Raw genomic sequence first — 144,179 nt, forward strand, 5'->3', positions numbered from 1 at the left:
ATATTTTGTGCTCAATGTGGAAACTACTTAAGAGTATGCTTTATTATTGTTACTTTGGAGGATCGACAAAATAACTGAAACCTGCACAATATAGTTCAATGTAATACAAGGCAGTCGCAATATATGTAAACCTTCTGAAGTTAAGCAAAGTTACGTTTTTCACTGTGTTGAAAGGCATTTAATCCACTGCATGGTAAATTCTGCTACTGTAGTCCATTGTGTTGTCTTCAAATATCCCATTTAAATGTCCTTAATTCAGTTTTGGCGGCAGTCTTTTCTGACAACTGTTGCTTTTTCACTATGCGACACAGACAAGGGTATGAAAAGATGTAGCTTTTGCCAGGCAGGGACGCAGCTACTATTGAGGACACCAAGGTAATGTGCTCAGTACTGAGGAAGACTTTAAGTTCTGCAATTTCTGAAATTAAGACTCGTAACCTCAGTATTTGGAAAATCATGTATATGGCCTTGTTGTCAGATAAAGTTCCCAAAGTAAAACAAAAATAATTGCAGTGCACAAGATCAACTTTGGAATCCAGGCTCTTGGCCACAAAACCAAATGGAAGCTCTAAACTAGGGATTATGGTTAGTTTGTCCTGCTTCATGGAACATGATGCATTCGAGTGCCACTCTTTAAAGTGAGAAACATGGTTGTGCAGTGGAATGTTCAGCATATTAAAGTTTATATTTTATTCCTTAAATGAAGTCAAAAGAGCATGTCAAGTTGAGTTCAGTGATACGTGATCACAGATTCAGAGCATAGGTAAACAATGTCCACCATGACTCATAGACTAAAATTAGAAACCATTTGACCCACACATTTCATTAATACCTAAGTAGGGTGACGCTTCCAAAGGTTTGCCAAGCACAGGGCTGGTCCCTATCAATCAAATGAAAAGTGACAATCATTGTCCTGTTATCAGATCAGCAATAACATTTTAAGCGGTGAATGAACAAGTGGTTGCCACAACAATGTCATCAGTGCATCAAAACAATCCAAAATGAACCGCCCTAGTCATAAACCCATCAGACAGGTTGAAGCATGGTAATCATTTTGACCTACTTCTAAACAATGACCTCCAAGCTCATGAACAGCCACTGACGATGATAAACAGCTGAATTCTGTTTAAGTGTTACATTAGTGGTTTCACTTGAAATGCAGTATATACGACTTCCCGTGAATACAGTGCAAAATTCGGCATTTTAATGGTAGTGTTATATACCCGTTTGACTTTGCAGGTGAATTTGAAATGGTCTTCGATAGAGTTTTTGAAACCGTTTATCTCCTGAAATTGAAGCCAATGTTATAAACTTCTCTAAATTGCGGCCGACAGCGTCTGCCATTTCTGTCCAAGATGCCGATACAGAGAGAAAACCATGCAAGCAGGGTAAAGAGTCACCACGGACGCCAGGGTTCAATCTCCTGCAGTTACACCTCGAGCTTTAAACGCAACTTGCGATTGCTCACCAGTGGGAGACCGTTCCGGGGATCATCCTTCATGGTGTGTCAGGCTGCCTCCGTGGAGTTGGGACAAATAGGGACAGCATCTGTGCAGGATATGCTTTTCAGGTGAGTGACCAGATGCAGATAGTGACTTGTAGAATCATCCCCACGCCAACAGCAGGAGTTCCGAAAGAAAGTGACATTGTGATCCAAAGTAGAATAAAATTAATAATTTTAAACATTTTTTTCTGAACTTTAAATCAACTTTCTTCATAGCATTGACTACCATTAGCCTACATGTTATCTATGCAGACTTAAGATTTATATACCCATCTGCAATACATGCCAAAAAATAGCATGACATTTTTTGAAATGCTCTTATTCGAGTTACATAAAAGATCAATGCCACTCTTTTATCTGTCCATTAAAAAGGAAGGCACGGCCAAGAGATGGTGAGCTTAGACTGGAGGGTCTTGCCTGGTCCTATCCAAAAGTAACAGAATCTGCCTACCAGTACTTCTAAAGACCACATCCAGTTCAATTCATGCAAAAAACAAAGTTTTTAAAGGGTTATCTATGTATCTCTTGTTGCCTGGCAATCTCATTGTGCCAAGGCAGGAAGTAAACATATTTCTAGGCACATTTTAAAGTATTGTATTGGGGAATCTGTATGGAAATAGTAAAATGCAATAAACTTCCTCAAATGACCCTTCTCCAAGCCCTGCCTCAGGCTGCTGCCATCATGGAGCCCACACTGTCACTAACTGCAATTAGCATCAGATTTTTGGAAAAAGGACAAAGCAACTTCAGAGGAAAGCAGACAGAAGGGCCTACAATAACTTCAATAAAGATAAAGACAGATCCAGGATGTCATACGGTGACAGATCACCGTGTAAAAGTGAACCACTGCATTACCTGGCAATCGAGACAGAAGACAATGAATTTAAGGAACAGCACTGCTCCTGTAGAGGCGGTTAGGTCTTTATTCACTGTTACATTTATTTAAAAAAAGCAAAAGTAGCAGTATATCTTCAGTAGCTGGCATAGCATAGACACGCTAACACTAGTTAATGATATGCTAACGTACTCTGCTAATGTTAGATCCACAGGTTTTGACATAGAAACGTATATCTCCTTCCAACCTCTCAGGGAACGAGTATCACTATTACAACGCGTCTAACCATGACTAGCTCCAAATCAACAAAACCAGCCTGAATTTGAAGAGAATCTGAAACAATTGCATCAGAGTCTTTGAAGCAGAGCCAGTTAGTTGTTGAACCCTGTGCAGAGCTAGCTGAAGCTGTGATTGGCCAGTCTGAGTTCTAGGGCGGGACTTAGCGAAGGGTCAATTGCGAAAATAAAATAAAGTGTATATGCTTGCCTGAAGTGCCTTTGTCAAAAGTCAACTTGTTTTGTTTCCGTTTGCAACCTCTGCTTCTTGTATTCTCTTTACTGGCGGGTTACAGCAATGTGAAGAGAGTAGCCAAACCAGCTAATGTAAACACACCTAATTCGTACTTTTTCGCAACATTTCAAAAGTTCTGTTAAAATTGCTCAACAAGTGAATGGACACACAACTGCAGTGCCAGTCAAAGAAACATTCCATCACATCCCCTGTAAAACGTACAATAAAGCCTATTTTTATTTCCTTTAAAACAAACTGTAAGCTCAGCACATTTTATTCTATATTACACATAATGACTGGGACAAGCTTATGGGTTAAAATCGGACAACCACCTTTAGTGGCAGGGATAAAGTTACATCCATTGCACGCCCTCCACTTTCAAAGTTCAAACCTACAGGGAGCTGTGACATGGGTCAGATGACAGGCAGTTTCGCTTTATGAGCAATTTATTGCAACACAGCAATGCATTTTCACAGTAAAACCATTATATAGACATACAGCTTGTCCAATGCATTAGAATGGGAGTTGATAAAAGCGTGTCTTTCATAATACTTTGAAGCTGAAATGTCACATTTCAGTGAAAGGTCCTCATTGCCCAGAGATATTGGAAACTCTTGTCTTTATTTGGTTTTAAAAAAAAAGATGGTCACAATAGCACAAACATCATACAATTTAATCAGAGATGTTGATTCAATTCAGTGGTTTTTTGGAGGCTTATTAGACTGCATTGTATTGTGGTGTTTGGGTTTACAGACATGGAAGTATAAAGGAAAGTAAACCAGAGGAACTGGGAGCAGAGAAAGGTTAGCTTTTTCATTACTGTTCAACTGTGAATTTGAAGTAAAGAAAACCCCCCCCCCTGTCAAAGCTCTTTCAAAAATGTGAATCCCCCCATGACAGTGAGCCAGCATCAGATTCATTATGTCTGTGCAACATGTACTTACTCACTAGATGTAGGTAGGGCATCATTATTCTTCATAGATACAGCACTAGCTGAGATTATCTGCTCAAAATAGTGGCAGCTTCCGTGTTTGGCGATTCGTGTCCGGTTGTCAAATGTATGGCAGTTCTACACCATATGGCAGCACGGGCGCTGCCTTTCAAAGTGACAAGTAGACAAGAAGTAATCGCTGGGATTCCATAATGTAATGAGCTAAAAAATACTAAAGAAAAAGGAAAAACTGTTCATCTGTTTGGATTGTATTTTTTTGTTTTTGGTCAAAAATTTAACATCTTCATTCCACAATTAATTCATATATTATCTACTTTTACAGTCTTTTACAAATATTTATTATTTTCAGTTCATACAAAAATAACAAGAACAGTATGTACATATCAATTGGCTCTGTGCAGAAAATAAAATACTGCCGATTTGCCACAGGTGCACATGACAATGAGGACGGGTCTTCTCAAGTGTTCATGTAATTTCCAGGGAGGCTTTGACTGCACATAAAGAGAGGGTCCATGGAGGCCACTTTGGCAGCGATAAAAGAATGTATACAGTGAAGGACGGCTGTTAGATTTGCAAACTCCAGTTCCTGAAAAAGAAGGACAGAGAGACGCATCAATTTGTACAAGATGTTTATATTTTAAATAACATAATTCTCAAACTTAAGATCTCTTTGAAAACTGAAGTACACCAGACACGGGAACATTTCTCACCAGACATTCTGTAAAATTGTCCATTAGCTCATTGGTATCAGTGAGCAAATATCACAGCTCATTGTGTAATTTTAATGTAAAAAAAAAAAAGAAAGACTCCCTTCTTATTACCTTCATCTCTATTTGGTTGCTTTCAGCATTCTTGAAGAGGAGTTTTACCCTGGTTTTCCCATCATCAGAGGAGCCTTTAAGTTGAGAGAACTTGTATCGCCACAGTGCGGTCTAAACGGGAGGGAGGGGATTATAAAACCCAGCAGCACAGGGATTTCAATAATGAGTACAAGATTTAAATGCCATGTCTTACTACGGAGAGAACTGCATGATCAAGACCTGACAGTTTAATGTGTAATAGTACTTTGAGGAACTGTACAGTTTAGGACAAAAGTAGATTAGTACTTTAGAAATCAGTGCTGTGACATTCTTGCAGCGATTAAATGGACAGAAAATGAGGCAAGGCTGCCAAAATAATATCTTTAACAATGATAGATACAGTTACTCTCTCCTTTATTCTGGAAAGTCCATTGTGCAAAATTTGTGACACTGGAAAGTCTATTTTTTAATTATGTGGCTATTAAAAATACATTTTCAAATACAATGGAAGCCTTTTGAGGAAGAACACATACTGGGTATCAATACAGAAAAAAAAGATGTCAAACTGCATTTTCTGGAGCTATTAAGGGAAGAACAGTACAGAATCCGGATGTCAACAGTAATTGAACTGAGTAATACTTCACCTTTGAAGTGCCTTCTGAGCAGGTGAACCCCGATCCAAAATCTATGGTGAAGCACAGCACATTCCCCTGGCTGCTGCACATGTAGCTTTTGGACTGTGGAGAGAGAATTGATAACAATTAATATGTAGATTTTTATAATTCTGTACTGACATACTTTGGATATACTGTGGTACATTCCTAAGTATGAGCATCCAAGACAACAGCCATACATAAAGACCACAGAAGCACATATTACATGTTACTTCTAACTATGGCTGTACTGTATGTAAATAAATTATATCTTCATTTCCATTTTCCCAATTTGTGGTGGTGAACGCAGCCCACTATTGGCAAGGGGATAAATTCACAATTCACTTGGTATTCATCATACATCGCCGTCTTAGCACTCATTTACTGTCCTCTTTGATAACACAGAAAATAGGCTTTGCTCCTTCATAGCAGGAGAAGCACAGGTGTAACTAATATCATTAGCAACGGCTCCGTTCCCTTTATGTGTGTCGGTAAGCCCAGCCAGTGAGGCAGCATTCAAAATCGCAGGGCCAGCTAACTGGCACACCTGAGTGGAATGCAGCCAGTATTATTGTTATTAAGATGTTATTAGTCAACAAGTCAAAATGTTCACTGTATGAGAAGTCTATAATGAAGTTTTATTTCACTGAATAATCAGGCTGTGACCACTCAGGAATGATCCTTAAAAGGCTTGGTGACTGGTCTCACCGGCATTTGAAACGGCAAAATGTCAGCGAGATAAACTCATTTTAATGGAATTAACTTAGGTGAACAACACTGACAGATAAAGTTGCACCGTTTACCAATAGAAAGACGTTTCGGCAGAACTGAAGCCTCCAAAGCAGAGGAAGCTATCAAAGGTTATTAGTGGTGTTGCTTCATCCATTTTTTTACCTGAAACAACCAAGAAAACAAGCTCGCTAACTGACAGTTAGGGCGTCGAGCTAACTGACGGTTAGGACGTCGAGCTAACTGACGGTTAGGAAGCCGAGCTAACAAGCTTGTTAACTGGAGGTTAGCTTGAGTATTAGCGCAGAAATCTTTTTTTCTCCCTCTTTAATCAGACTTTCTCACAGCAGACACTTTGACGCAGGTGTTACTATTGACAACAACAATGGCTTTATTGTGTTCAAGTGTTCCCGTGAGAGTGGCAGCGAGCCAGCATGCACGATGCCAGGAACCTGAAAATCAACGTCTTCCCCAATTATTATTTATAATTATAATTATAATTATTCTATTAATAAATTCATTCATGAAAGGTCATTGTGACTCACTACTGCGAGCATATTAGCGCCTGGCAAGCTAACTGCTAAGGCGCCCTAGGTAGGGCCGTAACAGTCAGCTAGGGCGCCTTAGCAGTTAGCTTGCCAGCCACAGTAATGTACCAATTACCAAATTCTTGTCTCCCGTTTGTAATTTTGTCTTCCCATAGAAAATGTGGCATTGAAATAATGAAAACGCAAAATGTCCAACATCAACAATGGATCTTAATACCATGTACTGTTGTTCTTAGCACCGAGTCTAATTACACAGAGCTACTGGAAACCCAAATCTTGGCACACATGAACACTCTTTTATCCTCTTGTTCCTTTTGTGTACCATGATAATGAATCATCCTAAACCAGTTTGCCACCCTTACGGCAGGATTTAAAACACGCAACAAGTGTTATTTGCAAAAAGATAAAGACCAATAGTACCAACAGTAAGAATATGATAATGTATTATATTCTATTCTGATTGTGCGTGAATCAAAAAAGAGCAGTTATATGGGAACCCATTATGCACAAAGCAATCAGTGTAATATACTGAATATCCATCGTCTCATCCAGCTCTCAGCGTTGTTAGAACAAGATGCTGTTAGTGTCATGAATCGTCAGACAGACCGTGTTTGTTTAAAATTGTAGTTTCTGCTCATAAAATTCTTTGTGTTGATACTTTACTTTACTCATGTATACATTTTCCATGTGTTCACATGAGTTATTTTTAAAGTGGCAGTCTGACACACTAGGCTTTGAAGAGCTGATAACAAGAGCAAATCTGATGTTTTGTCCTGCACGAGCTGTCAGCAAAAGCATCATCCTGTGCAGCTTCCTGATGATGTCAAGAAACATGCCAGAGGAAATCCATTTTGGACAGAATAAATCCTTCACATTCATTCTGCTGCTGCTGCAATGCAAACAAGCATTTGTCTCACAATTCTTTCTTACAGGTCTTTTTGAAAAGCACTGATGTGTGAGCGTTCTACTCTCCGTGGAGCAATATCCCTCTAAAGGCTTTTCTTGCCACATGACTCCATTTTTTTTGTCCTCCACTCCGCTGGAATACCAAGAAGTGTATTCAGATTTTCTGTTTGTGTTATATATGGCTTTTATTCCCTTTTTTTTTTATTTCACTTGAGAACACAGCAGGGACATGGTGATTTCAATTATAGAGTGCAGTGTGCAGTGAATGTGGCGAAAGACTGTACAGTCCTTTCAGTGGAAGTGTGTTCTCCTCACAAACCTCAACAACCCCCCCCCCCCGTCTTTAGTGGTGTCGTGAATTCAGCTGTGACAGGGATAAGAAACAGTGGCAGGCCAGCCGCTAAGTTCTTCCTGTCACCAAAGGCAAGACTATGTTGTGCCATGGTGAACTGTGACTACACTTCACTAATTGGAAAGGATTTTTCTGGGAGAATTAGCAACAGGAAACATTTTTTGAGAACATCTCCGTAGCCAAGTCTGACAGACGTAAGGGCATGTGTGGGGAATTATAAACCCTCCCCCAAAAAAACAGAGGACAGGTATGAGAAAAGAAAATATTTTGGTCACAAAGAATGAGAGGAGATGAAAGGTAAGGGAGGCAGTTAAGGTAGGGATCTAGGATGCACATCAACACCACACCCTGTGCACAACAAAACATTCATTATTCTGTGATGTGTCCTGTTTGTCTCTTTCTGTCTTTCAGGTTGTTGCTCGCCAGCTGATGGGACACACCTGAGCAGGGTGGGAGTGCCAGGTATAAAGACTCGGCACCTTAACAGAGATGGCTCCCCCTCTTTTCTGCCTCCTTCTATGGATGACACAGCTGCTTGCTTGTCTTGTTTGTTTAGTTTATTGGTTCTGTAAATAAATGTGTATTTATTACTTTTAACTCGTCTTGTCTGCCTTATGTTGCAGCCTTTTGAGCCAGGTTGTAACACTGGTGAAAGATATGGTCCGTTGTTGTCGACAAATACTACTAGCTTTGTTTAAAAGTAAAAACTGGTTGGGCCGGTGTGAACGCTTCTATGAGAATGGTAGCACAAAACGTTGTACGAATAACGCACCAGTTTCAGTCATTTTTTGTCACTACGTATTTTTAGCTTTTTGTGTCGCGGCGATATTAGACGCTAAGAGCAAGTGCTCCTGAAGTCAGAGGACGCAATATAAAGAGCGAGAAAGTTGAGAAAAGGCTGCATTAGGACATGGACAGGGTGGTGGAGGGTTGAAACAGAAGACACATAACTTGCACCCAGGAGACATGCTGTTCTTGTTACGTGTGAAACCAAAAGTCAACCATTGACTACTAAAGTTACAGAACGTAATTTATGTAACAGCTGTACTTATTTGAACCCAAGCCGTGATCTTTTCCTAAAACTAACCAAATCCCTTTTGTTTGAATTAAGTTGACCTCAAAACTGCGACAGTGGGTCCTTATGTGACAATTTGGGAATGAGAACGGCGTTAAGTGACACGCGGAAAGCTCGACTGCATGGCAACAACAGTAGCAGCACAGGAACTGTAGATGTAGACGTGTCAAGAAAACGGTTACTACTGTTGTGACATGTGCCAACTGTTGACAATTGTGTTTTTCTATTTTTAGCTGCTGTTTGTGTGTGTTGCTGGCATTATATAGTCCATCTTGAAGTTATGCCCTTGAGGGCATTGGGCACAAGCTGCGAAGACTACACTCGCACACCATCACATTTTAAGTAGATATGGGGAACTTGTTAGCACACAGTTGCCTATTAAAACATTCAGCTGATCCAGAGTGACATTCACTTGGAGTCATGATTCTGGCCTACAGTCTGACAGGAACCCTACACAGTTACGACAATAGGTTGTGTGGCGGGCTGGGTATGGGCCAGTTTCTTGTTAAGCTTTGGGTTTGGGCTGGATTATTTTGAAATGTAAACAGACAATTCTCTCTCTCTCTCCTTGACTCTGCCATTCCACTTTGTCCCATGAAGAGTTTTTCTGCTGCCCTCGTCCACAGCGATACATTGCTTTGCTCCTGTTCCCAAACTCCTGTCGATTTCTACAAACTGGGGGCGTGAACGCCGCCATCTACTGTGGGTAATACACTGACTATGGAGAAGTACCTCATACAACACCACCTCAAAAGACCCAAACTATCCTTTTAAAACGCTGAATTGTTCGCACCTGTGTTCTTGCAATGATAAATCCCTTTGTCCCAGTAAATAGAAAGCGTGTGCCTAATTTGCATAGATAAATGCCCTGCTAATCCACACTATAGGGGATGAGACTGCAGGGCCGTGTGCACACATCGAAATTGAAAAAAAGAAGAAGAAGTTAAGAGAATCGAGTAAAGGAGGAAAAAATAAATATACATATATTCAATAGCTCTGAAGTGGAGGTACTTCTGCAGCCAAACAATGAGACATATTTAGTCAGTGGATATAAAACAGAAAAAAAGAGGCTGGCTCCAAACTACTGCACAGCTCCATGAAGACAGCAACCAGAGAAGTACTCGTCACTCTCTGCAAATAGATCTACATGGTCCTGGGAATGTGTTCCCTCCTCAGAGCATAATCTGTGACATCTTGCAGCAGCAGTGAATATGTCATTGTGTGACTATGTCATTGTGTGACTATGCCTAGGGTGCTGAAATAGGCCTACTTTGGGCCTATAAATAACATGGTCACCAATGGATGGTTCCCAGTTAACATAAGTGATGTGCATTGAGGTGTAAGTATAATTTCTCAAGAACAATCGTGAATGAGGGCCTAGATTGATTATAGCCACTTTAGGAGAAAATATGCTGCATTAAACAAAACAGTTTAAATACTAGAGAAAGCAAGTTAAATGAGCTCAGATTGTCCTCTCTCTAGCAGGAGTGTTCTACTGATTATTTCAAAGACAAAGGAAGAGGGATCTTAGCCAGAAGATCTTAGCCAGAAGACCCAGAAAGAGAAAAATATCTGCTTGCTGTGCGCTAAAAGACCCCATCAATGCCATGTTGGGTTTCTACCAAAAAAAAGAAAAAAAAAAAGAAATAGGGCGAAAGAGAGGGAAAACGCAAGCTGGACAGTTTTGTCAGTTATACCCCCTGCTTCTACCCCATCAGCACTGTTTATGTAATGCTCACATCCAGTCAATTTGAAGGTTATCCTAAGTTGGACTGTGTTGAGTGTTCCTCGGAAGCCACAGGAGACTGGCCTAATTGGCTGGAGAACATAGAATCACAAGAAAATGGAAATGCTTCATCGCTTTCATTGTTTTCCCAAAGGAAGGTGTCCCACATTTGCATCATTAAAGACTGGAAAAAATGCTTCATTATAATATTTCATACTGATAAGGGAAACTGCCCATGCAGATTTGACTTCGTAAGAAGTGTACTGAATTCAGAGTACGGAGTTATTAAACACCACTTTTGATGATCATTGATGTGGGCTTCTGCTTGTATTCCGGATGCACAAATCATTCAAATATGCCAAGAAGTCAAATATTAGCATATTAGACACCAATCTGATACCATAAATATGGAATCTAAATATTTGTTTCTTTATATTTATTATTTATAATTAACATAAATCAAATGCTTGTCAATCTGATTGCTTAGACTGGATTTAAATATGGCCCTATATGTCACTTGCAACTTGAGAGCTGACATTTATGTCACATCCAGAGTGGATTCAGCCCCATTAGCTGTGAGCTAACCGTGTGACTGCAGCTTCAAACACTCCTGCATATCATCACTTCCCCTTTGAAGCTAATGTTGTGTGGAGCAGCAGAGGAGTTCTGCATCGGGACTTGATATTGTTACAGTGAAAGAGGGTAAGGTGTCCATTCTGCATCAGTTAATGTACAAGTCCAGGGCTTTGCTGTTGACAGCAAGTGATGTAAATGGATTAACATTTCCTAAACACACATATCCAACCAGTTGGCTTGGACGTTCTAGCTGGCTTTCTTCCCCTCACTCAGGAGGCGATCCTTCATCCAGGACTCTTATCTTGGCGAGTGCCGTGCTCCTGTGCTTCTTTATTATGCTACTCTACCGGTTCCATCTATCATGTAGCACAAGGTGCACAGAGGAGACAAAACCTGGACAATCTACTTAATGTTCAGTTTAGGATTCACTGCCAAGTTTACAATCTCACCTTAACGTGGCAGTACCAAATATAATATATTTCACCACCGACATTCTCATTAATGATTAGAAACTAAACTGCATTATTTTATGGAAACTTGGCTAGCATCTGACAGAAAAGCTTCGCTTACCACCCAACTCCAACTTTGCACAAACAAAGGAAAGTATAACATTTTAGTTTTCATAAAGGTCCCCTACATGGATTACCATTCATGTATTATTGGAATGTTATTGGCCGTTTGTTAAAAAAATGTTGCTACTCCTGTCAAGCTTTCCGTTCTCACCCGACACCAAGGCCCCAGGAAGACTGCTGGGCTTTGAAGCCAATTTGACATAGTGGCTAAACTGTGACTTTACAACTTCATTCATGTGAATGAGCCAAGACTGAGCAGTTGGGAGGCAGGGTTAAAGGAAAGGCTATTGTTCTTGCTCTATGGTGCGAAGCAGTGTGGATCATTGTCTTTGGCAAATTAAACTTCTTCAGCAGCCTTCAGGAAGTATATCCTTTGGTGAGCTGTCTTGGTGATGGAGCTGATGTAAAGAACGCAGCCTTGGGGGGGAACTGGAGCCGATTATCAGAGAGTCAGGGACATGTTTCCCCAGCTTCACGTGCTGCTTCCTGTCAGAATTGAAGTCTGTGATCCCTTGCAGGTGGGGTCGGGAGCTGGGAGAGCTTGTCCTGCAGCAGGGACGGGATGATAGTGTTGATGAAGGCAGAGCTGAAGTCCAACAACATGATCCTGGAGTAGGTTCCTGAGGAGTTCAGATGCTGGAGGATGAAGTGGAGGGCCATGTTGACTGCGTCGTCTACAGACCTGTTGGCTCTGTAGGTGACCTGCAGGGGCTCCTGGAGTGGGTCGGTAAGGGTTTCGAGGTGGGACAGGACACGGTGCTCTAAATACATCATAGCCACAGAGGATTGTCCCATTTTCAAGCTGGCTGTCCCGTGAAATAGCTGTAAAACACTGACGTTTCCTGGTTTTCAGCAATCACAACCAAAGGTCCCGATTTTCACCACAATACATTTTCATTAATGCTAAATAACAATAAAATGGTTTTCAGCGCTGACATAGACATTAATCATGTTCCCTCCCACTCATTATTACCTAACCCAATAAAAAACATTAAGCAATGCACCACGCATCTACATTTAACACTGATTCATCTGTCAAGGCTGTTGCTATGAGGCTCTTTCTGACAGAACTGTCGGTACACTAACGGTTAGCGGTCATGCCGAAGAGGAAGTGTTTTATTTTGAATTGGCTGGGTTCTATGTTGTGAATAGACAGGAAACTGGCAACTGATCTGGCAACACTGCACTTAAAGTTAACATTAGGGCAAATTAAGAGGCTGTTTCAACATTTTGCTCATTTTTTTTGTTTTAGAGAGTATTGCTCTTCATAGAGCCCACACACACCGCTTGATAAGATATGATCAGATTGGCAATTGTGTTTGTTTTAAACTTGTGTGTTCATAATTGTATGCCTTATGAGCAATTTAAGTAACAGAAACCCTCTTAAAAAAAATGATCACCCTCTTTAACTCCTCATTACTTGGTATATGTATATCACCATCTCTGCTCATTCCTGTATATTTACACTATTATATTCTATAATATTTCAAATGAAAACAGATAGACAATCAGCATCAGCACAGTACGTTGCATACTTAATTTGTAATTATGTTGCTCTGAAGTGCATTTGTGTGAGATAATTCCTTCAAACATCGACTGCACATGGAGTTATTAACAAAGCATTGTGAAATGGCTCACCCATACAGTCTGAATCCACAGCTCTTAAAAGGCCAATCCGTCCTCTTTCCGTGGTTGGGTTGTTAGCGGTTGGTTTTTGTCATGCACAGTGCTCGGGATATTACAGCATGCAGAGCTTGGACAGTGCAGTGCCCACAGAGTGTTGCATGAGGGAAATGTGTTTCTAACTGGAGCTTCTGAGTCAACACATGAATGAAGTATTTTGTTCAGTGATTCCCCTTTTTAGAACGACAGTGTGCTACCACAGCCTGTTGGTGGTCACAGGTGGAGTGTTTCATGTCAACATTGTTTCCACTGATTCCAATCATGCGAATGTCTAGAGAGCGCAACCGCACGTGTTAATTAAATATTGAAACTGTTGAGTTTGAGCAGTAACGGTTATGAAGTGGAAAATGATTTGTTCCTCATACATGCTGAAGAAAAGAGGTCAATGCAAAGGCCGATACATTCATTTGAATTATGATCCGTTCTGTATGACTCATTACAGTATATTTAGGGTTTCTGCTGTAATGGCCATTACACGGAGTCTTCCTAAGCCCCATTTAGGACTCTCATCAAATGTATTGGCGACAGGTCTGCATGCCTCCCTTTTGAAAATTAAGCCTTTTCTCGCCTTTATTTGGATTATCCAAGTAACACCAGCTACAGTCAAACCCCACACATGCACATAATCCTACAACGCAGCTAACCAGCATGCTAGGGACTGTACTGGAATGAGAAATATTTACAATATTACTTCTTACTTCATATTGTTTTATATACATTTGTGTAAAATTGGCATCATTAGCATAGGGATTCTTGAATGTTTTGGTAGGTCACAGTGACCTTTGACCACCAAATTCTTAACAGTTCATCCTTGAGTCCGAGTGGACGTTTGTGTCAAATCTGAACAAATTCCCTCATTTCTTAGATAATACGTTCACGAGAATGGACCGGATGGACAACCTGAAAACAGAGTCTCCGGCCACGGCTGTCACTTGTAAAAATGTCATGTTGCTGTATATAAAACACACAGGTACCCTCTGAATGAGGCAGTTTTAAAGCCTTAGCAGTTAGCAGAGTTAACTGGAGAATGTAATTAACTCCAGTAGAATTATGACTCTAAACTCTCAGTGACCACATGAGTCCTCCGAACGTAAAAAGGGATTATACATGGCTCCTAAGACTCTGAGATTGACGTTTTTTTGCCGAAGAAACTGTGTCCTGTGCTAGAAGCAACCATGCTGACCCCACAGGACAACTGGTAAACTAGGAAGCCATTTAATTATATCTGGTTCCCATGTTGACCCGGAAAGGATTTCAGTGCGCTAGTGATTTAAATATCAACTGACAGGTGCTCTGCTTTGTATTATTTATAAATATCCCTGTTTAAGGGTCCTGAGTACCAAAGCCCCCAGGCTTTGAAGCAATGTTAGCCATTATCTTTGGTTGGCCGCACTTAAAAGGGTGGAAATGGGGTAAAATTATTAAAAGCCACCGTTTCAGGGAGAGTCTGACCTGAGGCATATTTTCTTCATTCCTGAATACAATGTGTGGTCATGGCAATGTGGAAGCTAATACCCACAAAATATTTCAAGTTTTGCTTTTAGCAAAAAAGCCTACGCCTGTGCTTATCATTAAGCTTACAGTAGTTACAGTAGGTGACTCGATTCATATAAATCAGTGTCCAATTTTATCAATTAATTTACTAAGTGTTACTAGTGTCTCTTTGGTTCCATGATGAGTGTAATTCATTATGGCCGTGGTAGGCAAGTCTGGATGGACCGGAGAGTGTATACTAAAATACACGGTGGAGATAGACTCTGTTCACTACTGCATTTAAATAATGTCACACTTTATACTCTTCAATTTAAATAATTAAGTAAATTCAACAGCAGTGTGTCAGGCAGAGAGGGAGTGGAAAGAAATAATAGTAGAAACATTGCTGTTACAACAATATATAGTATCCTTCTAAAATACATTATTTTCTATAATATTTTCTATTACTGTATATTTCCATGATATGACCATTATACTCCTTTGTTAATTTATTACTCTTTATTTCGATTTTGTATTGTCGATATCATAACGCAATTTCTTGTTATTGTCCGAGTTGTAATATAAGTTTGTGTCTTTTTCATATGTATTAATTACATATTTGCAAGTAGTCTCTTGTCCTGTCATGGTGTTTTATCTTTCTTGTATTCTTAAATGTTCAATAAAAAGTTGATTACAAACATTTACATATATTTCTAGATATTAAACGTAAGCTATTCTTTGTTTACAATCGTCTCATGTGTGTATTCCCAAATGTACAGCCTTTAACGTATCTGTGGTAGCATTTTGTTCAGCAGCATATAATTACCTGAGCTAAACATCTTGAGTCTATACGGCTAATCCATGCATCGGCTTTTGTGTAATGTGACCGTGTAAGTGGGATAGAAGTTGCACTTAATTAGTGTCGATGGATAATTTAAAGTTGTTTTCCTAGGTTTTTAATTATTTTTCATTATCACAAACGTGTAGCTTCAGAGCATTGTTGCTCAATACACAGCGAGGGCAAGAACACTTTATCAAGTCCTACCATTTTGGTTGTAAGATTCAGTTAAATATGTGTTTTTTTCAATATATATCCTTAAACCTTATTTACTTCGCTGCCTCCTGTGAAAAACACACTTTTTATTCACACCAGTCAGCTGCACTAAGCGATTCACACACTTGTAGGGCTGTACCGAGTTCGAAATCAACATTTGATTTTCATCGATCCTTTTAATGTGCATATTTATTCTGTTTAATCTCTGCATTTCTGCACAGTTGCAGACAAAGACACATGTCACATGATCAGTAATATCCTATACGCTCATGTTTCCCTGATTGGGGGGGCTGAGCTCCTCCACACACATGCAGAGTGGAGCAGAGAGACCGGTGAAGTGAAAATAGCGTTAATCGATACCGGTTACAAACAGGCTCGGTAGCAATCTAACAGAACCATAAATTACAATTCTATAGTGATGTGCAGATTGCAGCTATATCCTTTGGTCTCTGATAAATAGCAGAAGGGTTGCGGTTGTGTCAATTAAGACATCCTTATGGAAGAAAATATTAGTTACATCCTCTAAAATATGAAGATAGGGAGCAGCAGAAACCACATGAAACCATCTTAAAAGATACACGAAGCAACATTTGACAACGCAGCAGATTAAAGTGCTGAAATGCCCCCTTTTTTGAAAGAATTGAAGTTTAAGACCCTTTTGCTTTGGCTTCACGTGTCAGAACTGGAGATTGCCGCCTGGTATTTACGCAAGAGGAACGCAAACATAACATTATTGATTATTTTACAAGCTAAAAAGTTTAGTTCCGTTTCCTCTGTCAAGTTCATAACCAGTTTTTAGATTTGCTGCTTAATCGCCTCACATTATTTGCTGCAGGGACATTACTAAGCGTATGGAAACATTCATAATTATGCAACTAAAAGCACCTTCTTTCCCTATCATCAAAGTAAATTGAAATCAAAAACACTCGTACATCGTTACAATACATGGTTTAAAAAGCAACTAGCCAACAGACCAGGGTGCGGCTCTCTGAATCTGAGAAAATAATTCATTTGGGGGAGCGGCAGGCGGATGATTTATGCGTACACACAAATTCGGACGACATCAGAGACGAACTACAAATTTCTATACCAACAAAAAACTGTTTTTCTATTTTTATTTTGGGTGATGACATTCAAAGCTTCATTTGAAAACCTCAATAAAAGCTTTGAATGTAAAAAATGGCATTCGGTACAGCCCTACACACAAAACATCTGTTTATAATGTCCATACCATAAACTATAAAATACATTTCTTGCCCATCTTAGGCACAATTGATTGCATGGGTGTGATTTCATATTAAATACCTCAGGCCATCAACTTTGCTGGATTCCCTGCTGTGTACATACCTCCTAAATGAATGATGCCTGGTGAATCATAGTGAAAGCGTATATATTCCACTTGTTACTACAGGAAGGAGGTATTTCCCAGCTGTATTCACAGAGCAAGTATGTACAGAAAGAAGCATCAGGGTATCAAGCTGTAATAAATTGTTAAACACAATCGAACACAAATACAGCAAACCCTAGAAAAATAAGGCCTGAGCTCACATTCTCCAGTGAGTGTTCATGTTTTAGGCTTTTGATGGACACGAGACAGCTGCTGCTGAGAACTGCTTAACAACAAGAGTTGATCGCCTTTATGCACTAAACATATTTGCTTAAGTGGTAATTTAATGGCTCATTGGTGTGAGGACCAATTCTTTAGGTTACTCCGGCTAAAAAACATTTTAAGTAACAATATTTACAGAAACAGAGCGCTACCTAGCTTTGCATTTTAAACCCAATCCATTTCTTAATAAGAAGTGTTTAAGCCGCACAGAATGCGTCAACAGATTAGACTTCTCCGTCACGTGGAATCACTTCTTACTGATGAAGCATTACAATTGGGAGGAAGAGAAGTACTGATTAGAAAAATATAGATGGTACACTGACTGTGGCTAACTGGAGTGTAAGCAACACAATGATTCAGAAGAAATCACTTTCTATTGAGCCCATGTCTGTAATGCATTGTAAACACGTATCATGCATTATTAGCTGCCAATAGCATTGTATGATCATAGTGACTCATGTTCCTTTATAACAATAACCAGAACACATTATGCATGTATTAGAACTACGGGAATTATAATGCGCTATGATCCTTGCAACAACAAAACATGTCTGAGTGACCTATAATTATGAAGCATGCTGATATTTGAACTTATAAGTCATTATACAATTATTTATAATGCGTTATTATTATTGATATTTCTGAGTGCTTGTATATATAAGTAATAGAGTGCGACAAGCAGATTATTATAATTTAGGTAATTTGATAATTATACACATGGGCGGCATAGAAAATCTTAACTTCAACACAAACTAAAAAAGGTTATGAATTGTTGGTTAACAAGCTACATACAGTATGTCTTTTCTTTAATACCTAATCTGCATATTATCATCAACTTTTTATAAATTCTCAGACATCAGAAACTGGATGCACGCTGATTATACATTGTTTTCCATTATGTTTACTTTACATACTGTCCAGGCTTTTGTTTTCTGGTATTTACCAAAGAGTCAAATTGTTTGCGTGCAATAGACATCCACAAAGTGTACGTTTGCTCAAAAATGCAGTTCATAAATTGTATTCGACAGATTTGGTCTATTTGCGTTGACATTGACATGGGCCCGCATAACGCTAAAGGGCAACACGTGTTGGTGGCATCACAGAGCTTTGCATCTATTCATGTCATATCGCAGAAGTAGTCAAGTCACAGCACAGGGGTGAGCCAGGAACAGTATTTAAAAATCAGTGTTACGGATCAGTAAGTACAGAGAATCAATATCTGCAAAAAAAAACAAACACTGCAGGTGTGGTCAAAGCCTGATCAATAAACCAACGATCTGTCTCTACGTTTGAATAAGTAAAAGATGCGTCTGTCTCTCAGTGGCACACACAGACACACCTCACTGCACACAGCAAATGCTCTGGTAGATATACAAGAGTCTGAAGAAACATTCAGTGCAACACAAACAGGATCGTGCTTCTATATCAGCTGACCCATCATGTGTAAGTATTCGGTTCTGATTCACAATAGTAGCCTGGTGTGGATCAGGCTTTTTCGCATCGAAGTGAATCCACTTTAAATATGAAGTGCAGCTCGCACCGTCCATCATCACACACTCACTGGTAACATCTGCCCTCTGATGAAACACAGCTGACCACAATAGCAACGGTGAAACACCAGTAGCTGAATAAAAAAAAGAAAAACTTCCCACGAAAGTGTTTCACTGTTGAAATATTAAAAGCACTGTGCCGAGTCTTCAGACAACATCGGTGTTCAATCCACAAGTAGCCAAACAAAATCTCCAAAACTCTCACAAAGAACAGGTTCTACAAAAAGTCATCAGATGGTTAAACTATCGACTGTTAAAAGTTCCCTTAAGTAATGTACAACAGGATAACCATCCAGTACACAGACGTGACCGGTGGGTGTTTCTGCACCTGTCCAGACGTGAGTTGGGGGGGGAAAGCCCTGTTGCAGTAGCCAGGATGTCAATTCAGAGAGCAATTCAGATGAAATAGCAGTGAATCCTGTTGCTTTGACGGATGCCATTGGAACTTACTCCTGTGAGAAAAATCGGAGTCTAGTTTTACAATATCATTGAAAAAGCATCTTTAGAAAACAAACTATTGCTATTTTTTCCACCACGAGCGACAAAAAGCAACCGAGCAGTCGAGCTTGGCCACATTGTCCCTGAATCACCATAGAAGTGTTGCTCAAGCGCTGGTTGACGAAGTAATGCCGTTAAATAGCACTAAAGACTGGCTAACGGCATTTTCTTTAAGATGGTACGAAGCAGGGTGAAACAAAAACCATATAATCGGTTGACGCCTCACCGCCTCATTGGAGAGCTCAAAAGCCGCAAGTCAGGACGGTGTTATCAGCTGTAATAAATGGAAAGTGGCGGCCATTAAGTAGCCATTGGGGCACGCTCACATGCACTAAAAAGCACACGTGTAAACATACAACACACTAAGAGGGAGAGTGACCTCTGTGTAGTACTCCACTATATCTTTACATAGCAAATAGTTGTTTCACATTATATGAAAGCTCTGAATATCGTTTTAAAAAAGCACCTTTAAAGCACACAAATTACTGCCGTGATCTTAAATTCTACAAACATCAAAGACTTCATGTCACAATTTGAGGTTGTTAAAAGGTGTTGTGAGAGGCTCTCCTGCTTTGAGAACTCGTAATACTGACCCGTATACGCTGCACCTCCAAGAAGACAGCTCTTTGGAAGGACTTCTCCCAGATAGCCAGGTCCGTAGCCAGCTCTACCCTGAAGGTGTGGCTCTGGCCGTGGCCGACCAGAATACTGAAGCAGAGGGACTCGTTGTCCTGTTGCTCAGGCGAATGCTCCAGCCCCAAGTAGAGCCTCGCCTGGAGCCAGCAATCCTCTGCCATCCACAGCTGTAACACAAAATATGAATTATTACATGCTGCTGGGGGGAAAATGATTTCGCTGCCCACTTTCAATTAAATTCAGTGGGTGGAATGAAGGGTAAACAAAGAACAAAGAACTTTCACAGTGTGGATTTCCTGGTTCGCCGATCACAAATATCACCTCAGGTCAAGAGAGCCCTGTTTAGTAGGCTCCCTCAAACACTATTCCATCTGATAAAAAGAGAAGAGGCAGCCATCTATACTGCAGGTGAAAAGCTGCAGTGATCACATTTTGAACACCCCTGCTGCACATCACAGCACCCCTGCTCTTAACTTACCTTGTGGACCTTGAAAAGAACCTCATAGAGGTTATACGTTGTTACAGCTTCTCCCCAGTCAGCGGCACTGATCTAAGAAATGAAACATAAAGGAACATGACATGATGGAGGCAGCCTATCAAAACAAGTTGGGGGTTTTTGTGGCACTTGATTGCAGCACCTCCTTATCCAAATACTCAATGCAAATGAAATGAGTGAGAAAGAGATAATCATTTTATGTGTAAATAATTGAATCATTACATTTTGATACCATAACGTGGTTGCTATATGATTTCGTTTTTAGAATTCTATAAAATTCAAATTATATTTTATCTGATAACGTGTATAATTGTCAACCGACGCTGGTTGAATGCGCATCGCCCGGTCCACGTTCCACTCATCTGGTGTATTAAATGGCTGTTTCCTCACTGCGCTGCATACTTCTTATAAACTATGATCATGTCGCATCTCTCGCCGTTGTTGAGTCGTCGTCTCCCTCTTCCTGGAGTTCCTCTACTCATAGAACTGAAGCTACATCCAGTAACTACAGTTTTCTTTTGTCAATTTGTTTTGCTGTTTTTTGAAGAACATTAACAGCAGTTTTTGCAACTTCATTGTAGACGATTTAGAACGATTGAGATATTGACGTTTCACAGTGGGAAAAGCACATAGGTGTAGAGAATAAAATCGATGGCTGAATTCCATTTAGCTGCTCCAGTTTCAGCCTCCCGGTATTGTCATGCTGGTTCACTGTCACACCGTCTGTACTTTACTGAGACAATTGAACAGAACGATGATATTGTTGATGTTCCAATATTCGTAACACCTTTGCTTCCCCTGCTACGACAAGTCAAAATGTCGTATGAGCTATGAGGCAAGTCCATGTCCGAGTTGAATGTCTGCAGCCAGTTCTGACAGATACAACGTTGGAAAAATGACCATAGAAGAGATCATTATGTCACGGATATCATGACATCATGGATAACCAAGTTACAAAGATGTAATTATGTGTGCTGACTTGTAGTTCTTTTCAATGCTGTAACTACAATATTACGTCATAATTACTGTACATTAACTTCTACTCCTAATCAAGTGCTGTAGTAGATATTCATATTGTAAAGCGTCCTGAAAATACAGCTAACTGTGTAGAATTACGGTACAAGAGGTAGTACCCTTCAAAAACTCTTGGGCAGTTCTTGAGCAGGGTCACAGTCCACTAAGGCTTTTCCTTTATGTTAAGTGTCTTTGCAGAGATGGTTTAAACTAGCAATATTTATTTAAAGCCGAACACTTGAAACCAAGTAGGCACAGAACATTGATAACTGAAGTCTCTAGAGTGAGGCATCACTCACAGTGCTGTAATATTGATGGTTTTCCCTTTGCTGTGGCGACGCCCCTAGCAGAACGAAAGACAGTCTGCCTCCACACAGGCCTGTTTGATGGTATCAACAAGCTCAGTTTGAGTGTCTGTGCTTGAACGAGGCCAGACTCTCGTCCCTGCCTTGGAAACAAACCGCTGGAGGTTCCCTCTCTTATCTTACACGCAGCAAGAAATGTAGAGAGGGAATTGACAATATGTGCCGTACAGACAGTCGTCTTATTCTACACAGTGAACCAGTGTTGGAGGCTTGGGCAGACTGGAGAATACAGAACTCCAGATGCAACGCGTTGGTCCACAGCGGGCACATAATCCATGTTCACCGATACGTTACTCATGGATGCGAGAGTTGCGTCAAGCATCCGCGTTGTCCTGGCGAGATGAGGAGGCCGGTGTCAGTGGCGGGTCGAGGTGTGGTGGTGGCAGAATTCTCCAGCAGAGCAGCTGGCCGACCGTCTTAGCTCTGTGTCACAGAACTCTGCTTTCTCGCTGAGACTGAAACAAGATCAACACGACTCGGATGTTTGTAGGGTAAATATGAAGCCACAGCCAGCAGCCGTTTAGCTTAGCTTAGCATAACGGACTTTTCACCTGCATGCATCTAAAGCTAGCTCAAACGTGATTGGTCAATACTACTCGGACTACAAACCGAAACCAGAATGCTTCCGATGCCAAAATCTCTTTGCTGCAGATTCTGCATTCATATGCACATATCTGTTTTACAGAGACTACACTGGAAGCAGCATCATATCCTCCAGATACTGCATTTCAGCTATCAGGCCATCCATTGTCCCTGTCCTGCTGTCACCGACACCACACGGTGACAGACAAGCTCCTCAAAATATCACACTTTCTAGAACCTCACAAAGAGTAATTGGGAACCTTTAAAACAGAGGAGGTGAGCCACAACAGCTTGTCAAACAGAGTTAAAGTATGATGAAAGCTCTCCCACAGGAGGAAGGACAGACCAACACAGACTGAACAAATCATAACGTGCACACCCTACCGTGGCACAACACATCACAGCGTCCAGAGAGTAAACACGATTAACCTGCGGACACACTTGCCAAATGAAGTAAGAAGATGAAAGAGGCACATTCTGGACTACAATGGTTTTTATACTAATGGGGGAACAGGGCTTATGTCATATCACAAAGACAACACAGAACAAAGGGCCACCTTCCTTTTGTTCACCAGCCCTGGCAGTCAGGCGGAAACATTTTAAAGTGATACTGGACCTGCATTAAACATCATCTGTTGGCCAGCAGCCACTTAGGATTTCTCTCAGACCACTTGTGGATGGGAAACACTTTCTAAATTATACAGGGAAGTATTGGTTTCATTGCACATTTGATCTGCTCATTCCATTTTCACAATGCACAGGAGATTTAATTTAGGTAGCATACTGTGTCTCAGGGGTTTGATGTCAAGCTAACCCTAAAAAGATTTAATTAAAGTTGGCGTCAGTGGAGAATATTAAGTATCTCATTGTGCAAAACCTGCAGCCTTAGAGGCTTTTCCATCCCTGGCAAGAGTACACATATTGAGGTCCAAACTGAATACGTTTTTGAAAAATAGTGAAACATTAAGACAATGAATATCGGATATACTGTACAATATTGCCCATTATAGGCAGTAGTCTTAAAATATACATACTGGCAATAGCATGCAAAGACTCATTACAAATACATGAAATGTATTATACATGTGATGTAATCACATTTAATTATTAAGGCTATAAAGCCTTGAGGGCATTCATTACCGTGATTGTGTTAGTACTTTGATGATGAGCTGCATCTTGCACCAGTGGGGGCAGAATGCATTTTGCAACCAAAAAGAGTGATCGGCTGCAACTATCGGTGAGATGTTACATAAAAAAAAAAGACCGAAGCAGGTTTTAGCAATATTATGTTGTGTATGGGTGACACTGCTAAACTAATGAACACCAGAGCAGCTAATATTACGGATTAATACACTTTAGACCAGATTGGAATAAAATCAGTCAGTATAGATTATAGCTGGAATAGAAAACTGCAATTTGCTAGTGCGGTTTAATACTTCAGACGTGGCAAAAATCAAATCTTGCTTAAAAGGTGCACGTGAAACATATGGCCAGAATTTTAGTTTAAAACATTCATAAAGTAACATCAAATATTGGCTATTTAGCTAAATGTATCTTTAGTGCAACTAATCGCGACACAAACCATCCCGAAAAACATGGCGTCCATATAGCCAAATGATTGATTTATAGTTTTGATGTGGCTGTTTTCTTGTTACCATGGTCTTGCTAAAACTGAGCTCAGTAAGCTATAACGTACAGCGCAGGCTGATGCCGCGCGTAAGTTAGTAGTTTAAAAAAAAATGGACCCAGTAGCAAGGATTTGAATTGTACCTCTATTTGTTGTGAGCATGTGGCCAGGTGTTACACATTGCACCATTTATTAATGCAGTGCATCAAATGTGATATGTGTTGACAGCTCTCCTTAACGTCACGTTGTAAAAATGAAAACAATAGTGCATAATCATGTATAATCCCTGTTCCACTGACACAACAGTCAGCCATGATCACAACAAATATAAATTCAGCTGCCTGTCTTCTCTTATTCAATTATAACTGACGCATTCAGTATTTTACAGATGCTGCCAAACTTGTTTCAAAAACACAGCCCGTGCAGCGCGCTAGGGGACGATAACAGATCAGTGAGCAGCAGCATGAAATGTGACAAAAAGGCCCTGAACACATTCTTATGCTGAGCTGAATCAACAGTATTAATCATTTGCACATGTGTGAGTGTAAGTTCTGTGATAAGGTTCAGATATTTTGGACAAAACCCATTTTGAAATTAGCTTTAAATCAGATCTGAATGATTATAGTACAGTTTTTCCAAATCGGAAAATGATGAAAGTCTAGTTACCGGGGGGCTTCTGAAGATATAAATATATGGTCCTCTCAGTGCCAGGAACTTGAATGCTGAAGCTCTACCAGCCGCGCGGCCCTCGGGGCTTTCACTCGCCCAGCCCATGTGAACAATCTGTAGAGATACAGAGGATGACATTTACACAAGTTTACCATTTGATTTTTTATTTGATTTTTTTTAAAGGAGAACAAATATGCACAATAGACATCTATGCTCAATAAACAGACCCGAATAGCTAAATGTGCTGAGTTAAAGAACTACAATGATTCATCTTTGACGGGATACATTTGAAAGACACTGTACAGTGGTGCTGCAGTCTCAGCTGCAATGCAAACATGTACCTTGTATCTACCTCAGACTGACTTGGGATGTTCCTCTGCTTTCCTGTAAGCAGCATATCTGTACTGTATGTACTGTGCTGCTTCATCTGCTACACTCCATCTACACTGGATCTTGTGATGAATAATGCACATCAATTTTTACATGCCGGTCTTGACTCCTTCCAGACCATCTGCTGACTGAAGTGTTCCAAAATGTTTCCAAACTCTTTCTTGGCCTCTGGATAAATCCAGAGCTGCCAGGACAGCTGCGGGCGTACGCAGGCGATACGATTCCGTACACCTGTACTGTGTTACATGTTCCTGCAAAGAACGCTGCAAGTGAACAGCAGGGGGGGGGTCCTGTTGTGCTGCAATTATGTATCGGGTTTCAAAAAGATCAGTCAGGCCGCTGTCAGCTTACCTGATCATCTGAAGAGCAGTAATTGTTGATGATCTTTATCTAGGAGAGAAATGAAAACGGTGATTATAAAAAGCTATTTTATATATGATTATATAAAAGGGATCCTGACCACCTAAAACACATGGGAATGGAATTGTTGAGATAACACACAAACACACATCATCACACCCTATTTGCACATTGTTGCTACTCTTTGACAAAACCTGCAGATCTAAAGCAACATAACAGATATAACAATTTGCAACAGTCATACATGTATGTATATTCTATATATGCTCACCATTTGTGGCAACTTGCATGATTTTTTAACTAGAATTATTTTCCCCAGTTTCGTTCATGTACTTGAGAGCTCAAGATAATGGTCAATATTAACTCTATAAAATGTTATAATTCGTTCAATCTCAAGTTCGATGTGACCTAATAACATTTTGAGATTAGTTGCATAGAATTACCTAGTAAAGCGTGTTTTGCTAACTCTATTCACACAGTACTATCTGTGTAGATTTCTCACTAATCATCTCACAATAATTGGTAAACACAGGGCTAAACACATAGACAGTGCATAAATAGTATGCATAAATGTTTATGAATACAAGCTCCTTTTTCTTCATTTGAAGGTTCACAGTCAACAGAAAGAGGATGCCACGTGTAAAAAATGTAATGCGAAAACCACCCCGAGGCGCCAAGCAAGTATAAAGTTAGAGTCTCAGAAAGATTGTTTACCGCTTCCAAAGTGTATCTTGAAGGTGACGGTGATAAAAAAAAGTGTTGCAAACCACTGCAAAACATTTCCAGACTGAAAGGACCCCTGCTGTGTCAGCATATCGCACTCAGCATGGGGACGGCTCCTGTCTAGCCTCACCTCTGTTGCAAAGTGAAGGTAAATTGTCACTTGAAGTCCTAATATAATCAGGCACCAACAAGCTCCCCGGTTCTTTCTGCTTTAGTCTCTCTGAAAGAACATCAAACAGCATCGAGCAGTCCTCCACCCTGCCAGATGACAGTCATCCTCAAACACACGAGGGACCCCACGGGTGTCTCGGAGTCTATTTAAAGGTTGTAGGTCATTAAAACAAAAGTTCTGCTCTCTCCCAAAGCGGGCACACAATTACATCCTGATTGGCCATTTAGCAATCACCCTCCACGTCCGCAATTAGGTGTCGCAGGCATGAATTAATCAAACTTATTTATGTATTTTTTTAAAGGCAGCTGTGCGCTCGACGGCATACAGTACGTCTGCATCCTCGACAAAAATGCGTCACATCATCAGTGTGATAATCAAAGTGAAATAGGAGGAAATGAGAGAGAGAGCAGTGCACATGCCGAATGACTACTTTGCAGTCGTTAATTAGGTATGAGAGAAGCTCTTTTTGTGTCAGCAGGGTTAGGTGCCACTGTGACTCAATGAGTGCTCGTCAGGAAGGGTCTATCAAAACCATGCTAGTGCTGCTGTCGGTTATGTGGCTGTGAGAAATCAAAAAGGGGTAAATACATGTGGCAACTGTGGGCAAAACATATCTGTTACATGCTTCTACGTTTGCTTTATTAAGATGGTGTTATGGACTGAAACAAAACACACAAGTGGATAATAGACAAAAACTCACAATCTGAATATTTTTTTAATTACATAAACTAATAATCTGGCCATTGTGATTACTTAAAAATGACCACACAAATTCAATCAAATGATATATTATATCAGCTTCTTTAAGAACACATCAAAAAAAATACATTACACAATTTTATGACAGTAATTACACTTGTTAAGTTACTGGATGTCATGAGACTTCTCACATCTTTATAATGATTACAAATATGTGAAAATCACAGTATTTTTTTGGTTCTTCCTTTTCACCTTCAATTTCAATAAAGACCTGCGGGAAGGTCGAGGCAAGTCTCTAATGTTTAGATATGGACTTACGTTCTCCTGTGTCAACTCATTGATATTTGTAGATATTGCTTGGAGCCAGTCGGTGCTTTCTGCAGCGGTGCAAAATTGAAGAATATTGGCGCTGGCTCCATCCAAGGCGAAGACTTCAAAACAGTTGGACCTGGAGGAGAGAAGAGGTCAAGTTTAGACGGGCGCGGTGAAGATTGAAAGACACATTGCGCTAATTGAAGCTTGAGCTGCTCGTTACTTCTGTCGTTACTTTAGGCGGTAAGACTTGAGCTGCATTACCCGCAGTAACACTTCTTACATGAGCTTGATGGGCTTTTGACAACTTATAGTTATAAAAACGTCTTCACAACCGATCCTCTGGAGAGGCACTCTCCAGAGCAAATCCTGAGAATGATCTGATAACCTTTCTGTGAGAAGGTTACAACTGTTTTTTAAGATTTAATGTCCCTACAAGAATAAAGCATGACTCAGCTACTTGCTCCAATTAAAAGGAATATACTGTAAAGTTGTAGCTTAAGTCAACAGCTTAAAGAAATAGTTCAGCATTTCGGGAAAATACACATATGCTTTCTGGAAGAGCGTTATATGAGAAGATTGATATATCCCCCCCCCCCCCCCCCCCCCCCCAAAAAAAAGACCCCTGCATTGCAAAGTCTCCACTCCGTCGAATGGGATCGCTTAACCATCGCATAAAAAGTGCTACCGTGTTAAGCGATCCCATTTGACGGAGTGGAGACTTTGCAACATTAGGGGGAATGCGTAAAGGCTCGAAGAAATGTTGACCATTGGGTAGTGCACATGAGAAGCGGGGAGATGTTGTGGAGGTACGTGAGGTGAAGGCTGAAAAACAGAAACAATAGAAGGAACCGAAAGCACAGTATAAGGGGGGAAATTGTCTAAGACAGCTCCTTAACCAAACAGTTCACACACACACACACACACACACACACACACACACACACACACACACACACACACACACACACACACACACACACACACACACACACACACACACACACACACACACACACACACACACACACACACACACACCTCAAGGTTGGATGTTACAAAGTCAGCATTCCCAACCAATCCTCTGGTGAGCATGACTTTCACACTGCATCTACAATCGGCTTGTTAAAATCGTATGTTCCGCTGGCTGTGTAGTGACCCAGCGGCTCTCCAGGGGTGATTTTCATTTTTTTTTTTTTTATTAAATAATGGGGCAAATTCTTTCTGTGTCACTGTGCCTGACCCAAATTAGCTTTATGCTGCGATTCGCACAGCTGTAAACTATCACAAAAAGATGTTCGGAAATTCTTTTTTCGATGATTTGTCTTGCAAGGCATCTCTCTTCTTCTCTTTTATTGAGAACTGCAGAGATAAAGTGAGCAACTGATGAAATGACATTAGACAGTATCTACAGTATATCAGTTAGATCCCTTTCAATTAATGCAAACCCTTTGAGGGCATGCAGTAATGGGGATGAGGGTGGAATGCAAGAAGGGATGAGAGTGCAGTGAATGAAGAGCTCCAAAGGCAGAGATTTATCAAAGTGACAGACAGCTGGCGGATCAATGCCATGAGAACACAATCCTGTCACCTTCAGCGAGCAGAACTGAAATCCTCACTGAGAGATTTGATCTAGGGGGAGTGAGAGTCTCTCACATTTGCACCGCTCCCAACGGCACAAACTATTGTGCCTCACCTGCTGACTCGGCAGTAATAACCCCATTGAGATGGACCAGCGTCGTATCACCTGGACAACATGCATGAAAAATATTGGGGGGGAATCCAGCTGTTAGTTATAATGGCAATGAGAGGGAAAATGTGCCATGATTAGTGACGCAGGGAAATGGAAAAGCTTTGGGGCAATTTATTTTTACCATAATTAATGATAGAAACATGTTTGCTTTTGAATCAACGACACTGATCAAACTAGTAACACAGCTGAAATAAAGACAGGACTGGATCATAAAAGTCTAACATCATATTCTTTTCATTAATTCCAATATAACTGATGGCTAATATATGCAAAAGGATGCATTAATTTGCAAGTTTCTATACCTTTTACCCTTTGTCAGTATGGACTGCTCAAACAAAAAGCTGAGAGTACCTCACTGTCAGTGCCTGGGCTGACAACTCAGTGGAAACCTGGAGAGTCGGTGCAAAGGAAGGAAACAAGGCCTGCAATGAGGGTGGCTACTTTAAGGAAAACTTTAAGCATATTTACATGCAGCTGAAACGTGAAAGGCTTAATGACATGAAGTGGAAAAGCACAGATTAAATTATATATTACATTTAGATATGTATTTAAAAAGTAGGTCCAAGAGGCTTTGTGACACAGTGACTAGCAGGGCTAGTTGGCTAACTGCTGTAGCTGGAGAGCTAACTTGCCTGGTTAGCGTTAGCCTCTCTCTGTTCTGGTGACTCACCCTCATATTTTGTTCAGTAAAAAGTTATTGAGGAGGGAAAACATAGCAAGCTTCTTATCTCAGAAAGCTAACGGCCAATTAGCAAACTTGTTGGCTTAGTTTGGTTGCTAACAGGACAAATATACAGTGTATTCAAAAGACACATTTGCACCATCGACTCCTGTCTCATAACTGTCTGCAAACCGATGCTCTGTTGCTTTCTGGTGCACCACAGCTAACAAGCTACGCTAGCTTCCTGCGTTTTGGACTCTCCGCCTCTACGCCCCATGGATGTATAAAGAGAACTGGATACAGCGTCTGAGGCGGAGATCCGTTCATTCCTATAAAAGTCGGGCCACTATGTGAAGTTATAGCTACAAAGTTTGGCGCTCTTACTGGGAGCTTTCTCCTCCCCCTCAAAAGGTTAGCACCGTCAAGACAGCTTGCTATTGGTCAAAGGTGCTAATTTGCTTGTGACCAAAGTTAAACGTGGCGCGTAAGAATCACGCAGGTTCATTTTGTCCCTGGGATGAATCGATTTTGCCTTTAAATTAACAATATTACAGTCTGGTGTTAGCAGACCTTCATAGAGAAATAACACGTAAATAAAAACAATAGACCAAACCTGCTCTACCTAATGTGAGACAACACATCACAACAAATATGTGTTTCCATGCTTCCTCCATAGCTCAAACTGTAACAAAACGACTAACATGAAAAATGAGTAGGCACACATGTCTACTTGAAATGAAGGTGTGGTCAATAGATGTGAGTTTGAGAATGTTTATTTTTACTTATTTATAAACCAGTCAGAGAAAAGAAAAGCTAATTAAATGTAATAGGTCCAATATATAAGATTCTCAGAATTAATTTAGAATAAACAAAATAGAAAGTAAGTAATTAAGTAAAATAATTGAGGTTCCTTTGCTAGTCTGCTAACCGGGTAAATGTATGAAGGAGCACTTGACCTCACACTCGTGTCAAAAGATCCAATGTTTGTACAGCGGAGGTTCTTCGTTGGCCGGCTCCCTCTCCCCTAATCTCACAACCGTTATCTCTCGTCGTTCATGTAAACAAGAGATAGCATTCCCTTGTGTTCTGGCAAATGTGAAAGGCAACAGAATCATCAGTGTTCAAGGTATAAAGCCACAGCAACGTTCAGTTGTAGTCTGTAGCCGTGTTCTAATCAAGTTCAAACTGTTTTTTACTACACATTTTTTTGTATACGTCACTCATAAAATGACATTTTAATCGTCGGATCATGACGGCACTATATTAAGAACAGGAAGGATTAGCATAAATTATACTAACAAACAATAGGTCTCACCACGTTCCTCTGAGATCATCTCAGCTGTTGATCCCCGTTAAGATCCACCCTGATCTGATCTGTATTTGTGCATCCTGATATATCCATGTCGGCCATGTTTTGCAGAGCAAACTCTTGATATTGACGTGCTCGCTGCCTCCAGGGCTCCTTATTGACTGAACTCCATGCTATTCCACATTCAGCACTGGGTTGTCAGGGTTTAGTGCGACTAAGCTCCAAATCTCATCAATACACTCCTTCAATATTTTTTACTCTGCGGCAAAGCAGTCATTAAACTGTTGATCGGACTTGACATCTGGCAGAATTAGTATAACAGGATTGTTGCTTTATCCAAAATAAAGCCTGGAGGCTAAGAGGAAGTCCGAGATATGTGAGCAGTCCTCAGTCATGTGGGCTGTGCTACAGATGAGAAGCTGCTGTTCCATTTCATCCTTACTGACCGCCAGAAGCAGTGCTTTATCACTGTATGTCTTCCGTCCTTCGCGGGGTCCTTCCTTTTCCCTCTTCTTGCTTATGCAGGTTACCTGCTGTGGTAGAGTTTGCCGAGTCCGTTACTATATATACACAGTTTCCTATAGTGTAACTGTTTTTAGCAGCTAGCAGAGTGCTCTTGCTCAGGCTAACTTGGGGCTAATTTGACAGCTCGCTCCCCTCACACTGTATAGTTTCCTGGCCTGTTTTCAGAGTCAGCAAAAAGCTCTCACTCAGACCGACCTTAGCAGTCCGCAGTAACAGCGTTATTATGTTAATGACTCAATAACTGTCTCAAAAGGAGAGAACCAGTGTTGCTATTTAGGACAGAAAACAAACAGAATATATTTGTTTTAATAGTTTTCTTTTGGTGTACGCTGCTCACTGACTCAACAGTACATCAATCAATCAAAATACATTTTTCAAAGTGCCTTTATGGTTCCTTTAGATGTTTGTCGGCCTATTCATAATGATGGTTATTATGAGTGCAATTATAGCTACCGACATAATTACTATCATTATCAATGATCTGACATGCGTTTGGCATCCTCCACCTCTATTCTTTTGTACCGTATGGATTTTAGTACAAGTGTAACCACAGGTTCAAATGTCGGACAGCTATGAAAAACAGAGTTGATCTGGAGTGGTTGTGCTGGAGCCGACTACGACCTTACACCTGGAGGACATTTTCCTACAGTACAGACTCTATACTGGTCTCTATATCAGTATATGAAAAATCTCTAGGAAATATTTAGCCATTATTTTTCTCTTTTGAGTGGTTTGACTGGGTCCGTGACCCTTGGAGTTCATGTGCACTGGAAAGCGCAAAAGACTTGCCACTGCTGATGCAGGAGCAACTGGCAGACACCGAGAAAGATTGCACATTAAAAATTAAATTTGAAGACACAGCTTTGGAGCAGGTTTAAATATCCCTGGAGAAGGAGTACCCAATCATTTTAAGTAGCGCCATTGCAGTTCTGCTGCCCTGGTCCCTGACTTATATGTGTGGACCAGGAGCTCAGTGACAGCTTCTCATCCATCCCTGCATGAATAAGGCGGTTGTGTGCATCCTCAGGCTCCCCATTAATAGTAAGCACATTTATTCATTTTGTACCTCTGTCTCTTTCTCTCATAACAACCACTTGTGTGCGGGCGTTGGCCATCGGAAGGATGTTAAGTGTTACATTGACATGACATGACGTGCCTTGACATGTTTGCATATTTCTAAAGGGTGCCGCGACTCAAAAGAAAAAAAAAGGTTGAGAAACGCTGGTACAGAGTATGGCGTTTTACCTTATCATGGGCAGCTGCCTGTGGCTTTAAATTCGATAATACCCAATGAGGTGTCCAATAAACAAGTTTAATAAACATTTCTAATTAACTCTGCAGCGCAGACTTCCATTGTTTATTTATCATTATGTACCTGAATTGTGCAACCAGACACACCCGAAAGAGCAGGAGACTTCTACTCAGCAAGAGTGCAGGAAATGATAAGGACAAGTGACGAAGGTGAATACTTTCTAATTTGAATAAAAGACAATTGGTAAAGATTAAATCATATATTTAATTCGGCTCAATATTTGCATACAACCATGCATTGTTACTCAGTCCATAAACAAATGGCACCACTATTTAACTTTGAATACGAGTGTATTATGAAAACCAGACAGGTTGGATTTAGACCAGCAAAACTTGTCAGACTTTCATAATACCAATTTTGTAATTAGTGTCTGTCATGAGTTTACCACACACACACATACGAACAATGTAGGAGTGAGTTAAAATAACTGAATGTGATTCAGCCTTGTATGCATGCTACACGATATCTGGAAGTAATGGTTGCCAAATGTCAGCAGCACCATCTGTAATTTCTGTAAAACAAATCCACCTCTTCTGTGTCCCTCACCTTAGAAATAAAACATACTGTATGGATGGAAATCGATACAAAAAAGGACAGGCATAATAATCAAATGCATTAACAAGCTCGCCCAGTGTTCTCACAGTCACACCTTCTGAGCCCGAGCCTCACAGCTGCGGTGACCTTTTAAGCCGTTTATGCCTGCGCATAGTTATTGGCATTAACGTCCCCTCGCTTAAATGAAAAGTGCTTGCTAAGCCAACAACTGTGCTCAGTGAACTGTGTACCTTGGAGGTGAATTATATCATGCTGGATTACCCTTACCTTAATTGATCTGTGCCAGCTTTGTATCTGGAGACTCTGGCCATCAACAAGGGCAGGGAGACGGCATCCAGCCAGCGCTTCTCATACTTTGGCTCATTAGCTGAGGGCGAAGGCGGTGATGGAGCCTGCGTGGAATACATGAACAATGCCAATGAGCTTCCCGCTCCTTTTGATCACGGAGGATGTGGTCCGTGTGAAACACTTGCACCATTTACACGATCAAAGAATTTGTTTCTTGACCCGGATTAATCAGTAGTATGGAATGTAGCAGTACGTAGACATCAAAATGACAGACTGACACTGAGAATTGCTTGAAGGGTAAAATCTGCACCGTCAACCCTGCCTAATTAATGCCTTGAACAGCTATGCGCGCACACACACACACACACACACACACACACACACACACACACACACACACTCTCTCTTTTCACTGAGGGCTTGTCTCACCTGAGGTTGTAGAATCACTTTCCAATAAACATTACAAACAGCAGCACTGTCTCAATGCCTAATTATCAAAAGTATAACTTTTTTTTCTTTATTTTGCAGCCCTAAAAAGCAAAGTGATTTTTTTCTTTTTGCGGGGAATGTTGGTTGAAAACAATCAAGTTTATCTCCTGTACAAGACCATCATCTCCCACATAGGAGATATTATCTTATCTCACCATCTTGTAATGAAATTATCGCTCAAATACGTCAACAGTTCAAATCTTCTCCTTTTAAGACGCACCCTACACACTTTGGTTTTGCTGCTATCTGCTGCTGCCAGCTTTCTTAAATTGTGTATTAAGTTTCAATTTATGTTGAGGTATATGAGATTTAGTACAGTTTTTTCAATTTTTCTCTGGCTGCCAATTATGGAGAAATTTGAGGCCAAAAGAATGAATAGGTATTTAAAAAAAATGCTTCATGAAAATTACCAATGTCCAATACTAAGATAGTACAATAATGAGATCAGCAGTACTGACAAAAGATGAGATCGTAAGCAGTCAGAGTAATTCTGAATTAACAACCCTGTGCCGGGTTTTCGCAATCAGCCTGCTGCCACGTTCCCATTTCTCTATATAAGGAAATGTGCTTGCCTCAAAGTTTATCATGGATAAAGTAGTAACGTTTTTGTAAAAGAAAAGAAAAAAACATACTGAAGAAATGTATATATTGTCCGAGGTGGGAGGCAGAAAAGTGTTTCCACGAGAGTTACGAAGATTGCATTTGTTTTTAAAAGACGCTATGGACTGTGGCTCAGGTTAAAAAAAGAAATGGTTTGATATTAAAGTTTATGCAAAAAAAGAAAAGAAAAAACAAGAAGAAAAACAAGGAAGCAGGTGGAGTAGGAGGACAATGACCACTGATCTGTCAGCCCGAGATGAGTGCCTCTCCACCAGAGGATCATCCATAAGTGGGAGAAATGAGGGTGAAAATAATGACATCCAGCAAGGACTTTCACCCGGAGGTTATTTATTTCAGAGTTGTATTATAGGGCTCTACCGAATAGTTTGAAGCTTCATTCATAATGTTGACATTCCAATTCTAGATCAACACGGCACAGTTTTTTTTTTTTCTTTACACGTCTATATATTCTGCTATTTCTGTATTACTGTAAAAGATGAGGCTATATTTTAAGTACTATGCTGTGTGTAATATTAGATTTCGGTGGTGGCTGCGTTGATTCTAAGTGATCCAAACATTTAGAATAACTCCAGGACATTGTAAAGTCCAAAAGTCAACATGTGTTGAAAAAAGATGAAGAGGTAATCATTTCTAAAATTCAAAACAGGATTTTATCTAATAGCAGCAATCGAACAGCACCATAAATTACATTGACATAACCACAACAACATCAAATCATGTGTGATGGCATCATAAAATATGACAGACATTAGAAGCGTCATTCGAAAACCTCAATTGAAGCGTTGAAATATATATTTCAATTAAAACAATCGAGGATGAAAGATTTTAAATATTGTTGTCCATTAAAGCATTTTGTAATTAATGCGGTTACAATACGAGATGCATTTAGTAAAAGGTGAAAGATCTGAGATTGGGAGCATTTTGATTGCCTCTCAACGGCTCTCAACATGTCGACGTCAAGCTGGCCGCTAACAGCGCTAACAGTGCAAACTATGGCGAAAGTAGTGACAGAGTTAACAGTGTTTCCCTGAGGGGGAAACGGAGGGTGGGTGCTACGCTTCCGCCACAACGCTGTCGGACAGGATGGCGTTATCGTCTGTTACTCCCGTATGAGAGCACGGCAGAGCAGCGGCTCTGAGCTAACCAGTGTGGCACGCTCACATGCACCAACATGCACTAAAAGCACGCGCAGCCTGAGACGACACATACAAAAGGGAGAGTGGCTTCTCTACTCAGGTAGAACATTATTCCACGACCCTTGCATAGATAGAAATGTTCAGAATGTTAAATACAGCTCCTTTAGAAAAAGGTGTGTGTATACATAAAAAGAACGGGTCGAGACTTCATAATTTGAGGCAGTTTCCAAATTTGTTCACAGAGTTGGAACAAATTCAGGTAATGAAATATTGATGAATCCCGGATTTGCGAGTAAAACGTTTACACGTTTAAGCATAGATTTGTGCGTATGCACTGTTTGTGAATGACGTCCAATGTCTCTTGAAGTCTAGTGGTGTTATTAAAGGCATGGTAGGGAAAAATACACTGTTTTTCTAAATTAATGGATTACTATTAATCTTGGCAGCAGCTTGTCTCTGTGAGCTGTTAATGGCTTTTTGAAAACAGTGGGCCTGCAGTATGAGCTTCTGACTGTGGCAAACACACAGGTGCATTCAGGCTTTTCATCGGCATTAGAAAAAGCTACAATTGCAGCCTAAATGTGCCTGGCTTCTAGCAATAACAAATGTGTTAATGTGTCATGGTTATGGGTACTTCCTGATGGTTGCGATACACGTGGCGGCAGGCAAGACTTTAGAACGCACTTTACATCATTACACTATAACTATAACGGCTAACACTACTTTCCCTTCATTAGCAGTCTACTGCTCATATCACATTTGATTTTTTGACAATAGCTTAAAGCCTGCATATAACTGAAATAAAATGATGGTTCATTGCTGAGAAAAGTATCAAGCCCTGAAGAAATAAGAGTCAGTGCAGAACTTTTCTGGGAGTCTGTTCCAGATCTGTGGTGCATAAAAGCTGAATGCTATTTCTCCATGTTTAGTTTTAATCAGAAATGTAATTTAGCCCTAACCTATTCAGGGATGTATTAACCATCCGTAGAATTTAAGAGTAAACTATTTGAGGAACAGGAAGCCAGTGTTCAGATCTGAGCACTGCATTGATGAGATCTACTTTCCTGGTCTTAGTGAGTCTCTAACAGCAGCGGTCTGAATCAGCTGCAGCTGTCTGATCTGAGGCCTGTAAAGACAGGGTTACAGTAGTCTATTGAGCTTACTGAAGATAAACACATGGACTACTTTTTCTAAATCCTGTAAAGACGAGTCCTTTATATCTTGATATGATCTTAAAGTGAAAAATACAGGTCTGAACACATGACTACACCAAGAGATCTGGCTTGATTTGTAGTCTCTTAAGCAGCGTAGGAAGAGCACTGAATTTGAATTGTGTATTATTTATAAAACACTTGTATACTGAGCACTGTTGTGTACCGTTACTCTGATATGAGCAGAACCAGGCAAGCACCAGCCCCTTAAGACCAACGATATGTCAAACGTGTCACTCAAATCTAAATATAGCAGGATAGACGTAAGATCAGAATCAATGGCAGTTAGTTGAGAAGTCCTTTGCTACCCCGGTAGGTGCGGTTTCTGTACTGTGTTTGGATCTGAACTGACTGAAACTCATCAAGAAGATTGCCATCTGCTATCTATGCCGCTAGTTACCACGAACAGTTTAAACATGATGGCGAGATTTGAAATGGGTCTGTTATTGCTTAGAGTTTGAGGACAGAGGTTAGGTCTCTCCGGTAAAGGAGTAACCACGGGAATAATACCAGAACTCAGAGACTTGTATATGATGCTGAAAAGACAGCTTTGAAGCAGACTGAACAGCTTAGAATGGAGTCTAAAGCACATCTGGTTGGTTTAGAACTTGTATCAATTTTAATAAAAAGTGTGGTAGAGGATATTTATACTTGAGCAATCTTTTAAAGCAATTTTGATTACTGCTTATATCAAAGTCAGAATTGTGGCTTCACAGCATAGAACACCAGATTGTGTTTCAGATGCCTCTATTAAAAATGTTCAAAATGTAAAAGTTTAATGAAACACCCTCCGAGACTGATGGCAGTGCATCAAAAAGCATCCGTTCTAAAGGTCCTGAAGCACAATATGTTGCAAAAAAGCTTTGATAGCTGGAAAAGTGCCACTTTAATGCAAATCACACCGCACTTAATGAAGAACAGACGCATTATAACATATTATCTAATGAGTGACGCTATAGCTGCATCAAACAGTGAATCATTCCTGTAGCTAAAGACTACCTGTCAGCACAAAATCCCAAAAACAACGGCACACCACCTGATGTAGCCCCTGTAGCATTATACACACACACACAGTACAGGTAGGTGTGTTCATCACAAAATAACCAAATCACCTGCCTTCACCTGCGTTCAAAATGGCTGAACATATTATCAAAGCATTAAAAGAGCCTTGGGGTGGAATAGTGAGAAGCGGCAAACTGCCTACCTCTGCAAAATGTTGTTGCTGAAGTACACGTGGCATGCAGAACCCCGTCAGCTCCTTACCAGTAATGACTACATTTCTGAAGAAATCACCCTTTGTTCCATTTATGTCCACCCAGAACAACATTTTTTTAGTTGAGCCTCAAGTGCAGTCGGTGAGGTGGCAGGCCATTGAAAGCCATCAGGCCGTCCGAGTGGATTACACTGACGTGCTTCTACTGAGGAGCCGGAAAATAGGAACTCAAGCCACAGTGTTGCTCTTCATTCATTCAAACACTCCACCATGAATACCGATACTTCAGTGGTGAACCATAATTATTTAAAAGCATGTAAATGAATAACTTGACCAGGGTGCAATGGAAAGGGAAAATGATATCAGTCATTTCAATGTCGTGAGAGCCTCCTGACGACAAAGCTTGGTGAATTCTAATCACCTACAGAGGAGGAAGACGCTTCAGTCGTGCGAGTGCTCGGAGAGGAAAAACATCAACCACGACATTCTCTTGCATTGTAACAACCAAGACACACAGTCATCAATGGGTCAGTCATGGGTCAGTCACAGTAGACATCTGAGGACGAATGTGTCTCGCCATGCTATAGAGACATGCTCGCAATGCCAATGCTACCATGCTAACACTTGTTAATTAGCACTAAACACAAAGCACAACTGAGGTTGATAATGATGCTTTGCAGGTATTTGGTCTAAAACCAAAAGACTGATCAAAGATTTTTTTTTTAAACATGAAATGTCTCATCTAGTAGATGTTCAGCTATTTCAATGGACATGTGGAAACTTTTGACCAGGAGACGCTTGAGGAAGCTAATCCAAATTTCATTAATTTCATCAAGCTATTTCACAAAAAAAGAGGAAATTTTAACCTCCAGGTGGCATTGGAGAAAAAGTCAGTAATTCACCTAAGCCAGATAGCAAAGGTATTTTAATTCAACATTAAGTTATGGTCAGAAAGCTTATTGCTATATGGTTGAGGTTAAAAATGTTACCTTAAAAAAAAGAGTCATGTTTTGAACATTGAGATATAACATTTAAATCAACATTGTCTCAATGTGCCCATTGCTAACTTTCCTGCCAGAATATTTTAAATATTCTGTGAGGACTTGGGAACAACCATTTTAGAGGCGTGTGGGACACATTATTTTAAAAAAAGCACTTCTTCATGTGATGCATGCCACTCGTTTGGTTTTACACTATGAAGAAAACTAAAGATTTTATACATAATGAGGAAAACATCTCTAAGCAGTTGAAATGACAAAGGAGGGAGAGACGAGCCCTCAAAGAAAAACATTCTGTATTCAACTGCTCCGAATGCCCAGTGTTCTCAACATCTCGCACTACCCTGAAGAGAAGCAGGCTAATATGCTTGGTTATAAAAAAATAAAAAAATTTAAAAGAGAAAATGGATATAAGCCGATCAAAATGTTCTAGTTCCTGGTAGGTTGATTTTTAACCGCAAACATGTGAACCAATGCCATTATCTATCTAATGTTGTAAATGGTTGTTAAAATGGGGTCCTATTTTCACCGGCACTCTCACCGGTGCCAGCAAACACAAGGCTTGCTTAGGTAACAACCAAGTACTGTAAGGTTTAATATAGTCTTTCATGCTGAGTAATGTGGTGATAAATATATTTACATGGTTAGCTGTACTATTAAATGTCGTCTTTGCTGGTTGTGCTCAAACTAGTATAAATATATACGTCTAAGTTGCGTCTATCAAAAGAACATACAAGGGAAATTCTTCAAAACATCTTTCATCATCTTTTCAGTTAAAGTTGTGTGGGTTCATTTTTTTAGGATTCATGTTTTTTAGGATTCATGTTAACAATATTTCAAGCTGTGTGCCGACACCTCCTTTGAGACTATTGGGAGATTCCTACCTAACTTGCACTTGTCAGTGAAATAAATCTTAAGTAAAAGCTGAGAGATGAGGATGTCCTTGTTCGCCAGCAATGCAAAGTCATTTCATACGTGCTTTCATAAGAGTACCAGAATCTACCTCAGAAGCTATACCTACCGCATTTTAGTCTCGACAACGTGCAAGAAATGGTCATTGGCACGACTAAGTCCCATACTCCGCTTTTCACGAGTACTGGCTGCACTATGATTGAAAAGCGTCATTCTGTCAGAGTTGGTGTAAAAATGATCTCAGGCCATGTTTGAGGCCGTGATTGTTAGTCTTTTTGCATGTGATTGGACTGTATCAACTTGTGAAAGCACATAACGTACATAAAAATTCAGTCCAGTAAAAGTGCATTACATCATGGAAAGTTACTTTCTGTGAACCCCCTGAAGCCCTCCTACCAACACACTATCTCGCTCTAATCTGTCAAGGTTGGACTTCCAAGGTGATTTACAGAAAACTGTCTTCCACCACTACAAACGGTCCACTGTCAGCTGCAGGTGGGAATGCAAGGCAGGCCTTTAAAAGGAGACTGTAATGAAAGACTGCGTGTCATCAGAATCAGAATCGGCTTTATTGGCCATGTATGCGTGCGCATACATGGAATTTGCCTCCGGTTACACATTATTCTCATCGTACATATACACACATATGAAATATATACAATAAACAAGAGAAATATAAGAAAAACAAGGACATTTAACAGCTATATACAATATAAGTATAAATATATCCCAAACAAAAGTGTGTATGTATACTGTATATATATAAAATACAATAGTGCAAACAGAGGTAGTGCAATATGACTTATTTATTGTTCATCAGAGTGACGGCCAGTGGAAAGAAACTGTTCCTGTGTCTGGTGGTTTTGGCGTACAGAGCCCTGTAGAGCCTACCAGAGGGGAGGAGTTGGAACAGCTTGTGTCCAGGGTGTGATGGGTCTGCAGTGATCTTTCCTGCCCGTTTCCTGACTCTGGAGGTGTACAAGTCCAGGATGGAGGGCAGGCTGGAACCAATGATCCTCTCTGCAGACCCGACAATCCGTTGTAGTCTGTTTCTGTCCTGTTTGGTGGCCGATCCAAACCACACAGTAATAGAGGAACAGAGAACAGACTGGATGATGGCTGAGTAGAACAGGATCAGCAGCTCCTGAGGTAGGTTGAACTTCCTGAGCTGGCGCAGGAAGTACAACCTCTGCTGTGCCTTTTTCCGGATGGTGTTGATGTTGGGAGCCCACTTCAATCCCGGGAGATTGTGGATCCCAGAAACCTGAAGGTCTCCACAGCGGATACAGTGTTGTTGTGTATGGTGAGGGGGGGGGGGGGCAGTGTTGGGGGGCTCCTCCTGAAGTCCACTGTCATCTCCACAGTTTTGAGCTTGTTTAGCTCCAGGTTGTTCAGACCACACCAGAGGACCAGCTGTTCAACCTCCCGCCTGTACGCAGACTCATCACCGTCCCTGATGAGGCCGATGATCGTTGTGTCGTCTGTGAACTTCAGGAGCTTGACCGTTGGGTCCTCTGAGGTGCAGTCGTTGGTGTAGAGGGAGAAGAGCAGTGGGGAGAGCACACATCCCTGGGGGGGCGCCAGTGTTGATAGTCCGGGTGCTGGATGTGATTTTTCCCAGCCTCACCTGCCTGTCAGTCAGGAAGTTTGTGATCCACTGACAGGTGGAGGCTGGCACAGTGAGCTGGGAGAGTTTGGGTTGGAGCATCTCCGGGATGATGGTGTTGAACGCAGAGCTGAAGTCCACAAAGAGAACCCTTGCATATGTCCCTGGGGAGTCGAGGTGTTGCAGCATGTAATGCAGTCCCATGTTGACTGCATCATCCACCGACCTGTTTGCACAGTAGGCAAACTGCAGGGGGTCCAGCAAGGGTCCTGGGATGTTCTTCAGATGGGTCAACACCAGTCTTTCAAAGGATTTCATGACCACAGACGTCAGGGCGACGGGCCTGTAGTCATTTAATCCTGTGATGGAGGATTTCTTGGGGACCGGGATGATCGTGGAGCGTTTGAAGCATGAGGGGACTTCACATAGCTCCAGTGATCGATTGAAGATCTGTGTGAAGATGGGGGCCAGCTGGTCAGCACAGACTTTCAGGCAGGAGGGGGACACACCGTCTGGGCCTGGTGTCTTCCTGATCTTTTGTCTGTGAAAGAACCGACTCACATCCTCTTCGCAGATCCTCAGTGCCGGTGGGGGGTCGGTTGGGAGAGATGAGGAGGAGGCAGGGGGTGTAGATGGTTGTTTGATGGGGCAGGTGGGGGGGGTGAGGGTAGGCTTATCAAACCTGCAGTAGAAGGCATTCAGGTCGTCAGCCAGTTGGTGATTGGCCTCAGTGGGGGGGGGGGGGGGGGGGGGGGGGGTGGTCTCCTGTAGTTCGTGAGTACTTGCAGGCCTCTCCAAACTGACGAGGGGTCGTTGGCCGAGAACTTTTCCTCCAGCTTTTCAGTGTAGCTCCTCTCAACTACCCTGATCTCCCTCGTCAGTGTGTTTCTGGCCTGGTTGTACAGGATCCTGTCCCCACTTCTGTAGGCCTCCTCCTTGGCCCGACGAAGCTGCCTGAGTCTTGCAGTAAACCATGGTTTATTGTTGTTGAATGTGCAGAAGGTTTTATTCGGCACACACATGTCCTCACAAAAACTGATGTACGATGTCACAGTGTCAGTGAGCCCATCCAGGTCTGTAGCAGCAGCCTCGAAAACACTCCAGTCAGTGCAGGCAAAGCAGGACTGTAGCTCCAGCTTTGCCTCGTTGGTCCATCTCCTCATAGTCTTGACCACAGGCTTTGCAGATTTTAGTTTCTGCCTGTAGGTCGGGAGAAGATAAACCAGACAATGATCAGAGAGTCCCAGAGCTGCACGGGGGAGTGAGCGGTATGCATCCTTTATGACAGTGTAGCAGTGGTCCAGTGTGTTTTTGTCCCTGGTGCTACACTTAATATGCTGTCTGTATTTAGGCAGTTCTTTGCTGAGGTTTGCTCTGTTGAAGTCCAAGAACAATGAGCAGGGAGTCTGGGTGTTTGTGCTCCATGTTGTTGATCTGCTCAGCCAGGTGTTGGAGCGCCTCACTCACACAGGCCTGTGGTGGGATGTAAACACCGACCAGAATGAAAGAGGAAAACTCGCGCGGTGAATAAAAAGGTTTGCAGTCTATGAAAAATGTTTCTAAGTGAGGGCTGCATGATTCATTTGACACTGTGACATCTGTACACCAACCTTCATTAACGTAGAAGCAGATTCCGCCTCCCCTCGTTTTCCCCCGACAGCGCCGTTACGCGGTCCGCTTGGAGGAGTTGGCAGCCCGGCAGATGTAGTGCGCTGTCCGGGATGTGCTCACCGAGCCAGGTTTCAGTGAAGCACAGGGCGGCGGATCTGCTAAAGTCCGTGTTTGCTTTGTTGAGGAGCAGCAGCTCATCCATCTTGTTGGCCAGAGAGCGGACGTTCGCCAGGTGAATTGACGGGAGCGCAGTTCTGAGTCCCCGTCGGCGCAGATTAACGAGCGCTCCTGCACGCTTCCCTCGTCGGCGAGTGTCATGAGAGTTTGTAGCACAAGAAACCATGGATCCGTATTTAATGTTCCTTTTAGCCTCATTAAAACAAATTATGAAGACAATTATATTTGGTTTTGTTTAATCTGGTCTTAGATTTGCATAATTCATACGGTTTGAAAATGAGCTTTAATAAAGCAGCAAACAACTATTTGCTATTTAAAGATGTAGTGAAGTAATGTTGTCGAGAGCAGGGAATGAAGTCACTCTCTCAGAGTGCCAACTCAGCTGTTGCCATGTCGAGAGTCGATTGCATAATTTGCAAGACTACAATATTATATTTTACACAGTATTTGATCAGTAAGCATAGTTTGGTAAATATTCCAAGGGACATTTCATCTGTTTATTAGGTAACATTTTGTAAGAAAATATTATGAACACATCCTTCATGACCTTTCATTTTTGGCAAATGTTAGAGATAATTTTGTTTCTTTATGAAAGCAAAAGTTTTTCTTGAACTTTACTTACATGTTGAGAACAACGGTTGTAATATATAAAGAAATGCCATGAGAAGGTCTGGTTTCTAGTGGTTAATTAGTGTAACATTGTTTCAATATATATGAATCGACTAACAACTTAATCCCAGGCGTCATTATAGATTTAAATCTGACATTTCAGCAATGAATAAAAACGAGCGCTTTCAATTTGGTTTCAATGTCATATCGATCCTATTGTGCTGTCATGGTAGGCTTCATCCTCTTGGGGCCATGAATGTGCCAAAGTTAAACCAACAGTTGTTGAGCTATTTCAGTCTGGACCAAAGTGGTAGAAAAGCTACGTGATGGAACGTGTAGTAAAACTGTGTTTCCAAGCAAAGCTATTAACTAGTATTCTTTAGATTCCAGGTAAGTTCCTACAGGTAATTACTAAGATATACCTGTGAGAAAGAGCTCATTACACTCCATTATTGGGCTACACATTGTAACGCTTTCTGCATGACAACATTATTCAATGAGGTAAAGTGGTGTTCTTTGCTGCCGTGCAGTATTGGAGGAGTCCTTTTGTGATGAGATATGGCAATTCATTTTTTGTTTTATCAACTGTTTCTGAACTTGCCTGAACTCCCCTTTTTTTTGACTACTTTTTCCTACATTTCCAGAATGAGTTTCAATACCCCCGCTCCCCCATGGAGAAACTCAGCTGGCCTTGCAGCAATGCATTTTTCTGTCAAGAAAATGGGGGCATCACGCGCCTCACCCCACTGTGCCCCTTGTGGCTGCGCTGCATTCGGGTTTATTGGGTCTGCTGTCAGAGTAAGAGACAGCAATTTCTGCACTATCGTTTCTCCCTGTGAGTTTGTTGAGCCTTAATGAAAAAAAGTGGTGAGTCTAGAAGAAGTTCTTCCTTCTGAGGACCTCAAATCAAAAGCATTTACTGCTAATGCTTCAGAAAAAAAAAAATGTGTGGTGACATTTGGCACAATAGTCCCAGGGATGCACAGAGCATTGCTCATACCTCTCTATGAGTGTTAATATGTCTGTGTGATGAGTGTTTTTGTGAATATTATCAAAGTTATGTATAAAACACATCCCCATGCACAGCCTTGGGCCTGGCAGGTGGCCTGCAACATTACTTGGGAAGGTGTTGAAGAGAAGAGTTGGCACACAGCCGGTCTAACCATCAGCTCTAGCACAAGCAACCTTAATCAAAAGGAACATTAAAGCTTCAGCAGCGATGCATTAAAGTCTCTCCGTTTGTTGAATTGCAAGTTAGCGTGCACTCAAACTATTTGGTGACTAATCTTGCCAGCCTGCTGTGTTATGGAGTTCAAATGTCTTTTTTTTTTCTGTGTTTTATGAATGTAACAAGTAATTCTCATAACAAGTATCCTTAAAGGGACATCGGTATTTTAATTAAACAAAACCACAGAGAATAATAATTTAAAAGTTAAATGCTCCGCGATGTCCACTAGCCACTAACTGTCTGAATAACTGTGCTCGGGCCGGTAGAGTAAAGTGGTGTTTCTCAGGACTTTTTGGGGGTGTAACGGTACACAGAGGCGGAGCGGTGTCTTCCAACCCCAAGAGTTTCATTTGCGCTCGCCATGGTGTGACTGACTCACACGCCAATCAGCTCGCCGTGCTGGCTTCAGCCAATGTTGCCAACGTCGTATGGCTCAAAGGTTTGCGTCGTATGGCTCAAAACTTGCGCTTGTTCATTTTGGTTCGGCGTTACGTGCATCAATCTACAGTACATACAATGTGTCCTGCACGAAGCTGATGAGAGCGATGTTGAGTGAACCGAAACCGTTTGATTCACAGGCCCTAAAATTAACACGATGAGCTGAAAGAGGCTAAAACGCCCCGTAGAGCTCAGGGGAGCTGCAGAGTTTGGTGAGAATTCTCAGTGAGAAAGCTTTTGTACAGTCTTTTGCATCATCGTTAGTAGCTTTAAATTAGTCCGACAAATTCCTAGCCTTTCATGGGGACAATTCTCAAATGAGAAAATTATAAACCTCGCTCAAAGCGAGAGTCAACAGCTGAAGAAATAAATCAGAAACATCCAGCTCATCTTTTCGACGATACAGAATGTGCAAACGTTGTGCAGTACGTCTGAGGTCTTTACCATTCCAACCATTGCTCAGGCTTAATGACCCTTTCCATTACTGACTATTTCGTAGGATGCAGAATTCGTAATGGCATGCAATGTCTCTTTTTTTTTTTCTTCTTTTGGTGGAAAAAATAAATAAAAAGTTATGAGTTGCCCTACTTTCCTGCAAATCTGGAGGCTTCCTATCATTATAGTCTGAACATTAAAGTGGATTCAGGGCTCATACTGCACTGGGGAGAGAAGGAAAAAAAACGGCACAACAAGCAATTACTCTAAGAACAAAAACAACCACTGACATAATAGTCCTTATTTGTGAGGCAAGAAGAAAAACACTTGACTTTAACTGGAGGCCCGCTCTTATATTTTGTGTTTTTTCGCTGCTTAAATCTTATTTCTGTGGGGAGGAAACCGCCGGGCTAATTGTGTTTTTTTTTTTTTTTTTTTTTTTTTTATACCTCAGATAAACCAAGTGCACATAGTGGAAATGGAAAGAAATGCAGACGATGCAAAGGCCCGTGGTGCACAGGGATGTTTAGCCTCCAGCTCCTGCAAAGGACTTTAAATGGAAACACTTGAAATCTAGATTATCTATGAAAGGTTAAAGTGGCCACCTGCTGTCCTCCATGCTTTCTCTGAATTATTCATGTAAAATGATGGCCGAGAGATGCTGTCTTCATGGCTACTCTTTTCATTATAGATAACCATACTAATGTGCAGTCTTCTCAAGACTTACTATTAAAACTGTGAAAGATGGGCTTTAGAGAAACAAAGCAAACATTTACCTTTTTTATTCTCCACTGCTCCGCCGTTATAGTGCACTTCTGGCTAAACGTTGCATATAGACGTCAAGAGCAATTACCTTGATATTTCTGCAGCGAGCGCAACACAGCTGTACCTATAGATTTCATTCGGTCATTATGAGTGTTACCTGAACACTTTTCTCTAGGATGGGGACAGCAATATAGGGAATTTACCAAATGTTTCTTGGAAGCCAGTACTGATTTTGTCCTGTTGATGCGGGGGTTATGAGCCGACACGAGCTTTGTTACGATTGAAATATCCCTCTGTGGAATCAGCTGCCACTACATCATCCCAGGAGCATACACTGTAATCACAGCCTTCTCCACTCTTATATCAAGCAAGGTCAGGGAGCTAATAACATGTTTGCAGGAGAACATGGAACGAAATGAACGATTTAGACTTCTTCCTTTTAATCCTGAGAGAGCCCAGTGGCTGATTGGGCTGTTGTGGCTTTACACAGGAGGCATTTCTGAGGCTGTATTGCTACGGTGTCACACATCGATCGTGTGGCTGTAGACATGACATGAAAAATGTATAATTTCCCATATTCAACTTTCTTCCAGCTGTGCGGCTATGAAAACAGGGACAGTTTGTAGATACAGCCAGCACATAATCAATGCTTGAAAAAATCGACAACGCTGGTTTACTCATATTACCCTCTGACCCACGAACAGGGAGAGTTTGGCTGAGATAAGTTTAATTTTCCTCCCTCTGCCAAGAGATCAGCTCCACAGCAGTCAGCTATCAGGGCTGGCCCCCACATTGCTGGAGAGCCAAACACCGTCCTGCGCAGAGGACGTTATGGATTAATTCACATTTAATAACATGTCAAAGTCAAAGCAGATTCGTACGAGCCACAGTCCACAAAGGCTCAGGCTGCAGCAGATAGCGCTGCTGTTACTGCTGCTTCCCCACTAGCGGTTAGCCCTGCCAAGCTAGCTAGAATGATAACAACTGAGTCTCTATAGCCAATGAATAGAGTCGATTAGTAGTATCTTTATTCCCCCGGCTGCCCTCCGATGTTAAGTGAGATCTAGTCAATAATGCAGTGAGGCTCATTGTAAGAATTTTGATAAATAATCGTCAGTAATGTGGACATAAAATCAAACAGGTAAATGCAAACAATAGAATATCCAAAATCTAACAAGATATCTCGTCTCAAATCACAATATCGGTGTTACATCGACACATCGCCCGGCCCTGGACTTTTGTGACCCTCACATGAATCCCAGTGTTACTCAGCTATACTTTACCCCAACAAGCTGTGTGTGTGTGTGGACACACAGTAGTGGAAGCCTAACACACACACAATGCATCGTGGTACAAAAGGAGCAGGAGGATAGATGGTCCAAATGAATGGCAGAGGCAGTCTTAAAGGACTCCTAATGGACTTAATGTTAGGTTTAAGTGACATTTTAGCAATCACACTATATATACGCAGTGAATTCTTCATTCTGTCAAAACACACCGGTAACACAAAGTGAAGGGGCTACTTTATAACATCGTACATGAAATATCAAATAGATCTCTCTTACTGCGTTGTTTCCATTTCCATTTAGATGTAAGCCGCTGTCAAAGAGTGGCGAGGACACTCGGCTGTGATCGGTGGACGGCCCGGGAGAACCTGAGAAACAAAAGACATGTTCTTTACAAACGGGCTTCTGCAGAATCCCTGCAAAACATTTAGTCCATCTTCATGTTTATTTTATCATCTAATATCTTCTGAAGCAAAGACAACAAGACAAGAGTTGCACCTAAGCCTCAAACACCATGGTCCCGGTACTGACTTTATTCTGCCGCCCTGCCTTTAAGCGGTGCATCTCACAGGCAGAATCCCAAAGAGACAAACGCTGCTCTTTGATACGATATTAGCTTGGCATTAGATCCGCTTCCTAATTCGGTCGCGGCGTGTGGCAGACTGCTCCTGGCCTCTCCTGCTTGTCATTTGTGCCAAAGTGAAACAAGGGGCGGCTTAGAGACAATACGTTTTGAACCTTTTTGTTCTCGCGGCAACAAAACGCGACTTACCGGCCAAAACACCCTGCAGCAAAAAAAGCTGAGCGTGTCTGCACAGACGCCTTCTATGAATGTTAACTTACCCAGAAGAGATGAGGGCCAGACTTCTCACTATAGCTCTCAGTTTGAATTTGGGAGAGAGAGTTGGTGGTTTATGAAGTGAGCTATAAATATTCATGCACGTCTATTAGTATTAATCATTTTTCTCCATCTGTGTGCTCCTCAGGATTTGGTAAATTGTGCAAAATGATCAGTACGCTTGCTGGTGGCGACTGAAACGATTTTTAATGCATCACCTTCATTCATTTTTAGCTTACAGCTAATTCATGACACAAAACTGTTTGGTGGTTTAGCAGTCTGTATCCAACACACAACTGTGAACAGACGACGCCCCAAACGTTAAGTACCCATGAGCTACATGATCCATTGAACAATTAAAGTGTAAAAATGACAAGTTGCAGGAGTTGTGTGCCAGACTAGGCATATTGTGTTGGACAGCCAGGCTAGCTGCTTCCCCCATTTCCAGGCTTCATAGTGAGCCATATTTCTATATTTCATTCATATTTAGCATACAGAGTCTCAGAACGAAAATGAATAAATGAATTAGTGAATTTCAAACTCTTACTGTAAAAATCTAGTATATCAATTTTGAAGATTCCCCACAATCAAAAGGTCTACTTACTAGATTTTTATGAAGCTTTCAACTGCATCCGACAGTCTTCCTCACCAGATAGAGTTTACTTAGTTGTCATAGAGGTGAATGAGTAAACTCTATCCGTTGAGGAAAACACCAAAATGTGGTTGAAAGCTGTGTTGTTTCTGCCAAAAGGGGATTTCACATACTTCTGAGCACCAGTTACAATTGAGTAATATTTGAATCGACTTTAAATCAGATGACAGTTGGTGGGTTGCTGGCCACAGTCGCTCAAAAACGAACTCAGGCGTCAAAGCAGAGACAAAGCAGTCCCATCTAACTTTAAAACAGTGCTTCATAAAATAGCCAAAATTTCTAATTTACCGTTTGTGTTCAGAGCCGCTTCAAGTCCTCATTTTACCGCTCGCCATCATTTCCTCCCCTCTCTCAGCTGCGTACCTGATTTCTCACCTTTTACCGGCTCCACACGGATGATTTTTAGAATCTGTGTTTCTAACTCTTCAAGCTGCTGGAAGTAAGTACAGGAGCAGGGGATTGCAGCTCTGGGTGTTCCTGACATTACTGCTCGCCTCAGGCCACTGAGCATGACAATTTACTACTTTGAAATAAATGCTCATCTATTGAACGGCTTTAAAAGCGTGGAGGCGCGCTAAAAGACAATCTCCCGTAAACGTGGCCCGATTCCTTTATCGCCAAAAGAAATGCTCGATGCAATGGAGTTTATTGTGGCCGCAAAACCACAGGACTCTTACCTAGAGGCAGTTTTAGAAATGATGGAACTTCTCGCAGGTAGCGAACGGTGATGGTGACCTCATCTCCTGCGGTGCGCAAGAGGTGAACCTGACGAGAGAGGGAGAGACGGATTGAGATTGAGATAGATAGCAAGTGGGGGGGGGGGGGGGAGGAGAGAGAGAACGATTGTGAGAATGCGGCGAGATAAGAACTTAATCTTGTATAAATTAAATCAGCCACATTCATGTCGCGACGTACACATCCTGAGCAAACTAAATATAACAGGAGATGAGGGGAGAACATGTAGTCATAAGTTAAAGCCTGACGGAAGTGGCTTCACTTAAAAATCGTCAAAAGGCGGAACGTGAAGGCCGGCGTTTCGGTCAGCAAAGTGACAGCTGACTTCAAAAAGTACTTACACTCCAAATGTCTGATTATTTGATGTCTAAGTGATAGAAAATGTGTCCTCAAAGATGTCCAAGTCCAAGAGGCATTCAAATAAGGTTAGGTTTAGAGGATTAACATAATGAATCTGTCTATCATCCGTGCATCTTGGAAGAGAGAGAAAATAAAAAAGTGCAAATGAGACACTCGACTGTCACATAGCCAACGTGCAAGGTCACCGCTTCTTACCCTAAACGCACATCTGCCATCAGATCCCTGACTATCCTGTCAAAGATTGTGCGGTAGCCCTTACTTGAGCCCAAGCATCTGTCAGTGCTGCAAGTGGGACAGCCTGCCATTAAAAAGCTCTGGATAGTCTTCTGAAGAGCTCATTATGTGTTTTGACGCTCTGGAGGTGAATAAAGTGAACAGCTGTTTGGGGCTGCATGAGGAGACAGTGACAAGAGACATGGGAAGAGTGTGTGTGTGTGTGTGTGTGTGTGTGTGTGTGTGTGTGTGTGTGTGTGTGTGTGGCAGATGGGGGATGGTGGCACAGAATAAAGGAAATGTTTAACAAAGACAGAAGCTAAAGTTTGAAAGAGAAATTGAGCATGAAAAAAAATAGTGCCATGTATATGCAGTGCGTTGGCTTTTTGTCAACAGTTAATCACAAATGTACTCACAACTTCCTCATGTGTGCAGGGCTCTACATTTATGCCATTGACCTAAAGAAAACCAACAGAGAGAGTGGGAAAGCATATAAGTAACTCTACAGAAAGTGTGTAATTAAGCAACTCTATGCTCATTTACTGCAGAGACAGGGCCAGAGGGGTGGAATATGATTGGCAACCCCTGGTGCAATCCCCTCCCCCTTCCGTTCCACACCTGCTTAATATTTCTCCGGTGCCCAGTTCTGGATGCAGGCTCAAGGACCTCCCGTGGTTGCAGTGACTTACACTTTCTCAAAACACATTACCTTATACTGCCACCGACTGCCTGCTGACTTTTCACTCACTACTCTTAAGCAAGTACCAGTACACACAGTGCTACATTATACGTCTTGGCCGTTGCTCTGTGGCTCACTTTCATTGTATTGGACGGTGTGTTCGGCTAACCGCTAACAGATAACGGAACTAGCAGCAAACACTTCTGTACTTCGCTGCAACTCGGCCCCTGATTGGCAAGTAGACAGCTTGGTGAGTTTACTTTAGTTAGTGGCAAGATTGTATGAAGTGTATTCTACGACGACTTCGAGCCGACTGCTTGCAATGTCGCTGCTTCTTTTTTCTTTTAGCTTGAATGAAGTGTGTTTTACGATGCTCTACAGGCCATTGGTTGCGTACACCACCAATTGTTTGTTGGCTCACTTTTATTGTTTCGTACTCGACTAGAGAACATTTCTGGTTTCTGTCATGAAAATTGTGTAACAAGGCTGCCAATGGGCAAAATGCTACCTCAGTCCTGAGCAAGAGTGTTTTTACTATCTTGGACTTGCAGTACTGTCCGTCTAAAACAAATGAAATAAACATATCCTAATGTTGGTTTGTTTTTTTGGCTGTACTGAAACCGGGATATGAACCGAACCAAGTGTTCTGTAAAACATTAAAGCCTACTGAAAGGGCCTATTGGGTGCAGGTCCACACAAACAGACCATAAAAGAGAGACGCAAAACAACACAAACAAACCACAAAAGCACACAAAAAACACACCAAACCTAAAGACCACATCACAAACGCACACAAAATAACGACAAAGAGGCAAATCACTCGCAAAGAGACACAAAACGACTAGACGACAAAGACCAACTAATTGACCATGAAAAGACGCAACACGCCCACTAAGACACACCAGATGACCACAAAGAGATTCAAAACGACCACAGAATACTCAAAATGACTACAAAGATGCAAAACAACCACAAAGACACAAAACGACCACAACACAAAGAGACAAAACAACTTCCCCACAGGGGTCTTTACACGTCTGTGTTCAAGGCCCCTTTGCCATATAGCAGCTAAACATTGATGTCATTTCATATTAGAATAGAAAGTGCATCTTCCCTCCCATTCTATTCTTACCCTCCCCTGATTTGCTGCCTCCCCCTCCATGGCTTATGGTATGCAAATTAGATGCAATATTCTGCAGTGTGACAATTCAAAGTCATTGCAAATAAATATGACACATTAATCCAAAAGGTGGAAGCAATAACGATTCATAATATAATTCCTAATAACTTCCAGCATGAGTATTAATATTGCTTGGCTGTCCGATTAATCTACTGGGTTATCGAGATAAACAGCACGGCAAATAAACCTGCCAGACAGATTCAAATGAACTTTTTAAAAGATTAAATGAACGGCATTACTAAATACGACACAGATGATTACAGACCTTATGACTAATCTACCACAGAACTAAAGAAGAATATATTTGACCACAAAATGATGAGCACAGACATTAAAAGACTCGTTTGATTAATGTCATGCAGTTTAAACATCAAATGAAGAAAAGAAATAGTCTCTCCCCATTTTGTAAATGAAATTACGCTGTCAAAACGGGAGAGGGTTGAAATTGAGATGCAACAAGTTGTCACTCTCGGCAGTGACCCGGATGAACCTCGAAGCAAATGAAGTCACGAACCGATGTACCAACCTGCAACACAGCGTCCCCGACGAATAGCTTCCCCGTCTGATCGGCTGCAGGCGTCAGTTGTCAAGTGTCAGAGGTTAATGAAAACATTAGAAAATAATTGCTCATTTCATACGTGGTAATGTGGTGGAAATAGCAAGCAGTGTCTCTGTCCGACTAATCTCCGGCAACGTCAGCTCAGAGAAAGAACACGGGAAAGCATGAAATTTGAAACTAATCATGATATAAACTCATTTGCAGCGGCAACGGGAGGAAAACAATGAGAGCCCTGTTGTGAAAAGATTTGTAAAGCTTTGTGAAAGTGGCTCTTACCGCCCCCGGGGATATGAAGACATGATTTTCTCTTTTCACAAAAAAGGTATTAAGAGGGATGTGGGCAAAAGCACAAATTACATGCAAGCGATTCACTCACATGAGGCTGTGATATTGCATCCCAACAGGATAGCGAGAGGTCATCAGTTCTTACAATTTAACTGACGAACATGATATAAGCCTTTTCTTCTCCGTCTAGCTAACAGCACGAGTACATTCCAATCTGGCGACTGTGTACTCCCTTTCAGAGTTTCTTTTCACACTTTTTATTACTTTTCTTTTCACTGTTACCTATTTGAAAACAGCTCATCTTCTAGTGTCTACCAGTGGGAGTACAACAGTCCAACCAAAAAAATAAATGATTTTAAAGAAATACAGTGCGTCAACATATTTTTGGGGGGAAAATGGTTATTTGCTTTCTTTCTGAGAGAAAGAAGAGAGGGCCGATGATCTCATGTCATGGAGCTGGTGCCGGGACATGTTCAGCCTATCTCAGCACAAAGACTTGAAAAGGTGACTTGTGCTTGTTTGTTTAATGACTGGCCATTGGCCACTAGTCATCAAACACACATGCTTTGGAGCCATGCCCAATATCTGCAAAACACATTCAGAACATTCCCATTTATTGGAATGATGCAGCCATCAAAAATATGGTTTGTTGCGAATAATTCTATAAGTAATAAGTCACTCCTCACATATGAGACAATATGATTGGAATAAGTTGCTTTTCGAAGCTTAAAACCCACTTAAGGGAAATTAAAGAGGAATGTGAAGTTATGCGCTGGAACTTCTTGACGAACAACAGCTGGGCGCAGTGACTGTGTGCAGCTTCCGGAAGTCAATGAGGTAACCAGGTTTGGTACTCTCGTATACCAACCAGTACAAATCACAGATTGATGTTCATGTGCGGATTGAACAAAGACACGTTGATGAACTGAGGCAGTGTTGGGAGGTAGGCATATTTGTTTTTTAGAACCAATCAAATTGTTTCCCCACGTTTCCGGTCTTTATGCTAAGCTAGGCTATAGGGCAAAATGGAGGATGCTTTGTAAGGGAGTGGTAGGCTCTTCTGCTTTAATTTTTACTGCTCTCTTCTCTCACAAATGTTCCCAGCTTTTAGGACCCCTCGACCAAAATTGAATGTTTCTCTTTGATTTCCCCAAATTCAATCAATTTCTTCACTCTTCGTTTTTCTCTTTGACTTTCGAATATTTCCTCGCCCAATATTTCTAAAGGAAGTCATTGATGCTCTCAAAATTCCATCGTGAACTTAAATGTCACCTGTACAATATCCAGCGTCTCTTTCTAATGTCATTAACATTTTCATAATCGAGTTGATTAATGACATTGAACACTGCATTGAAAACCAGTCCCAGATCCACATTGAAGTAGAGAAATGAAACACTTTCTTACCTACTTGATCTTTGAAAATCTTTGAAATAACCACCGGCACGTTGTGCTCTGCACCGCCCTGAAAAGCAGGAGAGAATAAATGAGTTTCAGTGATGAAATTTGCTGCTAAAACGGCTTTCTCATTTTCACTTTAGTCTCTCCATAATCACAAAATATTTGCTTACTTTAATGCTTAAGCCCAGACCGCCAGTAGCCTGTCTTCGCAGTACAACAGTTCTGTGCTTTAGAAAGTGGGAGTTTCTTATTGGCAATAGGATATTGTGAACATTGAAACATTATGCTGTAGTTATGAGTCAGGAATTACAAAGTCTGGAGCCCTCGGGCGCACTTACATTTACTGGGGATTCACTTTCACTCGTGCAAACCACGTCCAGCTTCTGTATGGTTAATACCTCTTTGGTCAATTTCAGGCAGACATCATAGGTATTGTTGGTCTCCTCATTGTACAGCAAAGCAATTCCAGATTTTGTCTGTTGGAATTGAGAAGAGGAATTGACATTTTGCCAAGCAGAGCAATTATGTACACAATGAACATTTTAATCCTCTTTTCTCAATGAGTGACTCGTGTTCCCCATTCTACTGGTCTACTTTTGCGGTAATTGGTTTTGCCTGACATTGGGAAAGCGTGAACTTTTGTGAAATAGGAAAAAAAAAGGATTGCACAGTGAACTTTATATCTTTAAGTAATACATTTCTTTTTTTTTTTTTCTTTTTTTTTTTTAAAGGGGGGGGGGAGACATGCAAAAGTTCAGGGAAATGGCACTCAGACACCGAGTACAGAAATGACAACAGCTGACAAAAAGGCACGGATGTCACACTTGACACTATGATTATCGTTGAGGTGAAGAGCCATTCAAACGCATAGCAGTGCAGTTTTAGTTCACCCTTGAATTCCATGCACTATTCTGACCTTTCACTGCTCTGTCACAATCTGCAAACACCTTACCAACTAAGTATCCCGACATTGAGGCGACATAACATGGTCCAAATGTATTCTTCTGAATTGAATTGGCCATCTTTATTCTGGAGGTTCCAGAATTCAAATCAAGGCTCTGTAGAAAGGTCTCTAAATGTTTTGAGTCCACCACTGACCTGCATAAGGTGTAGCTCTTTATAGGTTTACATGACAAGGTTAACTACTACGGCTCAGAGGCATGAATGTCTCATTTTGTTAAATGCCCGTTGCCTCCTCTTCTCTCACCTCCTGTGGACGTGACTAAGACACAAGGAGAGGAGGCAAGGAGATGCCTAAGCATACTGAAAAGCACCCAATGACATTTTGTTCTGCTCTCCAAATAGCATATTTTTACTTTTAGTACATTCTGCAGCTGGCCATATAAAGTACTGCTGCATGCATTCAAGTAGGATACACTACTTCGTCATAACATTGCACCTTGAATTTTGACCCTCTTGCTCATACATCTGCTGCGCAAAGGATTGTGGGTCAGAATAGCCGAGCACTCTAGCTTGCATACTGCAAAAACGCGACCGTAGAACATCCTGCATTTGACATACTAAGTATTGGGACATACTCCATCTTTTTCTTCCGGCATAATAAATAGCCCCGGTATGGGTATTGAAACAAACAGTACATCATTTTGAAAATGGCTGAACACAGCGGTGAGATGCTCAATTCCCTCATGTTTTGAAAACCCTCTTATTTTCCAGAGCTTCATCAAAATCCTGCCACCGGAGTCAATACGATTGATGGATGGTGCGACATGTAAACAAATGAAAAGGACAACAGCTCATGTTTGATGGAAAAAAAACAAAAAACAATTGCCATTTGAACTGAAGTGACTTGACTGCGAGTCACAGAAAAGGCTTAATATGCAAGGGGAGTGCAAATATGACGGAGTCCAATACTCCCCCACAAGCAATAACCTCAACCAGGAAATGAAATCAGCTACCTGTAAACGTTGGTCACCACGGCCGATTTTAAAAGCAATTCCTTTGTTAAAAACAGTCTATAAGTAACATAATATTTTCCATATTCCTGTCTGGTACAACTGACTCTGTTTACAATTCAAATGCGTTCGAGGGGGATTTCAGAAGTGGCAGAAACCAAAACAAAAAAACTCAACAGTTAGTTACTACAGACTGGAATCAGCATGTTTTTGACAGTCTCACCAGAAATGAAGCTTCACATAGATGTGATTTATTGCAGTGTTTTTCTCTTGTATTTCGGTTATTGTGCCCGCCCCCTCTTTCATTTCATACTGGGGCAGGTTTTACTCTCCAGGTTTCCCTTTCAGCTGAAGAATCATTAAACGCCTCCTACGACACCGTTGATGAAAGAGAAGTTGCACTACATAGAGCGCCTTACCACTTTAACCCTTTCATCAATGCTTTACATTTACGTATCATATGTAGAAGTGAACAGTGACGGTTATATTTCTTTTAAGATCATTTGTGGACATGCATCCTCAGAGGCAGTGTTGGGCCTTTGACATTCTTTTTACGTCATTGATTACTTGTAAAGAAATAAACGTGGGGACAGGAAACATCAGTTACCTCACAAGAAAAGAGGTTATTCTCACAACAATTGAAAACATGGTCGTAAAGTTCTTTATTAAAAATGCATTTCCGTGTACTTTGAACAATTTTTTGATTGCCTGGATTGTCCTTATCTAAGTGTTAAACTGAAACACTTTTAAGACAACCCTGACGGTAATAAGACAGTGATGAGCAGAAGGAGCACAAAAAACACAAATGTGAGTGGTGCGTTCTTCTGCAGGCAGATTTGTGTAGAATAGCAGAAGATTGACCTTTTCATAGATGATGGAGCTGGTGAAAAAGGTGACAATCCGTATGTGAGTGAGGTCAACCAATTCTCTTTTTAAGAGACTTTGGAATGAAGGTCAAGCTCTTTTCCTGCTGCTGGGCAGCACAGTAGACACATCCCGGTGATGTGAAAAACAAGCCGAAAAGTCTGACAGCACACGAAGGCAGCACGATTAATCTGACGTTACATTATTCTTTGTCACTGCTCAACCTCTCAGCTACAAAAGAGAGTTTCCCGTCATCGTTTCTCGTCTTCGATATTGTCAACAGTAAATCACGTGACATTCATATTCCATTAACTTTACATTCTGCTGTTTAAGAGCTTGACTGCACCAGGAGCTAAAGATCTTCTGTACACATTTCATTTGGCTATTGACAATTGAAACAATAGCTACAAAGACTGTCAAATTGACTTTATCAAATATAATACTTAGTCCCAACTGGGATTTGAACACCTTCTATGTTACTCCGTGTTGTGATTTAAATCACAACATAATATAACGTATACGAGGACCACTCATTGCTGCCTAGTTTTGACTGTCATTTGCCATCAGCACGAATGGACCCAGAGAGCGACAGCTAATGCCGACTACACTCAGCAGGTGTTGAGACAACATCAACGGAAACGGACTTCCAGTTGGAATCAAAATGATCGTGATCGCATGAACATGACCTACGAAGCGCCTGAGAGGCAGTGTGTGGGATTCCTTCAAAACTTGACTTTTTGAAAATGTAACCGTGCCAACATCCGTAGGCTATAGAGCCCGACATGCTCCGGTACAGTGCAAAGGGGTTTGACAGTTTACCACCGGCTCTCAGAAAAGCTGCCATGGAAAACGCCCACCTGCAGGGTTGAAACATGCACAATAGTCTTTTGTGTCATACGTTATGCTTCCTTATCTTCATCCGATAGCATTGCACAAAGACATCTTTCACCTTTGCTGGGCACCTAATTAAACCAGTGCACCGGTGTTTGCTTCGGTGTGAATGGTTGCACTTGATGGACAGGTAGAGCTTTAATGGGATCCCCTATTAAAAAAAATAAAAAATAAAAATAAATCTTTCTGTGATTTTTAAAATGTAGCATGAGGCGTTGTCAATCGCTATGGTGACCATGGAGCGGTTACATATTTTCAGCAACGTATTTAGTGATGGGTGCCCTCAAGTAATACATCCATAGTGTTGGAGAAATGTGTGGGAAGTGAAAACTGATGCCGCCCCCCCCAAAAAAAAGTAACACCTCTTGGGCTTATCCTTTATAGGCCCTGTGCTTCCGCCAGCTTCCTCATGTGTGACTGTGTGCAGCCATGTGAGATCATAAAGCATATTCTAGAGACTATGGTGCCGTCTTGCAACCTCATTACGTTTGTGCAGATTGAAAACAGTAGAGGGGATGAAAGCCACCTTGTGGGACGCGTGTATATAATACAATCTTGTTAAGACGCCGCACGCCGGTCGTATATTCTCCTTAACCTCTTAAGCAGTCTGTCAGAAATTCTTTAATCCAATGACAAAGAAACAAACACGGTTAACATTCAAATCACACAGCCGCTGCAGAAGCACATGTATTTGCAATATATTCAAAGCTGAAGTGAGTTAAAATCTTGTGACAGCATACCATATTCATTGTGCTGACTGTGGTCAAATTGTGTCTTTTCACTTAAAACATTCACAGCAGCACTGTGAAGCCGACAACCCAAATGCAATCCACAGCAACTCTGCAGTGAATGCTGTATTTGTGAAGCTTAAAATGTCCGGTTCTTGTTGTTCTGGTGAGGTTTTGATTGGAGTCATGGTAAACATCGACGCCGTAGTTGTTTGTAATGTGTGGATGAATCATTTCTGCTAAAGTCAGATCGGTTTGAGAGTCGTTAGAGCCAAGCTGTTACTTTTACGAAGCACTGTGACGAAGTGACCTTTGACCGCTGCAATAACCGATAATTAAAAACACAAATCATTTTATCTCCTCAGCAGATAATTTGAGTGTCAGAAGGGCATTAAAAGTGCATTAAAAATGACATGGTATTGACTGTGCCCGCTCATTAATCTGTGAGGCACCATGTTGCTGCTCTCTCTCTGTTTGGGTCTGTTTGGGTCGACTGTACTTTAGTTCGGGTCTAATTATACTCCGGTCTATTCGGATTGGGTCCGACTGTCCTCGGGTCCTTTACGGATCAGCTGAGATGGAACATAGCTAAGTAGGTCTCATGTCTCAGAGAAGTCCAGAGTCAAGACCCGGAGTCAAGACCCGGAGTCAAGACCCGGAGTCAAGACCCGGAGTCAAGACCTGAATCAAGACCTGAATCAAGTCCAGAGGCATGACCGGAATCAAGTCCAGAGGCAAGAGCCAAGTCAAGACCCGAGTAAAGTACAGAGTCAAGATTTGGGTCGAGATCAGAGTTGAATCCACGTTTAGGTCCGGGGTCAAGTCCACGGTCAAGACTGCGTTTTGGCATCACTCAGAGAGAACCACTGTCGTTTTTTGGATAAAACAGAAGAAAATAAACTGAAACTCACTTACACACGTATAACACAAGCTGTTGAATTTATCAAAAATAGGAATTCATCATTCTTGTCAGACACACATGAGACAGACTAAAAACAACTGTCGAAACGCCTTCTGCTTTTATGCAGACACACTATACAAGTTAGTATAGCACATTTACAGAATTAAATGCTTTTTAAATTTAGTATCTGTAACTTTTGAATACATTTTATAGCATTAACAAGCTAAATGATGAGGTGCTGTGCTGTGTTTTGAGTCTCTTATTAAATCTGTTTGTCTTCCACTCTGAACGTCTGTATCAAAAGTTTAAAATAAAACCCCAAAGACGTTCTTAAGATCTGATCTCTTTGTTGGCTGAGAAGGCAGAAGCACTTCAGTTTTGAGTGGCAGTATAATTAATTTGTATCTCATATAAAGCTTGAATACGAGATGAGCAGAGAAGACATGAAACGCTGATTTAATATAACCTTGAAATAGCAGCTGTAGAATACTGACTTTAACACGTTATTCTTCACAAGCTCCTTGCTCTTAATACTAGAGGTCCTGATTCAAATCTATTGAGTGGATCCACTTAAAATATTAATAGGACAAGATGGAAAATTGAACTGGGAGATTCTAAGGGCTAAAAAGTCGCCACCCGTTGGCCTTGTTGACCTACAAAAACATACCAGCCGCTGAAAATACTACAGTAGTTTTACAGTCATGCTTCTTTTGCCTCAAGTTATCTTTGCCTGAGTACAGTAACCAGCGTGCACTGGCCAACGCACCTTTCACCTCGCACATGCAAAATGGCTGCTGTCGAATTGATTCAAAGTATCTGTTGTCAAGATTTTGTGTTTTGTCAAGTCGAGTGTGACGCGAGTCCACCCCTGTGTGGATCAGGGCTGTAGCTCAAGTCGGCTACACTGCGGTGTCCACGATCTTCGCCGCATTAATTCCAACTAGACAGCTCGAAAGAAGCAAGAGCAAAGAAATGAAAAAGTCTGCCAAGTTGCCTCATTAAATAAAGATTCACAGAAGGCGGGAGGTCACCAGATCCTCAGTAGCATCTGGGAATCTATGTACAACACTGAGGGGAAAAGCAAAGCTAGACCCAGAAGTTGTCTGTAGATGGTGAAAGAACGAATTGTGCCGGAGGGTGAGCATGTATAATTTGTTTAGTTGGAGGGCATCTTCAAAACGCAGTAGGTGAGCGAGCTCAAACAGAGATCACGGCATCAGTCGTAGGCATGGCATAAGGTCCCACTAGATATCTGCAACCATCTCCAACACAACGATCTAAATTAGGAACAACTGCAAAAAGACTTTCAAAAGGAGCAAAAAAAAAAAAAAAAAAAGGGGTTAGTTAAAGAACAGACAGAACTCGTGGCACACATGCTGTGGAGATCTCTGAACTCGCAAAGACAGGAGAAGGTCGAAGGCTTTTTTTGTTGTTGTTGACGTTCGAAGGCTCTCCTAAACATACTTACTTCACACTCTCTGTCCTCTGTGAATCGGAGTGCTAATTTGACCCGACAGTTGGTGATTAGCCGGATTCGTCACACTGGCTAGAGGAGCGGTAATAGCCATGTCGGCAGCGGGGATCCCATCAACGGTGTGTCCGAGGAGAGGCTCGGTTTATTTCTATTTGGTGATTTGATTTGCTAAATGATAAAGACCAAGGCAGAGTGCACATACAGTCGAGAAGATAGATTGGACAACATATTAAGGTGGATGCCTCAAGCCTCATCTCTTTATTATACACTGACAATTACTTTTACATTTTAAGTATTCAACTTCAGCCCCAGGTCTGAGCTTCAGTACAACCACTGCATCATTTTGAAAAATACAAAAAAAAGTAGGCAAAGGGGCTGAGGGGTGTGACCACGCCCACTTCCGTTTGACAAAAGCCTCGATGTAGCGTCGACAAATATGAAAGGCTACAGTAGCTAGGAAAATAGCAATATGGTGTTGGGCCCTGAATTATATGGATTTATCAGACCACAAATGCAAAACCACACCCCGCAATCCTTCAACCTCTATTCCTGCCACTGGGAGACTACTTTGCTGGAAGGAGAGCGGGCGCCATCTTGAATTCAGAGAGCGCAAACCCTAGCGCCTGCTCTCCTCCTCCTGGCTGTAGACTCCTAGCGGCGGAGAGCAGGGACACAGCTCTGCCGCTGGCTACCAGCACGCTGTTCCGCTCGTTTTCTGTAATCAGTGAAATTAGCATGAAAACATGGTGGAATTAGCGAGCTAATGTCACCTTGCCAACTAGTCAGCAGGTAGACGAGAATAATTTAAGAACTTAATGCTTCTACTACACCCCGTTGTTACAGCGTAGGAAAGCCCATCGCTTTCAGCAGGTGAACAGTCCTTAACGCCGATTCTGCGACGCGCTGATAGCTTCATCTCCAGTACCCAGAAAGCAGAGAACAGGCTTCTGCTGTTCTGTGAAAATCGATAAGACGCTGTGGGGAGACGAGAGGAGCGGGGTTCTGATTAGAGGGCATTAACATTCTTTTATTTCAAGACGTAGAGGAGTCCCCAACGTACCACTCTCAGTATATTGAGTTTTAAAAGACACTTTCAAATGACGATTTTATAAATGTGTACGCGTTTCATTATGGTACAGTCATATAATTTCGTTTAAAACTTAAAATATAACTTTGAGGACAACCACCCTTATTATTCAGCACTCAAAAACTTCACCAATCTCCTTTATCTGGACCGTGTGGTGGGTTTGATAAGATCTGATTGACAGTGGCCTAGCAACATTATCAAACAGCCGTCTTATTTTGCTAAATTAATAAACCGATTGGTGCTCGGAAGTCTAACATCATCTTTTCCCAGAAGAGCCCACTTCAAAAATCAACGAGAAGAGCAAAGACAAACGTGTTTCTCAAAATTACCAAAACTGTTCCAATTGTTGCAGAAAATAGTGTCCATGTAGGACCCCATCACACATTGCAAAAAGCCGATCCAATAGGTTTGTTTTGGGGCGTTTTGTTTATTTAAAAAAAAAAGCCAAATCATTTTGACTAAGCTCCCAGCAATCTCCATGCTCGCTTTTTCTCTCAATTAAAAAGGTTTTTCCATCAGCCAATCACCGGAACAGCGCTTTTATATGGAAAGCAAATTTGACTGCTGGATTGTTTGTGCAGCCCGTGGTGTTTATTCCCCCCCCCCCCCCCCACCAAGCAGTGTGTCAACCACTGGCACTTGCTGTGAGCTAGCAAGCAACATGCTGTTCTCAGAACTCACCAGGAACTCCAGCTCTTTTCCTCTCATCTCTGTATGTTTACCAAGTGCATCCAGCCTGAGAATAAGTGAATATCTTGTACTTAAAACATTTTCAATTAGTCTCAGTTCATGCTGTCCTTTGCATCTATTCATGCATCTTTCCATAAACTTCATGCGCAATTGCATCAGGTTTAAAAGCTCCCTTGCTCTCTGGACACACGATAAGGCTCGACTTGTGAGCAGCCACAAGTACCGGTAGCGTCATTGATGTTGGTCATTAATGTTAACTGTTCATACTTCAACAGCGTATTGCATCATGACAACAAAATTAAATTCCTTTTCACACTATAGTAAGATATTGTTTATTTTCTTATGACATATTTTCTGCATTCTGGACAATGACTCAGTTTCGATATTGTAACTTAAAAAGCAACATTTTCCTGGGCAGAAAAAGCATCGCATTTGCGAGTTTGCAGGGACCGTGGTTGACTGGCATCCTGTCCGGTAGACTGTCTGGAATATAATTAACACAGACTGCTGGCCTCCACACTGTAATTTGCATTGTGTGCAGCTGACCAGGTTTGATGGTATATCTTTAGTGTATCTGCTTCAAGCAGAAAACAGAGGACTGTTTCTCTGCCTGAGCGAACATCAGTGTGTTCATAGTCAGGTTGCAACAAACAAGGTTCAAGAGACGTGTCATCTTTTCTACAAACACTAGCATCTTTAAAATTGTGCGAGACGGCAGCTGTTAAATGTCTCAACCATCTTCTCGACTGTTGACAGCGTTTGTACCAAGGCATCACAGTTGTGGTTCCAGTGGGAGAGGGTAAAGTACACTTTTCACAGTTGAAAGAAGTGCATCAGTGTAGATTTTACTTTGCTTGGCACACTTGAAGCGGAAGAAAAATCATAGTGTTTGCTCAGTGGATCAGTCTTGCCAGGATGCTTTTTTTTTTTTTTGCAGAAAAATGCTGTTAAGGGACATGTTGGTTTCAAAGTTCACTGGAAATGAGGCACTACTGTCAGGTTTGCAGCTTTTAAAGCGAAAACATTTCAGCTGCTGGAAGAAACAAGACACTTTCATCAGCTCCTGCATCATCGCCCAATCTCCAGCCTGCCTTTAAGACGTGGAGGCCTGTCAAAATAATGAATTCACTCGATTTATCGTACTATATATGGACATGACTTCGATCATTTTGACATTATCGACTTATCGTACGATATACGGACATGACGTCAATCATTTTGACGTCATCTACTTGTCATATGATATACAGACATGATTTCAATCATATTTACGTTATCGACTTGTCGTACGTTATACGGACATGACTTCAATCTAGGCTGACCTAGATATTGCCCATTATGTTTACATGCGTGTTTGCAATTGTTTACATGTTTTGCATTTAACAACTAAGTATTTCATCAGTTATAAAACTGTTATCTTTGTCATTTAAAAACCAACAATATACCCAATGATAGTCAACAATTAGGCTTATTCATATAGAATGGATAAATTACATAATTTGCACAACAAAAAAAAAGTCAATAATATCTCATATCTCGCTGTTGTGCCAATTATTATCAGCGCAGGAAAAATCCCTTCACCGACACAGCCTCAATCAGTTATCAAATCTCATTCGATTTCTACTTCATTTCCAGCTAACCAACGTCATAAATAACTAAACAAATGATTCAATTTAGATCTCTAATGAGCTTTTGCCTAAGAGGGCAGGAACTGTTTTTAGTGGCAGCATAATTAATGCTCACAACGTGTAGCTACCATCTGTATGTGAGAGGAGCAGCATAAAGCATTAAATGTTGATTAAATGTGTCTGACACACTGTCAAAAGTACTTTCTCCCAATACTGGAGATCCCGATGGATAACCATTACTTTGATAAGCATTCAACTTTAATATGTTATGGAGGTTAGTAAAACTTCGAGGACCCCCTTCATCAGACACGACCGGCTACCACCTTTACTTTGGATTTTCTCTTGCCTCTGTATGAAATGTATATTAACTATTAATTATTGCATTTATTCACCCCAACACTGTTGTTAGTGTTGTTGCACAACAAAACGAGACACTAGAGGGATTTCCAAGGCAACAACAGCCAAACGTTTCATTTGAGTTGTTCAAGAGTTTAAGTTGATTAGCTGCAGACGTTTTCCAATTGAAAACAGCAAAGTGATGTCAATGAGGCCAAAATTGAGAAGCCTCCTAGGGCTGTACACCTGAATCAGGATTTTCCAAGAAGACTGAGTCGCCAGTTTATTTTTATTGAATGAAGTATTATTATAGCCTTTGCTCATCATCTGGAAAATGAAAATAACAGATTTCCAGACAGTCAAAGAAATGAAAAGCGTGCATCCTGGTCCTAGTTCTGATCTAAAGTCCTGATCTTCCACCCGGAGCGTCTCTGAGGCGTGGCCGGTTATACCGGTTGTACCAGTATCTGGCGCAAAAGCAGTTTGGCCGACTCTTCTAACATTCAGCATCAGAGAGCCAACAAATTAGAGTGGTGCTGCACTGCATTGCGCCTTGTTTCCATCACAGTTAGTTCTGTAGTTGGGCAATGTTGAGCTCCGTTTGTAAAAAGGCATAGCCTGCCATGTTGTTGCCCTGTGTACAATGATGCAGCTACAAAAACAAAAGGTCAGCCTTTCTGAACTAGAAAAATACACACTTGCGCTCGCAGTGTGATGTTCAAGAGTATTTCTTTTGACTGAAATTATTTTACAGATGTCTGTAAAAAGAAAGTTTTCATACGTTTTGAATGTTATTTAGGTCTTTATTCCCCTATGTGCTGAAACTGCTCCATTACTTGAAGGTGACAGAATACATAATGCTAAAAAAGACAATGGTGGTGTTGCAGGGTGTCGACTGGGGCCCACAGCTTGTTGTTGCCCAGAGGGCCCTGAATGCCTCTATCTGGCCACGTGTCAGACCAATCAGACCACGGTTTTTGATCTGACATAAAGTCACACATCTAGGCCTCCCTGATAAATATGTTCCCTTGCAAAAGTCAAAGTCGTTAGACACTCTGTGATGACGTGAGTCGCTAGTATCAAGTTAAGGTCAACGACACTCTTTTCTTGAACCTTGTGGGCTGTTGCCTTGAACCTAACAGTCTTATTTTGAAAGGGCACGATGCGTGTAACGAGCGTGTATCGACACGGTGTCCCGACACAAACTAACGAGGGGCGCTGACTGAGCGGCTGTGTTTGACGAGTTGGGAGTGAGCATGTGTTGACATTTCTGCCTCCTCGCCCTCCCCTCCCTTCTCCGGAGACGGGGATGACGCTTGACTGCCTTGCGCTTTGTGAAACTACAGTGGAAGAACAACTTTTCAGACACTGATAACCTTCAACTGTCAAGCGACACAAACGTGGCCAGCAGCCAGAGCTCACTCACTCACACACAGACTCACACATTTTTTTCCAGATCTAATCGGATAACGTCCATCATCAAACCTGCACGATACACTGCAGCAGCAAACACCATCGAGTCTCATTGCGCTTACAGCCCTCTGTAAAGAATCACACTTTAGTTTCATCAGTTCTGTTTCCGTTTCACAAATCCCTCATCGTGGATTTTACAAAGTTTCAGCCGTGATTCATCAGTTGCGATGTGTGGAACCGTCTCTGGGCCATAGCGAGACTCCTAATTCTCTGTCTCTGGCTGCGGACCTGACTATAATAAAAGCACATTCATTTCAACCTAGAGGTTGTTAATGAGCATGAAACATGACTGGACTGAAAGACGTACCACCTCATGAATAACAAAAAAAAGGTCCCAAAACACCCTCAACAGTCTAAATCAAATGAATTCATTTGAAACTCATAGATATTGATTGATGCTGGTCCACCAGCTTAAAGGCAGACATTTGGAGACATCTGGATCCTTTAAAGACACTTGCATTAAAACAGAGAAGAGGATGAGAAGCAGAACCCAGCACAAGTCAACTTAAACTACCCAGTGTTGTGTCAGCAGCGAAACAGCTGTGGATTTTCAGTTTAACAGTAAAAAAACAAGCCTGTCAATTTGTCATCTTAATTTGCCTTTTTCAGAAAGTTTAGGCTTTTGTTTTTAATCAATAATTGTCTTAGAGTTTCAGGCAGAGAGCTACAACTGTTCATAAAGTCACAAAGCATTTGCTGTATTCATAACAACTATCAAAGAGATGGATAAGGAGCATTTTCTCATATATTTGCAATAGTAAATATGCAGACAGGTCTGGCCTCCACGGCAAAAGTGCAAGCACATATATTTTGCAAACTGTGAGCATGCATTTTATTGCCGACACGCACATTTTTTTCTCCAAATTTGCAAACATGCATGTTTTAGAAATCGTGTCAAACTGTGGCAAAGTTACCTCTTGTGTGCACCAATAGGCGATGTTGCCTGGCAGCTTTCAAAGTTAAAAGGTACAACTTATTCTTTGGAAAATGCATAAAAAATAAAAAACAGCCCAGAGATGCAGCTGCACTGATGAGCATAATCCATCATTTCAAATGCGACAGCTTTGGTTATTTCAGGAAGGATCAACCCCTGGGCGCTGCTCTGAGTTCAACATCAGACCGTTGAGATGTTCATCACGTGGCCTTGATGGGCTGCATGTTTATATTGTACTGCTTGCCACACACAAAGGTAGGTATGCACTGACTATTTAAATTCATTAAAAAGGGACGGTGTGAAGGATCTAAAGACATCTGCTGGTAAGCTGCAGCGTGTCAGAGAACTAGGGTGGCATTCAGGTAACGTAAAAACAACGAAAGGCCCTCACTAGAGTCAGCATGTGGTTTGTCCATTCTGGGCTACTGTAGAAACACGGTGGTGCAACAGAAATGAGAAGACGGCTGACCGAATCCCTGAATGGAATCCATCCTTAGTTCACAAATGGTCATGAATACATTACATTACATTACAGTCATTTAGCAGACGCTTTTATCCAAAGCGACTTACAATTCAGATTTCTAAACCGTAGGCACAGCTACAGGAGCAATTTTTGGGGTTAAGTGTCTTGCTCAAGGACACATAGACATGCGACTAGCAGAGCCGGAGCCGGGGATTGAACCGCTGACCCTCTGATTGAAAGACGGCCCTGCTATCCACTTAGCCACAGTCGCCCCCCAACACCTCTGCACAAATGTGTCCAAAGCTGATGCATGCAAGTGAATCTCTGTTCTGAGCACCACGCTGTCAATCACAGACCCAACTCTTCAAATAAGTTATGAGCAAGCACGTTAGGAGCCTATTAAGGACAGCTCTGGGGTAACGTTAGAATACAGAGGTTAGCATGCTGTACGTAGCGTGGGGAGGGGACCACCAGTTTACACATTAGTGGGAGACCCTTCATTAACATGTTATCTTTCAGAGCCCAATAACACTTTGATTACTCGCTCCCTGAATATATGGAATGAATTGATTAAGAAGGCACCGATGGAAGGGCGGGACTGAAACCTTAAAATGGTTTGTGTGGACTTCATGCCCTGTAAATATGACAGGACTGGAAATGGTCTCACTGCGTATACAGCCCAGTCATCTAAAACTTCCTTGCGATACAAGGAAACGGCATTGTGAATTCGACCAATACGCCTCTCGTGGATTACTTTTCTTTTTGACATATCACAAATACTATGGAACTGAGTTGGTGGAAGTCCACATCAGGAGAAGGTAAGGGTGGTGGATGAGTCTAAAAACACAAAGCTGTCCATGTCCTTTCTAAATAAAGTACTTTTGTAGCCTAAACATAACCAAGTACTTTTGTTGCCTCCACTTGACCAGTTTAGTTGTGTGGGAATGTAATTTCGTGGAGACCAAGATGACATATTGCACACTTTTCATTCAATGTATGAATTTGAGCTTCAAGTACCCAAAGGACAACTTTTATCTGCAGAGTCAGGACCACTTTGGTATTTCCAAATCAATCCAAAAGACGACACCACAATGTGAAAGAACAGCCTCCATACTTTTCAAAAAGCCCATAAAAACACGACCAATAAGTAAGATCTAAACAGAGACCATGCTCTGAATATTAAAGCAAGAACACTGTGATAATGGGACAGAGTGTGAAGACAGCAATGGTTAATAATAAGTCCTCCCTCCTGGAGAGAATTCAGCCAGGAGAATGGTCTTTTGCACTCCAGCACAAAAGACTAACTACTCTAATCAGACAGCCTGCTGCAGGTCCTGTGAAAGCACAGCGGAAAACCACTTTCACATTCTCTGGAATTGTCCCTCTGTGGCTCCGTCTTTGAGAAGTGTCCACCGTGTCCTGGCGGAAATTATTAAGATGAAAATCCATTTTAACTTTAAAATCATGTACCTTGGTGATCTGGTACGGGCTTCACTGTGAAAAGCAAGATGGATACTTGTTAAAAGGGTTTTGTTCGTGGTTAATGGTCAGAAATAGGCTTAAGGAAGATATGCCAACCATAAATAAGTGGATCAACATATACATATATATACACACATATATACATATATACTAAGATTTAACTGCAGTGGTCAGCTCATCACTCAACACACTTTTGGAGGGTCTGCTCGCTCTATGCCCCCCCCCCACCAATCCCACTGGCCCCGATGCAAATATCTTATACATGGACCATATCCCTATGTATCAGTCAACCCACTGTGTGCAGCACCGTGCTGTGTGTCAATATCCTGGAAGGGACTCGTATGCACAGAGCTCACAGAAATCATCCCGCTTCAATCTTCCCCTCGGAGCGTCTCTGTGGGAAATCAAAGCCACTTGATGCATTTCCTCTCCACTGTATATTCATTGTTTGAATAGGCTCGTCTCGCAGAGCCGTGCTGCACAAATAGCAGCACGGCAGACTTGATGATAGCCGCAAATTCCCCAAATCCGTCCAACGTGTGTGAGATTATTGCATGTGGTTGTGTGAGCGCAAGAGACAGGATGAAGGAAATTAGTAGACAAGGCTAGAAACAGTACCTTTCCTTTTTTTAATATATAATTAGAGTATAATGCTTGTGTCTTTTTCCCTTGCTATGATACAAACACAGACACAATCAACAATGCAGTAACAGTTAGGAGTTATGCATGCGTGGGGATTGGGTGTTCTAATGTTGGCACTGTGGGAGGAGCAATTCAGGGTGAATGTAGGTTTTTGAGGAACCAATCTGGGACTGTGAATATTTCCGGCATTCGTTCATTCCCATTTCAAGGATGAAAAAACAAAAAAAACATGCTTTTTTTTCTTTTTTAAAGCGCAGTTATCATAAGTGGTAAGAAAGAAATCCACTAGCGGCTGGTAAAAGGGCAAGGTAGATGTCTTAGAATCTCACTTTGAAATGAATGGGGACATTAAAATGCATAAGTTCCCTGCCTCGAATCTAAATAAGAATGCTAATGAAACGCTGTGGGTATTAATAATGCAGAGGACGACTTTCCCTTTATTTACCGGGGAAACATTTCAAGGAAGGCTTCAAGCAGCGACAGCGAAACTTGCTTTGACGCATCAGGATTTACGACAACATATCCTCTCGACGCTTTAAAAATTTAAAACGCCACCTAATTAAGACTTTAATTACAGCCTGCGTTTGTAGTCGGCTGAATTATGGAATACGAGTGTGCATAACACTATTATATATGTAACTTAGCACTTCCTACAGGGACTAATTATAATCTTTCAAAAAAAGACTAATTTATGATGTAACACTGGAGTCTGCCCTTTGGCCCATTCCACAACTCTCATACATCTTCAAAAGTGAAACTGTGCAGCCATCTGCCAGGAAATGATATCTAGATATGTATACTGTATGTCTATTTATATAATGTTTGGTGCAGAAACATTTAATAAAGCAAAAGGAGGAAAGTCTTGGAGGAGTCAAACAACGGGTTTCTATTCTTAATCTAGGGTCATTAAATTACACCGGTTATCTTGAAGGACCGACTCCAATGATTGGGACAAAAAGTGACTATTTTTCAGGCACTGAAAGAGATTAAATATGACTTTTTTGTTTTAGGAAACTGACATTTTTATATATTTGACAATAATAAGGTCTGATTGTTTTGTGTCATTTCCAATTACCTGAGTGGCTCCGAGAAAATGAAAAGTTAAAGTGAATTCATGTTCATGCTCCAGCAGAAGTGATTTGGTTAAAATATGATTGACTTCCTGAATACAAAAGCGTCAACTTTCACACTCCACTGGGGTATAATTATGCCTCTGCGGCTCCTGCCAAGAGACCGTCAGGCGTGTGACCACAGGCGGTTGGAAATGTTATATGACATGCATGTCACTGTATTTTATCCTGCCTTTAAAAAGGGACGTGGGTTTGATTATCCGATAATCACACTATATTTAATCCCATTTTTAGTGATCCGGGTTGTCCTTGCCGCTCGTTCCCTTCTGTAAAAGGTTATGTTGACCAACAGCCAGTGCAATCCTGCAAGGCAGTGAGAGAATGGTTATCCATCACTGCAAGTATTTTAGTGTCAGTGTGGTCAGGCATATTTGCTCAGAGGAAGTTGTCCTGCTCACTTCTCAGGCAGACTGCGTATGACAAATTGTTAAATAGAGTGCTGCAGGAGTGAGCCCTAAAACCCGGAAATGAGTCCGCATCTTTGCACTTCCGGTTACCTTTCTGAACGGGTTTTTGGTTAGATGAATGAAAAAAGGTCTGTGGTTAACCCAAGTTTAAAAGATGTTAATGTTTTGTTCTACGATGTAAAATAGATCAATAGATACTCCTTTTTCAGTTTTGAAGCTTTTACGCGTCTTACAAGTCTTACAAATGGCGGTTAGTGGTGCAGTTTGTCGGCAGCCTATCGTTAGCCGTTTACCTCCGTCGATTGCATTCACGCTTCAAAAATCACAACAGTGGTTTCCATTTGTGAAGATTATCTTGCTGAACAAAACGTGCAAGTATCATAAACTTGCGTTTGCCGCAGAGTTTATTTTCTCCAATACCCCAAAATCGATGGTAAAATCTCATTGGCTTTTTGCCGAAAGACCCAGTGCGATGCTAACTTCCTGTTTGGCCTGCAAAAAACATGTCATCCCTGCATGAAACTATAGGCGACAAATGTTTCAATAAGCTTGAGTTGCATCCTAAAAATTTAACTCGCACGAACACAAGATTTTTAAGTAGGGCTCATCACTAAATTAAAGAAACGGGTTGTTGAATCCAGTGTTGCCAGATTGGACTGACAATGAGAAGTAGAACTAAAGTCTATAATACAACCCTCCTAATCGTCACGGAGTGGCATCATCGTTTTGAACGTTCGTTTCAGACACACTCACTCAAATCTGTAGTTACATTCATGAAAATTGTTAAATAGAAGCCATAACATGAGATAAAACAAGTCTATTAGATAAACTGTTCATATGAACAGATGTAAGCTTTTACAAGTCTTGCATCTATGGCAAAAAATATACATGGAATAGGAAAAAAAGTTTCAACTTGGTTGTTATAAACGACATTTTGGTTTTGATGGTCATTGGTCACCGCGCGTCAAGCTGAGCCTGCTGAGAGGAGGAATACGGTCAAACCCTGTGTCGGCGGACACCGTCCAAACCGTACAAAAAGTAGCCAAAACTATTTTTACCCACCAAACTAAGTGAAAAATGGGCGGAATTGGGTGAAATGCAATTTCAAATTGAAAATGTAATTTTTATATCATTAACAAGTTTGTACTCGCCAACATCTGGTGCGGCCAGCTCCAGATGTTTGCTAGCAAACCAATTTACACAAAAGGAAGTAAGTACGTATTTGCAGTTCTGGCATTTATTTAGCCTGAAGGGTGCAAGGCAATTTAGTAAATGAACTAGATTGCTAGCTAGTTGTTCCCAAGAACGAGAGAACACGAACGAACACGCACACACGCACGCACACACACACACACACACACACACAGTAATGGATTTATAATCCAGGAGATTGTAAAAGGTCTACAGAAATGTACATGGTGCATTTTATATGACAAAAATGCAGCTTGAACTAAGACGGGGATGGAGAATGTGGGGAAACTGCGGTCACCGGCCGTCCTGCTTGTGTTTGGATCACAAGAACCAGTCTACTTCATCTAGACGACTGTTGAAACACCTTCAACACCCAACGGGCCTTCAACACAAGCCTTTGATTAGTGTATCGACATGTTTCAAAAAGCCAAATGCAAGATTTTTAAAGAGCCGTTTTAGATTTGCTGAATTTGATTTGATGCCTTCTGGCAAGCGCTTTCTGATGAACTGTTTAAGGGCCTTGCACAGTCTCGAGTTCACTTCCCGTCGAAGCGCAATCACGTCCGCGCTTAACAACCCTGAAATGCGGGTGATCGGAAACATGCGCGATGGAGTGAGAGCGTTGCAGGCATTTAACTGTGTTTGTGGGAGAGCCCGTTTCAACAGGAAATCGCTGCTTGCTGTGTAATTTTAGCCATCACTCAGTGGTAAGTGGAGAGTGGGAAATGTGTGAAATCTGGGCACACTCTATGAGGCAGAATTAAGCCGCAGACTTGTGTCCCTCAAGGCTCAGGTATCCGGTTTTTCAAAAGCGGAATGCTTCGTGACCGGAAAGTGGCCACAAAAGGGGGGCTCTGGGGAACCGATGAAATCAAAAGGTGCCATGTGTCCAGCGGAGGCATTAACAGGCCGGCGGCTGGACAACATGCTGCAAATAAAACGGTGTGTCATGTTTAGCCAGAAGAGGATGGAAGCATGAATTCTCTCAACTTTTACATAAAAAAAAAAAAATAAAAAATACATATGACTGACCGGTTCAGAAAAGCAATGCAAAAATTAAGATTAGAAAAATCATCATAATGTAAAAACTGAAATATATCTTTGTCCCCCTCTTTGATTGGAATTGTAGATACAATGCAATATTTAATCAGAGGTGGGTTTTCATGCTTTTAACAGCCCACTCAGAGAATATGAACTGCTGTGAAATAAATAAAAAAAAGTCTAAATAATTTGTTTTCTTGTTCAAGTAGCCTAAACCACAATGCCCAATTAAATATGAAGCCCTTGAGAAAGAAAGCTCAGCTCGATACACGTCTGAGTCTGACAAAAGAACATAATGGCAACAGTCACGATATAATTAATGCTCAACCTGCCAGGCATACATTCATCTGGCATTCATTGAAACTGGATGTTGATTACAGGCGTATGGAGAAATAAGCTACACGGTAATCACACATCTCTCAAAACTGTCGTCAAAGAAACGTCAACAAAATGCAAAGTTATAATAGTTAAGCTGCTCTAGTGTTTGTGTGTCTGTATAGCACACCTGCTGTGACCTATCAAACAACAAATAACAGATAGAAAATCAACCCAAAAAACGCACCGCTTCATCAATAGGGACGTCACACCAGCCTGCACTCGCATATCCGAGAGTTTAACGTGTACTTGCTTATCGGTCAAATTACACGTCTCGTACGACAGAACAAAGGGACTCTGGGAAATGAGCATAGTCCTCTGGTGAACTCGGCATGAACGTAATAGTAAATAAATAAACAGTATTTCAATGAAATGCGTTTCAAACTTGTTAGCAACGCGCACAGAAGTCGCTTCCGTTCTGGATGATCACGGTGTTTGCATGGAAGGAGTATCGGTACCCTGTGAAACGTTAATGGTAAAAGTTAGACGTTTGCACGAGTACGAGCACCATAGTTTGCTAAATATATACCGAAATGTGCAGATGCTGCAATTTATGTGGTAAAGAGTTTTATACCAGAGCCTTCTAGCCACCAACAAGTATTTATAAGCAACGAAACACTAAACAGTCGGGTTTTTAAAAAGGTAGCCTGGAGTTCCATCCGCACGCCAAACATTGCACGGGCGTTGCATGCTCCTCGTACCCGCCCCGACACTTTGCACATCGCTAACCGAGTCAATTCCATCCACGCGAACAGGTTTACTTGCCGAAGTTGGAACCAAAAGGCAGGCGGGTCGCTCGATCAGCTCAGGTTGCTGCTTCCCGGTCACATTCATTTCCCATAGAAAAAACCCCGCTTTCTCTGTCCGCTGACTTCGACGAGAGTTCCTCAAGTCATCTACCCGGCAATGGACTGTTATTCACCGGCGTCCCGTTCGACGAAGAGAGGCAGACGGAGAAACCATGCCTGGAAGCTCTATTTTTTTTTTTTTTTTTTTTTTTTTTAAAGGTGCCTAAACCCTGCAATTAGAACAATGTTGCCTGCTGCATGGGGCGAATAAGTGACGTGCAATCGTTGCTTCTTTTCTCCACGGCTGTCAGCACACAGTGGCTTCCTCTGCTGCTGCTCATCAGTCTGCATGTCTCTCCACCTGCTGCCTGTCCTATTAACCATCCCTGCGTCAAACCCATGGTCAAACCACAGGACATTAACCCATTCACCGGCATAAATCCTCAACTCATTATGGCATTTAAATCCGCATAAATCATGGGCACATATAGATATATACATATATATATATATATGTATACCATATATATTTATATATATATATGTGTATATGGTTTGTGTAGGCTGTCAGTGCACTGTCACAAACAATCAGTACAATTTGTCTTGGATTCAGCCCTGGCATAAGAAAGACCACCAAGAACAACAACATGTAAATCAGTAGAGAGCCAGAGCTCTGTGCCAGCTTCCCCGAGCATGTTAAACCTCCACGGATACTGGCACAAATGAATTTCCGTGGACACGGGAGTGGGCCTTGCTTGTTTTCCTGCAGGAGGGGAGATGGCTCAGAGATGATTTTGGTGAGCCAGTCACCACCACTGACTCCTCACAGCTGGCCCGGAGGGGTGGGGTGGGGGGGGGATGCTGTCTGACTCCCACAAACCCCATCAGTGCCAGACTCACGATGGCTTTTAGTGGTACAGGCAGGCTTATACCTCTTCCAATAACCACCACTCTGTCAGGAGCAGTAGAGGTTATAAATAGAGACTCTCCAACGCCTAAGTGCACACAGTACCTGAGAGGTGGTTTTACTTTGTGTGATTGCAAGTCGGTAATCTGTGACAGACTTCTGCTCGCCATTTATTATTAAATGATCAGGATTAGAGCTCCACGTCCATCTGGGAGGGTAACAATGATGGACAGTGTACTATTACAGCACAGCACTGTCCGAAAAGGTATCATCAGAGGATTGGAGAAGCTCCCCTCTCGCTTCGAACGTCAGTGACAGGCGTCCACTCGATATTGCTCTGCAAGAATCTGATGAGACGGCGCGTGAATGCCGTTGTGGATTTCAGGCTAAATTGATTCCCCCAACTTATTGTTGACAAATATAGCAGTCCCTGTGGATTTCAGTGTGCAGCCTTGAGTTTTCGTCGGATAAACACTCCTGCAGGCAGAATGCAGCCGCGAAGGTACAAACAGCGTCGGTGTGAAAGGAGGCAAGAAAAACATAGATTTGTGTAGCAAAACCTAATGGAATGATTCAATAACACAGATCATAAAGATGCAGAAGGAAACTAATGTGACCATTAATGCTCACTGTCTGTAATAGCCTAAGGGTCATTAATAGGGCTCGTAGTGCTCAAACTTTACTTATCTTCAAAAATAAATGACGGTTGCTATGGTAAGACACAAACAGTGGCTATTTGAATGGCGAGAAAGCGAATAAGCATATTTTACCCATTTAAAATATATGAGTTGTTTCATTGAATGAAGTTTTCTTCCCAGACAGTACACATATATAAATATACATATACCTCTGTGCATATTATTCATTTTGACAGTGAAAACACAGAAGAACATTTTTCGGATCGCCTTAGCTTCTTTGCTGTATCATGAGTGGTACTGTACTAACTTTACTGACCAGTTACCAGAACTATTAAATCTTCTGTTGCCCTTCTGATACTCTGGATTTTATTAATTGTTGCCTGGTTCTGGATCAGTTGCTCAAACTTTCATGATGTGAGAAGATGTTTGTTCCCCCCACCCGCAAACACACACACACACACACACACACACACACACATTCAGGAACTGAAACTTTTTTTAACATGAATGAATCTTTCAGTATCTCCTTATCGTGAAAGGGAAGATGATGTTCTGGAGTGATGTAGCGCTAGCATCTGGTTTCAGCCCTGTGTTGAAAGAAAAAGACCTCCATACGTCCGACAATCAATCAGTTCGTTTTAAAGCTCCGTCATTCCCTCTCTCGGCCTGCGATCACAGCGCTTCATCTCTCTCTTGCATCTTTAACTTGTTAGAGGCTTTGAAAACCTTGTGTGAAAGCTTCAAAGTGACTTTTCTTTTCCCTGATATAAAAAATTCTTTTTTTAAAAAGCTCACTTTCCTGGGGTTGTGTTTTACATACCAGACTCTAGTCTGGTATTCAACAAAATCTTGTGGTCAACCAGTTGGTGGGCCAGTTTCTGCCAATATTTCTGACCCTTCTTTGTCGAGGGGACTGAGGCTTAAGGATGCACATATTTCTGGTGTTCTTGCTTCTGAATACAGTGTTTGATCATCTAGCAGAGGCCACTAAAACTAAACCTCCGCCCCGGAGGAACCAGGTGGGGAGATCTTTGGATTTTGACGAGGCGTTGCATTTCTCAAACTTTTTTCAGTTTATGAACGATAACCAGTTGTGGAAGAGAATTTAGGTGGAACTTCTGTTTTAATCCTTTCATATCTTAACACAGCCTTTGTGCCCGTGGCAGAATTCTTTGCTCAGGCATTAAGTCCGGTGCCGTAATTTGCTCCAGCTTCTATCTTTCTCGTGGCCTACTGTACAACCTTTTCTGATCAAATTGAAAACTCATCACGCAGTAATCCTCAGCAGACAATAACAGAGGCCGGGTTCCCCAAAAGGGTCTTTTAAGGTCTTTTATTTCTTGCATTCTCTCAGTCTGTCTTTGCTTCATGTTTCATATTCATCAGGTCACCACAGTCAAATCTAACAGTGGGCACACTTTGCATTTAATCTCTGACATTGCCATTAAATCATGTCCACAAGATGTCTACACTCGTTTTAAAGTATGTTAAACTTATTTGTTCTCCACGTTCATGCTTGGGAATGTGATGTAGTCCTTACAGCTCCACCTAGCCTTGTTTTCTTGATGGCATTTGGGCGTAGGATGCGAGTAAACAGTCACTTCTGTCCAGATGGTTTTAATTCCATAAATGTTCCAAAAAACAAAGCCAAAGCTTTTTTCTGACATGAATTTAACAGTCTACAGCCGTGCTAGCGGCTCTGTGAACCTGTATGCACAGCGGTGCTGTGAGCTACATGCTAACACTGGCATGGCAACATGCTCACGAGGAAAATTACAACAAAAATGGTTAAACGTTTACCAAGTTATCAAGTTCATCATATTGGTTTGGTGTGTTAGCGTGCTAACCTTTGCTAATTAGCGCTACACAATGTAGCCTACAGCTGAGGCTAACAGGGGTGTCGTTAGTTTCACAGGTGCCCGACAAAGCACCTAGCGATGTGCTGCTAGCATGGCTGCAAAAGAAGGCGACAGTTTGTGCCCCATTTACACCATCTGGAATCAGAAACGAAATCCTTCCAAAACTTAGCGTTCTTTGATGCTGAGCTAACTTACACAACTATAACACCGTTTGTTCCCGCTCGAGACAAACGCCTCTCCAACATCTGGCTGCCGTTAGGATTTTGCCCGACGCTGACAGAAGAAATCAACTCTCCATTTCGCATTAATTTCATTATTGATGGGCCTTTGTCAGCAGAGATGGATTGAGTGGCTTCCTGCTGTGTCTGTCGGCTAAAACGCAACCATGGAGTCGTTACGCTCTAAATGCATTTGTCATATGTCATCCTCTCTCTGTCATGTATTTTCTTGTCTCTTATCAGCCTAGGGTTCGATAACAGACACACGAACAGATGTAAAGGCATACATCCCTTATTACTAACCTAGAAGCTGGATCATATCTGATGAATAAATTCCAAAAATAGCTTTCTCTATGGATTTTATATAATCAATGACCTCCTTGGTGTCCCTTTTACCTTGAATAATTCTATGTATTTTGTCACAATGTTGGTTGTATACCTTGTTCTTGAAAATGCTGTCCTATGATGGAAATCAGCCTTGGGAAGGAAAGAAAAGTTCAAATACAATTGTAATAATAATTGTAATAATTGTTGAAGACAATTCAAGATTTTTCAGTAAAAATCATTTTCGACATCAAATAACTTTTGAGAATACGACAAAGACAGATAATCAGTAGATAAGTACAAGTCTGTGTTCCAAAATTAACTGAAGAGCAAAAGTGAAAATCTCTATTAGTTTGTTTAAAATGTGTTAAATAAAAGGGACTTTAAAAAAATACTTCTACTTCCATCAAGATATAGGTTTATGCTCACTATCGCAACAGCTTGTATAAATTGGTGTTTTTCTGCGCACCATCGGAGAGACATACGTACGGTTTTAATAAAAGACGTTTCCAAGTGGGAGCTTATACTGTAGACGACAGTACGGACGAGACCTGGAATTGAGCTCCGTGGGACTTTTTAGGAGCTGCGTGCCTCCGGGAAATGAATTGCCTTATACAGACAAAGGTCTATTAGAAAGATGGGATCTGAGACAGCTCAGTGCTGAGCCACATACCCACCTCAGAGCTGAAGTGAGTCGATTAATATTTCATGATCAAATCTCAAATGCTGCACTATAAGGTCTAAAAGAGGTACGACGGAGCAATCTCCTGGCTGCTTCCATTTAGTTCTTCTCGGTTTAGGAGGGAGAGTCATTGTGCTCTCCGGTAATCGAAAATCTAAAGGGAATCTTCTCTACATTAAAGTGCAGACTCGTTGACCTGCTCACTAATTGCCATTACATGACTTCTCAAAAGGATCCGGAATGAAAGACCCACGGTAAATATCGATCGACTCTGAAGGCTTTAGTCAGAATTGCTTGATTGAAAAGACACAAACAAGTAGCCTTCAGTCAAGTCGTCTTCAGTCTGAATGAAGAGCATTCACGTCGGGCTGTACTTCCATCACCCCTTTAAAGGTGACGATCAACTCATAAGGCATTTAATGCGAATAGTCCCAAGAAACGCCTCACATCTTTGTTTTCATAAATCTGAATAACCGTGGGTCACTGAACAAGCTGTGAGACAGCAGACATATGTAAAGTTCACCTTGTGCCTTGAGAGAATGTTTAACTAAAGCACCAGTCTGGATGAATTCATTAGAAAAAATAACTAAAGCAAAAAGGCTCGGGGGAGGTTCCAACTGAATATAATGTGCGAAGTGGTAAAGTTATTATTGCATTTTTGTCTTCATTTTATTGATGTTGCACATGAAAGAATACACTCAACTTGTTTATATAACATTTGCCAATGAGGGTTCATGCACCCCTGGTCACCTTGGCAAGGTAAATTGGCTCTTGCGGAATATAAAAATTGGTGTTGTGTGCATGTGTTGACGTGTGTTTCTAAATTATTATGCAGCTGTCAGTGTGGTTTGTCTGGGTAAACCGCAGACTTTATCTCTCGAAAAGGAGAGTGACTACTGGACTTGTAATCGCCAGGTGGTCAGAAACACGACTCCAACTGAATGCTTTTTGCTGCATATCAATGAATGTGTTAGAAGATGATAATATATCAATGTTAGCAGCTTTTTTTTTAAAGTGCACTGCCCCCAAGTGGCCAAAATGTGTTAATGCAAGTTTGATTTGCAAGCCATACAGGCATAACAACAAGCTAAACGATTCTTTAAAAATAAAGCTCCATATAAAGCTGAATGGAAGTGCGGAGTTGGGTGGTTGTTGTCTTTGTACAGACACAGTTTAAAGAAGTTTCCCTGCACTCGCTGCGAAATGACTCACAAGCTGTATTTCCACAAGACGTGACAAGCCTTCAAAACTGCTGGCTGGTGGGCGCACAAAGAGATTGAACCCTCGACCTTGGCAACAGCACAGAAGCACCACATTCAAGCGAGCATCCACAAGAGAGCACCAGCTATACGGCAGCTGTTCACGGCGAGGAGGTTCAGACAACATGGCGGTCAGGGAGGTCACCACCAAGTGAGCGGAGACTCTAATCTATTCTGTGTGGCAGCGTTCCACAGCTCGAGCGGAGAACCGGGGAACGGAACATTTCGACTATTATACCATCGACCAGCTTCTCCTTTCAACACTTCAGCCATATTGTTACACCGAATTAGAAATTTAATCAAACAGGGGCTCAAATCTCAATCTGCTCATTTGTATTAAGACACTTTATAGTCGCTGTACGTCAGAACGGCGCTTTTGGTCTTTATTGTCCCAGATGGGCCCATTTGTTCTGTAGGGCAAAGGCTCAGACTGTCATACTTTATGACATTATGACCCAAAACATGGGGTAAATATGATTTGTGGTGATATGTTTTTAATAGATTTTTACTTTTGGACTGAGGACAGACAATTAGAGAGACGAGGAGGGATGCGTCGCTCGCTGTATGAAAGAGTGGGGGGGGGGGGTTGACCTATTGCACACAAAGTTTCGGTAACACTTTATAATAACTACACACTATGAAGCATTAGTTAAGTGTGAGTAAACACTTAATTCATCATTTATAAAGCATTGTTCCTACATTAATAATTCATTAGTATGCAGTTCATAACAGCAGTTATAAATGTTTTATTCTTGATTAATAAGCCCGTCTATTATGTGCAACAACTCAGGGGTGGCAGGGGTAGAGGCGAGGCAACGCAATCCCACCGAAAAGGCCCAGACTAGAGGTTTGAACGCGGACGCCCGAAGACGCTCGCGCGCCTCGGAGGGTTGGATCCCCCGCTCCGCTATAGACGAGACTTTTTACTAGTTTCTTCGTGGAGACAAAGGTACCATTGGAAAAGCTGGTGTCGGTGACAACAGACGGTGCTCCCGCGATGACGGGCCGGCATGCAGGCTTCATTGCGCAATGCAAAGGTGACCCAGACTTCCCAAAATGTCTACATTACCACTGGATCCTTCACCAGCAGGCGCTATGTGCAAAAGTAACCGTCTTTAATCATGTGATGATACAAAAATATCAGAGATGTGATACCTCTGACTTTCAAATGTTGAAACAGATTAACAGAAATAAAAGTTGCATGTTTAAATATGTATGTGTAGCTATACCATCATTGTTGTGGAAATCATTCTTAATAATTATTGTGAGGAATAATTAACTGACATGTGATCAAACAGTCTCTTCACATATATTATTATTATTAAAAGGTGATCTGTGCAACTTTGTTATTCAGGAAGTTTGTATCAAATAAGTAGCCCTTCGTACTACTCGGTGCCCTTGAAGTAGCTCTCAGTTTAAAAAAGGTTGGTGACCCCTGCACTAGTGGTTAGGGACTATGTTAATATATGCTTTATAAACGCATATTAATACTGCAATTCATGATTAATTCATGATTTATTAAGGTAGTTACTACTCGTTAGTAAAGTGTTTTGTGTGACCTCATCTAAAGTGAGGACTATTTATGCCTTACAAAGCATTTATAAATGACATTGAAAGGCCAGCAGTGCCTCAAGACACAGTTTTTGAACAGAAAAGGCAAATAGACACAACACAAAGTGATCAAGAACATATCAATATTTATTGCAAGATGCAAACAATATACTGTTAAATACAAACCTCTCAGCCATTAATTCATGTAAGAAACAAACAAACAAAGACATTCTCCTTCAGGAGAACATGGCTGGATACAAAACATTTGTAAATATACGACTGGCGCTAACCAGGCGCTAACCAGGCGCTGTAATTAAAATATATAATACTTCATTGGGATGTTTGCTGAAATTGATAGGATGGCCCTACCTAGAATATTTTTCCACCAGCCGCCACTGCTCAGAAGACAGCTTTGAAGAGGTTTCAAACACTCTTTAACGGTATCATGTCTTCGCTCTTCCTATCCGTCATTAGGCTAATGAGGAGTTCCAAAGCACGGGGATAATTTGAGAAAGATGTGGAAAAAATACTCCCTAAAAGGCCATTTTTTCTGGAATGAAAGTAAAAAGCTGCATGACATCATTAGGTCTGTGAAGAAAACCCCGTCAACGCTTCTTGCGTAGGTGTATGTTAGAGTGAATGGAGCTGTGCCGGGAATGAGAGAAGAGGCTTTTTGAAAAATGTTCTTATGTATCCATCAAATAGACAACTGTTCCCAAGGAAATCACTCGCAATAATTTTTTTTGAATGAGTAGTAAATACCTTGATATCTTACTTCTTATTTTCCCACACTGCATGTCACTTTCTAAATCTGTCACTATCAGCTCTTGATTCAGCTTTTATCTTGGTTCAGTTCGCAGCTTAAAAGTACCCCTTGTAAAGGGTAGTAAGTAGTAGCATAAGTAGTAACTAAAGGCTTAATAAATGGTTAATAAATATCATTGGAACAGCTTTTGGGCTGTCAGATTGTGACAAATCCTATTTTGTATTATGACAGTTATAAACGTTGTTTACCATTTATAGGGGGGTCTATTGGCAGAAATGGAATATCATATTGATAATTTTGTTTTCTTCATTGTATAATCACCTAAAAATAGGAATTGTTGTGTATTTGTTACTTCACAATGAGCCGTTTAGATCTGCATACGAAGCGGTTTGTCTTTACGGAGCCAGCCACTTTGTTTCTACAGTAGCCCAGAATGGACAAACCAAACACTGTTGCTACAAAGGGACATTAGTGATTTCATGTTTTCGCCGCAGCCTCCTACAAGCTTGGCATACGGGAGAAGTTTCAGTTGGTTGCAATCTGCCATCTCACCACTAGATGACGCAGAATCCTACACACTGCACCTTTAAATGGTTAGATAAGAGAAGTGATACCACTTCTTAATTGATACCATCTGTCCGGTAAATATAAGGCAGCCAGTTAGCTTTGCTTTGCAAAATGACTGGAAACAAGGACAATTGTTTGAAGGTATACAAAGTCCATCTACCAGCACCTAAAGCTCACTAATAACCTCCGCCAAGGAGGTTAAGTCTAGGTAGGATTTGTTGGTTTATTTTTGTCTGTTTGCAACAAATTTTACATCTCAGTTTTACTCTTTGGTTTTTGTACATATTAAACAACGTGTTAGCCTTGGACGGAGCCAGGCAAACTGTTTCCCTATTTTACAGTCTTTATGCTAAGCTAAGCTCCTCTTCACCGTGGTTTAAGATGTATGTAGTGTACAGACATTAGAATTCTATTCTTGTTCTAATAGAACTCTCGGCAAGAAATCCAAATCAGTTGACTTTGGCAGATTTTGAAACTTTGGATAGAGCCTGGCTAGCCGTTTCCTGTCTTTATGCTAAGCTAAGATAACAGACTCCTGGCTGTAGGGTTTCACAAATTACTGATAAATTTAAAAAAATTAAAAAGGCAAAGCGGGATGTTGGACTAGCAAAAACACCAGCAAAAGGGATTTTTATATCATTGGCTTTTAACGGTCCTATAAAGCATTAGTAAATGATTAATTAACCATTTATGAAGCAATTATTACAATGTAAACACTTATAGGTGCCTTGAAGGTGACACTGAACTCTTACTCTAAGTTATACTGAAGCATAGATTTATGATGAAGTGTAGGGCAACGTTTAAAGGCCAGGTTCAAAGCGCTCTTAATGATACCCTGTCTGTTTGGTTTCTGTTCACTGTCAGCTTTCTGCTAATGAAGACCGTCATTCGGCAAAGAGAACATGCATTTGACTAAAACCGCATACGGGAAAGTGTTCGAAAGCTCCACCAGCAGCTCGCTGGTTCGCTTCAAAGCTTAGAACCCTTTATGTTGCAAAGTTCTGTCTTCTGCAGATAAAATATTCATTCTCCAGCACGGCCTTCCACACTGTTTTAACTCTATCTCTCATACCTTCTAATAAAGAAGACTGTTTCTGTCATTTAATGGTCACACAAAGCAATAACAGCTTCAGTTTTCCTCGACTTGGCAGTCCACCACTCAGCGTTATCGAAGGACCAAGGCAGGCACTTGAAGCTGTTCGACATCTCTGGCCACTCCATGACTTTTTAATGCAGCCCCGTTCCGTTTTCTGTTTTATAATTCAGTAGCGGGACAGTAAACAGGGGAGCTGACTCGTCATTAAGGAGGAGCTCAGATTGTGGGACGACTGGCTTTTGACTCCATCTGCTGGTCGCTCACTTGGCTCCCACGTTGACATGTACACAGTGTAGCTCTGGGAAGCGATAAAAGAAAAAGAGCGAGGGGAATATGTAAAATAGAAGAAGAAACGACTTCAAAGGAAGGCCGCTTGTTCAGCAGGCAGAATAAAAAAATAAATAATGTCCGGCCGAGACGAGAGAGAGAGAAAGAGATAGGGGGACAGAGAGAGAGAGAGAGAACTTGAGTGCGTTCTCCCACACGGAGCTGTCTGGGCTTCCTCAGGTGACACTGCACTAATCTCACAGCAGACATCACAGAGAAGCCCCGCTGTTCCCTTCCTCTCCGCCGTGCCAACGCACTCCCCATCACCCGCCAACGCGCCATCAAAAATGCAAAAAGTGGAACATGGCTCGTGGTGAGGAGGGGGAGGTATCACAGTGGAGATTAGCCCTGGTAGAAGGGGGGGGGGGGGGGGGGCGGGTACTGTATTAATAAAAGCCCCCCAGTGAGCACAGCAGCAGGCCTTTTGAAGGATGGGGGGGGGAAGAGGTACTCTTGACAAACATTGGAGGAAACTGGTTAAAGTTGGTATAAATTACAAACTGAATCTTGTAGAATTTAAACGCTCATTAATTGACCTAAAAACCCGGAAATGGAAACAAATTACGGCCTGAAGGAAAGGAAAATGCATTATTACCATTAAAGCTTCGATTCCAACAATATGAGACGTACAAATTAAAAAATATACAGCGGTTCATTAAAGATCCATCACCTGTCCGACAGCCGTTTCATGGGAACCCTTTGCCACGTGAAGCGATGCATTTCACGGAGTGGAAAGTGAGCAGAGGGAGTCACCATTGATTTAACTAGCAGCATGGTGTTTGTTAGACGTGGGACATTTACCAGGCAGCGAGACTCCAAAAAACACCAAACTATGCTACAATATTGTTTCATTCTTCTGCTTCAGTTTTGACTATTCTTTTTCTAATCTGCCTCTTGTGAGACGGAGAGCACTACAGCTCCCCTTTAATGAAGTGTACTTTCCGTTGCTTTAATGATGCTGGCGTTCTGTTATAAAAACATTTAACAACCGTCAAAGGGTAAAACTGGTGTAATTCACCTTTAATGGAAATTTCAAAGAATTTCTAAAATGTTAAATACATTTAAATTAGTACCAACTGAACAAAAACAGACCCGAGCCTCATCTAAAATTGAATGGCAATACTTTTATTAAGTTAGGAAATCAACATATTTAAGAAATGTAATTATATACACTGGTTCTACTGTATGGATTTCATTTTTTTTAAAAAGGACAAAAATAAGCTTGACACACCAAGCCGATACATGTTGTAGACTTTGCATTTCACATACCCATAAATAGTGATCTTGGTTTCAAATTATAATTACAAGTTCATGTCATCGTCGCGACTGAGCGGATGGTGTGCAGTAAACCTCACAGTATTTATTTGTTCACATCAAAAAAATAAAATAAAATCAAGAACACCGTCACTGAACTGTTCTTAAATATCTTAAAACTACACTCTAAAATACATAAAGCATATCTACCATGTGTTCCATGGGAAACAAAGAAAAGGCAACGGTATAAGAAATCATTTCTCATGAAATATTGGTAAGCCTTAAAATAAACTTTCAAGCGATTTCAGTAAGGTCATGTACAGCAGGTAAAAGAGGCAGGTTTTTTTTTTCGGTTTTTTTCTTCACCATTAAAGTCAAATAATTCTAACATTTGCTACTTTGTTCAAAATATACAGAAAAAACGACATCGGTGCAAAACGCTTCAGTCAGAGCCGCTACTGGCGTACGCCACAGTAAACAAACTCGGCTGAAATTCACAGGCTGTAGCAGGTAAAAATGGAAACGTTTGACAAATGTGTTGTACAGTAGTGGCCCGTTGTAATCCAGTAATCCAGTGTTGGTGACCTGTAGGGAAGGCCCGCACGGCCTAGATTACAGCGGTGCGGCGTGTTCCTCAGTGTCCCCCAGTGTCCCTCAGTGTCCCTCAGTGTTCCTCAGTGTTCCTCAGTGTTCCTCTTTGTCCCGGCCTCTCTTGTCCTTCTCGTCCTGCAGGGCGGTGCCCAGCTTCTTGATGAGCACCGACAGCACCTTGTCCAACGGGTCCATCACGCCCCTCTGCAGCCACTTGGGGATCGTAGTGCGGGCGTGGTGGAAGCCCAGCTTTTGCAGGATGTAGTCCACGCCCACCGGGTCGATCTTACGTCCCGTCCAGGAGATGAGCCTGAGGACGCAAGAAGATGTTCAGCGCTCCGTTTTTAAAAACTACAGAAACTAAAGTTGTTCTTTACATCTTATTTCAGTTATTATATCTAAAGTCTGTGAGCAGATACAAATACAATGCTACTTATTTAACCATCCAACAGCATTGAAATAAACCAACTGTCTCCAGCTCAACCATCTTGATTAGAACATCCTGGATTCCCTTTACAACATTTTGTGAAGGAAATTATTGCATTGCAGTTATTGCATCACAGATACGTAGGTGACGTCTTTTAATCTTAAATAAGGTAATCACAAGTCATGAGGTCCCCCTGCATAAATAAAGGATGAATAAATAAATAAAAAGATAAATAGCAACATTGTGCGAGTCTGTTCCTTCGTACATGATAATTCCTGTTTTTTTTCATTTCACTTTTTTTAAATCGTGATTCAAGATAAAACCCAACCCATCCCTACCTACAACATTAAATGCTGCTTACACATTAAGCATCTAATAAATACATAAATATTCTAATATATAGATAATATAACCTGTGAGGAGCATTGTTTCTACGTATCGAGTACTTTTACTTTTGGTACTTTAAGTTCATTTTTATTGCCACTATAATACTTACTTACAGTTTAAAAGCTTAGAGGACGTTTCATGGCAGTACATTTACACACTGACCCATCAAACGAGATGAGAACAGCTTAAAATTAAACTGCAGTCCTTTATGCTGAAATAGGAGCAACACTCAGCTGCCAGCATTTTATGCTATTTCTCCTATAAACAGTAGAAATCTATATTTCCTATGTGTGGCTTGGATTTCTTTCTTTTTTTCCCTTATACACTGATGCGCGACAGCCTCGTATATTTGGATTTGCCGGTTTGGCCGGCGCGTCGCTGTAGAAACCCGGCGTGGCCACGAGGTCACAGAGAATGACGCTCACACTTTCTAGTTCGTCCTCCGCTGCTTTTCGAGTGAGTGTTATTCACGAGTGAGCGCTTTGAATGAATGCGACTCCGTCACAACGGAGGGTGTAACGCTCCACATGTCTGTGGTGCGGTGGAGTGCCGCTGACCTGAGAGTGGGCTCCAAGTGCCAGGTGTTGCACATGAACTCCCTCCAGTCCACCGTGGTGTAGTTGATGCCGTCGCCGTCGTCCTTGTCCGCCGAGCTCTCGTCGTGCAGCGCCGTGGGGCTCTTCTGACCAGGCCGCGCCGCGAACATCCGCGGGGCGAAGAGGGCTGAGGACACACAGGGGGGGGGGGGGGGGGGAGAGGCATTAAGGAAACTCCCTTATGCTGCCCTGTTCTTTTTTCTCTTTGTTAACATGGCAAACACATTCTCCAGCAACAACATCCAGGGCCAGAACACAATAAACATTCATTAACATCCCTGAGACCTCGATAGCACGCATCTGGACTCTCTTCACATTCAAATACCCATCTGGCCTGCTTTGGTTGATCAGGAGGGGATCAAGCTCTGGTGTGAAACTGTTCCGACGCTCGCCTCTCTTCTCTTTCCATTCAGCCGCACAATAAACAGAACAAAGTCACGGGCGCTATTCTAATTGTCATGACGAACGCGAGGTTGCCGGCATAAAAGGTGCTAATTTGTTCCTCCGTCACAATGAGAAACCACTTAAAAATGCTGCCTGCGTGGAGCACTCCGACCTGCCCGCTGTGTGTGAAAATAACACTCAGCGGCCTGCGCTTCACGCTGCTCTTCGAAATAAGTCCGACGGCATTCAAACAGCTTCCAAAGCGAGGGAGGTAGACAGACGTGGTTCATATTGTTCTTCTTCTTATTGACGTGTCTGGTTTAGAACGCCGGGAGCTATTTTCACTCTCAAATCAAACTATCGTCATCGCCGCACCTGTCGCAGATGACTCTGGAATTTGGCCCAGAGAGCGTGGCCGGCTGACTACGACTAAACGTTGCTTATTGTCTCTCGCTGACTGACTGACGTGAGGAATGAATGATGTAGTGGCAGAAACCTTTCTCCTTCTCCTTCAGGTAGGCAGACACCAGGTCGTGAAGGAACATGATGAGCTCGGCGTCCATGGTGACGCAGATGTGGTCTGTGAACTCCGTCACCACGCTGCACTCCACTTTGGGTTTGCTGTCGGCGTCTGGAACAAATAAAAACAAAACAATAAGAGACGAGAGGACAAACCTTTGCTTCTCATATTTTGACTTCTGCAATGCTGTTAGCGTTAGCACTAGCAAGCGGGATAAACTCTGGCGCCATACATGAGCAAAATGTATTTTTCACATCTCAGGGACAAGTTTGCAGCTATGGACCATTAGTATAGGGATTCTAAAGGGGACATGGGGGAGAAAAAATAGAGGAGATAAATACTATTGCGTTTATTTTTACGCTGGCTGAATTCAACATGCTACAGCCGCTAACTGAAGGTGCTAACTGGGTGCTATGAGGCAGAGGGACCCCGGGGTGCGCTAGCTAGCTCATTCGTGTCTCATTTATCTTGTCTTCATAATAAAAAATAAATTTAAAAAAACACGTGATAAAAGGATACAGTCCATCGACACAGATGCGTTACTGCCTTCATGTACCGTTACATTACTCTGCGGGCTCCAGTCCTACCTGTTAGAGACGGTTCGTCGGGATCTTGCTCGTGGATGGACTTGAAGTCCAGCTGCATCCTGGGAAGAGCGAAGATGGTCTCCGTCTCATGGTTGTAGCTGGAGGAGCTGCGGAAGCTGCTCAGCAGGCTGGCGCTTTTGGCCGCCGCTCCGCTCTCTTGGTTGTTGGCTTCCACGTTCCTGAGCAAGTTCAACTCTGAGACGAGAGAGAAGACGCGTGAAAGCTTGCGAGTTCACTCGTCTCTGCTTCGTTAAATACTATATGCGCCTGTTTGACATTTTAGATAACAGGCAGCAGCTGAAAGGAAAGGCAGACGGAAAGGAGCTCTTGTGACTTTATTTTTATTTTTATTTTTTAAATCGCTGCGTCTGTCTTCTTTTAGTCAGAGCTGTCTGAAGTTGAGAAAAGTTTAAAGTTTTTGAAGACACTACAATGAAGCAACCATTTGCATTTAGTCGCCACTTTTATTGTTACTGATGGAATGTGTGTTGTGTCTACAGTATTTCCTCCACCACGTTTACATCCATCAGAGCAAAAAATAAATAAAAAATGGGAAAAAGAAATAAGATCAGTTCTGAGATTTCCGGTTGAGGAACTGGAACCGGTACGTGTGATGACATCACAAAACAAATGGTTTACATAGATTTAAATAAATAAAAGGTTACCTTCGTTCCTCATGGCAGTGACGTAGTTGAACCATTCTTTGACTGTGGCGACTCCATGTGGGGCGTTTTCATGGCGCCGGCGGGTTATTTTGGTGATGGTGGCCATCGGACTTTCGAGTGCACCACAGGGTTTGGTCACCATAGTGTTGTGACCGAGATGGAAGTCCAGTGTCTGAACAATGTAAGTAGAATCGTCTTTGATGCCTGGACCGGACAGAAACACAAGTGGGTTGTCAGAGAGGGATTATGTGCGGCGCCAAATGTTATTCTTTCATTACGTAATCGTTGTACGACACCAGTCCCACAGTGGACATTTTCTGTCTCACCGTCCTCCCAGATCTTCTGCGCCTCCGTCCAGAAGGCGATGTTGGGCTCCTCCAGGTGGAACAGCGCCCACGACTTGGAACGGAAGTTGGGCCCGTGGAAGCAGGCCAGGGTCATGTGGTTGCCGTGGAGGCTCATGGAACCGCCCAGCTGCACGGCGTCCTCGGGCAGGGGCATCTGGAAGAGGGAGATGTGGCAGCCGGCGATTACCTTCAGCACGCCGGGCCAGTGGCGGTGATGGGCGGCGTCCATGTCTGTGGGACAAAGACGACGGTCGGGAGGCACAGAGTGAGACGCTGACCTGAACGGGATCAGTTCTGTGCATTATGCTGGTTTTAAATCTCCAATCTCTTTTTAACGAATGCTGCATGTTTGATTATGTTCACTTGCCGTACCAGCTTGTCAAAAGTGGTTTACAAATTAAGCGTATTAGAATTTCAAATCAGTTCACTTCCTACAACCAGCACAACTGCCCTCACACACGCTCGCTGCGCACACCTTAATACGCCACAGTCTGCATTCAATATTTCTCCCAGCAGTGTAGAAAATGCTTACAGAGCTCCGCCGAACCTTTGTCGGCGTTGATGACGGGGGTCTTGGGGGGCAGGTAGGGACCGGGGCCCCAGGTGGAGAGGGCCCGCTTGCTGGTGTCGAACTGCTGAGTGAAAAACTCCTGCAGCTTCATGCCGATCTTGATGAGGTCCGGCGTGGTGGAGCGTGAAATGATCACCTGGAAAATGTCCCACTGCAAGTCTCCGTGGACGAAGATTTCACTGGGGTGGGGGGTGGGAGATAGAAGATTAAAACAGGGGATAATGTAGAAAACAGTAAAGAGCGGCAGGAAAGCAGATGGTAATGGTGGAGATGAAACACCACTGCATCTGGAACGACAGATTTGTGTCATGTTGCTACACTGGCTGGCCGAGTAATTAAGAAAGCCATAATGAAGGTCTGAAGAACCAAAACCTGTGTTCTCCAGAGTTCCTGATGCAGTTACTTGTGCTCATATGAACTCAGGTGGTAGTGAACCAAGATAAGAAACTTCCCAGAGAAAAAAACACTTCATGTACTCACTGCACAATAAATCTTAGCATTCTATCAAGCGCGCTATATTACAACAACCAAAGACGTGCTGTGTTGCACAATGAGCTGCCGCCGTCATCGTCTCCAAACCTTTTCTCCGATAGGCTGGTGTCAACGGTGCACAGGTTGACCTTCCACTCGTCTTGGAGCTGCAGGTCGGCGTTGCTGAAAACTCCCATCAGGATGCTGGAGCCCATGTAGTCCACGCGCGCCTCCGTCGACCCCATGGTGATCTGGATCTTGTGGCTGGGCTGCTGGTTGGGGTGTTCCGAGATGTGGGCTAGAAAAAGAGCAGACGGCGATCGGTTAGCGCTGCAGCTACGTGATATAAAAAGGGATTTTGCCGAAAATTTTGGGGGAAAAGAAATACAGTATGTCATTTTTAAAAAGAATTTTCCTTCCAAAAAAATATGTAAAAAGTCAAGTGCAATGAACAGAGTGCAATGACAAGTGTTACATGCAAAGCTGCAGCGAGAGAAATACAATATTAAGAATACTCTAAAGAAATACTCTTTACCTTCTAAATACCTTCCATTTACAAATGTATGCAACATCTAAATACATCCTACATTAGCTTATTTAACCACCAAACGCAACCCATAAAATGAAGTATAGATTGACACAGCAAGTGTGGAAAAGTGAGAGTTAAATGTGTTTATACGTCTGCATCTCATCACTGCACAGCTCCCAGTGTTGAGCGAGAACTCTGCACTACACTCTGGCTCCACATCCAGTTCACGAGAGCCGCTAACGAGTTGCAGAAAAACACCAGATGTCGGGGGGGGGGGGGAGTCGATGCTTTGTTTACTTACAGACCATCTCCAGGGTGTTCACGTCTATATTGCCGCCCACCACCCCGCCCTTGGAGTCGAGCTTGGAGCGGCCGAGGCCGACGGACATGCTGATCTCCCGGTCCCGGTTGCTGCCCACAGACAGTCGGCCCTGACTCTTCAGCCCGCTGGTGGTCCAGCTGCGGGGACAAACACAAAACTGTGAGCTCCCCCTGAGACGCCGCTGAATAATGCAGAAGGGCTCTCGACGAAAACAGAACTCTCACTGCGAGAGCTTGGCCCAGGGATAAACACGGACTACATCTGATTGACTTTTCAACATGTCAGCCTTTCTAGACGAACACGTCATGATGAATGGATGAACTTACTTTATTTATGCAGCACCTTTCATGCACAGAATGCGGCACAAAGTGCTTTACAATTCACAACAACAAAACTCCAAAAAAAGGTTTAAAAACGACACACAGAGGAGGAAGGGAGAAGACGAGTGCTGCTTTTATCCTAAATAAGAGAAAAATCATAAAAGCTGTTTATCAGCGAAATTAAAAAGATACGTTTTGAGTTGGCGTTTAAAACTGTCCACTGAGTCAGCAAGTCTAATATTTAAAAGGGCAGAACGCTCATTAGTTTGGGGGCGTTGTGACTTAAAGTAGCACCCCTGAAGGTTTTTGAGCGGCTGTGGAGGATCTTATGGTTCTGGGGAGGATCATAAACGAGAGGGAGTCTGTGATGTAAAAAGCGACGAGGACATTTAGCGCCTCAAAAACTAAAAGCTTTTCAGCATCTTGCCGGCTCAGCAGACGTCTTGTCTTTGCTATATTGCTCAAAACGCTAAAAGGCAACGAATTAGGATGAGGTCAGAACCTCAAATGAAGCCGAGGTTTCTCTTAGTATGTTATTATTTTAACATGTCAAGTGCAGCTTCTGTAGATACAACTCTTGCTTTAAAAAAAAAGACAACACCTTCACATGAATGTTTTCATGACGGAGGAATATCCTAAATAATTGAAACTAGAGTTACAGAGAGAGAGAGATGCCTCGTATACCCCGACTTGGAGCCGGAGATGCACGTGTTGCTCAGAGAGCTCATAAAACAGTGCTGCCTTGGTTATGAGGGTATTGTGTTCGTCAATGATTCAGCCGGATCCTTTTCCGCAATTCAAGATTTAACCGCGGCGATGAAACGGCCGCTCGTCATCTTGGCCGGTGAAATAAGACGGCGCAGGAGAGATGCATTGAGCCCATAAGGGAGTGGGCGATAAAGGAGCACGAGGAGCTGGAATGTCAGCGTGGCAGCTCGGAGACATAAGTCTACACCGGCGTACGTGAGGCAGCAGAGTGCTCCAATAAGTGTAAATAAATGATTTAGAGTCTTTCGCACTACAGCAGTGTTTTCCGGACAGTATCGTGTAACAGGGTACAGACGGGAGGAGTCACATTCACTAGCGGCTGCTTAATCATTCACAGCTCGAATGCCTCATACATTTATTTGCCAGAATTACTTCCATATTTAAGTTTGAGGCCAATTTTCGGCGAGACTGAGAGGATGTATCTACACGAGCCCAGAGGGTGGAAATACTGCCGTCTGTTTATGCATAAATATTTCAGAACTATTGCATCACCGGTTCTATTTTTGGAGAGAGGATACAAAACATTAGGAGTAAACTGCTAGAAAAAGTTAATCTAAAGCGGGGATATTTCCTGAAATGTCAATAATAACATGAGATTTACCTTTTATTTATCCTATATTAGTGATCCTAGGGATATATTAATTCTTATTATATTTTGGAAAATACATTTATTCACTGTTTTTGAGTTAGATGATGAGATTAATACCACTCTGTTGTCTGTACAGCAATGAGCAGCTCCTCTAAAACTCAATAATTAACACATTATATCTCGTTTGTTTCGTCCACATGACACCCTGCTGGGACGTGGATTTTGTCACCTTTGAACTGAGCTAGGTTAGCCGTTTCCAGGCGTTATGCTAGGCTAAGCTAACCATCTCCTGGCTGTTGCATCATATTTAGCATTTATTGGTATCCATCTTGCCTGCCTGAGAAAGAGCAGATCTAAATGTTGCCTTAAAAAGAGAAATAAACTAGTTATGTTATTTAACAGTATGCAGACCTTTGTGCCCTGCAGTGGTATTGATTTCTCCATTTAACCCACAACCACAATAAGCAGTTTACACAACAGTGGGTATTTAAGTATCTACGCTAAAAGGTGCAGAAACCGTGACCACTCACGTATTGTTCCCCATGACGTTGCTCATGTTCATTTGGACGGTGAGCTGCTTCAAGTTGATGGCGAACACCACCAGCGTCTCCCACGGCGCCCCTTGCTGACCTGCCGCCTTACCGTTCTTACTGAAGGAGGGGGTGGAGGTCTTCGTCACCGAGTCTAGACGAGAACGAACGACGATTAGGTGGAAGGCAGCAGAGGGCAAATTATGAGCATCTTGTACAAGCCATCATTGCATTTTGTAATCTTCCACTTTCATTTAATGGTTTGTAGTCACCTCTCCTGGGAGCGGAGGAATCGGACACGCTCCTGATGCGACCAGGTGCGGGGGACTTGAGGTGGCCCAGGCCTCCCGGGGACATGTTGCTTCCGGTGGAGTGCTCCGAGAAGACGTTGGGGGACTGGGGCATGTGCTGCGTCCCGGTGCTGCCGTCCCACGTCCTCCAGTAGGCTTTCCGGCTGGACTCGGGGGACAGATGTTGGGCGACGTTCTCGGCCGAGTCCGGGGTGGCGGGGCCAGAGGCTGAGGCAAGGTAAAGGTTGAGGGATGTGTAAGTCAGCCGTGGAAATGTCAAAACGGAGCAGTGGGAGGAAATGTTGGCTGAGGGAAGGTCAGCGTGATGAGATATTAAAAATTAACACAAGTTAAACCCGTGGAGAGTTGTAGGTAGACGAAGGCCGACATATTCGGAAAACAAATCATGAATTTCCATCAATATCTCTGCATATTTCTACAGTAAGCACTTTTCATTTTATTCTTGTGTCCACACTGCTTATTTTAATTGAAGGACATGTTAAAAGTAAGTAGCTTTTTTTAGAAAATGCACGTCAGAAGCACAGAAATGCTCTGTTCAGTGTGTTGTAAAAGCTGGTGGTTATTTTGGAGCAGTAGAGTGGTAAAACCATTCCATACGCATGCGTCACTCAACAAACTGACCCCCGACACGGGCCGGAGCCGCCGAGTGGTCAGAAACTCACCTGGCAGGTTGATGGTCTGGTCTCCCAGGAAGAGGCGCCTGGCGATACTCCGGCGGTACCAGGCTCTCGGGAAGGCCAGGATCTCGCTCAGTCGCCTCATGTCGTACTTGAAGGAAGCCGAGCCAATGTCACACACAGCTAGGGGGAGAATATGACATTTGTTCATACACGAGTCACACTTTTTTAAAAAGGTGTGCAAACAAATTGGTAGCATACGCTCCTTAAAACAAATCTATAGGGCAAAAATAAGCACTTGTGCATCCATCCTGACATTCAGAGATTGAAAAGTTGCATTTTCAGTCTCATATCTATGCTTGTAAAATGTCCCAATCGTCGCTTCATGGACTCCTTGTGATATTCAGGTCTACTTCAAACCCTGCCTTTGTCCTGGAGGTAGCTGCTGATACAATTTTAGGACTGTGCCTAATCGTCAGTAGACAATTTAAAGGGGAATGAGGGGGGGATGCCTCCCCTCTTGTTAGCAAAATAACCAAAATACATCCCCCTTGTTAACCCGTCACCCCCCCCCCCCCCTCTCCACCTTCATCTTCCAAGCAAAGAGAGTGCAGGGGCAGAACGTGTTAGTCTAGTCTGCCTGACTCATTGCTCCTTTATCTGTATGCATTTGTGCAGTTAGAAGCCATAGCTCTGAAACATCAGCAGCCTGACTGTGCTGTGTGTCAGTAAATCCACGGCGCTGAAGTAGCAAATCGATTTTGAATTGTCACTATTTCTCTGAGCCCTGCTCAGTTTCGTCTTAAATCTTTAAAATTCTCCCGTTGCGATGTACAAAATAAACCTCCCCGATGTTAAACATTTACAAACTGCCAACTGCCGATAATGAATTTCATACCTCCTAAATATCCTACGCCGTGCAAACTGAATTTATCGATTTTCCTAATATTCCTTCACTTTTGCTGGTAATTTATCCAATTCCCTGAGTTCCCCTGCTTGTATAAACTCCATTCCAAGTCTTCTGAGCTAAACCTTGAACATCAGTCAGTATAAACCGCTGCACGTCTCACAGAGAAACGTCTTCTTCTGGGGCCGCCGACCTACCTGAGATGTTGATGAGGGTCGTGTCCATTTTGCCCCCTTTTGCAGGAATAAAGCTTTCAATGAAGGTGGGGCCTCCGGTACGCCTGATCCTGGACAAGCTGACCTTCACGAACTCCAGGTTGATACTCAGAGAGTCTTTTCTTCCTGTTACTGAGGAAGGCTCCTCGTCTACTGTACCTTGAGGAGAGAGAGCGATTATCAGGACAATCACTAGACGTCATTTTTATTCTACATGTGTTTGTAAAGTCATGGTTATCCCCATATCCACTGGCTCTAGCAGGTCTGTACATCACATCCACGGGGAAGGAGGGAAATAAGCGACATTACAAACTGCAGCCATGTATTATTAGCAGTGGTGTATAAAGTACCCAAAAGCCATACTTGAGTAAAAGTAAAGATACCTTACTGGAAAATTACTCCAGTAAAAGTAAAAGTCACCTATTAGAATACTACTTGAGTAAAAGTCTTAAAGTATCTGATATTTATTGTACTTAAGTATCAAAAGTAATTTTCTGATATTAAATGTACTTAAGTATTGAAAGTAAATGCTGTTAATAAAAAAGCAAAGGGTCAGAATTTTGAGAATTATGAAGTTGATTCTTTTAAGTGCTGTGGCACCATGACCAAGGACATGGAGCTGTGTTGAAAATAATTGGGTTGGCTGTGATCCATCCAGGAGCAACAATGTTCAACATAATATATTGTACATAAGTATACTTTTGCATCTACTATGAACTTATCATCATAATTCTCTGAAATGCAATATGACACTATGAAGGAGTTGTAACAGTGCGTTTATAAGTATGCTCATTCCGACTAGAGGATGTAGAGGGCAAATGCATAATATTGTGTTCAGCAAAAAATATCCACTTGATGCATCAGGTCAGTGTTGTGAGAAAGGACACCTGCCTTGTAAACTCCTATGGGCCTGATTTGAACACAATAGGCAAAGGTTTTGCTCAAACTGAATCTGCAATTGGGCGACTGCTACCATCATAACTCCATCTGATCATCCACAAAATGACTCAAATATCAAAACATGATCGATACTAAAGCAGCACCGAAAGTAACAACCCAGTTATTACTTGAAACTGAAAAATGTCCTGTTCATCTTCAAAAGACAATTCTAATACAATGTAGCTTCTTTACATTCTATTAGAATGTAGAATGTAAAGAAGCTACATTGTATAGAATGATTCTATTGAAGTTATTCCTTTTTTAAATGTTTTAGACGAGTCACTAATCACTTTAAAAGAGTGATTATAGCTGATTTAACTTACAGACATGAGATTGATCTTATCATGTCACTCTCTTTATACAATGATATTAATTCATCCCCGTTTCATTGATATCTTACGAAAAATTACTCCTCATTTTTCGTGCGTTTTTCCTGCAAAAGTCCAGCAACATGAGTCAGTTTTCGCTTGTTACATGCATACTGTCTTTTCAAAATAAACTTCCATCTTCACAGGAAACAACTAAGGTTTAGGCGATGAAACTACTTAGTTAGGTTTAGGAAAAGATCGTGGTTTGCGTTAAAATATCAACGGAAGTGGCGTTGCTTCAGTACGGAAGTCACGTCACAAATAAATCAACATTGGCTTCTCGTTTCACACACGGCACAAACTGCGGCCTCCTGGAGGAAACACCAGTGTTTGTTTGACCCATCCACCTCTCCTCATCCCACCCGTCCTGTGTGTGTAGTCGCTCGCTAGCTATAGCATGTAGCATCCTGGGCATCACTGGGAATCTAAACACCGCAGCTTTGAGAGCACTTGTTTTGCGCATTAACGTGATTAACCAATGATTTAACTTGTAAACTAGGACCACTGATTCACCAAACCTGCTTGCTTGCAGTCTCTGTTCCACCACAGTCCCCGACGCTGGTCTCATGATTCATTTTGTTTCTAAAGATAGATTTGATTTTGTAGCGAGTAACGAAGGTTTCAGGGGAAATGTATCGGAGTAAAAGTATCAGTTTTCTTTGCAAAATGTAGTGAAGTAAAAGTAAAAGTCAACAGAAATATAAATAGTAAAGTAAAGTACAGATATCCAAAAAAACGACTTAAGTACAGTAACGAAGTATTTCTACTTTGTTACTGTACACCACTGATTATTAGCACATTAGAAGACTCAGACACACTTTCCCTTTTCCATACCTAATGGCCCTGGGCCCGGGGCCAGGCCTGTCACAGCGGATTTCTGCTTTCCGGCACCGTAGGGGTGGAAGACGTAGAGGGAGAAGTCAGACATGCAGGCGGTGAAGCTGAGGCCTGAGGAGTTACTGGCGGGGCCTGTGAGGTCCGACTGGCTGCTGCTGTGGCGGCTCCTGCCCAGAGGGCTCCCCAGCAACGGAGACGCTGCAAGGAGGCAGAGGAGGGAGGAAGCACAGGGAGGAGGTAAGACGGGCGGTAACATCATACAGATCAAATGTGATACAAGAGGAAAATAAATAGTCATTAGCTGTTCAAGGTAATAAAATAAAATGACACAAACATGTTGCAACAAGGGCATTTAGTCGTATGCCTGGACTAAAAACTAAAGATGGAATATACAGAGATGCTCTGTAAAATAGCAAAAATAGGGGGAAAAAAAACATGGCAAAAGTTGCATGATGTTGCTAAAAGACTGACTGGAGGGCAAAATAATGAATGGATGAGAACAAGCTGTGAGCAACGTTAAATCACACAGGGCCCAGACATAGCATGGAGTGACAGCTAATACATATGCTCACTGTGTTTCAAGAGACTTCAAAAGAAGGTTTTGTCCTTCACACATATCTCTGCACGCATTAGAGCCTCACTATTCCGTAAGACGTGCTCCACGTACTTTTGCTGGGGGGTGGTTTGGGGATGTGTTGCCCTGGCGGAGTGGAGGAGGGGTGGTGAGATCCCTCAGCGGGGTGGGCTCCGGTCGGGGTCTCCAGCTCGCCACGGTTAGAGGAGAAGACCAGGTCTAAGGAGGGCAGCTTGAGCATGCACTCCACCCTGGACATCGGCAGGCAGCTGAAGCGGATCTGAGAGGGCTGCGGACACAGGCGACAACTCACGTCAACGTCAGGTGTGTAACTGCAGGTCGAACTGGCTCGATAGATAACAATAAAAAGGGACTGAATAAATTAAATAAATACATCGGAGGTAAAAAGTAGCAGACATCAGATATGTTGGAGGGAGTGTGGATCATTTAATGTTGAGTAATGTCCAAAAATAACGACGTTTTGGGAAAAGGTATGCAAAGGATATAAGGTCCCTGTGAGTTGTACTGTATTTACTCTGTAATTTCTCTAAATTCAAAGACATTTTAATGGGAAACATCATATTTGGTTATCATACTGTTAAAAGCAAGTAAAACAGCTCTTACGAAGAAATGCGAGAAGGTTATGTTTGTTGCTGCTATTATCTAATGTTGCAAATGTCTTGGGAATAAAGATTCTAGTGGTTTGTCAGTACCTGGACTCTGACGTAGACAACCACATCCACGGGGAAGGAGGAGTAGGCCGATGTGGACGAGGACACCAGAGAGGTGGTGGACTCCTCCAGCTGCTCCACCGGGTCAAACTGACCCATGTCCTCCTCCTGGGAAGCCACCGCTGACGGGAAGTACACAAAGACATGCCGGTGAACACGACAAAGCGCTGACTGCCGGTGACAACACAAGAATTTGATGTTTCAACAAACAAACCTGCGTAACCTCTCTCCACCGGTGTGATGGGAATGGTCTCCAGCGCTTTCTCCAGGAAGTCCAGCAGACAGGGGCTGATGACCATTTCCTCCGGCAGAGTCTGGAGGGCCACCCAGGCGTACAGCTTGGCTGCCTTTACCCCGCCACTGCCCTTACCTTTGGCTGCAAGGACACATGGGAGTTTTAAAACCTTCTGAAGCCTGGACTGTATGTCGACAACACTTTTCTCATCTCTTAAACTTCAAATAAACTGGAACCGTATTAATAAACGCTTTTTTCGCCGTTTTCCCCTCTGTGGTGCACATCAATATGCATGAGCCCAGTTTGATCAAAAGGTACCCACTGGATTCATGCCTTGAAATAAGAGATGAAATCACATGCGTTTGATTCGGTGGGGCCCTCGCCCAGATGTAAAATCATCACATCGGAGCGCCGCGGCGCTCTAGTGTCGGTGATTACGGTCGGTGCTCGGGCATGCAAGGAGAAACGAGGGAATGCTCAGTACCTGATGGAATAGGTGGGGGCGGGGGAGGTAGGAGCGAGTTAGTCTGGCTTTGGACTGCATTGGGAGGGCCGCTATCTTTCATACCATACAGCTTCGACTCTTTGGAGAGAGTGCGAGGGAGAGAGGATCCGCGCGAGGCGTTGGGCGACTCCGTCTTCAGTGTCTTGGAGTTGTAGTGCAACTAAAATGGAAGATTGAATCATTTAAAGCAAAGAAACAGTACAGAGTAGAAACCTGGGGACACTTTGGATGCTACAGGCGGCTGACCTTAACGTCCACTCCTGGAATGTAGAATACTGTGGTCTCCATGTCGTTGGATTTGGTCTGCAGGGAGGAGGGACATTTCTTGCCAGCTAGGAGATGCGTGGTGGAGGTGTAGGTTGGCTGCAGCTTCTTCTTCTTGGGAGGAGACTCCTGGTCCAGACTTTTGATGCTGCGCTCACAGCTCCTGCAAAACCCACAGGGAGTCGTATGAGGAAGGTGTGCTCATGCTTGTTCTGTTTACTTCTCTGAATATAGAAGGTTTCACTCCTATCCACTGAGGACACGCTACAGCAAGAAAATTCATCTGGAAAATTAAACTCTACATTTCCTAATGTGGAGTTTGATTGGACGTTATTTAAAAAATAAAAAAAACTGAGTCAGACTTCAAATGAAAATCTATTCACAGTGGTTATCAGAAGAAGAAGTGTGCCTTTCATCGTACTTCTTGAGGGAAATGTCCTCATGCTCTGGTTGCTGAGTAGTGGGGTGAAGGACGCATTTCCCGCTGTCAATCTCCACGCGGACATCCAGCTCAAAGTCGATGTTTCTCTCAGTGGCTGGGCCGCCAAAGCTGCGGTTGGCAGGTGTGCTCGGCCAGCGCTCGCTGAACAGCTGACTCACAGCGGAAAACCCAGAGGACTTCCTGTGAGACGCTTGGCTGGGAAGAAAGAGAATGTTTAGTGAATGCTGAAAACCATGAATCTTTATTTATAAGACCAAAAAAAAAAAAAAAAAACATGAAAGAAAATCTTTCATGCAACTGTAATGTGTGATTAAAGGTGCCTCCTTTCATCTACCAGTCATCACAAGAATGCTTGACTTGGAGCGAAGGAAAAAAAAAGGAGGACTCACATGGGCCTTCGGTAGCTCGGCGGTCTCTCCCGTTCAAACTCGTCCTCCTTTTCAGAGTCTTCGGAGGAGGATGAGGACATGTCGTCGCGCCTCATGTCGTCGTGCTGGAAGGGAAGTATGGGTGAGAAGACGGCAGGGGTGCCGGGGGCACTGAAAACTGAGCCCTGGCCCTCGAAAACGGATGGAGAATGAAGGTGATGGTGAGGATGGGATGGCTCGTCAATGGTGACTGACAACAGGTCCACCTCTGTCTCCTCGGGAAACTTCAGAGAGGGGCAAAGAGTCAAACTCACCCAGGGAGACAGTCTTCATGAAGCTCTTCATACTTAAGAACATGACTTGTCTTAAGCAGGAAGTCAGCCAATGAATCATTACTTTGAAGGAGGTAGTGTTCTGTTAATTGGACCACAAGGTATTCCCTTTACGTGTGACGTGTAGTCAATAACTGAATGCTGAAATCAAGTCTCCCAGCACGGTTTAAATGTCTCGTTTTAGGACATGTCCAATGACAGAACACTACCCGCCCGCAACAGTTCCCAGAGGAGCGGAGAGGTCATGCACACTCTGTGAGAATGAGAGAGAGACAGTGTGAGACGGGGAGGGAGATGAGGAAGAAGTGATGCCCCGACAGGAGAAAAAAGACAAAACACGAGAGCGAGAGAGAGACAACGGAAAGATGCCCAAGAAAGTCTTCAAGTACACCAAGTCTGCTATCCTTAAAGACAGCTGGAAGAAATAGATACAAGTTGTTGAAAATGTTTGCGAACTGCCTCTGAAACTGGACTTGAAATGTGTTCGAGCATCAACGATGTGTGTTTATTTGTCTTTTCTTTTCGCTGACTGGGAGTACGTGGGCGGTTCAAGGCGAGTGACGGTACAGAAGGAAGCAAACTCGGTCATGTGGCCTTTAGCGGGGTCGGTCCGGGTCCGTCACCATTAAAGAGGAAATATTATCGGAGGCATTGTGTGGTGAAAACTATTTGATCGTTCTAGCAGGAAAATACCATCAACATTCAAATGATTATTTTGCTATTAAAACTGAATTGACTTACTTAACTTAATTTTTTTTAAAAGGTGCTTTTTCATTAAACATTGAACAAAATAGGATTTATATCAAATTAGTGGATTTTGGTCATAAATTGGATCGGAATAGTTTGACTCTCCCGGGGGCTGAGCTGGTTGCCTGGCAACCTCGCAATGACTCCAAGAAGTCACCGGGCCTCGCTGAGAAATAGTCCAGCACAAAACCTCGCATAAATAAAACACAACTTGTAAATCTAAATTCTTTGGTTTTTGGAGCGTTAGAAGCGCTAATAGGTGGTCTTTGTTACCTTGGGCATGGCCAGGCTAGCAGTTTCCCCCTGATCCCAGTCTTTATGCTAAGCTAAGCTAGCCGGCGACTCGCTTTAACTTCATACAGATATGAGAGAGGTAGCGATCTTCTCATCTAACCCTCACAACAAGAGAGAAGAAAAATGGGCATTTCCAAAAATATGAGGCTAGTCCTTAAAGATCTACCAGCTGTTTAGACCTGTCTAATAAATATGGAGCGCTTTAACATGAGAACATTTTAAACTATTCGTGCCACTACGGGTGATTAGGGGGAATAGCTGTTCACAGCCGACTTTAAGGGCGGGAAGGAGTGAAATATAAAGGACTTTAATTAGTGTATAAACTTTTTTGTCTTTATGGGAATAACACCAAATAACTACAATTTTACATCACGCGCCGATGACCTTTAAAGCCGGACTGATGTCCATCTGGATTTGGTATTTGATCGGATGTTGTTGGGGTACAAATGAATACAGTTGTGCTGAACAGGCTGTGATTCAGAGCCAAGCCATGCAGAGCTGTTAGAAATCAGCGAGTATATTAATGTTCGAGGCAAGTTGATTTGGTTATTTATGCAGTTTCAAGACAGGATGAGAACGTGTGGGTCCGTAAATCATTAGCAGCATTCAGACTATGAACTTGTATTTACAGGCAAGTCTTATTATGCAAGAAAATCTATTTCTGAGAGCATGCCTGCGTTATCCAAATAAAATCTGTGTGGGTGATGGAATGCTGCTGGTATTCATCTAGTGAGTGAGGAGTAATAAAGACTGTGGAAGATGTATTCTGGTTCCACGTATAGCATCACATAAATCAGCGTGCAACTAGGGACACAAAGATCCGGTTAACAGTAAATAATTATGCAAATATACACACTGTTGTTCAATGTAAAATTGGTGTCCTATCAATACAACGGGAGCTAGCATTTCATCATCCTGTTCTGATTTTGCATATTCAAAGTCCCATCTCAAGGTAATCCCAGAGGAGAAGAGGAAACACAAGTATTTGTTGCTGTCGGTTAGGTATTTAAATTTGTTAAATTGAATCTCTCGAGCCGTATACCTTGAACACCTCTCCTGGACTGACGGGTGCATGTGCAGCGTCCAGAGCCTGATTATTTATCTTCAATTGAACAAAAGAGTTATTAAAAAAAAAAGAGCTCATCCAAAATGAAAAAAATAAAATAAAATCCTCAGAGCGTAGTGGTTCTCTCCCTTTGAGCTGCGAAACCCGTGACCGTACGAGTCACAGTAAGTATCGGCTTGTATGGAGATCAATTACAGTGAAACAACGGCGTGAAGGATGAGATGATGATCTTCAAACTATCAACATAAAATGGCACAAAACTCATAATATCTACCTACATCACACTCTCATCGCCTTAGTTATTGATTCGGTTAAAACAAATGTGTCGAGAGCAAACTCGCTACAGTGCAATCAAATCTGTGTGAGGCTAAGAAATGTTCCTGGAGCTCTCTCCGTGTTGTCAGCTGATGTTTACCGTGTCCTGGATGTTGAAGGTGACCCGTGGTGCAGGTGAGGACGCATCCACGCGCATATCTGGTAGATCATCCACGTCCCCTATTCTGGAGCTAGAGACACAGTAAAGCAAACTGAGAAAATACAAACAAGTATCGCAAAAATAATGACATATTTTTCCCTCAACAATGACTTAATATCCCAAATTACCAAGAAACTTTGTCAAAATACTTAGTAGTGTCTATTCGATCTGATTAAACCTGGTATTTCTGCACAGTTGCAGGTAAAGTTTAGGATACACAATCAGTGTTTGCTGTGTTTGCACCGCTGCTGCAGAATTATGAGCGTTGCTGCTTAAATTTCAGACGACCATATCCTCTGCTCTTGTGTTTCACTAAAAGCCGGGCTACAGGCGAGCTACATTGAACACGCAACGTATGCGGACCCGGCCCGGTAGTGATCAGTATGTAATATTTGAAGAATTATATTCCAGTGGTGGCTGTGTTGGGTTGTTTGTTACTGGTGTGATCCAACAAACATTTTCAATAACTTTGAGCGTTGTGAAGTCCAAAAGTCAAAATGTATAATAAAAAGATAGAATCAGGCAATTATATTTTGTGAATTTTATAATTGATTTAAGTCTCCAAAGTCATTATGTATTTTGAGATCAGTAACTCATCAGTTTGAGATACTAAATCATTATTTTGAGATATTTAAGTCAATATTTTGATGCGAGCAAGCAATTATTTTTAGATCATTTTTTACAAGAACGTTTCTCATTGCAATGACTTGGGGGATCTTTTGCTTCATCACACTGGCGCAAATTAACTTCTATGCAACATACACTACATTATTGTTGAGTTCATAAGACACTGTAACCTCTCGATCAGAGCACAAAACTAAAATTGTTACTCATCAGATGAATTTCCAGTTGTTTTGTACTCATCTGTTCTGCCCCAGAGTTAATGTTTTCCCATTGCTTGCAGCGTTGTCAACTGTTTTAACATCATTACTACATTAATTCTGAGATATCTGCATAATTACTATAAACAAATGTGATAAGCACTTCCTCTCTACGTTAGCTTTCAAATTTGTGAGTCCCAGCATCCTCTTTGTGAGAAGGTTAATGGGAGATGCGTTTTAAAAACATGTAGGGCCAACAGCAGAGTTACTTCGTCTTGTTTGCTTACAGTTAATGCTGTATGAAGCACCCTTAACAGTGTCATTTCCTAATAAAATGAAAGCAGGCAGGGTAAGTGGCTACTTCTTTTTACCTCTGTCTGTCCATCCTCTTTAGAGGCGGTCGGCCTGCTGCCGCAGAGATGCTTTTGGAGCGGTTGTAGCTTGGTTTGTAGCCAAGACCCCACTTATCCTTTAGAGAGGCCGCCTGGTCAGCAAAAAAAATAAAGAAAACACAAAGTCAGACACAAGATTCCTTAAAAGTCTAAATGAGAGACATTCAGGTATGACGGGTCACATCTTAATTGACAGTGTCCAAACTTCCTTTGACCAATACATTGCTCATTGGGGACGGTAAATAGATGAGCATTCACCCTCATGCTGGAGCGACGCAGTTTCTTTCGGACGTCTCTCCTGATGTCGTTGACGGCCACGGACTCCATCTGCTGATAACGCTGGATCTCCTGGTTGATGGTGCCTTCACTTGCCCCCAATTTCCTGTGGTTAAGAAAAAGAGGATGTTTGAACAGGACGGCAATGAATTGCAGGGCTTTCTCTTCACTAGTTGAACCATCTATCATTAGACACCGCATCACAGCATCACAGCATCACATCTTACTTGAGGTCGTCGATGACCTTGGCCTGTTCGTTGAGCTCCCTGATGTCCACCACCCTCTTGGTGAACTTCCTCCCGCGGGCGTCGACCCCCTGGTTCCCCGTTGCCATCTGCCTTCTGGGGTCCATGGTCTCCTGTTGGGTCAAAGCAATGATACACACCCGGACATATTTATCGGATAAAAACTGACGACTAAATGAAAACCTTCTGATCAAACCCCGAAAAAAAAAAAAAAACATTTCCTGAAAGATTTCCACCAGGCAGCTGCTGCAAATGAGAATACACCCTTTAAAATCTGTCTGATTAGAGGCAAATTATTTTGATTGTTAGGATTCAATTACAGTAGGGTTATAGGTAGTCCAATCCACACACCAGGTATCATCAAACACAGAATGTCACGAAACAGGAGAAACCACCACCAGCACCACCATCACCACTCCAGTCCAAGGGGAAAACAAAGCTCTGCATCCAGGATTTGTATACACCGAATTCATATGTTCACCCATCATTGAAGGTTAATGAGGAGGGCAGCGAAAGCAAATGTTAAGCAACACCCATTCTCCACCATCATGACATTTAGTTAAAGCATGATGTAGCATTGCTCAGCATTTTGGAATTAACAACCCCTCAGGTGGAGACCGAGATATAACGCCACCTAGCAAGTGATTTTTCCGACAGCCCAGAGAAGAGTTTCAACACCGTGTGGGGTGGCTACATACACAGGCCCAGGAGAGGGGTCTTTGGGCCCGGGCGCTGCCCTCTCGGGGGCGAGGCGATGCACAGTTTAAGTAGTCGGCCGGGTGAGACACACTCTGAGGCCTGGGGCTGAGGCCCAGGATGTGGTTCACCAGACGCTTCCTTAAGGTCAGCCGAGGGCTGAACTGGCTCCCTGGACTCTGTAAACAACGGCAGGGACAAATGGATGGAAGAGGTGGCAGGAACGGTCAACCCGGGTCACACTTTACCTTCTGAAGCTTCTGAAGGTAAGCCAGGTAGGATCTGCTCAGATGCATTGATATTATAGGAATAGTCTGATATTTTGGGAAATAAGCATATTTGCTGTCTTTCTAGTTAGATGAGAAGATAGATATCACTCTCATGTCGGTCTGTTAAATATGAGGCTACCTAAAAAAATATATATAAATATATGAGGCTACCTTGGGAAGCTAGTTAGCTTAGCATAGCGTCTGTCCAAAGGTGAGGAAATTCACCTAGACGAGAGAAGGGCACTATTGGAGTACAAGTCCATTTACGATTCACCATTTATTTCCCAAAAAGGCAAACTATTCCTTTAGCTTGTGTCAACCACCAGCTTAAGGTTCACTGTTTATGCTCTGTGGTTTCAAGAACCACAACAGCTGATCTACTGCTGGCACAACTAAGTTGAAAGTGGTATTTAAATGACAAAAAGAGATGCATCTGTGGTGGATATCATGTATATAATAGCCCAAAGAGAGAGCTGGGACATGGATGAACACGTCGTTGACTGACCATGTTGATGGTGGGCGACATGGAGTCGGCTTCGTCCTCATCCGAAAGGTCCGCCATGTTGACAGAGTTCAGGTCGGCGATGTCGTCCACGTCCTCCTCGCCCGTCAGCGACGTCAGCGTGTTGCCCAGCGCGTTGAGGCGCTTGCCGATGTTGGGATCCATGTGAACGTCGATACCGCACATCTTCCAAAGCACGTTCAGAGTCCAGGTGCCGGCACTACTGCTCTCTGTTTTTGTGGAAGAGGAGGAGGAGGAAGCCAATGGGGAGAGGAAAGACAGAACGGCTGAGGATGTGGATGAAATTAATGCGAAATTGAGTTTTCAGACAGCGGTCTCGTGCTTATTGAGAAGCTCTAGGTTGCGATCCATATGTTATGGACCAGAGCTTAGTTAAAAGCAACTTGCCTGCAGAAGGTTGCCCAGTAGTCCTGGAACATACTTCATATGTACCATCAGGGACTACACCTGTACACAGAGCACACACACAGACACACGGGCAGCAGCCTGTCAATATTTCAGAGGAGCAGCGTGCACAGAAAGTCATATAAGAATGACCTGTTTTGACCTACTGAAGTCCGCTCAATAATATAAGGTCCAGTAAAACATTTATCCATGTAGGTATAAAATATGTATCCGTTAAGCATCTCTAAAGACAGACTAACTTCTTGTTTTTCAAAATGCAACTTGCAAATTTTAGAATACTTTCCTTTCTTTACTCAATCAATGCTTTTGACCTGTATTAAAAAGGTGAAGGCAAAACTAACCGTACAGTGAAAATTCACACCGACATACAATGCGTCACTCACATGCATTCATGACCATTTCCCCTCGGATTTCGGGCTTCCAGTCGTCCCAGGAGGTCTCGAAGCCCTCGGCGAAGCGGAGGCAGAAGTTCTTGAAGTGGCCTTTGCTTACCAGGGACTCAGAGGAGCAGGCGGTGATCAGTGTGCTCTCAATGGTCAGGACCATAGCTGAGCCGGTGTCAAAATCTATGCTGTGGTTGGCCTGGCAGAGAGGCAGGGAGGGGGGGGGGGGGGGGGGGGTAGATAGAGGGGTGTTTACCAAGGCCTCAAGTGAGGGTGAAGTACATGGAAAAAGGAGCCACTTCCATGTGTACGGAAAAAAGGCCAAGTTAGCTGGTAACACTTCATTCTACTGTACTGTGCAGACACTTTTAGTCGTTCAATAAAAATCACGAGCGATGCGGTTTTAAATCAAATGTTTCGCTAAATAAAGTCCCCAAATTATTGCTCTTGTGAACACACCAATGAGTGAGATGTTTCCGAGCTTTTCAGTTTGTTAGATTGTGTTTAATTGCAGGATTGGGGAAAAAAATAAAATAAAAATGCCCTGAATTTCTGGATTGACATTGGTCCTAAAATAGAGGGTCTGATCTTCATCCCAGTCATAACTGGAGGCAGGTAAAAAGCATGTTTTCCTCCTAAACTAACCGATTATCTATCGCAACTGGATGAAAAACAGACCGCTTTTGGAACAATTACTGCAGGAATCCAGGTCATTTGAAAAAGCTTTCTCTTACAACAATATGCCTGCTTTGTCATTAAATCTGGTATTGTGTGTGCAATTATATACTATTCCACGGCAGTATCTGAAAGATTTGCATTTGTTTCCATTTTAGCAACAGATAAGGGATACTCAGGACAACAACTGGCATAACCTCTTATTTTTTAGAATGAAGTAATTACACCCCCCCCCCCCAAACACCTCAGACACCAGCTCAAGCTTCATTTGTTGTTATTGTTGTTATGCCAGCTGTGTGGGTGGAAACTTTGATTGTTAAAAAGTGGTGTGACCTGCCATCTTCACAACAATAAAGAGCACTCGTGATGCAGTGTACGTGTGGCATGGAAATGTATTGATCACAGTAAGTCATTGTCCCACAACAAGCCACCACAAGAGATGTAATAAATTGTCGGTTACTTTTCGTGCATTGTTTTGCCGGCCTACTGATGTGCTGGCCCCAGCTTCAGAGTTGATGCCCTCCGTAGCTGGTACTTGTCCTCTCTATGGAAATAATTGTGACACAACAGCTGGTATATCTCGTCTCTGTGGTCATACTGTAGTGTAGCATAGTACTGGAGTACAACAGGACAACCGATATGGACCTCTCATTGATATCCAGTGTTTCCCCTAAACGTTTCTATTATTGTGTGTAGCGACCTTTCAATCACGAGGTAGCCACGACCTAAAGCATACCCTGCTTTATGGTCTATTTGACTCTAAATGGGACATTCATTTATTAAATGATCATCATGTCGTGTTAAAGAATCTTGTAATTAATTAGGTAATAAATCAAGTGAGAAATAGAAGTCTTTGAGAAAATTACCCTATTTGCAACCAGAGGAGACGCCCACTGATGTCTCAGGCAAGTTCCTATGTCTCGTTTGCCACCTGCTGGTTAAAATGAAGGCCTTGAAGTTAATGACAACTTCTGCCAAAGGCTCGCTTGAGGTGGACCGACCCCAGATATTCTCATTTTGGTCGACTAGCCGCTCCGCCATGTTTTGTTCAGCCCCAAATACCTTCATATACCGTACACCCCGGTGAAATGTCAGGAAGGTATGAATGTATGAACAAAGAGATACCGTCCAAGCACATTTAACTACTTTACAGTAAATAATAAAAAAAATGTGCACATTTGTGTTACCATTTATTGTGGTATAGTTGTGCATCGAATCAGCGGTTGTTTGCTTTGCATCAAAAGTTGACATCATAGAGGTTGTTGAGGGGAATGAATGTGTGTTCGTGGTGCAGGTTGATGGACGGTTAGCCCACTAACAGCTTAGGTAGGGGAAACACTGATATCAAAACTGGTAACAGAGGAATTGTTCTTTTATGAAACTAAAGAACAAAAATGCAATTGTGTTTTAAAGGTTATTAATAACAGCAAAATCCACATCATGAACACTGGTACAGTTGATGTTGCCATGTGCTGATGGAGATGATGATAATCATTTCCTTTTTAAAGATGGGATGAAGTCAACAATTTGACAGAGAAAGCCCAAAAATAATTCCTGTGTGCTTTACTTTTTCTAGGTTAGAATATGACTCTTATAATAAGTGCTTTTACTCCGGACAACACTTAAATCTTATGTGCATTTGCATACGCTAAAAGTACAACACATCTGCAAACTGTGGCTTCCATGTGTAACTGCTAAAAATCTAACTATGGTATTTGAATTACAATCGAAGATGCTGAAACTGTTTTTAGCTCCCGGATTACATCATTTGAATTAAACAGGACTACATACCTGTACATGTGACCATGTTAACAGAATGACCTTAAAGCCAGCAGATTGCAACCCTGCTATTGTTTATATAATCAGAAACTAGAATATATGAACTTTTACTTCTACGTCTAGAAGTTAACATGTAAAAACCAAGCAGAGCAGATTACCTGGGATGTGGTGGTGATGGGTAGGCAGATGCCCAGGTCGTGTACGGTCAGCTGCAGGAAGAGGGTGCTGAAGGCCTGGGCTGAGGTCTGTTGGATGCCTGGCAGCTTGTCCACCACCTCTTTGGTGGCCATGTGGATGTCCTTGTTGAGGGCCAAGCGCTGCTCGTTCCAGTTGTCGTACGCTGCCTTGTAATTCAGCCAGAAGAGCACAGCTGCAGGAGGGCACACGGGTGGGTAGAAAGAACCTCGAATTAACATCCTTGTGGTGTGAACACAGTGGATTTTGAGACAGCGGCAGTGCTTATTTGTTGCGTGTGAAAATCAGATGCAATTCCATCAGTGAGCCCCAGTGTTGAGTGGGTAGAATACTTAAGGAAACTGTGGGCCAAACTCATGGCTTCCAAACGGTGGTCCACAAACCAGTGAATGACATCACGACTACTTACACTTCTTATATACCGTATTTGCTTCATTCCCCCTTACTTCCGCCGCCCATACTCAGACCACACCCATCTTCAAACATGGCCTTTTTGATGCCAAATACACAGCAAAGTTTTGTGATTGCATCGTCTGTGCAAAGACAGACAGAAATATGACAACGCCCTTAAAAACTCCACCCTGATAGTTTCCGCTACAGTGGGTGTCTCCGGGACCTCATTGTGACACACACACACACACACACACACACACACACGATAAGCTTTGACATTTAATGTGTTGTGGAGAAGAATTGAAGTGAACCTCTGTCAAATGCCACCGGCTGGGCGAAAACGATTGGCCTCCTGAGCGTGATGAGGACGGCCTCCTTGTCCGAGGAGCCACTGATCTCCTCCTGCAGAGCGTTACGCAGACCGATCCGCGTTCGGAAGTACGCCACCTGGTGGAAGTCTGAGCCGGCCTCTTCGTACACCTGCAAAGCGAAGGGAGAGAGGGCGTCACGTGGCGATCTACGACCGTCTTTAAGCCCATTCCAGACTTTCATTGCACGAGTGCGAGGCCCGATCTGTACCTGGTGCTTGACTATCTGTCCGAGAGCCAGGTGGAGATCGACTTGACATTTGCCAAAGAGCTTCAGGTAACTGCTGCTGCCACCGGGCTGAGCCTTGCACTGGATCCTGTTGGACAGCTCCAGCTCAATGAGGCCCGTCTCAAAGCGCACAGCTCGCATGGAAGGAGTGGTGGCGGTCATCTGGATTCCCTGCAGGAATCGAGAAAACGGCTTTTCGGTAAAATTCCTCGAAGCTTAACTGACACTCAAAATACACCAAAAAAAAAAAATGCTGGAAAGGAACCGTTTACTGGTTTTATTCCTTTAAAACAACATAAAGTTCTTCACCTTCGGCCACTGTGACAGAACGAAAGTTAACGTGGTGTACCTTGAACATGAGGCTGAGGGAATAAAGCAGGATTTTGGGCTTGTCTGCATCTGTTGAGGTGTCGGGCTCATTCCACAGTGGGATGGGCTGCTCTCCTCCTGCACGCACAAAGAGCAAACAAATCAACCTCACGAGCCCTCAAGGACTGTTGCAAAGTGCTAACGAACCTGTAATAAAGTGGGATTATGTTGTCTGTGTACATGTGTGAGCTCCGATATGTGCCTGAAGTGTCCCAGTGCTACATTTAAAAAGACCCTGATGTGAATATTTACCACACACACCACTCATCATCCTTTACCATAAAATGGTGTAAAACTCAGTTCTCTCTCTCCTGGGCAGTAGCATCGATCAAGCTTGGCGAGTTTAAAAAAAACAACCCGATGATCAATACTGCTGTGGAACAGGACTGGATTTGTGTCAGTGCCTTGGGCATTGTTGTGTGGAAAACAATATTTTTCATTGACTTAAGTAGCAGCTGAAGGCTACAGAACACTGCTGGGAACAGATGTTTAGGATTAGATTAACTTTATTGATCGGAGAGGAAGAACTGGGCCATTACAGGTAGCAAAGGAAAAGGATATGTTGTTTTGTGCAGGTTTTATCTTACAATATGATAACGAGGTGAAGCTTGCGCTGCAGTATAGAAATGCATTTCTTTGGTACCGTACCTGAGACCTTCTGAATGACCTCGTTGACCTCCTTCATGAAAACCTTCTGCAGGAACACCAGGTGGTTGAGCAGGTCTGTGGTCAGATTGTGCTCAAATGAACCGATCTGCACGTCAGAGGAGACAAGTGAGGGTGAGTTAACGGCAATACATGGCCGCACTGCTCTCTAGTCTGGTTATCTTTTATTCATCGTCCCCCATCAGGAGCCGCTCACCTCGGCCACACAGCGCAGGTAGTTGCCCTGGAGGTAGTTCCCTGGCTTGGCCGGGAAGTCGTCAGGAGCCCAGCCCTGGTCTGAGTGGCTCTCGTGGTCCTCCATGATGTACTCTCCTGACATGGTGACTGGCGGCAGGGTGAGGCTGGCCGACGGTGGCATGGTGGACATGTCCACCGGGGACACTTTGGACTGGAAGCAGAGCTTGTGGTTTGGCAACTCAAAGGTGAAACTGGTCTGTGCACCTAAACGATAAAAAAGACCATTATTATTATTACTTATTCTGGGCATGCCTCAACAAGACCAGTAAGACGAGGCCTCTTTAGGAGCTATAAGGACAACATAAAATGTGAAATCCATCTTTTCGCACAGAGCAGGTGGAAGTAATCTTTCATGGGAAAAGGCTCTGTTCTCCAATTAGTTTTCATCATTGTGGAAAATCAATATCAGATCTCCTCTCTCTCTCTCTCACACACACACACACACCTGTCATGCCATGGCTCTTCATGCGACCCATTTTGTACTCCGCTTTCAGCGAGGGCAGCAGAGCGGCCCCGATGGTGATGCCATCTATCATGGCGCTGAACTTGAGGACGATGGGCTTCTTCTCCAGGCCTTCGGGGAGCTGAGGGAACTCGTTGGCTTCCACGGGGGTCTGATTGATGCTGGAGGCTTTGTCCGAGGGTTGGGGGGTTGGGGTGTCCTCCCTATTAGGAGGCTGACTGTAAGGGGAGGAAAGAAAAAATGTTCAGCCACTCAGTCAGGATTGTACGATGGCAAAGAAATGTGCATATTCTCTGAGATTGGAGAGGTAAATTAACGGGAAAACACATTTATGAGAACAACACACATATTCACTTAGATTATGAGGTCACACATTTTGGAAAGATTGGTTTTTTTTTTGGTCGAGGTTGGATAAACTTCATCAAACCACAAACACGAGGCCCTGAGTGCAAAATATGTACGTATGACTTAGTATCCACCCATGTTATGTAAAAGAGGAGCACGGAAACAGCGAACTAAAGGTTTTATCTGATAAACCATCGGGAAAATTAAACGCAAAACAGTTCCAGAATGAGGATAAAGTTCAATCCATACCGATGTCAGCATTATGCCGGATAAAATAGCACGGACACAGAACATAAAAGACAACACGTATGTGTATGTTTGGATTCTCTCAGAGGCCATCCTTACCATAAGGACACTGATTTAGACGCAACAAAATCAACACGGCTGCCCTTACTGCGGTTTTGCACTCGGCAGCTCCAATTTCCTCGTGTTGTTGAATTTTTCCCCCTAAAATGATCACTTTAATCTTGGAAATTGTTCCCAAACTATAACCCACCTTCCCCGGCTCAGTTTCTTCTTCTTTTTTTCTTCCTTTGTCATCTACATAAGGTGTTGACTTCATGAAGGTGAGGCTCTATCCAGTAACTGTTGCTGTGTTAATGGCTGGCCTGGATTTGGCATGCAGTGCATAAGTGCTTATCAGGGTAAATTATTGCAGTTGGAAGTGACATACACACTGGAAAATTGCTGCTATTATTTGTAGAGTGTGTGTGTGTGTGTGTGTGTGTGTTATTACTGAGAGCTTTGCCGATACGGGCTCACATTGCTGTGAACATCAAATTATAGAAAAGTTGTTTAATATCCCAAGCACACCTACAACTCAACTACAACTATAAATATATTAACATAATTATGAATATTACCATGGAAACAGACCACACACACACACAAACACACACACAGGCTTTGGAAGCCGTTAACTGGCAACAGTGTGGATGTGCTGCAGTGACCCGTCACTTATGGAGACTTCTTATGAGGAGTTTATTGAACGTAGATTACAATCTAATGACATTAGCGAGTTGCATGATGGATTCATTTGGAATTTTAAATATAGTTAGAAGTGTACAATATTTTAATTGTCAGTTTCTCATTACTTTTAAACGCTATAAACGAGCCACTTGTGCGCCACTCGGGGACATGTTTGGGCTCTTTAATTTTTCAATTACTTTGGCCGTGTTGATGCACATGGCATACATTCTGACAAGGCTGGGAGTTTCTTTTCTAATTTAGAAGTTCAACCTCAGCGCCTGTAATAAACTGTGTGGGCAAAATAAAGACACTCGGGCCCGTTAGGACAAATATGTCCCCATCGAAACCGACTAAAACCACGGCCATCAGAGCATCAAGCATTCCATTATATCAGCTTATTATGGGAAACAAACGGGCATTTAAAGGGTTAAAATTCTAAAAAACTAAAAGATTTTTGGTAATTATGATCAGGACTGATGCTAGTCAAAAGATTTAACTAAAACAATATTAGAATAATAGTGATATATAACATATGATGGGGATATTAGTGTCCTCTAAAGGCATCAGAGCACCGAGGGTTCAAAGACAGACAAATGAAGGGCACATACACGTTGGAGGGCTGGCGGATGAGGTCAGAGATTTGCTTGGAGAGCTGGTGGGAGCTGCGGACCATCATGCTGTGCAGCGTCGCCGGGTGCTGGGGGATGTTGATCATGATGCCCCCCACTTTGAAGACGGCTGCATTGTTGGTCTTCAGCCCTCGCTGCGCGCTGTACAGGGCCTGGGACTTGGCGATGTTGCATTTGACCACCGTCCTGAAACACAAGAGTAAAAACGGGGAATGAGCAACAAGACGCTTGTATTTTCAGGCGATGTGGACATGCGAGTGGACGTGCAGCTGAAGTGGAAGAACTGAGAGGACACGGAACAGTGAAAGACCATGCAGAGTCACGACGGCAGTCAGTTTGCTGGGCACAGGTGGAATGAGCAAATCATAACGGTGACGCACGCTCCACTATGGATGAAGAAGGCAATGAATTCAACACTATGGAGGTCGAATGAAAGGTCTTACGCAGACATTTCTGTTGTCGTCCATCTATAATCTTAGATGGCTTATGAATACGATATTCTACTGAAATATCAGACGAAGGGATTTCAATATATACTGTAAACATTAAGGGAAGAGTCAAAAATAAAGAGACACACCAATAACTTAACCGAATAAAGAAATCCTGCTTTCATAAACACAGTGAACATCTGAACAAGTCCTGAGGAACCTTTCACTGAAAGTACACATGGATGACGGACGGATGAAGGATGTGCACTAATGCACGGGAAGCCTGAACGGTGGCAGTAACATACAGAAACTCTTGTTTAGCTGTGCTGGTGGGAGATGTTGGGAAATCCTCCAGTCTATGCAAGTAGTTGGAAGAGAAAGCCGAGGAATGTAAGGAACAAAAAAAAAAAGAGGAAGAAGAAGAGCAGAAGAAAGTGTGAAACAGTTCTGAGACAGTCATCTACAAGCAAGAACATTGAGGAGTCACTCCAAGCTAAATTGTGATGGATGAGTTTATGATGAAAAATACTCTGGATTAATAAAGTGTGAATAAAATAAGCCATAAAGGATAACCAGAGTTAACTTAATCTGGAAGAAAACATCTCAAAACAACTGCCGACTGTGACCCATTCATTTAGATCGGAGCCTGTTGCTGAATATCGCTTAATCAACGTCTTTGTCTGCAAACTGTGTTTATTTGAAGCGTACAGGCGAGTAGGAAAAATATGCCAATAGCGCCGCAATCAGTCTTACTTCCATCTGAGCTTCATACATGAGTAGCAACTACAGAGTGCCAAGTAGTACGTAGGCACGTACAGAATCAAACAGACACACGGGTGCAGCTCAGAGCGTGCAGGATGAAGATAGGATTGAGTCTCGGCTGCATTTTCACAGTGAGAGCATCTGTTAAATAGAATGAGATTGAAAAAAAAAAAAAAAGAGAAGCTTCGTATTGAAGCAGCAGAAGTTCTAAACTGAATAAAAGCAGCATCAGTCTGTCTCAATGCATGACTACGAGGCTTGTAACCTGATTAGGGTGGTTATGTTTTGAGGAAATTGCTTGCAGTAAAAACAAAAAGCGCTGTTAAACCCCCCCCCCCCCCCGGCTGGAAATGAGTCAGTAATTGGCTCCCGCTGAGCGCCATAACGCTTAAGGAAAACGCCGCATTCCATCTTTTTTGTTTAAACTCAGGGATTTTACAAAAAGGTACTTGACATTAAATCATCTACGTAAGAGTACTGCTGCTGTGTACTTGTGCAAGTAGAAGGAACTCTTCCCCAACTCGACTCACCATTTTGAAATCAATGAGCGTCTTAAAAAAAAAAAAAAGGTCAATATTCATTTTGGCGAAAATGTAACACATGAAATCAAATAGTTGTTCTCTTGGATAGCACAAAACAATAAAAGAATGTTATCATTTATAATTAAATAGTAAAAACACTAACTCATTAGAGGGTTCGGATCAATATGCTATTCAAAGAATTTTCTTTCACATAAAAAAAGTCTTTATATTAAAATAAAACTGTAATTGTTAAAATCACTCCTCTAATAAGCAGAAGTTAAGAAGTCTTTGTACGTACTGGATGTCAGGAGTTATGCCCTCCAGGAGAACAATGTTTACCCCTCCTATGTGAGCCGATGCACACGTCTCAGTCATTTTCTGGTGCAGGATATCTGCCGACACGTGAACAGAAAAAAAGAACACTGCATCAAACAGAAGAAACTTTGAATAAAAGGTCAGTAGTAACAGGCACTATTTAGCTGAAAGTGACTGATGAGGTTAGACTCATTTCCATCGATACCCACACAGGCGTCGGCCTCACCTTTCATCTTCTCCTTCAGGGTGAAACTCCCGTGGATCTTCTTCAGCTCGGCCTCCATGGTCAGCCCGCCGATGTCGGCCTCCAGGTGGGTGCGGTTCACCATGCCGATGCCGAACACGATGAGCGTGACGTGCTGGGGCTCGGAGCTCACCAGGCTGCGCCGCCGCCCGCCCGCGCCGGGGGGCTTGTTGGGCGTGGTGGGGTCCTGCTGCTCATTCTCGTAGATCACTTTGCAGAGCGACTCCGAGGGCCGACGCCCGCCTTCTGCGGGGAAAAGAGAGGGGAAGCAAAGCACACGTGTGGAGGAGATCCAGAGTCAAGTTTCAACCACTGTAGGAGCGCGTGAAACAAAAGCCCCCAGGTGGTTATGACCGCTGTTGTGTGATATCATCAGTGCACGAGAAGAGGATCGTGGGGGTCACAGGCGCATGGTTTGTATGCAGGTGCACGCACTGGTTTATTTTTGTCTTATTCGTGCAGGTTTAGAGGCCGCAACAGCCGCGCAATCCTTTTGTGAAGTGGTGGGTCGTAACGCCGGGTTCACACTAGACGTCTGTGTGTGTTTCTGTTCGCGCTCTCTGTTTGGATGCAACTGACAAATATGTGGAATAAGTACACAATATAAAAACCGGGCTATTTCTAATACATATAGAGGAGGGATTTTGAAATGGAGGGGAGGGAATCGGGGGAATTGAAACTCTAGGAGAACAGCATGGAGAGAGGAGTGAAGTCAAAAGTGTGCGTGGGATGCATATTCTGCCATTTATCAGAATCAGACCCTTTATATCATATTTAATATATCATTTATACTGTTTGTAGTAGATTATCAGTATGTTTCTTGCCAGATTCGTTCACGGCACGCTGAGAAAATAGACCGGGCGTCGAAACTTGTCGCTGAACATGGCGACCGGCCTTCAGCGTGAACGTGGCGGAATATCAGGATCAATTAAATAGAAATGCTTCATTCATAGAGCAACTAGAAAGTAGAGGAGCTGCAGTATTATGATGTATTAACTAGGAGCACATTATTAATGACAATGAATAATATCAAGTATTAACAAAATAACAGCAGCTGGGTATTGACTTTTGTATCACGAGAAAATGGAAGCAGTATAAATATGAAGGAAATGTGTCTGGAGAGAATGAAGAGCAGAGGGTGCAGGTGAGATGAAGAAAAGGGAGGAAGGGAAATCAGCAAAGGAAAAGTACAGGAAGCGATGTCTTCAAAACATAATGTGTGGAACCAAAAGCGTGCGAAGTAAAGCCGAATGGGATGAAGGACGGGGAATTAGGAAGTGGATGAGTGCTGGAAGCCGATTCCCACCTGAGAGGCAGTTCTCCGGGGAGCTTTTCTCCAGGATGCCCGTGGGATCGGAGATGAGCGAGTAGAAGTTGAGCAGCTTGTACATGTTCTGCCAGCATTCTGCCGACGGCTCGCTCTGCTCCGACACCGTGATGGAGTCCGAGTCGTCCATCTGGATGGCCATGTGGTCCGCCACGTCACGGGAGCCCTTCCTCGACACCTGAAGGCGTTACACAAACGGTCCGGAAATGTCACGATACGCATCTCGGGTAAATAAACAGCCTCGGCCGACTCATGTCTCCCGCTATTGCCCTGCTGTTTACTGTGACGGTGTAGTTATGAGCCTGTAGGCCGTCACGACAGAGATCTCTGGAATTACATTGGCTACTCGTGACGTTCACTTCGGTAAACAGGAGAGTTATTTCTGCAGAGAGAGATAACTGAGTTACTCTCTAAAAGCTCTGGTTCATCTGTAGAAGTCTGTCACAAGTCCCTCTGAAAACCTTCTACTGGACTTTGATAAAAAAGTCTTCACTTAATAAAACAACAAAAACAAAACATTGGCTTCTTCAAGTTTGAAGGTTCCAACCGTCAAAATAAAGAATGCTCTGCTGTGAATCTATCAATCAATCAAGCCAGACAGATTCTACCACTTTAAGTATTGTCTGAAAACTGAAGACTGAATAGAATACTTTGTAACCAACACCTGACGCTGTGTTTCACTGAATGGTGCCCGTTCTGAGAAAATCTTATTATCTTGTGGCTCCCTCTAGAGTTCGTGTGGAAAATGACAGATTCAGGAGGATTGTTGTGATTTCACTGATCATATTAAAAAGGTCTGGACAGAGGAATATTAGAGACATTTTAACATTTTTTTTTAAAAAGTTTAAAGTTGTAGATTCGAAAACAGGCAGTCGGGCTACTGGACTCGTGTTGAAACTGGAACATTTTCAAATATGAAAACAAACATTCTGAACAGGTTCCAATTTTTTTTGTCCTGTTGCAGCGTCATCAATATCTGACAGAAAACAAACTTGGACCCATTTAAAGTGTGTATGTGTCGAGGTTGGATGTCCACCCTTCTTTAAATATATGCTTCTGACCTGTGCTTTGAGAAGATGACTCCTCAAAAGGCTAAAATCTTTCTTATTGTTACCTTAGAGGTGCGTCGCTCTGAACGTCCGAGGGACGTGCGTCCTCGGGGCTCCCTTCTCCCCAGCGTGTCCATGGCTGACGGAGGCCCGTTGGGTGGTAAACCCCCGGCCATGCCTGCTCCTCCCGCTCCGGCCACCCCTCTCTTGCTCTTCAGGGTTTGGGTCCCGCTGCGCCCCGCCCCGTTGAGGCTGCCCCGGGAGCTGCGGCTAAAGTCGGAGGACCTGAAGTGGCGGTACGGCCGCGCCTTGAAGGTGGGCGTCGGGGAGGCCGAGCCGGCGGTGTAGCGGCTCAGCTTGATGTCCGTCTGCGTGGCCTTGATGTCGTCGATCATGGTGCTGAACTGGTGGATGAGGCGCACCAGGGCCATGTCCACGCGCTGGCTGATGGCCTGGCAGGCCGTGGTGAAGTCACAGTGGAACGTGTTGTAGTGGCGGCGGTTGAGGTCGTGGAAGGACAGCGGGGCGGCGGTGGGGCCCTGCGGGGCGCTGGTCGACTTCTCCATCACCACGGCGTTCAGGCTGAACGTCTCAATCAGCAGCGCCGGCTTGAACTCCAGCAGAGGGAGGTTCACCATGCCTTGTCTAAAGACAGAGGGAGGCGGGCGGAGGGTTAACGTCTGTACAAAGCGGACACTCTAAACTAAAACACATTACGGAAAAATATCAGAAACGAATGAATGCTCGAGTCATTTACCGTTTCTACGATATATCTCACCTCCTGGATCTTTTGTTTTTCCGCTCTTTGGAGGTGTCGGAGTCGACGATGTCTGCTCGGAGGCACTCGAGGTTGCCAGAAAAAGACAGGTGCTCTCCGAAATACATCTTGTAACTAAGAGGAGTGGCGTCTTGGGCCTGGATGCCTGTGTAGCTCAGCAAAGGCTTGAAAACAACCTGAGGGTGGGCAACAGACAGAGGCGCAAAAAATGAAGACAACTGTATGAGCCCTGCAGAGAAAGAGTTTGCAACACCCACGCTGTGAAAACACGAATCAAGGACAAACAATGTAAATACAATAGGGACTCCTTTTTTTTTTATAATTGCCTGCTTGGTGGCAGTTTAGACATCAAGCACAACAAATGACAAAGGATGCCGGACAGGCGTATCCACGGCACCTGAGCGTCGGCCAGCTGAACAGCAGCGGGGCACTGGTTGCCCTCCTCAACGTCGTCCATCTCGTCCTGGCTGGTGCTGTGCTGGGAGTGCTGGGAGGGAGTCCCGTCCAGGGTGTTCTGGTCGCTGGACAGCACCGTGTTGAAGTCCGACGCCGAGGGGATCGTGGGCAGGTTACACGTGCCACCTGTGAGGGGGGGGGGGGAGACGTTTTGGGATACATGCCGTGTAAGAACTAAGTGTTTCCTGTAGGATACCTGCACACCAGAGCAACTCGGTGTTAGCGCTACGTTACCAGATAATGGACATGTGAATGTAGTGAGTGAATAGAACGCTTCACCTCCTCTCAACAAAAGATGTTAGAGTGAATTAAATGGAAGGCAACCGTCACGTCTGTTACGGTTGCACAATCTGTCATTTTATGCACAATCTGGGACTCTAAAGAGCCACATCACATCCTGCTAATGCGTTTGCGAGGAGCTGCTCCAGCTATGTTGCCGCGCTGACATTGACCGACACCCGGGGGAGTGGATACAACGACGAAGCTGATCGCCTCGGGCACGGATCCAGCCTTTCACGTGCGATAATAATCGTACCGACACAATCAGAAGTGCTCCGCTAATTTGTGATGGCAAGATGTACCTTTTCAAAGTAAAGAATAATAAAAATAATAGGCTACATCCACACTGCTACGTGTTTCAACGCATAGCTTTTTGCTACACTCAGGCCAAGCGTCCACACTACTCAGTCGTTTTTTTTGACCCCTTTAAAACGGAGACTTTTGAAAACGATTACCTCGGGGGATGCGTTTTAGTCTGGACATTTTGCCGACCTTGCTGTGCATTTAAACTCTGCATTTCATAACGTTACAACTGCCTTCATGTGCAGGAGGGAAGCTATAGTCAAGCAATTTGGATTGTATTTGCCACTGCTGTGTCCAGTAGCAAGTGAAAGGTCGTGTGATAGTGCGGATGGAAATCAGTTCTGAAACGCTCGCCTGGACAGAGAGACTGTTTAAACTGCTTTTTCGTGTGGATGCAGCCTCAGAAGGTGAGTGGGAGTGCAGAAGAACAGAGCGTGGGAAAGAGCGGCGCTGTGATGGATGAACAAACATTTCAGGTTGCTGAACTCCACTAACATGCTCTGGTTCTCACAAAATGTTTGACAGCGAGAGAACAACAGGACTTTATCCATCCATCACAGCTGCACTGCTACAGGCCTGCAGCACGAGGGATTCCAGAGGGTTGAATCAGCTTCCACTTCACTCTTTTGGTATCAAACACATGTTGCATCATTAATGTAGGAGTTATAAAGAATTAAAAACTGATGGTGTTGGATTGGGACTCAATGTTGGCCGATAACCCGACGCTGCGTATCTGTACTGATGGCTGGAAAGGAGAAAGTGAAGTCTGAACTTTCTAACTGAACACTATAAGTGGAAGTTTGCATTATTTGCTCAGACTGCTTTGAGATCGACACAGTAATAATTGTTGAATGTATATCTAATCAAGTTCCCTCCAGCGTGAATAACAGGTAATTTTGTTGTATTCACACACCAACAACAGGCTTTTCTGTGGGATGGATTTACGCAGAGTGACTATTGAATTAACAAACGGGGGACAAAACCAACGGCTAGCCGGCTAACTAGTTGATCAACATCATCAGCACAACACTGAGCAACGACCCCTGACCTCCTGCTGGACTGGTAACTGCCGGTAGTGGTTGACCGGAGAATCCAGTGGGTCTAGTGAAACAGCAACAGCACGTGAATCCTGTGCCATCAAAGCTACTGTGAAGCATGAACAGCATTACACCACGACATCTAATCACAAAGAAACAAATACTGTGTCCGCACACGATGTCTGACCTGTCTGCAGGCTGTTGTGCTGGGAGCGGTTAACGGGCGAGTCCTGGGTTACCGCTCCCGTCCTGTTGCCCACAGCGTTGGACATCCAGTTGTAAAAGCTGACCGAGGACGGCTCGGACAGCAGCGGGTGCTCGGTCAGCATGTCCGTCCCTAAACTGTTTCCTGAGACCCCAAAAGAGAGAGATTGAGAGCACATTACATCATGGAACAAAAAAAAAAAAAAAAAAAAAAGAACAAACACTGGACAGAACACAGACTGCTGTTCACGGATCATTTTTCATCTTGCATCATCGAGGCACATGTGGTTTATGTCAATTTAAATTTGGGGATTAGAAGCTCTGACACACACACACACACACACACACACACACACACACGCACACCAGGAATTAAAAAATGTTTTCTGTTTACACTTGTTTTCTTATGTAGTTGCCTCTCTGGTGTGTTTTGTTAAGGCGGAGTTGCAAAAGCTTAAATGTAGAATTACTGCTTTCCTGAAGCGAGGGGACATCAGCAGGGGTTGTTGGAAGTGTGAAAGCAGGTAAATAACTCGTGGCAAACTGACTCTGCATATCCGTTCGCTGTGGGCATCCAGGAGGGCCCAAGCTGTAAATCTATTTTGGTGCGTTTGTATTCGCATTACTGGACGGTAGAGGTCAGCCTTGCAGCAAAAACGCCAAGAAGACTTTTAACATGCTGCGATACAAAGTGAAGGCCGCTCTGCAGTTTTACCAGAACCTTCCACGTCCTTTGCGTACGCACCTGTGCGAGTGAGGGAGCCGCTCTTGGCGGCGGCGGCGGCAGACGGTTCGTTCCTCTGGGGCATGCACTCCAGCAGGTTGTGCAGACTCCGGAAGCTGCCCGTCAGATTACTCAGGAGGCTCTCCTTCCTGGGGCTGTCCTTGGCCGGCAGGCCCGGGCGGCTCACATGGGCGGGTGAGTCAGCTGCCGTGTCGCCGCTGGTGTAGCTCAGCGACTGGTACGGATGGGAGCCCTGCGTGTGACAAGACGTACAGATGGTGATCGCGCTACACCGCTGCCTGTGGCTTTTAAAAAAATATATATTTCGAAAGCCTAGAGGGATACCCGGCGACAGACGCGATCCGTTATGGAAATAGTCATACTTTTTTTGATGAAAGAGCTGACTAGCGGATCCTGAGTTGGTATAAACAACTGTAACGTCTCCACTCAGTGCCAGCTCTGATCCATCCAGGCTCTCTGATTATTTCATTGATTAGTTGTTTAACATTTTAGCATTCTTGATTAAACAATTTCTGCTGATCAATTTCCTGTCTAATGACTAATCAATTCATCATAAATCATTTCAACTTCACTGTTTTTGGTTGAGTGCATTTGGTATTACAGCAGCCCCGAGAGGCAGTTGAGGAAAAGTAATTGTGGTGATTCACAAGTCTGATCTAAATAGTTTTCTCTCCTGTGTTGACGACTTAAGAATAAAGAGTTTTGACAGGATAATCTTTCTAAGTTACTTTTTTTGTGATACTCGTTTCGTGCACCACAACCCATGTCCTAGACGGGACTAAAATAATTTGTGTTCTCCCTAAGACACAAAGTCATTCAAAATAATGTGCAATTCAGATTGCATTTAAAAGACAATGAAAACAAACAAATAAGTAGTTTAAGACTAGTAAAAAATGGCATTTTAAGAAGCAATAAAAACATAAAAGCAAGCAAATAAAAAGCTACAGGTAAAATATAAGTTATGTATCTAATTAATTGGAAAGCGGTGGTAAATAATAATGTTTTACACCCTGAATTAAACAACAACCCTGAGGTATTTAGGAAGCTTGTTCTACAGGTGGGGAGAATCATCTGAATACAAAGGAGACCGCCACAGTGAGGGAGGAACCCTAGTGCACTGTGTTTGGGAATGTGAGAAGATGCAAACATTTTGGTAAGAAGTAATAAGTCAAGAGGGCACTTTCCCAAATAATTAAATGAAAATGGTTAATCTCTTTGTGCGTGAGCATATCCATTGCATTTGTTAGGTATGCCTGCACACTCATGTAACGCCAACCTGCAGCAGATACGTGAGACCCAGAGAGACACTAGTTCTCAGAGCTGTACCTTTATCCTGAGTGCAGACTCGTTGTGCGCGTGGGACTTGGACAGTTTCCTCATGATCTCCACTCCGCTGACGGGACCAGAGTTGGCTTCTTTGGGCGGGGGTCGACTGCATGCTCCCTCCAGCAGCATGGTGTGTTCACTCACTGTGGCTTCACAAAAATAACATCATATAAAACTCCTAGAAGAACCATATGACACTACATCATGTATGACTAAATCTCCTTCCTGCTATTTATAAATCGGCACAAACACAGAAGTTGAGGTTAGGAGTTTCACGGTCCATCTGTGGTGACAGATGGGCGGGTCAAAAATGGTGTTAGCGCGCTGAAAGCTGCGAGTTCCCACCTGCGTCGAATTCAAATTCGGCTCCGTCGGCACTGGTGTCACTCTGCAGCGCGGCGCCGTTGTCCAGGCCCAGGATGGTCTCGCCCAGGCTCTGCTCAGGCTCCTTGGGCTTGGCGAGCTGATTGGGCCTCATCAGACCGATAGCTTTGAAGCCCTGAGTTACCACTATAAATTTCATCCACTGCCTGGCCAAAGCAACCAGGCCCTTCTTTAGAGTCACGAGGGCCGGAACCCCATCATTCTGGGATGGAAAGGATGGGATAAAAAGAACTGGATCAGTGCCACCAGTGAGGGATTAATTAAAAACAGCTAAGCAGAGCCAAGAGCGCTCAAGACCACTTAAAGTAAGTGGTGGTTGTTCTGTGTAAACCTGACTCCAAATGAGACCGTATCAATTTTAGTAGTCAATTAACTAAACACAGAGAGATGGAAAAGAGGAGAGTGGGACGCTTGGCACTCACCATGGTAGCCTCCTCGATGACGGAGTAGTCCGCCTGCTGCAGGTAGCGGTGAAGGATGTTACAGAGCATGCAGGAGGGATTCTCATGCAGGTAGCGGGCTCGTTTAGTCACACGGTTGTACTTGCTCCGGATGGGGATGTGGATGCTCTTTTTCTGTCGGGGGGAATGACAACAAAAAAAAGGAGGTCAAATTCATCAACGCAGTCAGAGGATACTGGACTTCCCTTATGTGTGTACATTTGATTTGGGTGGAAGGGCGCATTGCTGACCTCCAGAGCTTCGGTCATGATGCAGCCCATAACGGCGCACACGCGCAGCGTGCCCTCCATGTCCAGTTTGCGGAGAGAAGATTTGAGCTGGTCGATGGGAACCAACCAGGCTCCAATGGCAGGTGTGGCTGTGCTGAGCAGATTTAACTGCCTGTAAACACAACAGAGAGTCAGAGGATCTTTGATCACCTTTTAGTAACTACTCCTCAATATATCCATGTACTGTATATACAGTATATTTTTTCTTTCTCCTGTTTAATATTTTTTATCATGACTTTTGCCATATTTTATCTCACAAGAATTGATTTCTGTTCCTTTATTCTCGACTGAAGTTGACTTCTAATAAAACTCAGACCCTCACGACTGCACTCAGAACGTACCTGACCTATTGAGGCTGACAGGTCTGCATCAGCAGCAATGTTGTTGATGCAAACAGTTGCCAGGGGACATGAAAGTTATTTTATTTTTCCTAAATGGCTTTTTATTTCATAAAAACCTCTCTTATGACACAATCTCATACTTAGACCTCAGCCACATGTCACCGTCATGTCTTTCGTCTGAATGTGATTAACAGCTGGTATAGCTTTAGCACAAAGCCTGGACTTACTGTGTGTGAAAGCATTTGCGTAAAGAGGTCCGTATATTGCATTGGAGTCGTACCTGGAGATGGCCTGTGAAGGGGAGCGCACGTTAGTGGGCGCAGCAAAACTGAACCAGATCTCCCTGATGGTCAGCTTCATGCTGCTGGAGTCGGGCGGCGGGGGCATGAGGGGGAGGTCCTTCTTCAGGTCGTCTGACTCCACCCCTTCATCCTGCACAGCACACAAGAGAACGCCGGGATTTGGAGGAAATGAGTTTCAGCATCGCAGCGTTTGAAAAGATTTACTGCCATCCTCTGTGACCGGTTAGAGCTTTGATTTGCCATCAAGGCGTGTTTTCAAGATCAGAGTGGATCTCTGCTAGTTTGATGACTTTAATCTCTTTTTTTCTCACTTATGTATTTTGAATAAATGCAATTGTTTTGGACACACATCTGAACCAGTCTTATTGAACTCATTTTGCGTGAGAAAGACAATTACTCAAATGTGAATCAATAGGCAGCGATGTTTGCATGTAGAAACACAGAACATAAGGGGGAAAAAAACAGATGAATACTCCACAATATTAAAATGAGATGGGCCGTAGAGCGTTGATTCTCCGTTAAGATGTTCACATTCACCTGCACTCTCCATGACATTTAGGAGGGTGCGAGCTTGCTAAGTTACATTTTAAGCCGACAGCTGCAGATAAAATGAAAAAGAATTCATTTTGTCCTCTCATAAGTGAAGGTTTGAGGTCACCGTCAGCAGAGCTCAAAAAGCTTTCATGCGTTTGTCGGCCTCACGAATGTCAGACTGTGACACTCAAATGTCATGGTACAAATGTTCAGTTCCAGTTGGGTTAAAGCAGATTTGACATCGTTTATTTATTTTTTTTGCCACCTCACAGTAGCATCCAACACTTCTCACCTGGTCGTCTGAGTCGGAGTGCTCATTGGCATCAGAGGCGGGGCTGAGGGGGTCATGTGGCAGGTTGTCATCAGAGACGTCGGTGCTGTAGCCGCTGCCTGTCTGAGAGCCTGTCGACCCGTTGGACTTGGACATGCCCGTCTTCCCCCCCGTGTCCGAGCGTCCCATCACGCCAAACGAATTGTAAAGAATGGCTCCCGACTGACGGCCGCCTGCAACGCAAAGCGCCATGCATTCGCAAATCTGCACTCAAATTCTCTTCATCCCTCACAATACAACTCATCTTTACATTTTTTCCTGTCTCTAGGTCTCAACGTGAGGGATGACTCAATGTTGTTTTTTTTACCTTTGACCGTGAGGTTCTCAATGCCACATTCGAACATGATCCAGCCCCATTTCTCAAGAGATATCGCCGAGCGGCTGAGATCTCCCGCTGTGGCCTGAGCATCGGTTTCATCCACCATGGAGAACTCCTCCAGTTCCTCCAGGCCAAACAGCACTTTGGACTTCTCGAAAGGGATCGCTGTGATGGCACACGTGCCAATGTCTAGGAAAAGCAGAAGAAACAATGCAACTTTTAGTAAAAGGCCAGTGCACCGCTCAGGAAAGACGTGCACCAACCTGACCCAACCTGTGGAGTCGAGGCCCCTCAGCTGGCTGTGGATGCGGTGGATGTTGAGCCTGGCGGCGATCTCTTTGCCTTTCTCGATGCCGGCGTTGGAGCGCAGCGAGCCGGAAGACTGAGGCTGCATTTTGGTGGCCGAGGCGTACTTCTCCAGCATGACGGACGGTCGGCCATGTTCCGTGGTGTTGGGCGTCTCCTCCACAATGCCCCTGAAAAAGAGTGGGATGAAAATGTGCGTCTGGATCTGAGCTTGGCTGCCCGTGTGCCTCACGTGAGAGACGGCACGATGAGAACGGCATTCCTCATCCATCTACCAAATACTCATTACATTTCAGAAATTTAATTCTTTGAATGCCAGTTTGTTTATATAGCACCACTGTTGTTGTTTTTATGAAAAAATATATATTTTCTGTGTACTACATGCATTTCAAGGAGACCAGGAACATAGCATGTATTTGACCTTTGGAACAAACATGAGAAAATGGCTCAATCTGGTAGAAGATAGTAAAAACAACATTCTTTTAATGTTTTTCGGTTCTTATTCATCTGTTAATATTCTTTAAATGACACTTACTATGTAAGCATGCTTTCTTCTTACTACTTATAATATTTGTAAAACTAAGGTTTTCTGTATTTTGCTGTACAATGCATGATTTCAAGCCGTAATGGCGGTGGGATCAAAAATTGGCTAAAACGGGGACATTTGTCTGAATTTTGGCTACACAGTTTTTTGTTTTTTTTCTTTACTTCAAAATTCAAAGAAAAAAAATTAACTCATATATATGGCATACATTTTGGCAAGGGTATATTAACCCAGCCAAAGCAATGAAAAAATTAAAAAGCCTAAATATCTGATGTTTTTGAGTCAAAGAAATAGACTTAATTTAGTTCTATTAGTACAAAACATACATCTACTTTTGGAAATGACAATAAGTAATGAACAGAACAATAAGTATCTCAGTGAATTATTCCTAAAGATTGCCAGCGTACTGAATTGGTTCTAAGGTGAATGGTACATCAATCAACCTCAACTGAATATGCCAGGAGGCATTTTAAAGGATGTATAGCAGGTATATTAGATATTTGTCCAGAGCACATTTACTCCAAACAGCTTAGTCATTGCACCCACACACAAAAGGAGTAGTGGAGAGGCGTTACCTATTCATTCTGAACTGGGTGGCAATCCTGTCGAAGCACAGCGCCACCAGAGACACATGTGTGACGCACTTACTGGAGCACGACGGTGACCCCTCCTCTACAGAAGCCTGCAGGAGGCAAAGATTCACCTGCAGGAAAAAAATTGAAAAACAAATAAATAAACAACTAAACTGAACTCCACTGTGCTGTAAAATATTGTTATTCAACTTAAAACCCCCAATGCTGTAGAGATAAATGAAAGCATTGCCCACAAGAATCTCTTTAAAAAGACAAATTACTGTTCCACTGGGATGAATACGGCAATAAAAAGATTAATATACTGCGTGTGAAGCTACTTCTCCCGACTGCAAGATTGTTTTGTTAATTCTCTACATGAAGATAAACAGAAGGCGATAGAAAAATCAATGTTAAAAGAGTTAGAAATGATACAAACGTAATATATATATATCCATTCAATCTTCAAGTGCAAACAGATATTAACTTCCATTCAGTCGGATAAACCTGAATGGTTGTGACGCTGCAGTATACGCTACATTTCACAGATGTACTGTTGCAAAGTTGTATCTTCTTTGTTTAAATGTAACACGATCTAAAGCGATGCTCAGGATTCTGCGCTCGCTCGTGAACCTCTCTTGGTCGGGGCACAGCTTGAGGATCACCGCTGGCCTCTCATTACCCCGGGTCACGGGTCTTACCTTGGGGATGGAGACGTTGGCTTGGAGGCCCTTGATTTTCACATTATCTGGTTTGACGGACAGGTCGGTCTGGCCGTGAGTGATGTTGAGGGAGCCGGGGGTCGTGCCCTCCGTCTTGGACAGCTTGTGCTCCTGCTTGCCTGTTTGGCTCTGTGTGGATGCAGATCCAAAAACAGCAGGGCATCGGGCAACAAAAGCCACTTTTAAAATTGGGAAGCTGATTCGTGTCGAACCTCAAAACTATTTAGAATATCCCTCCATCCATCTATTATCAGTAATCGGTTTAAACATTCAGAATAGAAACACTTATTTCATACCATCAATAAACAATTGAGTGACACATTTATCGCAGGAATTACAGCTTTCCCTCTGATTTGAATCACTGTTGCTCTGTTTTGTGCACTGCTGTACTTACGGACTCGGTGACCGTGGACTTGCTGATCTGATAGGCTTCGTTGAGGACTTTCCCGTGCAGGTTGTCCAGAATGGTCGCAGGATGACGGATACTGGCAAAGTGGACCATGGATTCGATGTACCTTAAAAGAGACCAAACAGACAAAAGAGCTGTAATAAAACAATACAATTTCATAGGGTTATAAATATCTTTGTTTTAATGATTCATAGCTTTGTTACAAACTGTTCTATCAGAACTGAATCGGATATAAAAATCGCCCTTTCCAAGGATAATCAAATTTACGATGTCAGTACTTGAAGATTGGCCTCACGTCAACCTTCAAGCTACAGTTTACCCATCTCCACACTGCTGTAGCCAAGAGCCAAGTGCTTAAAAGGCCACCGAAAACCCAACATGGTTAGCCTTTAGCAAACAAGAGTCACACTGATAGACAACCAGGAGCGGGACAACACTCTGAAGCAGTGTCGGCGGAATTTTAGATCCACGATGCAGTGTGTGTAGGGAATAAATTGGCTAAAAGGGATAGTTCAAACCCCACTTCAAAACTTATGAAGTATCCCTTTAAACAACACACACACACACAGATCAAACTCCATGAAGCAGAGTTAGTACCTGTCCAGGGATTCAGCCACGAGGGGCGTGAGCACCACGTTGACGGCTCCCTTCACCTCCACGATGGCCGTGGTCCTGGTCTGGGCCAAGGGCTGCTCCAGAGTCCAGTCGTCTGTCGTCGTGTCCTCGTCTGTGTTCTCCATGGCCCTCTTATCCAGTGGGGTGTATGGTGTACTGTGGAGGAGCAAAGACACAATCTCTCTCATCAGCGCTATATACTAATAATAGAAATTAAAAAAAACACAGCATGAGTTGCTACTTGGTGCTGTTAAGTATACTGAGATACACAAATACAAAACACACGCCGTCTTCAGTGGATAGGTTTTTACTGTAACTAGAATACATAGGATGAGCTGGGTGAAAACAATGTGGCTTAAATACCTGTTGTTCTCTCCCATCCGCTGAAGTCCTCTGTCCAGTAGAGAGCTGGCTGAGAGGCCCTGCTTTATCACCTGTAATGTTAAAGATAAAGTTAAACCCTGAAACTGATGACCTGGGTGTATTGTGGATGGACACAAATCATTTAATCACTTTAACAACTAATACCAAGCCAAAAGTTTGAAGTTTAACTATAGTATTTACATTCTGATGGAGCCAATGACCTCGCTACATGCACACAAAGACTGTTATTAGTTATTACCTTAAAGCCGGGAACAGAGAGCTGGTCGAAGGAGGCGGCGCTCTCCTCACTGGTGGGCGTGTCCAAATCTAAGGGGCGGTGCAGAGACGACTTTGAGGTCCTCTTATTGGTGGGCTGCTTGACAGACCAATTTGAGACCTGGCAGAGGTGGAGTGAAAATAAACAGGCTCGGTGTTACCACAGGTAATGCTTTCATAAAGGCATAACATTGAGCCAAATGAACACTCTAGACATTCAGATGGAGGTATTTGTTTCGATGCCTGAAGGACCCTAGGATTGGCATTAACGTGAAAGACGTTACCTGGTAGTGGGCGAGGTAGCTCTGGTAGCACGCCATGACGTGGGGCTGGCGGGTCACGGGGCCGGGTTCGGCCGTCTTCTCCGTCTCCACCGAACTCTCCTCCTCCATGGCCAGGGCCGAGACGAAGGAGGCCTGGGACGTGTGGCTGGGCAGGGGCTGCGGCGGCAGCGGGGGCAGCATGGGGGGCATGGGCAGGGGCCGCGGCTCGGTGATCAGCTCCCCGTTGAGAACGTAGGTGAGGGGGCCCTCGACGCTGTGGTAGATGGAACTCCGGCTGGGTGGGGGGGAGGGGTCAAAATATTCACACACGGGCACCAAATGAACATGTCACAGTGAGGTTTAAGCCGGTTCACAGCCAAACAAATAGTCAACGTAAACATGAATGTTTTGGTGGCAAACGGCCTTTTTGTTGCACTTGAAGGACATTCCCGTTACCGTCGAACAAACCCTTAAAGTTAGATTAGACGTTACAGCTCTTTTCTGTGAATAATTGTATGTTCTTGAAAATATCAGCCTTACGTTTCAACAGGCTTGCACCAGTTGAAACCTTTCACGAGATCGAATTGATTACTTGTGTTGGAGTGGAGGCTGTATCAATCAAAAAAAGCGTGTCGCAATCAGTGCGAGAACATCTCGGGGTAATAGAAAGATGACGAGGTATTTGCAGAGCGAGGCCGAAATCCAATTTGCAAAAACACAGCCGCAGTAAGTGGCCGCCCGTGGATCAAACGTCGCATTTGCCACAACCCTCCTAGATCCCATCCATCCTGGAATGATCGAATCAGAGCAATAAATGAAAAAGCTGCAGCGTGTTTAGCTTCGGGGGGAAAGTTGCTTAACAAGATGAAATGCAAAACTTGTTGGGCATTAAACATAAAAAGAAATGTCATAAACAACGTTTATGTATTCCGGCATGTTGTGCCATGAAGACATTTATGTCAGAGCGAGTCATCAGAAGTTATTTGGCGCAATAGTTTACGGCCTGTTTTTTTTCATTCCACTGCAATGCTTTCCAAGTACGTGCTGTTAAAGAGCTTGTAATTCTTCTTCACAGCACTGTAATCATGCCTTTGATGTTTCACTGTAACATCCCTACGAAGGCAACGGGCCAATTGAGGACACTTTATGAACCATCGAATTCCTGCAATCATCGCAATCATAAAATGTATATCATAAATCCTTCAGAATGGCCTCTGTATCGTTATCTAAAAGGGCAACACTTCAAGCAATGCGAGTCAGAGCTTGCTGGAGAGGTCATTCATTTATCTGATCCTACTCTGAGCCGTCTGGACTCTAACATCACCTTAATCCCGGGCTTAGCTTTTGATCCGACCGTCCTCCCAACCCTTTTAACTTTGAGAACTTTTCCACTGAAGCAGAGCTTGCTGAGATCATAATCATTCGAGCTGACCTGTAGTTCTCCATGTGGTACGGGGGCTGCTGTGGCTGCCTCCTCTTCTTCTTGCGACCCGGGTACGTCCCCGGGCCCTCGTCGGCGCTGCTGATCGGCTCAAAGTCCTCGGTGGCGGAGAAGTAGGCCTCGCTGTCGGCCACAGACATGCTGGAGTCCGCCGAGCGGTACTGGTGGAAGGTGTTGGAGTCCGCCGACGGCGTGAAGGGGAAGGAGCCGTAGCTCCTGCGCTGACGCGGCGAGTCCAGGACGTTCTCGTCGCTGCGGGAGACCTCGCTGCTGAACTGGACGCCTCCGGACAGTACCGGCGGGGGCTTGTCGGTGAAGACGGCGGCCGACAGGCTCTTGGTGCTGCCCAGTCGACCGGACTGCACGGAAGACTGACGCTTGAGGGGTGAGCAGAGGGGGGAGCGCACCGAGGAGCGGTCCTGGGAGCTGTTGGGTGAGACTGGCGAGACCTCTGGGACGTCCCCTAGGGTGCTGCGCAGAGAGAGATTTAAAGAGATTGAAAATCCTGCTTGTGATTCCTAAAGCACATGCTCTGACCCACAGAATCTTGATGTTACTCACTCAGCAGGGCTTTTGCCATTCATGGGGAACATGCGGTCCTCCGTGCTCGGCGAGGGGGTGTCCCTCTCTCCGGCCAGCAGGGGCAACGCGGCACTAGAGGTGCTGTTTTCCTCAGAGGAAGAGGCGGAGCTGTGGGAGCGTTGGGGCACCTGGAGGCTGAGGTGTTGCTGGCCACGCCTCTCAGGCAGCTCGGGAGGCAGGCAGGGCGAGTGCGTGTCCGTCTTCAGTCCGACAACCCTCCCTGAGAAAACACGCATTTGGTTGATCAACCGTCGATACTTCCAGGCATGTACTTTTATGATGCATTCAGTATTTTGCGGCCCATGTATTAATTCTGGAAATCTACATCAAAACTTTGCAAAATGCATACCATCCACTTTGGGCGTTTCCTTGGTTATAATCCACTCCCCCGGCTGTAGCAGAGACTGCCCATAAGACATGTCCGGCTCGCTGCTGGAGGAGGAGAACGCGGACGAGGAGGACGGCGTCAGCTCCTCGAGCTTGAAGAAGTCCAGGCCCATGTTGGTACCTCCGAAGAACCGGCAGCCTCCGAGGCAGCCACAGCGGTTCCTGCTGCGCTTGTTGCGAATGCGGGCCTCTTCTGGCCACAGGAACCAGAGTCTGAGGAGAGGAGGGTAAAGGGAGAGGTGAGCAAAGGATGGAGTCGTCTGTAAGATGTTGCGGACTTGCCAGGCTCTTGTCGATGAAACGTTGCATCGGTCCTTTCTTTGTTAATATCTGATAATCATTGAATACCTGGGTCTTTGTTCTGTGCAGCAACTACAAGATGCTTTAAGTTTTTTTACCCCTGTAGACAAAAGCAGTCGTGTTTTCACGGAATGAAGACTACATTGCCCATGAGCACAGCCGTCTTGTGTCGTAATCTGGCCAGCACGTGCATTTGTTTCTGAAGCGAGTAAAATTAAGACTATTTTTAATAATTTTGTTTTATCATGGGTATTAAATTGACACCGCTTCATGACCAGTTAAAAACTCCTCGCAGTAACGTTTAGCTTCCCTTTAGTATACACTCCCAGAATCATGAATGTACATCCATACACACTTTAAACTTCCTCATGACCCACACACAGGGCATTCAGCTGAAGTAATAAGAGACATTGTGTCCAAGTACGAGCAAGACGAGAACATCTGTACTGATAAAAGCTCCCTGCAGACCGTGTATGAGCTCTTCAATCATGTTGAATTCATCATCACAGCAGTCTAACGGCTGATTATCACATATCATGAGCCGGATCCCTGCACATGAATCATCTCGTTTTGTTGAAACAGACCTACTTCACATTACATCTTATGACTGTATCTGTGACTCATCATACAGGAGGTGTGATGCAGCCAGTGAGTCATTTCTACATAGAAAAGAAGTTTCAGCACTGACATTTTTCTTCACAAATTAATTAAAAAGGTGAACAATAATGGCCAAGGCTGTGAGACAAATGTCTGAAAAAGAGAATACTGTAACACACGAATTCCCACCTTTTGGTGTGAGCGTCGTGCAGCTCCAGAAAGTGCCTCTGGACCTCACATTTGGCCGGATGGTCGGCGGCCAGGGCGACGTCTGCCGTGATGAGGTTCAGGTTGACCGAACCCGCCTCCAGCCAGACGGAGCGCCGCAGCAGAGCGGGCTGCCCGAGACCCAGCGGCTGACCCGGACCCTGACCCGGACCCTGACCCTGTCCGGCCGGCTGCAGCCTGGCCGCCTCGCTGTGCGGCTGCTGTTCAATGTACTGCCGGATGTTCACGTCCTGCACCACGGCGCTGATGCCTTCTCCCACGGCCTGGTTGTGCAGGTTGCAGTTGGCGACATGAATGATGGCCGTCTGGAGAGGTAAAAAAAATAATAATAAATAAAGGAAGGAAGGCTCTTTACACATACCAAAAATCAAACAGCCCATGACATGGATTTAAATGAGTTCAAGTTTTATGAATAAATATATTTTCTTGAAATACAATACATAAACAGTTGGTTGCTAATTACCCTGATGTTGGCAGCGCAGCCATGCTCCACAACGAAGAGGTCAACTCCATCCATGGCCAGCCGGGTCATGGTGTACTTCAGCTCCTCTGATGTGCGACAGTGACCCGGCAGGCAGCCCAGCTGGAAAAACAATTTTTTTTTTAAATGGTTGCATGGGGAAGCCATCTTTAATCTTCATCTTTAGTCTGGCTTTGCTTTCCACACGGCTCCGTGGCCGGTAGCCACAGCTGCTCTGTTGTCAGAAACTAACGAGGGCTGTCAGGCAGAGTTTTTTTGTTTAAATATCCTTGTTAGTATTCGCATATAAACATTTTGTGAAATAGGCTAGTTTCCTCTCAAAGTGACTTCATACATCACGGTGTTGTGTCTGTAAGCCATGTGAGGTAGCTGTGTGTCTGTAAGCCATGTGAGGTAGCTGCGAGTAAATCAATAGTTTTGTCTCCGGCTGCGTCAAGAAAAAGTGGGCTTTCTGAGTCATGCATCATTAGACAAAGCTTCACAGTGGCCATAATGAGCTGATTTGGTAGCGTCCAGCATGACTGACTGACACACACACGCAAGAGAGCCACAGCAGATGAAGAGGAACTGTGAGAAACGAGGCTCAGGCTGTGCAGCATTTTGTCGTCTACTGCCGGTTTGTACCTTGGCATCGCAGATGCGGCGATCGACGCCATGCTGGCAGATGACGGAGGGCTTGGGTTGCTCCAGCTGGAATTCTCGGGACACCCCGTGGAAGAGGAAATTCTCCCCCCACTCTATCATACTGGCCACCTAATAATCACAAGCGCACAAAGGGCCGTTAGTACTTCCAACGCAATCGATGAATACATCTACTGCTGGGGCGGATGCACAAACGAGAGTAGAATAACTGCAGTCATCGTGGGGGTGGACAAAGCACAAGGAACAGCTTACAACAGAAAACAATAAAACACAACACCGCCACAAGCTAGAAGATAAAAGAATGATGACTTGGTCTGACAGTCTCAACAACAATAAATGCACAAAAGTTGGCTCGTACTATATTGCACAGGTCCTTTATACAAGCAAGCTTTTTTCTTTTAAGTACTTTATCACGGTCTCTCTCACACACACACACACACACACACACACACACACACACACACACACACACACACACACACACACACACACACACACACACACACACACACACACACACACACACACACACACACACACACACACACACACACACACACACACACACACACACACACACACACACACCATGATGTAATCATAATCTTCAGGCTGCACGCATTTATCCCTTCCACATTCTCTTTTACGTAAGATAAATACACACACACACACACACACACACACCTGTGGGACTGTGACCCTGCCGGTGAGCCCCCCGGCCTGCATGTCGATGAGCCAGGCGTACTCCAGCGTGTCACCGCCCAGTGGGAGGCCCTGAGCGGAGAACATGGCGTGGGCCCTCATCTGCAGGCCCGACAGGCTCAGGTGGCCGTCCCTCAAAACCCCATCCGCCGTGGGACGCTGTGGGCGAAAGAACGGACGCACACACACACGCAAATATGTTTTGATCTTATATCAGCAACTTGTGTAATCTTCTGCATTCCGTAATATCCCTGTTCATGCCACACACACAAAAAATAAATTAGTTTGTTATCTCAGTAGAGGAGAGAGATGAAGGACACATGTGCTTTGTCGGGGATTAAGGAAAGATATTCACTCTAAACAGCAAATAGGATCCAACTCAGGGCAAAGCTTAGTAATTCTGCGTGGTTATACAATAGGCTGGTGCTTATGCAATGATGTGGCTGGTGAAAAGTACGTTTGATATTATGCAAGCTGTATTCAGGGTGTTTTCTAAGCGCTGAGTCACCCCATTAGTTGCCAGATTAAAGAGTAGTTGTCTGTGTATTAATTGTTCTCACACATGAGAGGTGAACGGAAGCCCTGAGAGGTAAGAGAGAACAAAGAAAGATCTGGTTATCCATTTTCCAAGTATGATGGAAATGGTTTAAGACGTGTGAACCTGTTCACAAGCCATGAACACAGGAGAGAAAACTATTTCGATTAGAGTGAAAAATGGAGCACCAGATTTTTTCCCTCTCAGGGCTTCCGTAGAAGGAGCACATAGTTGAAGTTTGTATTACTGTTGGACTGTTGGATTACAAGCATCTGGACACAAACTTCATCACTGTTCCTAATTATTTTTCTTTAGCTATTTCCCACAGAGAAAATATGAATCTGACTGGATATATGGAGCAATAAGAAGCAGCACATCCCATCAGGCACCGGTGTGCTTCTGACCTGGTAGTTGTCACTGATGAAGATGTGAATGGGAGACAGGAGCAGCTGAAGCATCGTCTCCTTGTAACCCTTTTTCATCTCAAAACACAGCCGCTCCAAGAAGCCGGATGGACCTTCGGGACCCTCGCTGCTGCAGTGCTGGAGGCACAGACAAAGAGAGGAAATATGTGGAGTCATGCATCATGTTGTTTTTCGTATACAGAAACGCACACAGACTTCAAAAGGCACGGCTGGCAGGTTTTAAATCAAAAAAAAAAAAAACAGGATTCCTTGCAAGCCAGGAAACAAACGATGGCAAATAAAGTAGACTCAAATGTAGAGCTACACACTTCCCGTGAATGTTCACATTGTCTTGCATTTTTTATACACTCTATAAATCTATTTCTATATACGACACATTTTCTTTGATTTTCCAATGTCTATTATATTAGTACACATTGTGATGAAGTGATATTTTTAGTGTCATAATCTTTGATTGTCTCCCAATTTGCTAAACTTCTACACTGATCTCTCTCTCTTTCTTTCGATTAAAGTGAACTACTAGCGGTCATCGGTTTTACCATTGGCAGTCGGCCGTGGACTTTGTAGAGGTTGATGAGCACGGTGATGTCCCAGGGGCGCAGGTCCAGGGGATGGATGTTTGAGTTTTCCCTCTGTTCGCTGTCCTCCATTCCCAGAGGAGACCAACCGAGGCCCGAGGAGGTGGAGGTGGACAACACGGGGCTGGATACCGCCTCCTCAAAGTCCATGTACATGTCGTCCTCGCCGAAATAGTTTTCCTGTGGGAACACGACACCAATTCTTTCCTGGTTCACTATTATCCAAAATCCAAATCGAGCATCCAAACCGAAACATTAAACACACGAGGAGTGATTACCGAAGGTGCCACCGAAATACAGAATTTCCGTACCTTGATGGAGATCAGCGCTCGGAGCAAAGGCCCGTAGAGGATGATTTGAGAATCTGGGGACATTTCCATCTCCACGTGAAGCCTGTCGGGCGGGAGCTCCGAGGGGTCCGCGGGCATCCGTCCGTGAGCCGCCGAGGCAGACGTGGAGGTGTAGCGCGGCTGGGCGTTGTGGTGCACCCCCCCGGTGTTCTCCGGGGGCCGCAGAGCCGACAGGATGGATTCCTCCATCTCAGACACTGCAGACGCAGATCACAGGCGAGTTAAGACAAAAGCCATTTTAAAAACAGACATAAGTAAGGCGACTGAGCAAAGACTGTTACAATTTCTTACACAGTCGTTTTGTCACGGCTGGCTTTAGAACGAACAGCAGAGAATTGATACTAAAGCGGGGAGCTTACGCGACTGTTTGAGCTGCTCATCGGCCTTCTGGGGATAAATGGGGTGCCAACTGTAGTCAATGATGAGCAAGAAGTTGGGTACGCTCCAGCAATCCACCCAGCCGGCTCTGATGCAAGGAGGGGAGAAATACACACTCACAGGTTCACAGTCGTAATACAGAGTTTATCATCGTTTTCAAGTGGATTTTCCGGTACATCGTTTGCTTCATGAACCGCTCAATCCGAGGACGTTACAGTCGGGGCGAGAGACAGCAAATGGGTAACGGACGATTTCTCTGCGGCACCGAGTGCAACGGTCCGGACAGAGTTTGATCGTAACCTCCCCGGGGGGGGGGGGGTCTCTCGTGGCGGTGCTGCATCAGTGCAGTCTGGCTCGGGGTCATGGATTATGAATGATCTGAATTTGGACTTATGTGCGGAGTGCACGATGCATGCGCTACCCAACTATTTAAAATCGGTTTGAACCTTCCCTGACCCTGACACAGATCCTTGCTTAGCAACATTCTCCAGAAGGAATGCAGACCAAGATGGATAAATAGCTGTGGGACACGGAATAAAACGGGTTTATAAGGAAATAGAAATTGTTATGACAAGCCCCTAGAAAAGCTTATACTTCATATCTTCATCTGGAATACCTAAAAAAGTAAACAGGCTATTGTATCTCACTTAAAACCAAGCGAGGCAGCAACTATTTACCGAGCAAAGCATAAAAAGTGAAGGTTAATGGTACATTTACTTGAAATTACCACCTACTACCTAGGATTGATGTGAGTCAGTGTGCTACGACGATGAGTCACCCTGCTCTTTGCTAACACACTCGCTTCGCTCCCCCCCTCACAACTACAGAGAAATAACTCCCAGGTTTAACTCACTCTGCGTGGGTGATGTTCCTCCAGCGGGACTTGGTGGTTTTGGGAGGGGGAGCGCTTTGGTGTTCCCCCGGCATGAACATGTCCGGGGGCAGCTTGACGTTCTGGTATTCTTTGGACAGGGTGAGGAGGGGGTCGCGGCTCGGGTGGCACTCCGGCAGGGACAGTCGCAGGTCTGTATCCTCCGCCTGAGGAGGATGAAGCGCACACACACACATATATATAAGTGCATTCACCCACACGTATTCACAGACAATGTCACAGTATTACAATCTGCAGGCGCATAGAAATACAAAAGCATCCAACCAATATGAAAATAAACAGTATGTGAAGCCGTACATCTGCAGGAGCATTTTCTAGATGGAGAAAAATCTACACGAGAACACTAAAGTAAACAAATGGTATGCACTGAAAGCACGGCTCACCTTCAAGATGAAGCGGGTGTTGCAGGTGGTGGGAACAAACTCATTGAAAGGCAAAGTGAAGTCTATATTGAGCGTCTCGCCACACGCTGCAAGGTACACTATAGGAGATCAATAAAGCAATCGATTAGTCTGCCCTGGGATTAAGTGGAGTATATACTGTATGTACAATATATATCACGACTTAATAGAGTCAAAGTATCCTGTCACGGACTTCTGCTTCCAGTGCTCAGGAGGCATTACGTCATCGACTGCTTTCAGGGCTGGATTTATTTTTATTTTCGCGTCCGTGCGAAACACTAAACACAGATCTAACAGGAAGTCCATTCGTTCCGCTGCAAACCTGTAAACTACCGTATCACCAAATTATATTATCATAAAGGATTTTATACATGGAAATAAAACTTTAGTTGGGGGGGGGGGGGGGGGGGGGCAAAAACTGTGCACTTTACTTTAGAAATCTTTTTCTGTCAGTAATTATTTTGTGTGTCTAGAAAAATAATGTCTTTGGTTTGTGTCTGTTTGTTTCCTTCTCTCTTTTTTGATCGGCCTTTCTTCATCATCACAGAATTATCTCTACATATGTGGACCGACTCATGTTCAATGTTGTCACATTGTTACAGAAATCTGGCGCAGATATTAACAGCTGACAATACTGAACATTAAGCACCTTACTGAAGAAACACATCATTTCTAGTTCTTTAAAAGGGAACACATTACTGTACTTTTAATTTGTGTCCTGAATAAAGTACTTTTTTGGCATCAAAA

The 144,179-nt window shown here is 43.0% G+C and overlaps 2 protein-coding genes across 16 annotated transcripts in view; both read right to left on the reverse strand.

The window, feature by feature from the left end:
* Nucleotides 1–2,719: 2,719 nt before the first annotated feature.
* On the reverse strand, nt 2,720–76,510 carry sntg2 (syntrophin, gamma 2). The gene is made up of 17 exons (XM_076108493.1): nt 76,103–76,510; nt 56,026–56,163; nt 55,858–55,914; nt 55,694–55,751; nt 53,972–54,015; nt 52,003–52,044; nt 50,956–51,043; nt 49,068–49,156; nt 34,033–34,157; nt 27,657–27,786; nt 25,736–25,774; nt 24,992–25,108; nt 20,720–20,791; nt 20,199–20,408; nt 5,246–5,338; nt 4,623–4,733; nt 2,720–4,387 (listed from the first exon to the last, which is right to left on the reverse strand). The coding sequence occupies exons 1-17, from the start codon at nt 76,169–76,171 to the stop codon at nt 4,259–4,261; spliced, it is 1,611 nt and encodes a 536-aa protein (XP_075964608.1). The 5' UTR covers nt 76,172–76,510; the 3' UTR covers nt 2,720–4,258.
* Nucleotides 76,511–87,423: 10,913 nt separating this feature from the next.
* The window catches only part of kiaa1109 (KIAA1109 ortholog), a 67,993-nt gene continuing 11,237 nt past the window's right edge, over nt 87,424–144,179 (reverse strand). The window contains exons 16-90 of one of the 15 annotated variants that reach the window (XM_076108558.1): nt 143,415–143,512; nt 142,993–143,177; nt 142,121–142,227; nt 141,723–141,958; nt 141,373–141,591; nt 140,813–140,950; nt 139,856–140,032; nt 139,154–139,282; nt 138,512–138,631; nt 138,010–138,353; nt 136,886–137,136; nt 136,516–136,756; nt 135,946–136,425; nt 134,535–134,808; nt 134,234–134,371; nt 133,975–134,045; nt 133,594–133,767; nt 132,982–133,102; nt 132,567–132,716; nt 131,872–131,999; nt 130,720–130,922; nt 130,435–130,635; nt 130,089–130,300; nt 129,241–129,392; nt 128,581–128,731; nt 128,312–128,464; nt 127,851–128,091; nt 127,506–127,648; nt 126,180–126,411; nt 125,418–125,579; nt 123,553–123,737; nt 123,156–123,331; nt 122,443–123,022; nt 121,308–121,506; nt 119,984–120,247; nt 119,741–119,834; nt 117,711–117,917; nt 115,771–116,006; nt 115,285–115,529; nt 115,071–115,176; nt 114,403–114,500; nt 114,036–114,224; nt 113,768–113,936; nt 113,027–113,238; nt 111,550–111,633; nt 110,415–110,613; nt 110,014–110,073; nt 109,609–109,835; nt 108,837–109,013; nt 108,121–108,251; nt 107,876–107,999; nt 107,597–107,709; nt 106,345–106,435; nt 105,906–105,965; nt 103,512–103,774; nt 103,102–103,317; nt 102,663–102,843; nt 102,396–102,576; nt 101,891–102,052; nt 101,659–101,798; nt 101,039–101,234; nt 100,369–100,569; nt 98,210–98,386; nt 97,151–97,288; nt 96,450–96,695; nt 96,178–96,331; nt 93,950–94,107; nt 93,228–93,417; nt 92,610–92,827; nt 92,057–92,308; nt 91,731–91,934; nt 91,066–91,260; nt 90,455–90,589; nt 89,536–89,701; nt 87,424–88,474 (exon numbers count right to left, since the gene is read on the reverse strand). In XM_076108558.1, the coding sequence (XP_075964673.1) occupies nt 88,258–88,474; nt 89,536–89,701; nt 90,455–90,589; nt 91,066–91,260; nt 91,731–91,934; nt 92,057–92,308; nt 92,610–92,827; nt 93,228–93,417; nt 93,950–94,107; nt 96,178–96,331; nt 96,450–96,695; nt 97,151–97,288; nt 98,210–98,386; nt 100,369–100,569; nt 101,039–101,234; nt 101,659–101,798; nt 101,891–102,052; nt 102,396–102,576; nt 102,663–102,843; nt 103,102–103,317; nt 103,512–103,774; nt 105,906–105,965; nt 106,345–106,435; nt 107,597–107,709; nt 107,876–107,999; nt 108,121–108,251; nt 108,837–109,013; nt 109,609–109,835; nt 110,014–110,073; nt 110,415–110,613; nt 111,550–111,633; nt 113,027–113,238; nt 113,768–113,936; nt 114,036–114,224; nt 114,403–114,500; nt 115,071–115,176; nt 115,285–115,529; nt 115,771–116,006; nt 117,711–117,917; nt 119,741–119,834; nt 119,984–120,247; nt 121,308–121,506; nt 122,443–123,022; nt 123,156–123,331; nt 123,553–123,737; nt 125,418–125,579; nt 126,180–126,411; nt 127,506–127,648; nt 127,851–128,091; nt 128,312–128,464; nt 128,581–128,731; nt 129,241–129,392; nt 130,089–130,300; nt 130,435–130,635; nt 130,720–130,922; nt 131,872–131,999; nt 132,567–132,716; nt 132,982–133,102; nt 133,594–133,767; nt 133,975–134,045; nt 134,234–134,371; nt 134,535–134,808; nt 135,946–136,425; nt 136,516–136,756; nt 136,886–137,136; nt 138,010–138,353; nt 138,512–138,631; nt 139,154–139,282; nt 139,856–140,032; nt 140,813–140,950; nt 141,373–141,591; nt 141,723–141,958; nt 142,121–142,227; nt 142,993–143,177; nt 143,415–143,512 (13,847 nt within the window). In that variant the 3' untranslated portion in view covers nt 87,424–88,257. Of the gene's footprint in view, nt 88,475–89,535; nt 89,702–90,454; nt 90,590–91,065; nt 91,261–91,730; nt 91,935–92,056; nt 92,309–92,609; nt 92,828–93,227; nt 93,418–93,949; nt 94,108–96,177; nt 96,332–96,449; nt 96,696–97,150; nt 97,289–98,209; nt 98,387–100,368; nt 100,570–101,038; nt 101,235–101,658; nt 101,799–101,890; nt 102,053–102,395; nt 102,577–102,662; nt 102,844–103,101; nt 103,318–103,511; nt 103,775–105,905; nt 105,966–106,344; nt 106,436–107,596; nt 107,710–107,875; nt 108,000–108,120; nt 108,252–108,836; nt 109,014–109,608; nt 109,836–110,013; nt 110,074–110,414; nt 110,614–111,549; nt 111,634–113,026; nt 113,239–113,767; nt 113,937–114,035; nt 114,225–114,402; nt 114,501–115,070; nt 115,177–115,284; nt 115,530–115,770; nt 116,007–117,710; nt 117,918–119,740; nt 119,835–119,983; nt 120,248–121,307; nt 121,507–122,442; nt 123,023–123,155; nt 123,332–123,552; nt 123,738–125,417; nt 125,580–126,179; nt 126,412–127,505; nt 127,655–127,850; nt 128,092–128,311; nt 128,465–128,580; nt 128,732–129,240; nt 129,393–130,088; nt 130,301–130,434; nt 130,636–130,719; nt 130,923–131,871; nt 132,000–132,566; nt 132,717–132,981; nt 133,103–133,593; nt 133,768–133,974; nt 134,046–134,233; nt 134,372–134,534; nt 134,809–135,945; nt 136,426–136,515; nt 136,757–136,885; nt 137,137–138,009; nt 138,354–138,511; nt 138,632–139,153; nt 139,283–139,855; nt 140,033–140,812; nt 140,951–141,372; nt 141,592–141,722; nt 141,959–142,120; nt 142,228–142,992; nt 143,178–143,414; nt 143,513–144,179 lie in introns of all 15 variants that reach the window. The other 14 variants (XM_076108557.1, XM_076108563.1, XM_076108560.1 and 11 more) reach the window with 14 other exon arrangements.

The sequence above is a fragment of the Anarhichas minor genome, unplaced genomic scaffold (genome assembly GCF_050575085.1).
Source record: "Anarhichas minor isolate MPS153535 unplaced genomic scaffold, ASM5057508v1 ptg000040l, whole genome shotgun sequence".
In the NCBI taxonomy this organism is placed as follows: Eukaryota; Metazoa; Chordata; class Actinopteri; order Perciformes; family Anarhichadidae; genus Anarhichas; species Anarhichas minor.

Coding starts and splice junctions, on each gene's coding strand:
- sntg2 (XM_076108493.1), bottom strand. CDS start 76,171: ATGAATGTGACCGGGAAGCAGCAACCTGAGCTGATCGAGCGACCCGCC. Junction 52,045..53,971: donor TCGGGGACGCTGTGTTGCAG/GTTGGTACATCG, acceptor GGTTTTCTTTAG/GTCAATGGCATAAATGTAGA. Junction 25,775..27,656: donor ATGAGTTGACACAGGAGAAC/GTAAGTCCATAT, acceptor TTTCTCTCCTAG/ATAAAGATCATCAACAATTA.